Here is a 119,674-nt window from a genome sequence, read left to right as displayed (position 1 = left end):
GCGGCTCGCGATTTGCCGCTCTGTTGACTAATGAGTTTGCCGACCACTGCTGTGAGGCATTACCCTTACCCAGAAGTTTTGACTTCAGGTTAAAGACATTAGTACATTACTAAAATGTTTTTTAAGTGTTTTTCCCTAAGGCAGTGGTCGGCAAACTCATTAGTCAACAGAGCGGCAAACCCCAGCTCGTGAGCCGCATGTGGATAATATACTGTATAAAATGCTCCCCCTGATATTTCTAAGCCAGTCTGTTCTTTAGTTTGTATTTAATGAAGACTTCTGCTTTAAAGGTTTGGGTGATGATGAAAATAAGACTCTCTGCATTAGACACCCCACTGAAAAAAATTCAGCCAGAAAAAGAGAGAATGGAGAGATCTTTCATTTTTATCTAAGGAATGCCAAAAGCAGTTAAAGCTACCTATCTAAGGAACCCATGTTTCCTTGTCTCCACACAGGGGTTGCAGACTAAAACTTCCAGGGGCCACTGCCCATATTCTTTGTTTCTGGGTTTTTGTCCATTTGGCAGGGGGATGGTAGTCACCCCAGACCACTCAGTTTTATATTTTTTCCATTAGGGAAATTATCTTGTTCATCCACCAAATATTTGTGGTCTAGCATGACTTATCCTGGAATATGAAAGTCTACCTCTGGTTTAAAACTTGCCTTGCCCATCCCTGCAAATCTCCAAATCCTTGGAGATTCTCCATCTATTTTAAATTATAGGCTTCAGGCAGAAAGAATCTCAGTAAAGCCATCTTTTCTTCCATTTTGCCATTAGATGGACCATGTTTGCCCCAAGATTGACTTTTTCTTGTAGGACTTTACAGAGGGCTCTAAGAAGATGAACATGGCAACATCCCAATGTGTTTCTACAACTTTTTCTACTACTATAACATCCACAGGTACATGGTGGGTAAAATAAGTGGAAATTTATTTTTTTATTGACTTTTAGAGAGAGAGGAAGGAGGAGAGAGAGAGAAACATTGATGAGAGAGCAAAACATCAATTGGCTGCCTCCTGCATGCTCCCTACAGGGGATTGAGCCCACAACCCAGGCTTGCGCCCTGACCTGGAATCAAACCGGCAATGTTTTGGTGCACAAGATGATGCCTAACCAACTGAGCCACACCAGCCAGGGCAAAATAGGTAGCAATTTAAATCAAGGTTAAACTATGACCTGTGGGCCAAATCAGCCCACTACCTGATTCTGTAAAGATTATTGGCACACAGTCACAGCCACTAATTTACATATTGTTCCTGGCCGCTTTCCAAGGCAGAGTTGAGTAGTTGCAAAAGAAACCATATGGATCACTAAGCTTAAAACATTTACTATCTGGCTCTTTACAGAAAACATTAGCCAAACCTTGGTGTAAACCAAATGTTTTACAATAGCAATACAAGGGCCTGGAAGGCCCTCTGCTCTGCCACCTCCACTGGGCCAATTCCACATTAGAGTGTTAGTTGCTCATCCCAAATTTAGGATTAGGGTTCTTAGTTGCAAGCAACAGTGATTGCAGCTGATTTAGTCAGAAAAGGAATTTATTAAAAGGAAATCAGGTAGCATACAGGCTTGTAAATATACAGCCAACTCCCCACCCTCCAATTGCCTCAGATTGTTCCATGGAACAGTTTGTTAAGGAGACGACTGCTACGACAAGATGGTACCACATGCACCAGGAACTCGATTTACATGACCAATACCTCTGATGGAAATCACCCAGGCTATCCCTACTTCTTTTAGATTCAGAGCCTGGCTGAATCATGTGACCATTCATTCCTCACTGCAAGGGAGGCTGGAAAATTATTACCAGGCATTTTTAGTTTATGTGGTGGGTAGTATGTTCCGAAATCCACCAAAACTCAGAAGGAATGGCATTCCCCAACAAAGGATACTGGGCAGTTGAACAGAATGGCAAATGCCTGTTAATCCCATCAGAAGCTAGTGTCCTATTTAACCACAGCTAAGCTAGTGCTTCCCAAACTTTATCCATACCCCACCTATATGCTCTTTGATTTATGTGTAGATAGCCTGAACATTATTTACTGATTTTTCTTTAAATAAACTTTTAAAATGTAACTATATTAGTTGAAAATCAGCATCAGAATGGCATAGGTACATGTGGTACTCAAATTCTCCCACAACCACATCAAAATTACAACTAAACTACAGAAAAACCATCATTCAGAACCACCTGAAATTTAACAGAATACAAGTCCTACAACTAAGGATATAATCGAGACTGGTAGGAGAGCTGGTCCCACACCAGACAAAAACCTGCAGAAATATCTTGGATAAAAAGGTCCCTCCTGAGGAGCGAGGGGTCCCAGCCCCACACCAGCTCCTCCCTGCCAGCCCAGGGTCCCAGCAGCAGAAAGAGAAGTCCCCATGACTTCTGGCTGTAAAAACCAGCAGGAATTGTGGCTGAGTGAATAGAGGGCTTCTGGAGTCCCAGGCAGTACCTCTTAAATGGCTGGCTCAGACTTACTTGGACTCGTTCACTCCGAGTTCCAGCACTGGGGCACCAAGGACATATGAGGAGGAACTGAGTTGTCTGGCATTGAAGCAAGAGCTGGAGGGGCAGCCTTATCCCAAGCAGAAGTGCTGGCAGAGGCCATTGTTTCTTTGCTGAGCGCTCCCCCAACAGAGCCAGCAGGCAGGTGCCATATCTGAGTCTCCATCAACCTGGCTATCACTGTTCACCTGCCCTGGTGATTCCCTGAGATCCTGTCCCACCCAACTCTGGGTCCAACCCAAGCCATTTCCAATGGCTTTTCCATATAAACAGCCCATCTTGGCTCATGCTTTGATGTTCCTAAAATATCTCAAAAACAACAACAACAACAACAAAAACACAGTATCTGACCTCCACATGCATGTACATCTCGCTAAGTGACCTCAGGTCCAGCACTAGCAGCAGCTGACCTTTGTTCATAGCTTGGCCTCTGCTGGGCACCTCCAAGCCCAACACAAGTAGCAGCCACCTGCTGGTTGCTTTGTAGCTCATGCCAGGTGGTCCAGTGCAGGGCACAAGTGGCAAATGACTTCCTGGGAGGCCTCAGAGATAGCACCCCCAGTGGACAGCTTCAGGCCACATCGAAGCACCACTCAATCTCCTCCATAAAGGACATTCTCAAGAGGAAAACTCAGCAGGCACCAGAACCCCATTGAAATAAGTCCTGTTCCATGAGGTTGGCCGCTGCACAGCTGATCCACCAAGGTGGTCACAGCCATTCCTCACAGCCAATTAACCCGGGGATATATCCCTCCCATTGAGGTGCCAACAGCAATGAAGGCTCAACTACAACAGGAGAGTGTACATAGTCCACATGGGGTAGCAGCACACATGGAGTGCCCAGCTCAGGTGATCAGGGAGGCTATGTCACTGGACTCTACAGGACACCTACTATATAAGACCACTTTACCAAGCCCAGTGGACATAGCAGCTCTACCTAATACATAGAAACAAACACAGGAAGGCTGCCAAAATGAGGAGACAAAGAAATGTGTCCCAAATGAAAGAACAGAACAAAACTCCAGAAAAAGAACTAAACAAAATGGAGACAAGCAATCTACCAGATGCAGAGTTCAAAACACTGGTTATAAGGATACTCAATGAACTTAGGGGAAGAGTAGATGAACTTAGTAAAAACTAAAACAAAGAGGTAGAAAACATAAAAAGAACCAGTCAGAAATGAAGAATACACTAACTGAAAAGAAAAATACATTACAGTAGAGTAGATGAAACAGAGGATCAAATCAGAAACAGAAAACATCCAATCAGAACAGAAAAAAAAAAATCCAAAAAAATGAGGATACTATAAGGACCTTCTGGGACAACTTCAAGCACACCAACAATTGCATCATGGGAGTACCAAAAAAAAGGAGAGAGAGAGAACAAGGAATTGAAAACGTATGTGAAAAAATAATGACAAAAACCTTCCCTAACCTGGTGAAGGAAATAGACCATACAAATCCAGGAAGTGCAGAGTCCCAAACAAGATGAACCCAAAGAGGCCCACATCAAGATACACAATTAAAATGCCAAAGGTTAATGACAAAGAGAGAATCTTAAAAGCAGCAAGACAAAAGCAGTTAGTTATCTACAAGGGAGCTCCCATAGGACTGTCAGCTAATCTCTAATAGAAACTTTGCAGGCTGGAAGAGATTGTATTGGAAGCCACCCATTGTCTTCACTAGCAGAGAGGTGTGGACAAGGAACCTGGGAGGCTGGTCAACCTTGAAGCTCTGAAAGGTCAGAGCCAACCACCCACTGTCTACTTGAGACAATGATAGCTAAAGCAACCTCCACCTTTTAATCTTATGTAAATCCTTGCTGATTGGCTATTACTGGAATTGCCTGCCTAGAGCTATGGGTGGATCCCATAGTCTTAATAAAAGGGATCACTAGGCTGGAGCAAAGCAGAGTCCTTCCCCTTGAGTTGGGCTCCCACCTGGCTCCCAACATTTCCAAATTAATATTTTCTAGTCTCTTTCATTTGCTTGCAGCCTCCTCCAGAGCCCGAACCCTGAACCTGAATCCTGAACCACGTGGGACGTGAAAGGGGTTCACTACAAACTGGAGCCCAAACGTGGGACACTACAAGATTGGCAAGAAATATTCAAAGTTATGAAAAGCAAGGACCTACATCCAAGATTACTCTACCCAGCAAGGCTATCATTTAGAACTGAGGGACAGATAAAGAACTTCCCAGACAGGAAAAAACTAATGGAGTTCATCACCACCAAACCAATATTACATGAAATGTTAAAGGGTCTTCTTTAGAAGAAGAAGAAGAAAAAAAAAAAATATATATATATATATATATATATATGAATAATAAAATGGCAATAGATGTGTATCTATTAACCATCACTTTAAATGCAAATGGATTAAATGCTCCAATCAAAAGACATATCGAGGCTAAATGGATAACAAAACAAGACCCTTACATATGCTTTCTACAAGAGGCTCACTTCAGATAGACACACAGACTAAAAGTAAAGGGATGGAAAGAGATATTTCATCAATATGGAAATAAACAAACAAAAGCTGGGGTAGCAATATTTACACCAGATAAAATAGATCTAAAAAAACCACACAAAATAAATGAACAAGCAGAACAGAAACAGACGCATAGATACAGAGAACATTTTGACTATTGCCTGATGGGAGGTGAGATGGGGGCTGGGTGAAAAAGGTGAAGGAATTAAGAAGTACAAATTGGTAGTCACAGAATAGTCATGGGGATATAAAGTTCAGCATAAAAAATATAGTCAATAATATTGTAATAACTAACTATGTATCCTGTCAGATTGATACTAGATTTATTAGTAAGTTATATAATATCTAATCACTGGGTTGCACACCTGAAACTAATATAATATTATACATCAACAATGACTGAAAAATAAAAGTTATTTAAAGTATAAAAAAGAACATTTTAAAAATCAGCATCAGTTGTCATAAAGGACCCAATTAAAAACTAGATATGATTAAAAGTAACAATGCATGTTATTGCTTATTACCAACTGTTGTCTGCAGGAGGGTTTGAGCCTTAGGGCTGCTTTTTCCTAATTAAGAAAGAAGGTTAGTAACAGATGCGTAAGTTTAAAATGATCAGGACTTGCGGGAAGCCACCACCTGCAGATACTGTCAGTGCACCAAGGAACGCAGAAGGCCAATGGACCTTGGGTGTTAGCAGGGATGATGCCAAGCACCGACTGTTGACATAGTGGTGGCTCAAGGCAATTCACTAACCCAGTGGTCGGCAAACTCATTAGTCAACAGAGCGGCAAACCGCAGCTCGCGAGCCGCACGTGGCTTGTGAGCCGCGGTTTGCCGACCACTGCCCTAACCTGATAATCCTTTTACTGTTTACCAAACTTTACCTTTGATATGCCTGTATGTATTGCTAGAGGGCAAGATGTGTATCTAAAACTGAATAAAAAGCAGACAGGACCCAGTCTCGGGAGGTGCCTCTTCAAGAAAGAGGTCTCCACCTGGCCCTCCATGCCTTCTAAATTCATATTTTTTGTATAGTATTTTCATTTGTATGTCAGCCCCTCCTTCAGATCCTGAACCCTGCCACAAAGGTTGTGGCAAGGACTGAACCTGCCAGACGTAATCAGAAAGTTAGTAAGAGAAGAGAGAAGACAATGACTTCCTCCTATGTGATGTGACTTCGGGTACTACCTAAGTCAGTTGGGTACCACTGAGGATACAAGCTTAGTTGCTTAAAAGAACATGAATTTATTATCTCACATTTCTGCAGGTCAGAAGTCTCAAATCAGTTTCACTGGTGTCAACAGGGCTGTTTCTGTCTGAAAGCGAAGGGAAGAGTCCATTCCTTCCATTTGAGAGTGTTTGCCAACTTCCAGATTCCACTGACATTCCTTGGCGAATGGCCCCTCCGCCTTCAAAACCAGCAGCACAGTGTCTGCTCGCCTCTCTGACCTCCTGCCTCCCTGTTAGAAGGACCCTGTGATTACACTGGGCCCACCCTGATGATTCAGAATAATCTTCCCATTTCAGGATCCTTAATCACATCTGCCATGTAAGGTAACATATTCACAGCTTCTGGGGTTTAGTTTGTGGACATCTTTGGGGAACCATGAGTCCACCTACCACAACCCCCCTCCAATCTTTTCTTCCTTATATGGGTCCATTTGGGGAGGACATAATTAATATTAAAAAGTGTAAACTCTAACGTTACCACCAGTGTAAGGGAATTCAGATGTGTACTTTGTTCCTCCCTTCTCAGATTTCCTGTTTCTCCTCTTTCTGAACTGCTTTTCTTGTTCCCACCCAAGGCCACAGCCCAGTACGTCTGTGACCTACCAAACTCTCCCTGGAAGCAGAGTATACGATGTAAAATGCATGTGCCTCAGAGCTGGATAGGCCCCAGATCCAATCTGACTCTGCAGTTAGGAGCCGAGAGGCTTGAGCAAGCTACTCGAAGACTCCTTGAAACTCGTGTCTGAATCTGCAAAATAGGGGTAATGCTTGGCTCTGAAGCTAGTCCACTCTGTCTCCCTTTTACTCAATATCAATGGGATGGGGATGGAGAGGTGAGGGTGGAGCAAATAACTGAGGCCATGAATGTAATTTATTACTGCAGACTTCCATGTAAGGCCATAAAATAGAGAATGGTGTGTGTGTGTGTGTGTGTGTGTGTGTGTGTGTGTGTGTGAAACCGTTTAGGATACAGATGGAATACTTGTGAAAATGCAGATTCTAGACCTGTTAAATCTCTAAGGTCATGACCCAGAATCTAAATTTTATAAACCTTTCAGGTTAATTTTGCTGACCACAAAAGTTTGCAAACCATCATTTTAAGGGATCAGACCTATGTACATAAATCAGATAGATTTTCATTTTACCTTTAGCAGTAAACCTGGAACAAGAAGTATTTTATACAGTATATAGACATGTATATGGATCTCTACTCCCCCCTCCAAGAAATATGTATCCAAAAACTTTCCTCCTTCCAATGCATTTGCTTTATGGACAGCAAAAGGCCAAGTGGCCAGAGTGAATGAGCAAGTAATGCTACTGCCTCCTAGTGGTGGTGTGTGGCCACACAACAGAACAATAAAATACTGGAGCAAAGATTACATCATTTCACATCCAATTTAGCCAAATCCAACATAGCTGACAGAAGCTAACATGAGTTATTCCTCATTACTTTACATTTAGCTCTATTATGACCAGAACATTGCTGGGGACCTATTTTCATTGAGCTCAATTTATTAATTTTTAGCCATGTGATTCTTGTGATCCTGCTTTCATTTACTATAATATTACTACATTGAGACAGATTTACAGTTTACAACTGGATGTCGGCATAGAATTTACTATTTCTCAGTGTTGGCCCACTTGACGTTTGGGCCAGATAAGTCTCTGTTGTGGGATGTCCTGTGCGTGTCAGATCTTTAGCAGCATTTCTGGCCTTTACCCACTAGATGCCAGTAGCACACACTCCCCAAAATTGTGACAACCCAAAATGTCTCCAGACATTGCCAGGTGTCTGTCCCCTGGGGAGGGGAGGCAAATTGCCCTCATTTGGGAATCACTACTTTAGGGTTTATATACCAAGAAATATGGTGAATGCCCACCATAAGGCAGCTTGAGGGTGAGGGTGCTGTTGGAAATTGCTAGTGAAGGTGGCGGGCCCAAAACATCTCACACCATTGGGCAAAGCGAATGACAGCCTACTACTGTGGCCCCTGACATATCTCTGAACACCCAGGAGAACAGCACAGGATGTTCCTGGCCCCCAAACAAACTGCACGTGTGCTCAATGTTTGTTATCAACTAAAACAAAGAGACGAGAGCAACCAAAAATAAGTTATTTTCTGTAGAGGTGTTGGCAGTAAAGCAGCACCAGGTATTAGATTGGTGGGGTCAGACTGGACCTGGGTTCAGAAACCTTGGTGCTTGAGTTCTGGCTAGGAAAGAATTCAGACCCAAGACTCAAACTATAAGAGAAAGTTCATTTAGAAAGTCACAGCAGAGGTAGAAACAGTGAGCCATAGAAGAAATGGGCTCAGGAAACAAATTACAGAGGCAAAAGAAGGGGCCCCTCTAGCTCAGGAGGGAGAAGGATGAAGGTAACGTGCCTAGAGGGGAAGAAAAGGATGGGAAAGGCTTGCGTCTGCTCCTGGGAGGAGAGTGTGCTGGGGCTCTGTCCTCAGGGCTTTTAAGGGTGGGGATTTTAGGGAAGGTCCCAGGGGAGGACCTTAATAGAATATTCATCAGCTTTCCAGGTGTGTCCTTCCAGGATTGTGGTCTCCACTGATTGGTCATTAGTCAATGCAGCTGGTCCTGAGGTCAGCCATAGCAGCATTTGCCTGGTTTTGCTGCTTCTCGGGGCCTGGAGCGGAAACACAGCTGAGGCCTAGATGTTATCCCCAGGGGTCGATGCTTAAGTGGTCTGCACGGGCCCACATGGGAATCTCATAATGCCTCTCTTCGGCCCCTTGTTCCTCCTCTAAGGGGGTCTACTGCCAGGGCAGGAAAGGTCAGGGGAGAGTCAGAACCCCATGACCAGCGATATGAAAGGTCAGGAGGTCTAAATCACATGACCAGCAGTGCTAGGGGAGGAAACGTCACCCTGGGGGCGGGGTCCTTATTTTCCCACTTTTGCCTATTGCTAAGCACCCAGGGCTTTCCCTCTGGTGACCTTCTGTACCTGGCCCATCGTCCTTGCTCTGCTCATGTCTGTCTAACCGCCTACCACAGAAGGACATAGTGTCATTTCACCAAGGGCTTGGACACGTGCAAGAAAAGGGAGGTGCAATGTGACCTTGGCACAGGGATACCTTAAATGTATGTTTTGCTTTTGCCAGGAGGGGAAGTTAAACTGACATGATATGCTGCCACCTCATCCAGAGAGGAATGGAGGGTAGAGGACCGATGGAGAGATGAGAGCCCAGCCAGAAAAGCACCCACATTCCCAGTGGCCCCAGAGTTGGTGATGTGGGATGGGGTATTAACAAAGCCACCACCACACCTCTGTCCTCTTAGCTGTTTGGGCTTGTGTTTTCCTGGAGCTTGTCTCTCCTCTTTGCCATCCTACAGCAGCCTTTGTCCCGAAAGCCCCCCAGACCTTCTCAGATATCTGATGGGGAGGAAACATTGACCCCGCTGAGCTGGCTGCCTACATTCAAATCTGGTCCCAGCAGTTCCCTGCTGTGTGATTTTGGGCAAACTGCTTGATGTCTCCGGGCCTCTGCTTCCTGGAGAATGGAAACAGCCATAGCAGAAAGAGCAGGGGGTATACAGTCAGTGCTCAATAAGGGCTATCAATCCCTTATTATTGTCAAGTCCACCTACCAGGTATGTGGCAGATTCAAGGCTTGAAACTGGATGTTCTGACTCCAAATCCTGGGTTCTCGACCTCACCACATGCCCGAGCCATTGGGGAAGCTTCTGAAGCCTGGATCCCACCGAGGTTGCCCTTTAATCGGTCTGGGGAGCAGCCTGAGCGTAGAAGTTGTTAAAATTCTCCAGGTGATCCTAACATGCACATGGGCGGAGAACCTCTCTCTGCTCCATGTTATGACTCAGGTGCAATCTAACGACTGTCAGAATTGCGCAGTATTTAATGAGACGAGAACCAGCAGCGAAGAAAGGGTGTTCACGTGGGTTGGGTTATCACCGCCTCCAATGTCTGGCTTATTTCACTTAGCATAATGCCCTCCAGGTTCGTCCAGGCCATAACACATGACTGGGTTTCCTTTGTATGCCTGAATAATATTCTACTGCACATACATCCCATATTTTCTTTATCCATCCTTCTGTCCATGGCCGTTTAGATTGTTCCCACCTCTTGATTCCATATGAGGTCCCTGGAGAAGTCAAAGGCATAGAAACAGAAAGTAGATGGAGGGTGCTAGGGCTGAGGAAGGGATCTTGGAGAATTGCTGTTCAAAAGGTTCAGAGTTTCAGTTATGCAAGATGAGAAAGTTCTAGAGAGCTGCTGTACAACATCCTGCCAATAGTTAACACTGTATCGTACACTGTGTTAGGAGGGGAGATTCAATGTTATGCATTTTATTTTTTACCATCCTAGCTTTAACATATTTTTTTTTATTGATTTCAGGAATTGAACTGTGACTTCCTGGTTCATAGGTCAGTGCTCAACCACTGAGCACGCTGGCCAGGCCACCATCCTAATTTTTTTTAATGGCAGCATTAAGGGGGTGGTTCATACAAGTGCTTAAGACTCCAGAGGGGGCAGAGGTCACAAACAGTGGGGCTTCCTGGAGGAGATGGTGGTGGCTGAGCTCACCTGAACCTGGGCTTTCTGGGAGGAGAGGCACCAGGAGAGCAGAAAAGGGTGGAGCCAGCTCATGGAGCAGCTGCCCGGGGTTTCCCAGGGGTGGATGGGAGAGGCAGGCTGCGGAAGTTCATGTGGTGCGCTGCCCCCTTTAGCCAGAGCTGCAGACATTGACCCGCCCAGAGTGGCCTCTGCTGGTTAGAAGGCGTGGCCTGCCTACCCAGCCTCACCCAGAAGCTGGTAACCAGAGTAACCTGTTAAAGGTTACTCACAATAACCAGGTAACCAGAGTACCTGTTAAAGGGAGGATGACTCAGCCTCCAGTTCTTGTCTCAGTCTGGCTTGGCTTGTTTTCTGGCAAAGGCGGCAGAGGGAGCCAGTGGGCAAAATGGGGCAAAATGCATCAACTGCCAGATTTCGCCTGCAGCTCAACTGGTTTCACATTTAGCCTGGAGTTCTGTCTCGTTGTGTGTGAAAACGCCTTTGTAATTTGCTCGTGGGAGAAAAGTCGTTTCTTAAAGTGTGTTCCATGGAGTCGCTGCTATGGAATTCCCTGGGGAGTGTGCTAAGCATGCAGATTTCTGGACCCCATCCCAGATTCATTGAGCGGGACCCTCAAGGGTAAGGCCCGGGAATCTGCCATTTTTACAAGCTCTCCAGGGATCTGGGCTGCAGGCTGTCGGTGGGTCAAAACTGGGCATATTTCATGGCGTGCTTAGCCCTGTAGACTAGAGCAGGCTGCCCCGATCAGGGGGTGGGATAACCCGCCCACTGAACGCCCTTTCTTCTCTGCTGGTGCTGGCCTTTGTCTCACTGGATGTGACAGACACAGAGTGGGCCTCAGAGGAGATCTGGAAAGGCAATGATTCGACTTCAGTTCAACCCAAAATGATACATTTTTAAAAGGGAAATCTCATCTCCTACTCATGAACCACAGGTTTTCAAAATACCTATTCATCACATTGATGTGGATGTTTATTGCTGTCTTTGACTCATATGCAATCCCCTTGCTTGGTAACAACACCCCAGATTCCTTTGGGGAGTCCTCTCTCTCTCCCTGGGGGCAAGCTGGTGGGCAGGTCAATCAAGGTGTCTCATGATGTGTGTGACCCAAGCCAGACCATTCAGTGTTTCTCTCCTAGGCAGTGAGGATGGAGATCCCCGTTGGCCTTTATTCTCCTGAGCAGCTGCATCTTATCTAGTCTCCATCAGTCCCTCTCCTTTTGATGGCCTCTTTGCCCCTTTCTGAGCCTTCTCTAGTCTGTGCTGAAATTCTGGGGCCCATCCTCCGTCCCTCACATAAATCCCTCAGATGCTTAACTTTTGCATCATTTGACAACTCTGAAGGTCCTTTCTTTCTCCCTCTTTTTTTTTTTTTTTTTTTTAGCTTCTTTCCTATGTCTGCATGGCGCCACACTGTTCTGGAAAGCTTCGTTCTGTGCTTATTTGTCACAGGGAGAGGGGAAGAGCTGATGTAGGGATGGTAATGTGAGCCATTTCTGTGCTATTCATTTTGCCATTCAACTTCGTCCATCAGAAAAGCTGTACCTTTCATCACAGACAACACAGAGTACATTGCTTCCATAGTCTCCTTGAGTTTTGAGTCTTCCCACTTGCATTGAATTCTCAGCTGACATTAATGGTCTTTAGTCTCCATCATTCGCTTCCAATTTGGTGAAAGGGTGCAAGAAGGAATGAAGTGAAGAGGGAATGATTTGCCTGATGATAAAATAAATCCACCTGCAAGGGCTTTAATTTCCAGAAAGAACTGACACTCCGGGATGGGAAACACTGCCAGGAAAGAGTTTCTGACTCTTGAGTTTAGAAAAGCCAACTAACTGCTAGGGCAGTGGTTGGCAAACTGCAGCTCGTGAGCCACATGCGGCTCGTGAGCCGCGGTTTGCCGCTCTGTTGACTAATGAGTTTGCCAACCACTGTGCTAGGGCAATTCCAGTTACAATTTGTGAATCGAGTAGAATAAAAATCAACTGAGAACTTGTGGAGGTCTGGGAGGAAAGGGCCAGGGTGTACCTAGATATCAGCAAAGAAGGGCTACATGGGCACCATGTTTCAAACATGTGAGTTAGTGGTATTGTGACAATCAATTGACTTCCACACCAAAAAATTTTAATTTTAATTTCAGAAATGTGAAGAAGAGGAGAGGGGATATCAAAGCACCAGAATCTCCAGCCTTTATAAGCCACAAGGAAAAGGGACTCAGGGGGACCCTTTCCCCATACCCACGTGGGAGTCCATTCTGTGGGTCTCTTTCCCTCTCCCCATGTGGGAGTCTGTACTTGTTCTCCAATAAATCTCCACCTTTGCTATACCACTTTCTGTCTGTGGATTCATTCTTCAATTCCGGTGGACCAAGAATCCAGGTTCCAGTTCAAAAATTCCATTTCAAATTGGTGCATCATCGGGAATTTCTCTGTAAGTCAGTCAACCCTCTTCACATCAAATGACTCGGTAGGGTAAGCTTCTGGCCAGCTGGAGAACGTGTCAATAAAAACCAGCAGGTAGGGGAGAAACCAAGATGGCGGCATAGGTAAACACCTAAACTGCAGCCTCGCACAACAATTTCAAATCTACAGCTAAAAGACAAAACGGACATCAACCAGAACCACAAGAAGGCTGGCTGAGTGGAAATTCTACAACTAGAAGGAAAGAGAAAAGCACACTGAGACTCAGAGGAGCTGTGGGAGGCAGAGGTACTGAGACACGCGCGTGGAGAGGACTGGCAACTGAGTGTGCAGCTGGCTTTCTCAAGCAGGAGGGAGACGGAAGCTCCTGACTGCACTGAACTCCAGTTCCGGGCAAGACTCTGGGGACCCAGACTCATTCTGGGAGAAACTGGACTGTCTGGCAGCAGGCAGAACTCAAGGGCGGCTTTCTCTCAGAGGTGCTTGCAGCGATTACCACGGGACACTGAAACACATGGCCTATTAGGGCAGGGCTGACGGGTAACCAATGCTGTCTGCTCCGCCCTGGGACTCCGCCCCATCCAAGCTGAGCACAGAGGTTTTTGCAAGCCATGTCTCATAAGGGTGTCTCCAGCACAGAAGTTCTCCCAGCATAGACACAGCTGATCCTCACAGCCAATTGGCCTGGAGGTCAATTCCTCCCAGTGATACCAACAACAATCAAGGCTTTACTACAACAAGACTGTGCACACAGCCCACAAAGGGGTGCACCAAGAGTGTCCACCTCAGGTAACTGGGGAGGCTGAGCCACTGGGCCCTATAGGATACCTAGCACACAAAGCCACTCTATCAACTCAAGGAAGCAGCCAAAATGTGAAGACAAAGAAACAGATCACAAATGAAAGAAACGGAGGAAAGCAAACGACTGCTTATAGAGTTCAAAACCACAGTTATAAGGTTTTTCAAGAATTTTCTAGAAAAGGCGGATAAATTTAGCGAGACCCTCGAGGATATGAAAAAGGACCAACTAGAAATTAAGCATACACTGACTGAAATAAAGAATAATATACAGAGATCCAACAGCAGACTAGAGGATTGCAAGAATCAAGTCAAAGATTTGAAATACAAAGAAGTAAAAAAACACCCAACCAGAAAAGCAAAAAGAAAAAAGAATCCAAAAATATGAAGATAGTGTAAGGAGCCTCTGGGACAACTTCAAGCATACGAACATCCAAATTATGGGGGTGCCAGAAGAAGAGAGAGAGCAAGATACTAAAAACCTATTTGAAGAAATAATGACCAAAAACTTCCCCCACTTGGTGAAAGAAATAGACTTACAAGTCTAGGAAGTGCACAGAACCCCAAACAAAAGGAATCCAAAGAGGACCACACCAAGACACATCATAATTAAAATGCCAAGAGCAAAAGACAAAGAGAGAATATTAAAAGCAGCAAGAGAAAAACAGTTAGTTACCTACAAGGGAGCACCCATACGACTGTCAGCTGATTTCTCAACAGAAACTATGCAGGCCAGACGGGAGTGGCAAGATATATTCAAAGTGATGAATAGCAAGAACCTACAACCAAGATTACTCTACCCAGCAAAGCTATCATTCAGAATTGAAGGTCAGACAAAGAGCTTCACAGGTAAGAAAAAGCTAAAGGAGTTCATCACCGACAAACTAGTATTATATGAAATGCTGAAAAGTATTCTCTAAGAAGAGGAAGAAGAAAAAGGTAAAGATAAAAATTATGAACAACAAATACATATCCACCAACAAGTGAATCTAAAAATCAAGTGAATTAAAAATCTGATGAACAGAATAATCTGGTGAATATAATAGAATCAGGGGCATAGAAAGGGAGAGGACTGACAATTCTTGGGGGAAAGGGGTGTGGGGGGTGCGGGAAGAGACTGGACAAAAATCATACACCTATGGATGAGGACAGTGGGGGGGGGGGGGGTAAAGGCAGAGGGTGGGGTGGGAACCAGGTGAAGGGGAGCTTTTGGGGGAAAAAGAGGAACAATTGTAATAATCTGAAAAATAAAGATTTATTAAATTTAAAAAAAATGTGGAGAAGAGGCATGACTGCCACCTGGTGGCCATTGTCCCAAATTGTTTGTTCAGGTCTGCTAGGCATGAATTTGTGACACTGAACAAGGGAGGTTAAAACACAAACATTCAAAAGCCCTCAACATTTGGCTATTGGCCTGGGCTGTATACATTTCTCTATTCAATTAAAATCTTCATTGTAAATGAAAATAATTTGGTTTGATCAGATAAATTTTTATTTTAATCAGATATTCCTCAAAGAAGAGAAATGATTCCAGCGATTCCTTTTATGGTCAGTCTACATTTTCTTTTGCCGTGTTATTTATCCTGGGGAATAAGGTTAGGGAGTTTATTCTGCCTCCTTAGTGGCCTTGGGGCAGAGTAACTGGACCCTGGAGTCTGGGCCTGATATACTGTATATAATGAAGGTTCCCTGGGAGTTATTTATTCTTTTCCTGCCCCTGTGTTACCAGCCAGACAAGGAGACCTTGGTTCTTCTCTTCTTGAAGGAAAGATTTAAACCAAGAAACAAAGTGTAGCAAAGTAAGTAAGACTTCATTGGCCACAGCAGATATATACTTAGGACAGGGAAACAAGGAAGGGCATAGAAGAAGCAACAGGAGGGCCTAGGCTGGGCTGCTTTGGTTCACTGAGAAGTCAGAGAAAAGGAGGCCTTGGACACAGGTTCCGGGGTTAACCCAGGATGAGCTGCCGCTGCCCATTGCTCCCCTGGTTGCATGTCTCATGGGGTCCCTTAGAGAGAGGAAGGGGAAGGGAATGGCATGGACATGCACCCCGGGGGGGAGAGTGTGCACTGGGTTCTTCACCCTGAGCCTATTTTTCTCTCTCTTGCAGGTGGGAATCTTAGGGGAGGTCTCAGGGGAGGGTCTCAATAGAATATTCATCAGCTTTCCAGGTGTGCTCTTTCAGGGTCCTAGTCTCCACTGATTGGTCAGAGTCAGGGCAGGGGGTCATTATTCAATGCACCTGGTCTGAGGCAGCCATGGCATCACTTGTCTGGTTTTGCTGCTTTTCTGGGCCTGGAGCTGAAATATAACTGAGACCTAGATGTTATTTTTAGGAAGGAAAAGATAACATAACTAAGGATATTAAAAGTCAGGGGATCCAAATTGCATGACTAGCAATATGCTAGGCTGCCGTGGTCGGCAAACTGCGGCTCGCGAGCCACATGCGGCTCTTTGGCCCCTTGAGTGTGGCTCTTCCACAAAATACCACAGCCTGGGCGAGTCTATTTTGAAGAAGTGGTGTTAGAAGAAGTTTAAGTTTAAAAAATTTGGCTCTCAAAAGAAATTTCAATCGTTGTACTGTTGATATTTGGCTCTGTTGACTAATGACTTTGCCGACCACTGTGCCAGGGGATTAAAGGTTACCCTAGGGGCAAGGTTCTTGCTTGCTCATTTTTGCCCCTTGCTAGGCATCCAGGGCTATCTGTACCTGGCCCATCCTTCTTGCTCTGCTCATGGAGGTCTAACTGCCTATAACTCCTGGACATAATTTCCACCACCTCAGTCCCAGCTGTTGTTCTAACCATTGCATTGTAATTGTCACCCTGGTAACCCTCCCTCCCCCATCATCCAAGCCCATTCACCAGTCTGTTTTCCAGAGTGATCTCAACCCTCCCTTCTGGTCCGGTCACCCATCTGGATTGAAACCTTCAGTGGCTTTCCGTTACTCCCAATATAATGACCAACTTCTCAACATAAACAACAGTCTCATAGTGCCCCCGGTGAAATATAAATTTTTAGGGCGAAATAGGCAGGTTTAGGAAATTTTAAAAATTAAGGGGTCCATGGAAAAAAAACCAGGGCTACAGAGTTGCAAAAGGGTACATTTCTATAAGACAAGGGAGCAGGGAGCCAGCAGAAGTTACATTTCCGTAAGACAAGGGAACTGGGAGTAGCAAAATGTGCCAAGGGTGAACCTGAGAGGGGGCAGTGAAGGATTGAGGAAAAACAGACAAGAGAATAAAAGCCGGGTCTCGGTGGGACGCTGTCCTCTCTGATGGAGAGCCTCTCTGATGGAGAGCTAGCGACAGCACCACGGACTACAAGCCGTGTCTTTATTTTATAGCCAGATGCCACGAAGCAAAGTAAGGGTGTGGTCACGATGTTTACAACATTCTCATGGGTTTCGATCCTACTCAATTACATGCACCTGAACTCTATCAAGCTCACATCACTCAGGCACGTGGGACCACGTGTTTGGACCATAGGTTCAAGCTTACAACTATAGCTGTTGGCTATAATTGTGCTGGGATGGCCCTGCCCTCCAAGCTGGGACTTGCACGTGGCCATGAGAGGACTGTGCCTTCTCATTAGTCCGAGGCTTGAACCTGTCCAAACACTGTAGCCACGCTCCACAGCAAAAGATACACATTTACGAAGTAGAGGGAAGGCAGCCCCTCATTCAAAGAGGGAGGAAGAAGAGCCCAAAGGAAATGGAAGAACGATAAGGGAGAGGAAGGAGGGAGCCTCAGGTGAAACTTGAACTCATGAGTTGCTATAGTGACCAAATCAAAGGGAACATTGACCAATCAGAGGGGATATTAGGACACAGGAACTTGCGGCCTTTATAAACTGTGGAAGGAGGGACTTAGTGGGACTCTTACCCCTTCCCACATGGAGTCTGTGTTTGTTCTTTAATAAACTTCCACCTTTGCTACACCATCTTCTGTCCGACGCCTGGGGAAGCCATCCTGCCCAGGAGAACACCACGTGTTCCAGTCCGAAAATCCTGTATCACAGGTGCTGTTGTTGCCTCATAAATGAGCCACAAGCTTAGTGGCTTATGAGAGTTTCATTTTGCTCACAATTTTTGTGGGGTAGGAATTTGGGTAGGGCTCAGCAGGGCTGTTACTCTGCTCCATGTGGCTGCAGCTGGCTGTTTAAAACCAGGGATCTGCTTCAAAGATGACTCCCTCTCATTTCACTGGCACTGACAACCCCCCAGCCTGAATTTTAAAATTATGGGAAATTATTCCTTTCAAAGAGATTTGAGAAAACTATCCTGGTGTATGGATTATTTCATTGTCTATATGGATGGGTCTAGCTTGTTGACCAGTGGTGTAACTGAACCCATGTTGGTATGCCTGATGGGCAGTAAGACCAATCACTAAAGCATTGAGTATGCCAGTGGTTGGCAAACCGCGGCTCGCGAGCCACATGCAGCTCGCAAGCCACTGTTTGCCGCTCTGTGGACTAATGAGTTTGCTGACCACTGGACTAGACTAAATGTTACCGTGTAGTTGGAAGCTGTGAGGATTAGGTAATTGTGGCATATTGTGTGCAAAGAGGTAAAGGGTAGTATATGACAGTGATCGGCAAACTCGGTCAACAGAGTGGCAAACCACAGCTCATGAGCCGCATGTGGCTCGCAAGCCGCGGTTTGCTGACCACTGGAGTATGCAACAAGGAAAAGAAGGGAGGGAGAGAGAAAGAAACATTGATTGGTTGTCTTCTGCATGTGGCCATCCTGGGGACAGAACCCACAGCCCAGAAATATACTCTAACAGGTGTAACGGAGCGCGTCCCCCGGAGATAGACCACCGAGACCAATTGGATCAAACAGGGAAAAAGTTTATTGCAGATTCGAATCTGGGCCCCGCCGTAGCTGACGCAGCAGCAGGCAAGTGCCGTGGCGAGAGCGCCGTTGAAAGGGGCAGTCCCTTCCTTTATACCCCTTCCCTCTATAACCGTTGGCCTGGCATTCCCTGATTGGCCCCTTTGAATGACCCGCGAATGTGGGACGCCTTTGTCCTGGACTTTTCCTAATATTGTTCGCTCGTGCAGTGAGAAAGTTCTACACTGGACCTTTCCCTATATGGGTTGTTTGTTACAGAGACAGCTCTGTAATGCCTCTGGCAGGTAGGGGAGTGGTGGTCAGGCAGAAACTATTTCTTTTATTTATGGAACGGGGAGTTCTATAGTGCCTGCGGGGGTTGACCTTTCCAAGTGGTTGTTTTAAATTTTTCTACTCTGACTCTAGACCTCGAGGTCTAGTCCCTTCCTGCCCTCCACATTAGGGAGTCAAACTGGCAACCTTTCAGTGCACAGGATGTCCCTCAAACAACTGAGCCACTCTGTCCAGGCAGAAAGGTAACCAAAACAGGAGACAGGGAGAAAGCTCAAGTCTTTCTTCCCAAGGGGGAAAATATGAGGAAGTTTGCCCTGGGTAGCTCAGTTGGTTAGAGCGTCATCCCAGTACACCAAGGTTTTGTTAGGGGAAAAATAGAATATTGGGGATAGCTATAGTTATAAGAAATATTACTCATGCTCTGTTAACCGTGATTGCCTTGTTGTGATTAAAGAAAGGAAATTCTAACCTGGTTGGAAGTTGTACGCCCGGGGACCTGGCAGTCAACCTTGGACCTGGGAGTCAACCTTAGAATGTAGTCCATTCTCATTCAAGAACTGTCTATTATCATGGAAAGATGAACAACCTTATGCCCAAACAATGGAGTCCGGCCCCAGCCCGCATTGCCTACTTCCCCATGCCTGAGATACCCATTTGCACATTTCACCATGTAACCTTTGTCCTACCCTGTATAAGCAGCTGGCTTATGGGGGCTGCAGAGCAGATTTTTGTGAGTGACCTGCTGCTCTCCCATACCTGGCAGTATGGGAATAAACGTTCATATATGATTCATCCCAGTCTCTGCTTAATTGGCTCAAGCAGTGACAGGCAGCCAGACCCACTGGTTGTTCAGTTTCAGGTCCAGTCCCCAGTCAGGGCACATACAAGGAGAAACCAATGAATGCATAGATAAGTGGAACAACAAATTGATGTTTCTCTGTACAATAAAAATAAATAAATGAATGAAAGACAAGGGATTTTCAGTCTCCCCAAGGCGATTTAAACCATCTGTTCCTAGATACCTTTGGTTAGGGAAGATAGTTGTTAGTTCTGATCAAATAATTGAATTGCTACCCCTTCCCCTGGGAACTGGCTTTTCAGGCCATTTCACTATGGACATTCCCTTTGCTGAGACCACATTTCACTTTTGGTGACCACATTACATTATCTCCCCTCCTGCTAAGCATAAAGAAGTCTCACCCAGAAAAAAAAGTCCTTTAAAAGCGGCTGACTGCCATCACTGGGTGAATAAATTCCTAATCCCTCACCATTCTGGCCTAACAATAGTCTTTTTTTAAAAAAAAAAATATATACATTTTATTGATTTTTTACAGAGAGGAAGAGAGAAGGATAGAAAGTTAGAAACATCGATGAGAGAGAGACATCGATCAGCTGCCTCCTGCACGCCCCCTACTGGGGATGTGCCAGCAACCCAGGTACATGCCCTTGACCGGAATCAAACCTGGGACCTTTCAGTCCGCAGGCCGACGCTCTATCCACTGAGCCAAACCGGTTAGGGCTAACAATAGTCTTGAGTTTTATCACCTGGCAGTTAATTGCTCAGCCGGTGCTGTCTTTTGATCAGCACTGGCTGAGCAATTAACTGGTAATTATTTTCTACTGAAAGGTAAAGAATTTTGTTTATCTTATCTGGGCAAATCCTGAACTTCTTAACTCCAGAGATTAAAAAGCAACAATAGAAAATGGAGCTTCAGGAAAAAAAGCAAACCCTAACTGAAAGAGTAAGTTTTTTTTACAGCTGTCCGTTTTATCTTAAATCTCCAAGGTCTTCCCCCTTCGCCAGTGATGGGAACAAGACCCTTAAACCTGTCCCAGGAAACAGCACTGAGCTAAGAGCAGACAGAGCAAATAGTGCTCTGACAGATAAGAAAAGCAGGACATGAGATTACCGGATGGGACTGTTGACTGAAAACTTAGGCCCTGTCATTAAACATGTTATTAATGAGCCCTGTTGGAATTTCCTGGCAACTTTGTCCTCTCTTCCCCCCTCACATGTGTAACCCCCCGATGTATGGTTTTTGCCTATATATACTTGTAAGACTTTCTGCTCGGGGTTCGACTCCTCGCTCATGTGAGTTACGAGTTGAGCCCCAGCGCGCTGGAATAAAGCCTCTTGCTGTTTGCATCAAGTGACACCTCCTGCGGATGATTGGGGTTGCCGTCGATCCGTGAGATAGAGTAAGGGTCTCCCTCTGGGGGTCTTACACTACCATTCCACTTGCCAGGGAATTTTCTTAGTTTCTTACTAACCTGACGGCAGTGACAGTTTGAATTTTAACTAATTTTTGTTCTTTTCACCATCTAAATAGCTAATCTGTTAAAATCTCCTACCATCCATTGTAATGCCTGTGAGTTTGGATGCTTGATCCCAGTGGGTAGGGCTATTCACCTCCACACAGTTTCACCACTCAGTTTCCATGGTAGGGGAGGAAAAACATTTTCCTCCTGCGTTAGAAAATGGAATTTTTGGACTGGAACATCCAGTGTTCCCCTGGGCAGGATGGTTCCCCGGATTCTTTGTCTGCAGGAGTCGAAGAACGAATCCATGGACAGAAGATGGTATAGCAAAGGTGGAGGCTTATTGAAGAACAAGTACAGACTCCCTGTGGGGAGGGGGAAAGAGTCCCACTGAGTCCCTGTTCTCACGGTTTATAAAGGCTGTAGATTTTTGTGCCTTGATATCCCCTCTGATAGGTCATTATTTCCTTGGACTGGTTACTCCCCTCTTCTTTCCTTATTGTTTTGCTATTCCCTCTGGGTTTTCTTCTTCTCCTTCTCGATGAAGGGCTTCCTTCCCTTTATTTTGTAAATATAGACCTTCTGCTGTTCCTAGCTCCCTCATTCTATGGAAATGTACCTGTGTTGTATTGTACCCTGTACCCTGAATCTCACAAAGGAAGCCTCAAGAGATCGAATTATGGAGTCATTTATTAAAGGCCAGCAGCATACGAGGGGCAAAAGTGCTCAAGATCTCGCAGCCCCGAAAGTTTCACCACATCTGGTTTATATGCAGAATATCACAAAGGTATCAATTACATCTTTGGGTTTGGAATGAGGAACTTGGTTTGCACAAAGCAGTTACAGAAGCAAAATTGAGCAAGTTAGTTATCTATAGTTTTGGGTCTATGGATCACTGAATCAACAGGAACACATTATTTGGGGCCACCTAGGCAATTTAGAATAATTGTGCCGTCCAGATTCCGGGACCACTGAGTTAACCAGAATGCATTATCTGTAGCTACTGAGAAAATTTAGGGTAATTGTGCTGTTCTGATTCTGGGACCACTGAGTCAACTGAAGCTACTGAGACAATTTAGGGTAACTGAGCTGTCCTGGTTCCCAGAAGAATGTGCTTCAATAATCAGTGAGATCACAATCAATGGGATATTCAAACCACCATCAATGGAGTATTCAATCGATTGGGATAGCATACATAAGTTCAGAAAATCAAAATAACTTTTCTATTGTTTTAGCAAGCAAATAAGTACAGAAGCCAAACAGCAGGGTTAAAATATTAAACAGCAATTTTTACCCAAGCATGGTTGCTACCCTAGCCTGAGAGGAGGAAGGCAGAGAGCTCTTCCTGGGTCTTCTGTATCTCAGTTGCCTTCAGCTCAACATAATCCTTATGCCAAAGCGGCACGTTTTGGGGTGGCATATCCTGATCCCCCACCAAAACCAAGTAGTTGCACTACAGCCTCCTCCCCACCCCCAATCTGCTGAGACTGAAAGGTAGGAACTTAACTGGATTTGTCTAATTATAGGGCTTTTTTACTTATTATTTTGCAAGTTGAATTCTTTCCCTCCCTCCTCTGGACTTGTGGTCATGGGTAATGTGTAAATGCGTTTGTCTATCTCTGAGCTTTTGCCACTTGGGTTGTTATCAGGTACTTCCAGATAAGGCCTCAGTTATGTTGGGCACAGCTTCCTGAGGGAAGCCCCCTTAAGGTGACTGAGGGGGACTTTGCGTCTTTCTTATTGGTGGTGAAGGGAAGCAAAGTTTTGCCACCCTGAAGCTGCCTTCTGGGATATCTATTTTAAGCTGCTTATTAAGAAACAAGACTTAGAAAGAACCTTTAACCCTCCCCCCTTTCTTGCCCAAGAGACTCAGAGAAACCTGCTTCAGAAAGGCAACCTTAGGATGTTCCCCTTAGCCTCGTTTGAATTAAGTATGGTAAATAGATGGCTTCAGGCAGGTGCCTGGTAGCTAGATACCCCTCATCCATTGTTTCTGATCACCTAGCAACTACCTATAAATCGCCCACTCTCTCTTCTGAAATCTAATACCCATTCCACCCCCCTCCCTTGTCCAGTAATGTCTCATTGTCTTAAGAATTTTCATGCTTGTGTGAGTTCCCCACGTGTATGTATTAAAACCTTGATTTTTCCTCCTGTTAATTTGTCTTGTTAGGTGGACTCTGCTGGCTGCTTCCATTTAAGTTGCAGGTTGTGAAAGAATTCACAGAGAAGAATAACTGAGCAAAAAAGGGCTTATTCACTTTCCAAGGGAGGAAAGGGGCCCAGAGCTATAGAGAGCTAACGGCCCTGTCTCCATGAGGGACTGGGGTTTTTAAGGGCTGCTTAAAGGTTAAGGTGGGGGCTCTGGGGTGGAACTGGCTTCACCGGGTTCAGATGTAGAGCATGCTGTGTTGTTCCTTGGGCAGGATGTGGCCAAAGCACAAGGTATCAGGGAGCAGACCGGCCCTCGGTTCAGCAACCTCGGGACTTGAGTTCTGGCTAGGAAAAATTTCAGAGCCAAGACTCAAACTGTAAGAGGACATTTATTTAAAAAATCACAGAGGCAGAAGTAATTCACAGAAGAAATGGGCTTGGGAAACAAGTTATCCAGGTAAAGGAAGCTTAGAAGGGAGGAAGGGAAAGGTTCCACACCTGCAGGGAAGGGCTCAGGAAAGATGCCCTCAGTCCTCAGGGTTTTAAGGATGGAGATTTTAGAGGAGGTCCCAGGGGAAGATCTCAATGGACTATCAGTTTTCCGGGTGTGTCCTTTCAGGGGGTCTCCACTCATTGATTGGTCAGTGCTGTTAGACACTTTCTTGGGCTCCATTATGTCCTGCTGGGAGCTCTTGCCACTCCTGGTGATTTTTCTGTTATTCTCATTGTAGGTTTCATGATTAACGGCCTTCAGTTTGCAGTAAACCGCCTCACCCAATTTCCAGTGGACTGCCTCCACCCGGCCACACCTGCACCTGGTCCAAATGAGCGGTTACTCTGACTGACCTTTACAAAAGACATAAATATCCCGCTCCCCCTAGTCTGCCCCGCTGACACCGACACACTGGTCTCAGCCGCTGTGAGACAAAGTAATAAAACTCTTAAACTCTCACAACGCCTCTTGGCCTGGCTCTTGCCGACCACTGTGCTAGGGGAGGAAAGGCCATCCTGTGGCGGGAGTCCCACCAGACAATTGTTTTTTTGCTAGGCACCTAGGGCTTTCCACCCTCATAACCTTCTGTAACTGGCCCATCGTCCTTGCTCTGCTCATGTTTGTCTAACTGCCTAACACAAAGCCACCTCCCAGCCAATGTGACAAAGAGCACCTACGAGGACTCACCTCCATGTCATACTGGGTAAGGACCCAGTGTCATTGCTTCGAACAAATCACCATCCTAGTGACTTTATTAGTTTTCCTATGGCTGCTGTAACAAATTACCACAAACTGAGTGACTTAAAAATGTATTTTCTTCTTACAGTTCTAGAGGTTAGAAGTCCAACCTTAAGATTGTCAACATAAGAAACATTCAAACCTTTGAAGAATTTCTGTGAGTTTATTTGAGCTAAACTGTCAACAATTACTAGGAAGCAAAATCTCATGGATTGGGTTGAGATAATGCTCTGGAGAATGGCAGTTTTGCACCTTATTTTATACATTACAATCAAAACAGAAGATGTAAGTGGGTTACATAAAATCCATTTGTGATAGTTTAGGGAGGCAGGAGAAAGCAAAGCTGGGAAGCCTCTGGGATTGGATAAAAAGTAAAATGATAGACACATCTTTTATTTAGATGGGTGTAGGATTGTTAACAGTTAACAATCTCAATGAAAATGAGGGGATTTGTGGTCTCTGCAGAGTGGTGCCTGTGCTTTGAGGGGTCCAGAAAAAGGACAATTACTTTGACATTCCAACAATGTGTTATCATAGATGCAAAGAGACAATAGACAGCTAAATTAAGGTAAAGATTTCCCTTTGTCAGGGAAGATACCAGTCTAGCACATGACTACCCACCATAAACTGCTTTTAGTTTTAAAAAAGTTTTAATTTCAGACCATCCTTTGTGGTTACTTTAGGTCTCTGAAGTTTGCAAGGCCACCTTTCAGGCCTTCCCTGAGCTAGTCAGGTTAGCATGTGACCCCTTTTTGGCCATAAGATATTTGGCAAGGCTGTCTGTGCTCTCTCCAAAGGCTCTATGGGAGGATTCTTTGTTACCTGTTCCAGCTTCTGATGGCTCCTGTTTTCCTTGCCTTGTGGCTGCATGACTCCAATCTCTGCCTCTATCTTCATACTGGGAATGTATCACATATGGTGAATTAAAAAATAATTTTCTTCTGTGTCCATGGCCAACTCTGAGTGACATGCCATCTCCTGCTGACCATCTTGCTCCAGTAAATTAGCAACTACCCAGGAAACAAGGTATTTCTAATTCCCCTATCCCTTAGTAAAGGTTTTATTTTTAGCTTTCTACCATCTATAATAATAAAAGTATAATATGCTAATTAGACCAGATGACCTTCCAGATGAAGCCAGGACTGCAAGGGAAGCTTGGGTCCTGGGTGCCTGCTGGCAGCTGGAAGGAAGCCAGGGTCCCAGGTGCCAGAGGGAAGCCAGTGTTGGCCGCCGGGGGAAGGAAGGCCTACTCTTGCACGAATTTTGTGCATTGGGCCTCTTGTTTACTAATAAGGACTTGCTTTGTCCTAAGTATGTTATCTCAACAATTTCTGACAATGGCCCTGTTCACAGTGAAATGGAAGTAGAATGTTACTGGCAATTGGACCTCAGTTCAGCACCCTTAGTACTTGAGTTCTGGCTAAGAAAGAATTCAGAGCCAAGACTCAAACTATAAGAGAAAGTTTATTTAGAAAATCACAGAGGTAGAAGTGAGCCATAGAAGAAGTGAGCCAGCTGGGATGCATGGGCTTGGGGAACAAGTTACAGAGGCAAAAGTTTCCTTGGAGCTTAGGAGAATGAGAAAGGCAAGGAAAACAGGCTTGTGGGAAGGAGGTGGGGAAAGGCTCCTGCATGCTCCATAGAGAGAGCTGTGATCAGTCCTCCATCCTAAGGGCTTTTAAGGGTGGGGATTTTTAGGGGAGGTCCCCGGGAGGATCTCAATAGAATATTCATCAGCTTTCCAGGTGTGTCCTTTCAGGGTCATGGTCTCACTGATTGGTCTGTGTCAGGGCTCCTTTTAACCCCTTGGAGGGGGTTAACTGTTTTCTTCTAGATGACCTATGGTGATGTGTCCTGTTGTCTCCTGTCCTAGTATGTGCCGGAAGCCAATTCCAGCATGTCAGCAGGGCTGGATCATCTGGAGATGGCTGAGGGCATTTCCCCAAACCTGAAAGGGATGCATGAATGATTGCCAGACAGCTAAGGGTATTTTAATCTACATGTTATTGCCTCCTACTGGCTAAACACCTGAACAACCATAGGCAATTCACCAATCTGACAATGGATTCTGTGTACCAAACCCTGGCCTTTGAAGTGTATATCTACCTTGCCTTAGGACAATTTGTGTTAATAAAAAGCAAGGGGTCCTGAGACAAGAGAGAACTTGGTTTCTTTAGCTAAGTCTTCTCTGGCTCCCCATAACGCCTTCCAAAATTATATTTCATCTCTGGACTCTTTAATAATTTATACACAGCCCTTCTCCAGATTCCTGAACCATTCTAGATGCTGGATCAAGAACCCTGGCAGTATGGAAGTCAGATGGGGCTTTTCTCCAGCCCCCTTGTTTTTCTCTAAGGGAGTTGGGGGGAGTGGGGGGGGAATAGGGGAGAGGAGGGGAAGTCCTACCACATGACTAACTACATGCCAGTGGAGAAAAGGTCAGTGGGAGGATCTGACCTGCATGACTGGAGCAGTTCTGTGGAAAGGATGCCTCAGGGGAAAGGTCCTAATTAACAATACTTAATTTCTAACACTTACCCTCCTAGTTCTTCTTGTTGCTAGGTATCCATTGCTAGGCGCTTTCTGCCCTGGTGACATTCTGTACCTGGCCTATTGTCTTGCTCTGTTCATGCCTGTCTGCCTACTATAGCACCATATCTATCAGGGTTCTTGGTCTCATCCAGCAGAACCAGTTAAGCAAGCAGAGAGGAAGAGGGAAGGGTGGGAGGGAGCCTATTACAAAATATAGGAGGTAGCACAAAGGAGGCCCAGAGAGATGAAATGGGTTGCCTGAATTACAGTTAAGCGTTGGAAGTAGCTTTCAGACACAAGGGTCTGTTTGTGAAGTTCATACTGATTTCGGAGGGGTGAGTCCCTGATGGGGACTCAACCTCAGAACCAAGATGGTTCTTGGCTTCATGCAGGAAAGAATTTAAGAATGAACCTTGAAATAAGGCAGCAAGAACACTGAGCAGAGTACAAGCAAGAAAAGCCACTTTACAGACAGAGTCCTAGTCTCTTCTCACTAGTGAGAGGGAGAGACCTCAACCTTCTCTAGAGGTTAAGCTTGTATCTGTTTGTAGCACCTATGAAAAATTATAGAATGGGAAGAGAGTGGAAAAAATAGTTGGGTTTAACTTTTTAAAAAATATATATTGATTTTTTAGAGAGAGGAAAGGAGAGGGATAGAGAGTTAGAAACATTGATCGGCTGCCTCCTGCACACCCCGTACTGGGGATGTGCCTACAACCAAGGTACATGTCCTTGACCGGAATCAAACCTGGGACCCTTCAGTCCACAGGCCGACGCTCTATCCACTGAGCCAAACTGGTTAGGGCTGGGTTTAACTTTTAAAAGGTATATTTTCTTTTATAGTATGAGTGTTTGTGGTATGAGCAAGCTATTAATAGGAAACTTTAAAGTAGTTTTGTAAGTTCCTTGTGATTTGATCTCATGACTGATTAACCAAGTTTTGCATCTGGAGGCATGCAGCAGACTTTAGTATGGCTTTACTTTGGTCTATGTGTTTAGTGTCATGCCCCTTGTCTATATTAATACCCTGTGGGAACAAGGTATGAAACATCTCCCTCTGTAGGACAGTGGGACAAGCTAGGGCCATACTCAACCCTCCAGAGTGAGGCTGCTCTTCCTCTGCCTGAGGACACCCACGGTCTCAGTGAGGGAGCCATCGAAGATGTAGAACAAGGAATCTACTAGAGGGCTAGACTTGGCCCAGTGTGGCAGAGCGGGTGGAGAAGGCTATGCAAACTGTGCTGAGTCTAGTATTGAGCCAGGAGTCACTAGAGGTCAGCCAGGTGGCAGTGGTGAAGGAAGAATGGATGTGGATAAGAGCGAAAACAAACCTGAAGTGTGACTGTGTCACGACATCTGACCTTGAAACCATGGGACTCACAGGCCTACAGGAAGAGCACAGAGCAGCATGCATAGATACTCTGTACTTGGACAAGCAGAGGTGGCTCTGGGCAAAGATGCAGGAGCTGCAGGTCCATGAGCCAGCAGTTCAAGTGGGTACAAGATGCCGTGCTGATGCCCTTTATCCACCATAGGGACATAAAATGAGACTGCGGTTTCATTCTGATTCTGAATCTCACGCAGTGTCTCGTGGCCCATGCTAATCTTGAACCAGCCAGGGAAGGACTTCTTGGGAAAGGTTTTAGCCTAGCGACATGGACACAATACAAAGTGACCACACCTGTCTTATGTGGGTCAAAGGCAGTAGAGTGCATCCCTCATTGACCAAAAATGCCAGAGGTTTGCCTTCTTGTTCACCTGGCAGCTTCCACATCTGCCCTGGGATAAGCCCATCAGATGTGTATCAGGTTTTGATTGTGGAGCCACATGGCAGCCAGGACAGCAGTGAATTCTTCCTGTTGCACCTGTCCAGTCTCCAGGAATGTAGAGTGGTGAATATAGTGGGAATGCAGGACCATGGTGCTTAGATTGAATGGGCTGGGTCTATGACTTCGACAAGCCATCTAAGCTCTCTGGGCCCGTTTCCCCATTTTAAAAATGGACAAGTGTCTTAACATATCATTATGTGGTAGAATATGAATTACATTAACTGTCTGTTTTGAAACTTCATGGATTTGTTGCAAAGTATTTTTCCTCCTGCCTATTCTCCAAGCCTGGGCCTCTCAGTTCCCTAGGGATTCCACAAGTCACCCCATAGCCTTTTCTCACTGTATTGAATTTGTTTCATTGGAATTTGGTTCCTACTGCTTAAAGGAGGCATAATGTTTTCCCACCAAAAGTACAGTGTTTTGCAGGGTGGGTAAGGTGTTTGCTCCCTGGATTACGTACTGGACCTTTATTGTCCTTAGACTGGCTCTCTTCTGGTGTCACTAATAGGTAAGTATAGAATCTTGCCCCTCCAAAAGGTAAGAAACATTGTCTTTTGAGCTATGTCCAAGATGCTTGCTGTCAGCTTTCCTCCTTCATCCTATTATTGTGCAAGTTCTTTTGCTTAAGACTGTGCCTATCAACATGCAGATTTGCCAGCTGAAGATGTACTTTCATTCTGGTGATGCAGACCCAAATCTTGTTTATTGTGTTGTCTTTTGGTTTCCTTAGCAAGTGAACATTACTCTTCGTCAACCCAAGGAGACAATCCTCCCCAAAGTGAAACCGTTGTCCTGTGCTGCAGGATGCCCTCCATTGCTGTACGTCGGAAATGGAACCTCACAGGGGGCAACTTGTCTCATTCAACCCAGTTCAGAATCTGGCTCCGACAGTTGTAATGTTTGAGAAGGGAAAAAAACACAGGAGACTTTAAAATAACAGCTTTATTTATGACTGAAAATGTAAAGGCATTCACAGAATACCAAGGAAAACTATTTCCTGTTCAGTTTTTAAAATCTCAGCCCCGCTGAGGCCTTAACGTTCACTAGGTACCAGGAAAGTCAACAGACTTTCACACTAACAGTTTTCTGTTTCCTCGCATACCACCGTTTGTCCCAATGGACGTTAACTTGTACTTACAAGTCTGTTCACTTGTTGAGTTCGCTGGGCTACATATGCTGGTCGCAGCTTCACCTAGGTGCTCCCTCAGGTAGAGATCTGCACAGGACACATCTGCTGAAGTCTCAATTGTTATGTCCTTTCTTCAAGTAATAATGGCAACCAGGAATGAGCAAATACGGGTAGCAACAGGGAATCAGCAAATTAAAGCCTTGAATCTAAGGCAGACAATTCCATTTTCCTCAACTGAAATAGTGGGTTGGATAATGTTTTTATAAAAGATACTCTATGTTTTGTGTACACAGCACACAATGCTTAACTAATTTTATTATATACATGTAAGTATACAGATTTAAGGAAAATCTCCAGACTATTTCCCCAAATGATTTATATAAGAAAAAAAGAGGGAGGGACACAAACTATTAGCCCTTAGAATTTCAAAAGAACGCAAAGACATTTATTTTCATAAAATCTTGGTGGAGATGCACCCCAGGGATGATCTGTCCTCAATAAAGAGCTGACTTTCCCTGTACCTATACCGACTACAAGCAGGTCACCAGAAGCTGGCTGTTAACAGAGGAAATAATGCCTGCTTGCATCCTAGGGTTTCTGACAGCAGCAGCTCCATCATCACCAAAAGTACTGTACCCAGCACAGCTTAATGACATGGATCCATGATAGTGTATGTTTTGGAACATATCCATGGGAAGTACTTATTGAATCAGAAATTCATGAAACTAGAGGCCATTATGACATAGGGAAGAGGAATGTCCCTACACAAAGGGTTCACAATCTTAACTGGCCCTTAAGATAGCAAATAGTGTTAGAAGAACATTGTAAATAAAACTTAAATATGAAAAAAACAAAACAAAATGTAGTACAATATATAATTATTGAAGTCTTTTCTTTTACTTAAGAATGTCAGAAAATCCAGGGATAGCTTTTATATCACAAAATGGTCCGTATCGCCCAAAAATGTCTTTTGATTGGAGTGCAAAATAATATCGGTTGGAAGCTAAAAACTGAGATAAAGTACAGGCCATTGGGAGTGGTAAAGCTTTAATTTCTCCAACTTTCCTCCAAATTAACTTAATACCAGGGTTCTCATGGCACAGGAAGAGGTGGTAGCTTTCCACAGGAGCACACTTAGGATTGATCTTGGCAATGTTCCAAGTCAGGGCAATGCCCCTGGGTCTCAGCACCCGTTTCACTTTGAGCTCAGTCTTCTGGGGAGGAAGTGTGTCTCGAAGTTTGTCTACCAGTTCCAGTTGTGATTGTGGTGGTGCTGGGAGAGGTGGCAGATGCTCAAAGGACTCAAGAATCTGAAACACATTTATGAAAAGTTCTGTGAGCTGAATTGGTGGGTTCTAATTATTTTAAAGTGGTCAACTGCAGTTCTACAACATATTATTTCCCATTCCTCAATCCATTTATAAAAATCACTAGAGGTCCAGTGCATTCCCCTGCTGGCCTGATGGCCCCCAACTGCACTCCCCTGCAGATTCGTGCACCAGTGGGTCCTTCAGCCTGGCCTGCAGGTATTGGGCCAAAATCGGCTCTCCGACATCCCCTGAGGGGTCCTGGATTGTGAAAGGGCGGTTCTTGGGTGACACACCCCGGAATCAGGCTCCCTCCTCTCTGGTTCTGGGTGCATCACCCAACAACCGCAGCTGCCAAGTCACCGCAGCTCTTGCATTGAGCGTCTACCCCCTGGTGGTCAGTGTGTGCCAGAGCTACCAGTCGGCGGTTGAACAGTTGGCTGGTTGCTTAAACTTTTATATATATCGTCTAGAGGCCTGGTGCATGAAATTCTTGCACTGGGGGGGGGGGGTGTCCCTCAGCCTGGCCTGCACCCTCTCCAATCTGGGACCCCTCGGGGGATGTCCGACTGCTGGTTTAGGCCCGATCCCGCAAGGATCGGGCCTAAACCAGCAGTCAGACATCCCTCTCACAATTCGAGACTGCTGGCTCCTAACTGCTCACCTGACTACCTGCCTGATTGCTCCTAACCACTTCTGCCTGCCAGCCCGATGGCCCCCAACTGCCCTCCCCTGATGGCCATCTTGTGATGAAGTTGCACGAGGGTGTGGCGCCACCTAGGCTTTTATTATATAGGATAAGAACAAAAGGATGCTTTGAGAATATGTAAGGTTGGATCCAGTTCTTTTAAGGTTAAGTTTTTTTGACATTTTAGACTTCTACACTCTGGAATATCACATTAATCAGAATGGGTTAGGTTCCAGACATTCTGGATAACATTCCATATTATTTCCAAACACTGTGCTAACTTACACAAAAAGTGTGAGTGTATGAAAACACTCATTTCCCTCCACTGTCAGCAACTCTTAAAAATCTTTTCAAACTTGTTGAGTAAAATAATGTATTTGTTTTAATTTTTGTAGCTTCTAGAAAATTCAATGAAAATTATTTGAATTGTGTAAGTACACTCACAATAGAACATTTATTTTTATTTTAAATATATTTTTACTAGAGGGCTGGTGTACAAAATTTGTGCACGGGGAAGGGGGGGGGGTCCCCCTCAGCCCAGCCTGCACCCTCTCACAATCCAGGACCCCTGGCTCCTAATCACTCACCTGCCTACCTACCTGCCTGGTTGCCCCCAACTGCCTCCCCCCCGCCACCCCGCTGGCCTGGTTGCCCCTAACTGACCCCCCACCCCCACCAGCCTGGTCACCCCACACAGCCTGCTTGTTCAGTCGTTTAGTTGTCCCTCACTAACCCCCCTGGCAGCCTGGTCATAGGAAGCCACCTTGTGAGGGCGTGATGGTCAATTTGCATATTACCTCTTTATTACATAGGATTGCTCTCAGAGAGGGAGATAAAAAAATCAATGATGAAAGAAAAATCATTGATTGGCTGCCTCCTACACACACACCCCCATCGATGATAGAGCCCAAAACCCAAGCAGGTGCCCGACTGGGAATTGAATTATGATCTAGTTCATAGGTCAGCACTCAACCACCAAGCCACATTGACCGGGTACAACAGCACATTTACAAAAGGACATTAAGTGCTTTCTAAGCTAAATGTAACCAAAATATTTCTTCATGAGTAAAATGGGCACTTCCATTTCCACTCAATTTGGAATGACTACCCCTTTCAGAGCATTTCATATCAGTACCTGGGTTTCATTTTGGGCCACTGGGGTTGTCTCTTTTGAGATTGAAACAGATTTCATATATGATTCCAGCATGGATACTGAATTTTCTGTGAACAACACAAGATTTAAAAAGTGAAATTCATCTGTGACATTCAATCCCTTAGCCTTTAAGCAAAGAACAGTTTACACCGTGATAATTAAATGTGAACTAAAATTATAAAACTGTGAAGAAAAACTTTTGATAAAATGTCAAGATACAAAGTTACCAAATAGAGAATTTTCCTTTAATGTGAGAAGTTCCCCACTTAAGGTAAATAGTTAAGTCATTATGTAACTGGTAACCAGGAAAAATTACACATGGAGACGGCTCCCTGCTCAGTGGTCCCAGAGGTGGATTCTGCTTTGTTAGGTTAACAAGGATATTTGCAAACACAGAGGTATTTACAATCCTGCTTGAATATGCGATACACACAGTCCTGGGAAAAATCATGCAGGCTGGGATTGAAGGAATCTCTACTGCTGAGTTCTGTGTTTGCCTAAAGGGAATTACTTAGATGGGAATTGTGGACTGCAAAAAGGGAAGGGGAAGGAGGGAGGGACAGAAGGGAGAGTAGGAGAGAGACATTGAGAAGAAAGAAAAGGAAAATAGGGAAAATGTGGATGAGGAAAGAAAGAGGGGTTAACAGGTGCAAGAATGGTTTGAAAACAACTAGGGACAGTATGAGGATGGTAAGAAAAGGGGTTTCATCTTGGAAAGTTAGGGCTGGGTAGAATGCTAACTTCTAAACATTTAAGAAATTTGAACATAACTAATAAGCAGTAAAAATTCATTTTGGATCCATTGTGTGTGCAATGATATACTGTTTAATATACTCAATGAATCTCCTCTAATTGAAATAAATATTTTGTTATGGACAAGGATAATTAAGGGTCTGCACTGTGATTCAAATTTATTAGTCACTTTATTTACTATGCTAAAAAACTTTTTGGAAGAGGTAATGACTTTGTGATTATAATTGCAGGAGTCTGTACAAACTTTTTAAACTGTTTATGATTTCACAAATCTAGTTCTAATTAATTTGTAGGGTAATCACCACACAAGAGCTGACACAAATAACCTTTAAATATTCAAGTGTACAATTTCATACAAAAAAATCATGCACTCAGGGGGTGGGGGGGGGGGCCCTCAGCCCAGCTTGCACCCTCTCACAGTCCGGGACCCCTTGGGGGATGTCCACCTGCCAACTCCCCCCCACAGGGGAGCGGGCATAAGCTGGCAGTCAAGACATCGCTCAGGCAGCCCAGAGCCCTCGGTGCTGCTGAGGAGGCGGGAGAGGCTTCCACCACAGCCACTGTATTCCCAGCCGTCAGCCTGGCTTATGGCTGAGCAGAGCCCCACCTGTCTCTCTGGTGGTCAGTGTGCATCATAGTGACTGGTCGTTCCACTGTTTGGTCGATTTGCATATTAGGGTTTTATTATATAGGACTAGGGGCCTGGTGCACAAAATTCGTGCACTGAGGATGGGAGGGTCCCTCAGCCCAACCTGCCCCCTCTCACATACTGGGAGCCCTCAGGGGACATCCTACTGATGGCTTAGGCCCGCTAGCGGGCCTAATCCACAGTCTGGCCTCCCTTTGTGGGAGGCAACCTGGCTGATCAGGGGAAAGCACCAGCCCCATCACCCCGCTGCTGCAGCCACTGCCAGTCACCACAGCCACCAAGGTGTTTTCATCAACACGGACTTCAGTCCCTTCACCATGAAAAAATGACAACTTTCTTTAGGCATTTTCAAGATGTGTCTTTCATAGGATATGACATTTTTTTTTTTTATCCTCACCTGAGGATATGTTTCCATTGACTTTTAGAGAATGTGGAAGAGAAAGGGAAAGACAGAGAGAAACATCAAAGTGAGAGGAACACTTTGATTGCTTGCCTCCTGCATGAGCCCTGACCTGGGCCCCAGCCAGGGAGGAGCCTGCAACCTAGGTACGTGCCCTTGATCAGATTCGAACCCAGACCCTGCGGTTGGCAAGCCTAGGCATTATCCACTGAGACAAACCGGCTAGGGCAGGATATGACATTTCTTAGCCCTCCAGCAGCAGACCTTTTTTTTTCTCCATAAGTGTGATGGAAAAACCCTAGATCACGATCACCCTTTTGGATTCTTATTACCCAAGTTACTAAGAATATTACCAGTGGCATACAGGAAGCTTAGCCAATGAGCAATCAGAAAAGGTGTTTCCTCTGTAGTTCACACCAATCGCCGGATGGGCCCTGCCCAGGCCTAAAGCCTCTGGCCAAAGCTTTAGGCCTGGGCAGGGGCCCCCCAGCTCCCTCCAATCGCCGGCTCCGCCCCTGCCCAGGTCTGCCCAGGCCTAAAGCCTCTGACCGAGGCTTTAGGCCTGGGCAGGGGCTCCCCAGATCCCTACGATCGCTGGTTCCGCCCCTGCCCCCTCAGCTCTGATCGCAGGCTTGGCCCTTCCCAGGCTGCTCAGGGCCCACGCAGGGCCTACCTCAGAGTGACCTGGGTGCCAAGATGTTCCCGGGACCCAGGCGCTGGGCGCCTATGTATGCAAATTAACTGCCATCTTTGTTGGGTTAATTTGCATACTCACTCTGATTGGCTATAGGCATAGCGGAGGTACAGTCAATTTAAATATTTGTCTATTGTTAGGTAAGACTGCCATGTTATTATCCAACCAATAGACTATGACCAGCCCCAATCAATTGGAACTATACAAAATGTGCCCTTATTTGAATTTATGCTAACCAATCCAAACAGTATAATTTGGAAACCTCATTTACATGAAGCAGGCAAATATGGGAACTATGGATGAGAAGGTTTCCATAAAAAATGGCCTAGCCTTTGTCTTTGAAGAGTGCTTTTGGTTGATACCAGAGGCTTTGTCTTCCTAGTTTTCAAACTGTTATTTGATTAAAGTCACTCCTTTTTTGCTCCAGTGCCTTTTGTTGGATTTGTTTTCATGCACTAAAATCCTCTCACAACCACTATTGTTATAGGTTAGGAGTTAAACGTGTATACCATAGGTAGAAAAGAGATTGATAGTAGCCTCAAACAACCCAGATATCTTTCAGATTGAATGGATAAAATGTCTATACATATAATAGAGGAATATGCAAATCAGCAGGGATGCCGTAACATCACGACCAAACAGCAGGGACCTGAGACTGCATGGAGCCTGGATGGGGCAAGGCCCGCCACCCCAGGAGAAATAAGACTGCGTCCCCCACCCAGCAGGGCTGGACAGGGGACCTCAGGCCGCACCCCACGCCTGGTGCTGGGCCAGGGGACCTGAGGCTGCACCCACCGCCCAGAGGGGCTTGAAGGGGGTGAGGCTTGCTGGGTCTGCGTCTCTTGCGTTCTTGAAGTGCATGTGGGTGGTGGGCGGGGACTTGACTCTAGGTCCTGCGGCGTGCCTCAGATTCTGACAGGAGGGAGATTTTCATATATATTTTACTAATTTTCTTTAATCTCTGACAATTCTATTACAGAGAAAGGGCAAATAGCAATATTGAAATATTTCCCCTAATTCATTCTCTTTTAATGTGCACTGGGCCACTAGTCCTATATAATAAAGAGCTAATATGCTAATTAGACCGGATGGCGTAACAACCTTCCATAACAACAAGTGGGCGGAGTGGGGGGGGCCCGCTAAGGCCTACTCTTACACGAATTTCGTGCATCAGGCCTCTAGTTATACATAAAATAATATACATACATACCATGGAATACTACTCAGCAATAAAAAATAAAACTAATATACCCAATTGTAGAGAGCTCCTGGGAAAGGCCCCTGAGCTGATTGTCATCTGAATCCAGTGGTGCCTGGCAGAGCCATGCCTTGGAAACATAACTTGCCAGAGGCAGGTGTGTTGTCAGTCTGACCTTTAGCTCAGGCGCCAGGGGGTGGATTTCATTATCTAAATCCAGCCAGGCACCAGGAACAAACACAATTATCCGGGCCCACCCAGAAGTGAGGATTACAAAGAAGCCACAAGAATGCACATATTTTCTTTATCTTAAACTTTAGTAAAACTTCCTGGTATCTTACTGTATAAAATAAATGTGCTGAATCAGCTCTGGGTCACTGTCTCTCCATCAGAGGACAGCTGTCCCACCCAGTCCCAGCTTTCCCTACTGTCTTTGTGTATGGATCTTTCATTTTCTCAATCCCCCGTTGCCCCTACTCATGATTCCTGTCCACTCTCTAGCCAAGCTAGTCACAGAAAAGAGAGAAATATTTATACCCAATAACTTAGAGATAACATTTACAGGGAATCATACTAAGTGAAAGAAGCAAATCTCACAAGATACATACTGCATTATCACATTTACATAAAATCCATGAAATATGCTAACTATAAAGGTAGAAACAGATTCACAGCTGTCTGGATTTAGAGAATGGGAGCAGGAAGTAGGTGTGCCTATAAAAAGGTAAGCATGATGAAATCTTGTAGTGACAGAACAGTTGTGTGCTTGATTGTGGTAGCAGTAACATGAATGTATACATGTGATAAAAAATTGTATAGAGCTATAAACACACACATACTAAAATAAAATTCATAAATAGGTCAAACACATTTTGAGTTGTTACCCTTCCGTCTTTTTTTTTTTTTTTTAATATATTTTATTGATTTTTTACAGAGAGGAAGAGAGAGGGATAGAGAGTTAGAAACATTGATGGGAGAGAAACATCAATCAGCCGCCCCCTGAACACTTCCTACTGGGGATGTGCCCGCAACCAAGGTACATGCCCTTGACCAGAACCGAACCTGGGACCCTTCAGTCCGCAGGCCGACGCTCCATCCACTGAGCCAAAACAGTTAGGGCTACCCTTCCTTCTTTTTATAAAAAAACAAAGCTGTTACCTGTGTTGCAGATTGATAGACCTTCTTTAGTCAGATCGATCACACAATCAAGTTTTTCCTCTACAGCCTAAAAAGTTAGGTTAAAAAAAAAGATTTTTGCCTCAATAGCGGAAGGATGTTTTTAAAAAATAAAACACATAAATTACCATACCGAAGTTAGAGATTGAATAGTTTATAAATATTTATGGTTTAATTTAACTCTCCTTGTGAAAAAGAAACTAATGAAATACTTTATAGTTTCTGTGAATATGACTAGGCAGAGTCCAAATAAGTTAATTTGGTAAGTATGACTGTAAAACATACTTACCATTAGCTGTTGGCTTGTTAATACAAGTTAGATTAGAACCTGATTATGCTAACTCCTAGAACTAACATATTCAAATAAACAACATTCAAAGACAATACTTATTACTTACCCTAACTTCAGTATCAGCATTAGATGAATTATAATTTCCTGATGTAATTTTTCTAGTATCTGAAAGAAAATTATTAAAATATGAACATTTGGCAAGTTTATTAAACTATTAAATATGTATGGACTTTATATGAATGCTAAAACACAATAATGGAATGCTAATTATACAACCATAAAAAGTAACTCAATTGACTTTATCCTATACCAGTGGTGGGCAAACTGCGGCTCACGAGCCACATGTGGCTCTTTGCCCCCTTGAGTGTGGCTCTTCCACATAATACCATGGCCTGGGCGAGTCTATTTTGAAGAAGTGGCGTTAGAAGAAGTTTAAATTTAAAATATTTGGCTCTCAAAAGAAATTTCAATCGTTGTACTGTTGATATTTGGCTCTGTTGACTAATGAGTTTGCCGACCACTGTCCTATACCAAAGATTGATGAGCAAGTTAAAACAAAATATAATTTTAGTTCAAAATATTTTGTCCTTCTGAAACTTTACAACTATATTAGCAACACTTGAAAATCTATCTGCAAATACCATTTGAGGAAATAAACTTGGAAATGTACACATTTTTGATTCAGTATCATTAGATCAGACTACCTGAGATAGCTGAGCATTCTTCATAGAACCAATAAGAAAGCCCCAGGGATCTCTTAAATTATTTTATTCACAATAGCAGCAGTCCAAACCACAGGGGCAATAGTAGTATGTGGAGGCAAAGCTTTCTGAAATTAAAACGCCAATACTCTAATATATCATTAAAAATGAAAAGGAAATGGAGAATTTTGAATGAGCAATGATGGGCCAACCAGAGAGCTATTTGGAGAGGAAATTTATTTGAAATTTAAGGTTAAGGTATAATAGTGTACGTAAGTATAATAAGAACTCTAAAGAGCAACAACAGTATTATAAAAACACCAAAAAATTTTAAAAATATATACTAAAGAATTGCCAAACTTTGCACTGGCTGGATAGTTCAACTGGTTAGAGTGTCATCCCACTATAACAAGGTTGTAGGTTCCATCCCTGCTCAGGTCACATTCAAGAGTCAACCACTAAATGCATAAATAAGTGGAACAACAAATAAATGTTTCTCTCTCTCTCCCTCTCCCTAAAATGAATAAAATAAACATAAAAAAAACAATAACACCCCACCAACATAGGCCAGAGCAAAGAAGTAAAAATAATGTATGTGTGAAAGGTAAGTAGCTGTATAACTTACAAAGCCAGTAAACAAAGAGTAAGGAAACAAAAGGCCATAAATTGATAAACACAGATTAAAAAGAAATTTCAATTATATTGAGAGGTCCTTTATTTACTTAGGCAATATAAATCAAATATATCAGTAAATTAAAACATTTTTGAGAGTAGAATTTTATTTTATTAAAAGGTAATATTCATTCTCTAAACAAATACTGATTTGAAGCTTTTCTAAATTAATAAAGTGCATTTTAATCAACTTAAGATACCTGTTAGATTTGACGTAATTGGTGTTGTCAAACTAGGATTTTCCACAGAAATCAACACAACATCATCGTTACTAAAATGATAAAAAAAAATGAACTAAACATGCATTGTTAGGCTTAAACATATAATCAATGGTTAGAATTCTTCTAACTAAACATTTCCTACCTGACATATTTTAATCTAATAAATGTGTGTGTGTGTGTGTGTGTGGGGGGGGGAATGGAAGGGATCAAATACCCAAGAAATTCCATATATTACCAATTAATCATATGACCAATAATAATGGACAATTAATACTCAGTAGAGATCTACTTACAATGAATCCAAATACATTATAAGTATAAAATATACATAAAGGTACAAAATATAAAATGTCAACCTAGCACATATACTTATCTTCAAGTGAAAGAAACCCATTAAGATACCTTGACTCTTATAAGACCATAATTATGATTATGAAATATCCTGAGTCAGAAGATTGTCTTCTGCTCCTATTTGACCCTGACACCACTTTTATGAGTTAACATTTAAATCAGAATTTTTGTTAAGAAAATCTTGAGTATTGAGGAGATGAAAATGGAGGTGGAGTAAGTGGATGCTGCTGGGACATGCTCCCAGGACCAAACTGGAATTACTAGTACAACTAAAATACAGAAAAAAAGTCTTGAATAATCAACTGAAGATTTACTGGAGAGAACCCTGATAACCAAGGACTGAAAGTGGAGACCACACAGAGACTGGTAGGAGGGCTGCAGGCTCAAAAGGGCTGGCTGGGTTTCCACAGAGAGCAACTGAATTTCTGGAGAGATACCTCAACTGTGGGGGGTTGTCACTGAGAACTTTGGGGTCTAATCCCCAAGCAGAGAGCATCAGAACTGAGAAGGGTACCTGTATAATATCTGCTATGAAAAGCAGCAGGGTTGTTGACTGCCAGGGAGAGATGGCGGGAAATGTAGGCACACTCAAAGGGCCAACACACAAAAATCCCTGTAAAGCCACTCACCCTGTGGTCCACCAGAGGGAGGGCAGAGTGGACTAGAGCTGTGTGAACAGAAGCCAAGTTTGAGAACCCTGGAGTTAGAACAGAGAAGGCAGACATCCCTGGTTTCCTGTGCAAAGTCATTCCCTCATGCTACAGAGGACATCTTTCCAAAGCAGATAATTGCTATACAGGTGGTTTTTGCTTGTGGGGAAGACAGTTGACCCACCCTATTAGAAAACACCTTGCCCCACAGTGTGGAGTTTCTGAGACTCATTTAAGACACTGAGAATATCAATTAGACCCTAGGTGAAAGCAACTGCCACACCCTGTTGGAAAGACTCTCACCACACCTGTGGACGATTGCCTGAGGGGTATTCAAGACTACAGGTAGAGGCAGTATGCAGGCAGAGGCAGTCACTGGAGGCTTTGAGTCTGTGACTGACCTAATTAGTCAGAAACAGTGGTTGACACTGTCCTGCACTAGAGATTGAGAGGCATATCACATTTACCTAATACATAGTCCCAAACCCAAAAAGGAAAGCCAAAATAAGGAAATAAAGAAACAACTCCCAAGTGAAAGAATAAGAGAATTCTGCAGAAGAACAGATAAAGGAAATGGAGAGAAGAAATTTATACTCTCTTATAGAGTTCTGAATAATGATGGTAAAGATGCTCAACAGCATAAGTAAAGATATAGTAATTATGAAAACAGAAATAAAGACTGGACAGTACAAATAGAGAAGACATCAGAAGGAATACACAGCAGATTAGTGGAACCTGAGGATCGAATCAGTGAATTAGAAGAAAAGGTAGAAAAAAATCAATCAGAGAAACAAAAAGAAAAATCAATTACAAAACAGGAGGACAGCTTAAGGTAGCAGTGGGACAACATGAAATGTAGCAATATTTGAATAGTAGGTGTGCCAGAAGAGGCAGAAAGGGATAGAGAATATGTTTGAAGAAATAATGGCAGAAAACTTCCCTAACTTGGTGAAGGAAAGAGTCACACAAGTTCAGGAGGCACACAGAGTCCCAAGCAAGATGAACCGGAACAGGCCCATGCCCATGCCCATGCACAATATAATTAAAATGACAAAAATTAAAGACAAAGTGAGAATCTTAAACGCAACAAGAGAAAAGCAAATTGTTACCTGCAAAGGAGCTCCCATCAGATTTCTTATCAGAAACACTACCTGCCAGAAGGGAATGGCATGAAGTACTCAAGGTAATGGAAAGCAAGGATCTGAAACCAAGATTACTATATCCAGCAAAGCTATTATTACAAATAGATGGTCAAATAAAGAGCTTCCCAGACAAAAAAAAAAAAAAGGTTAAAGGAGTACAATAACACCAAACCAGCATTACAAGAAACGCTAAAGGGACTGCTGTAATGAGAAAAAGATGGAGAGAAACCTAGCCATTAAGAATTAAAGTGGAAATAAATAAGAATCCTATATAATAAAACCCTAATATACAAATCGACTGAAGGGCAGAACAACAGGTTGCTATGATGTGCACTGACCACCAGGGGGCAGATGCTCAATGCAGGATCTGCCCCATGGTGGTGAGTGCGCTCCCACAGGGGGAGCGCCGTGCAACCAGAAGACGGGTTCACAGCTGGCGAGAGCAGTGGAGGTAGCGGGAGCCTCTCGCGCCTCTGCAGCAGCGCTAAGAAACCCTTGGGGTATGTCCAACTGCCAGCTTAGGCCCTAAGCCGAGGGGTCCCAGATTGCGAGAGGGTGCAGGCAGGGTTGAGGGACCCCAAAACCCCCAGTGCATGAATGTTGTGCACCGGTTCTCCAGTCCATTAATAATAAACCTAAATGTAAATAGATTAAATGCCACAATCAAAAGACATAGATAGCCGAGGATACAAAAGGATGACCCAACTCTATGTTGTCTACTTAATAAACTATTTAAACTAGTGGTTGAAGGAGAAATCAAGATGGCGGCATAGGTAAGCACCTAAACTGCTGCCTCGCACAACAATTTCAAAACTACAACTAAAAGACAGAACGAACACCATCCAGAACCACAGGAGAGCTGGCTGAGTGGAAATACTACAACTAGAAGGAAAGAGAAAAGCTCACAGAGAATTGGAGGTACGGCAAAGAGTCTCTCTGCACGCAGAGAGGAAGGGCGGCTGAGAGCCTGGCTGACTTTCTCTGGCGGGAGGGGGAAGGAAGCCCCCGACTGCACTGAACCCAAGTTCCAACTGCACTGAACCCCAGTTCCGGGCGAAACCCCATGGACCCAGGCTCATACAAGGAGAGTCTGGACTGTCAGGTAGAAAGAAAGGCACCCGGAGACTCGGGGGAGCCCCGGGGAAGCCCCGGCGGGCAGGGGTCTGGAGGCGCGCGCGACAGTGTGCACAAAGACGGAGGAGGTTGCCACAGGTTTTCCCTAGCAGAAGGGAGTCGGAAGCTCCTGACTGCAATGAACCCCAGTTCTGACTGCACGGAACCCCAATTCCAGGCGAGCCCCTGGGGACCCACGCTCTTACTGGGGGTAATCTGGACTCTCAGGCGGAGGCTCGGGAGCCGGGAAAGGCAGAGGTCTGAAGGCATGCATGCGCGTGCGCAAGCGCAAGGCTGACTGGAAGCCAAGATTGTCTGCTCTGCCCTCAGACTCCAACCCATCCAAGCTGAGCACAGAGGCTACTGCAATTTGGCAAGTCTAATCCTATAAGGCTGTCTCCAGCACCGAACTTCTCCCAGCGTAGATACAGCTTATCCTCACAGCCAGCTGGCCTGGAGGTCAATTCCTCCCAGTGATAACAACAACAATCAAGACTTAACTACAACAAGGCTGTAAACACAGTCCACAAAGGGGTGCACCAAGAGTATCCACCTCAGGTTAACTGGGGAGGCCGACCCAGTGGGCCATATAGGAAACCTAGCACACAAAGCTCCCCTACCAACTCAGGGGAGCAGTGAAAATGCGGCGTCAAAGAAACAGATCACAAACGAAAGAAATGGAGGAAAACAAATGACTGGATATAGAATTCAAAACCATGGTTATAAGGCTTTTCAAGAATATCCTAGAAAAGGCCGATAAATATAACGAGACCCTTGAAGAAATGAAAAAGGACCAACTAGAAATTAAACATACACTGACTGAAATAAAAAATATTATACAGAGACCCAACAACAGACTAGAGGAACACAAGAATCAAGTCAAAGAATTGAAATACAAAGAAGTAAAAAACACTCAACCGAAAAAGCAAAAAGAAAAAAAAATCCAAAAAGATGAAGATAGTGTAAGAAGCCTCTGGGACAACTTCAAGCGTACCAACATCAGAATTATGGGGGTGCCAGAAGAAGAGAGAGAGCAAGATACTAAAAACGTATTTGAAGAAATAATGACCGAAAACTTTCCCCACCTGGTGAAAGAAATAGACTTACAAGTTCAGGAAGCGCACAGAACCCCAAACAAAAGGAATCCAAAGAGGACCACACCAAGACACATCATAATTAAAATGCCAAGAGCAAAAGACAAAGAGAGAATCTTAAAAGCAGCAAGAGAAAAACAGTTAATTACCTACAAGGGAGCACCCATACGACTGTCAGCTGATTTTTCAACAGAAACTATGCAGGCCAGACGGGAGTGGCAAGAAATATTCAAAGTGATGAATAGCAAGAACCTACAACCAAGATTACTCTACCCAGCAAAGCTATCATTCAGAATTGAAGGGCAGATAAAGAGCTTCACAGATAAGAAAAAGCTAAAGGAGTTCATCACCACCAAACCAGTATTATATGAAATGCTGAAAGGTATTCTTAAAGAAGAGGAAGAAGAAAAAAGTAAAGATAAAAATTTTGAACAACAAATACATATCCATCAACAAGTGAAGCTAAAAATCAAGTGAATTAAAAACCTGAAGAACAGAATAATCTGGTGAATATAATAGAATCAGGGGCATAGAAAGGGAGTGGACTGATAATTCTCAGGGGGAAAGGGGTATGAGGCGTTTAGGAAGAGACTGGACAAAAATCATATACCTATGGATGACGACAGTGGGGGGGAGGTAAGGGCAGAAGGTGGTGTGGAACTGGGTGGAGGGGAGCTATGGGGGAAAAAAGGAGAAACAATTGTAATAATCTGAATAAAGATTTATTTAAAAAGAAAAAAGAAAGAAATAAACCAGTGGTCGGCAAACCGCGGGTCGCAAGCCACATGCGGCTCTTGAGCCGCAGTTTGCCGTTCTGTTGACTAATGTGTTTGCCGACCACTGATTTAAACCTACAACTTAAAGAACTAGAAAGAGAACAACAAGAAAAGCACAGAAGGAAGGAAATATAAAGTACAAAGAAATCAATGAAACCAAGATCTGGTTCTTTGATAGAATAAACAGATTGATTAACTGTTACCCAAACTCATCAAGAAACAAATAGAGAGGACCCATACAAATAAAATCAGAAACTAAAGCAGAGAAGGAATCACAGATATCAGAGAAACACAAAGGATTGTAAGAAAATACTAGGAACAATTATATGCCAACAAACTGGACAACCTGGAGGGAATGGACAAATTCTTAGAAAATACAATCTCGTAAAACAGAATCAGGAGGAATCAGAAAACCTGAATAGGCCAGTAACAACTGATGAAATAGAAGCAGTAATCTAAAAATTCCCACCAAACAGAAGCCCAGGTCTGGATGACTTCACAGGGGAGTTTTACCAAACATTCGAAGAAGAACTCACACCTGTACTTCTCAAACTATTCCAGAAAATCCAAGAGGAAGGAACACTCCCAAGCTCTTTTTATGAAGCCCGCATCATCCTAAATCCAAAACGAGATAAAGACACTACAACGAAAGACAATTACAAGCCAATATCCCTGATGAACATAGATACTAAAATTCTCAAAAAAATAATAGCAAATCGGATCCAGCAAAATATTAAAAAGATCATACACAATACCAAGTGGAATTTATTCCAGAGTACAATATTTTCAAATCAATAAATGTGATACATCACATAAACAAATTGAAAGACAAACATCACATGATCATATCAATAGACACAGAAAAGGCATTCAACAAAATCCAACACACATTTTTGATAAAAACTCTCAGCAAAGTGTGAAGAGAAGAAGCATACCTCAAAGCCATTATATCCAAAACAGCCTGGTACTGGCACAATAACAGGCATATAGATCAATGGAACAGAACAGAGACCAAAAAATTGACCCAAGGGATTACACTCAATTAATATTTGACAAAGAGGCAAGAGCACACAATCGAGTCAAGACAGTCTCTTCAATAAATGGTGTTGGGAAAATTGGACAGATACATTCAAAAAAATGAAACTAGGCCACCAACATATACCATACACAAGAATAAACTCAATAGGATAAATGACTTAAATGTAAGTCGTGAAATCATAAAAATCCTAGAAAAAAACCATAGGAAGCAAAATCTAAGACATCTCTTGTAGCAATATGTTTACAGATACATCTCCTAAGGCAAAGGAAACTAAGGAGAAAAGAAATAAATGGGACTACATCAAAATAAAAAAACTTATGCACAGCAAAAGAAATCATCAACAAAACAAAAAGGGAGCCTACTGTATGGGAGAACATATTTGGCAATGATACATCTGACAAAGAGTTAATACCCAAAATATATAAGGAACTTAAACAACTGAACATAAGGAAGAAAAACAATCCAATAAAAAAAAAAAAAAACAACCTAAATACTTTTTATTTTATTTTTTTATAACTCCCTATTTTTGAAAGTATTATTATATCCTCTTCCTCCCCGACCCCATTGGCCACCTCAAGGCCTTTAGCATCCTATTGTCTGTGTCCATGGTAATGCATATATGCATAAAATAGGCTTTTGATTAATTACCTCCCACCAGCCCAAACTCCCCCACCTTCCAAGATTCTGCAGTCTGTTCCATGCTTCATGTCTCTGAACCCACTCCATTCATCAGATTGTTAAGGAAACATGGGTTCCTTAGATAGGTAGCTTTAACTGCTTTTGGCATTCCTTAGATAAAAATTAAAGATCTCTCCATTCTCTCTTTTTCTGGCTGAATTTTTTTCAGTGGGGTGTCTAATGCAGATAGTCTTATTTTCATCATCACACAAACCTTTAAAGCAGAAGTCTTCATTAAATACAAACTAAAGAACAGACTGGCTTAGAAATATCAGGGGGAGCATTTTATACAGTATATTATCCAGTGATCGGCAAACTGTGGCTCGCGAACTGGGGTTTGCAGCTCTGTTGACTAATGAGTTTGCCAACCACTGCCTTAGGGAAAAACACTTAAAAAACATTTTAATAATGTACTAATGTCTTTAACCTGAAGTCAAAACTTCTGGGTAAGGGTAATGCCTTACGCAGTGGTCGGCAAACTCATTAGTCAACAGAGCGGCAAACCACGGCTCGCAAGCCACAGTTTGCCGACCACTGCCTTAGGAGATATATATAAACATATTGGTACAAGAGATGTCTGAGATTTTGCTGCCTATGGTATCTTAGAGTAAGTCTTTTATCCATTTTGAGTTTATTCTTGTGTATGGTGTAAGTTAGTGGTCTAGTTTCATTTTTTTGAATGTATCTGTCCAATTTTCCCAACACCACTTATTGAAGAGACTGTCTTGACTCCATTGTTTGCTCTTGCCTCCTTTGTCAAATATTAAAAAAGCGTAATTGCTTGGGTCAATTTCTGGGTTCTCTGTTCTGTTCCATTGATCTACATGCCTGTTTTTGTGCCAATACCAGGCTGTTTTGATTATAACTTGAAATCTGGTATCGTGATTCTTCCAACTTTGTTTTTCTATCTCAAAATTGCTGCAGCTATTCTGAGTATTTTTCATTGCATATAAATTTTTGGAGTATTTGTTTTAGCTCTATGAAATATGCTGTTGGTATTTTAATAGGTATTACAATGAATATGTAGAATGCTTGGGTAGTATGGATATGTTAATGATGTTGATTCTACCAATCCATAAACACGGTATATTCTTCCACTTGTTTATATCATCTATTCTCTTTTTTCAATGTCCTGTAGTTTTCCAACTACAAGTCTGTTGCCTCCTTGGTCAAGTTTATTCCTAAGTATCTTAATTTTTTTGTTGCAATGGTAAATGGGATTCCTTGTTTAGTTTCTCTTTCTGAGGATTCATTATTGATGTATAAAAAAGCCGTCGATTTTTGGGTGTTGATTTTGTATCCTGTTACATTGCCCAATTCATTTATTATATCTAGTAGACTTTTGGCGGAGTCTTTAGGGTTGTTGGATCGATCCATTTAATATTATGAAAGGACCTTTGTTTCTCTTGTGGTAGCCTTCATTTTGAAGTTTATTTTATCAGATATGAGTTCTATTGCTACTCCAGCTTTTATTATTCCATTTTCAAGGAAAAATTTATTCCAGCCCTTCACTCTCATACTGTGTGTATATTTTGTTCTGAGGTGGGTCTCTTGTAGACAGCATAAAGATGGGTCATGTTTTGTATCCATTCAGCTACCCTATGCCTTTTGATTGGAGCACTTAATCCATTTATATTTAGGGTTATTATTGATAGGTACTTATTTATTACCATTTTAATTTTGTATGCTTAGGTTTCTCTCTCCTTCTCATTACAGCAGTCTCTTTAGCATTTCATGTAATGCTGGTTTGGTGGTGATATACTCCTTTAACCTTTTTTTTTGTCTAGTAAGCTCTTTAATTGACCATCTATTTTTAATGACAGCTTTGCTGGATATAGTAATCTTGGTTTCAGATCCTTGCTTTCCATTACCTTGATTACTTCATGCCATTCCCTTCTGACCTATAGGGTTTCTGATGAGAAATCAGGTGGCATCCTTGTGGAAACTCCTTTGCAAGTAACAGTTTGCTTTTGTCCTGCTGACTTTAAGATTTGCTCATTGTCTTTAATTTTTGACATTTTCATAATGTGTCTGAGATTCGGCCTGTTAGACTTCTTTTTGCTTGGGACTCTGTGCGTCTCCTGAACTTGTGTGACTCTTTCCTTCACCAGGTTAGGGAAGTTTTCTGCCATTATATCTTCAAATGCATTCTCTATCCCTTTCTCCCTCTTTTGGCACACCTGCTATCTAATATATAATTATGTTTCACATTGTCCCATAGCTCCCTTAAGCTGTCCTCCTGTTTTTTAATTGTTTTTCTTTCGTTTTGGTTCTATGATTTTTTTAAACCCTGTCTTCTAATTCACTGATTCGATTCTCAGGTTCTCCTAATTTGTTGTGGATTCCTTCCAATGTGTTCTTTATTTGTGTTATGTCATTATTTTCCACTGTTCTTTTTACATAGCTACTATATCTTTTTCATGCTGTTGAGCAGCTTTACCATCATTACTCTGAACTCTGTTTCAGATAAATTTCTTATTTTTCCTTCATTTATCTGTTCTTTTGGAGAATTCTCTGGTTCTTTCATTTGGGGGTTCTTTCTTTGTCTCCTCTCTTTGGCTGTCTGTTTGGGTTTGTGACTATGTATTAGGTAGATTCTACAGGCCTCTCAATCTCTAGTGCAGGACAGTGTCAAACACTGTTTCTGACTAGTTAGATCAGTCAAAGACTCAAGAGCACATCTACCTACAAAATGACTAGGACTCCTACTTAAATGGCCCCAGGCAATTGTCCTAAGGTATGGTGAGTTTTTTCAACAGGGTGGGGCAGTTGCTTGTGACTGGAGGCTAATTGTTATTTTTAGTGTCTTAAATGGACTCAGGGCAAGGTTTTTTCCAATTGGAAGGGTAAACTGTCTTCCCCCGAGGCAAGGTAAATATCTGTATGGGAAAGATGTCCTCTGCTGCATAAAGAAATGACTGATCACAGGAAACTGGGGGTGTCTACCTTCTCAGCTCTAACCCCTGAGTCCCGAATCCTGTCTTCTGCTCACATAGCTCCAGTCCACTCTGCCCTCCCTCTGCCAGAGCACAAGGTGAGTGGCTTCACAAGGAATTTTGTGTTAGCCCTTTAAGAGGTTGTCTGAAAAGTCAGCCATCCTTGTCAGACAGTAACTCTGCTGCTTTTCACAGCCAGATGTTATGTAGGTAACCTTCTCAGTTCTAGTGCTCTCTGCTGAGGGGCACAGCTTGGAGATTAGATCCCAGAGTTTTCAGTGGCACCCTCCACAGCTGAGATCTCTCTCCAGAACTTCAGTTGCTGTCTGTGGGCACCTGGCCAGCCCTTTCGCACATCCGGTTCTCCTACCAGTCTCCATGAGGTCTCCACTTTCAGTCCTCAGGTATCAGGGTTCTCTCCAGTGAGTCTTACAGTAATTATTCTGGTAGTTTTTCTGTATTTTAGTTGTAATTCCTGAGAGCGTGTCTGTAAAGAGTGCCTGGGAAGGCACATGAGCATTTCCTTAATTATTGTCAGCTGAATCCAGTGGCGTTGGCCACGTCCTGGAGATATACTGTGACAGTGGCAGGTACGTCGTCAGCCTAACCCTTAGCTCAGGTGCCAGGGGGTGGGTTTCATTATCTAAGTTCAGCCAGGCACTAGGAACGGATGCAATTATCTGGGCTTAGCCAGGAGTGACGATTACAAAGAAGCCACAACAATGAAAATTACAGCTTGATCTTTAACCATGGCTATAGCTTGATCTTTAACCACGATTTCACATAATTTCCTTTGTTTAAAAATCTAGTAAAACTTCCTGGAATTATACTGTATATAATAAATGCGCTGCACTGGCTCTGGGTCACTGTCTCTCCATCAGAGGACAGCTGGCCCACCCGGTCCCAGCTTTCCCTACTGTTTCTGCATCTGTCTCTTTCATTTCCTCAATCCCCCGCAGCCCCTACTCAGGATTCCTGTCCGCTCTCTAGCCACACTGGATGCAGTAAAGAGAGAAATACTTTATACGTGTCTGTGCAGCATCCACTTACTCTGCTACCATTTTTATCTCCCTATATAAACACTTCTCAAAATGGACAGATGGCCAAGAAACATATGAAAACATGCTCAAAGTGACTGATCATCAGAGAGATGCAAATTAAAATGACAATGAGGTATCACCTCACACCTGTCAGAATGGCTACCATCAACAAATCAACAAATGACAAGTGTTCGCAAGGATGTGGAGAAAAGGGAACCCTAGTACACTGCTGGTGGGAATGCAGACTGGTGCAACCATTATGTAAAACAGTATGGAGTTTCCTCAAAAAAATTAAATAGGTAACTGCCATTTGACCCCACATCTAGGAATATATATCCTAAGTAATGCAAAGCACCAATCAGAAAGAATGTATGCACCCCCATGTTCTTAGCAGCACAATTTACAATAGCTAAGATCTGGAAACAGCCCAAGTGCCCATCAGTAGATGAATGGATAAAAAAACTGTGGTACATTTATACCATGGAATACTATGCAGCAGTAAAAAAGAAGAATATCACCCTTTAAGACAGCATGGAGGGACCTGCACAGTATTCATGCTAAGTGAAATAAGTCAGTCAAAGAAAGACAAGTATCACATGATTTCACTCACATGTGGAATCTAATTAACAAAATAAACTGATGAATGGAGTGGATCCAGAGACATGGAAGCATGGAACAGAGTGTGGAATGTTGAAGGGAAGGCAGGGGAAGGTGGGTGGGTGGGAGGTAATCAACCAAAAACCTTGTATGCATATATACATAAGCCCTGGACACAGACAATAGGGTGGTAAAGGCCTTGGGGTAGGCTAGAGAGGGTCAATGCGTAAAAAAGAACATATACATAATACTTTCAACAATAAAGATTTAAAATAAATAAGTTTAAAGAAAGAATTTTTTGGAGAGAACCAAGATGGTGACAGATAAACACTAGTACTTGCCCCCACACACAACCACATCAAAATAACTAAAATACAGAACAACCATCATTCAGAACTCCCTGAAATCTATCTGAATGGAAGTCCTACAACTAGAGAAGAATAAAGTACACTGAGACTAGTAGGCAGGAGGCATGGGACAGGTTGATCTAACACCCACGTTTGGCATATTTTTAATCAGGCGGGATAGTTTGACAGTGGAGGCCTCTGTGAGAAGCAAGCGGTTACAGCCTCAAACCAGACTCCCAGTCCATGGTTCCAGAGCTGGAAATAGTAGTCCCCATAACTTTGGGCTGTAAAAACCAGATGGGATTGTGGCTGGGTGACAAAGCCTGCTGGAGACCCAGGCAGATGCTCTTAAAAGGGCCCATGCACAAACTTAATAGGAGTTGATCCCTCTGGGGTCCAGTGCTTCGGCAGGGGGGTGAGGGGGGGGGGGATTGATGCAGGGACATATGAGGAGGAACTGGATTGCCTGCCATCAGTATAAGAACTTGGGAGTGGCTTTCTCCCAGACGGGTGCTTGCAGGGGTCATTGTTCCTATGCTGAAACCTTCCGCCTTGCAGAGCTGATTGGCAGCCATATCTGAGCTTCCATCAGCTTGGCTCACACTGTTCGCTCAGCTCTGTTGATTCCCTGAGACCACACCCCACCCAATTTGCAGCCCCACCCATATGAATGGCCTATACTGGCTCATGCTTCAGACATTCCTAAAATCTCTCAAACAAACACCAGCTGGCATCAGTGTACTCCACACCTATCAATTAGAGGCCCAAGATCTGGCACTAGCACAAGCCTGCTTTACTTCACAGCTTGGCCTTGCCTGGGTACTTCTAAGCTCAATACAAGTAGCAGCCATCTGTAGAAACCCTTGTAGCTGCTGCCAGGTGGCCCCAGGCTGTGACTGACTTTGCAACTCCTGGGAGCCCCCATTGCCAATACACTGGGTGGATAGTTTCAGACCATACCAGATTACAACTCTACACATCCACAAGTGACACACTCAAGGGACAGACTCAGTGAGCACCAAAGCCCCACTGAAGTATTTTCTGCTCCATAGGAATGTCTCCTGAACATCAGCTCTTCTACTATAATAGCAGCTTGTCCTCACAGCCAATTGGCCTGGAGGTCAATTCCTCCCAGTAACACCAATAGCAATCAAGACTCAACTACAGCAAGAATGTGCACACAGCCCACACAGGAGTGCACCTAAAGTGTCCAGCTCAGGTCACTGAGGAGGTTGAGCCACTGAGCCTTACAGGACACATACTACACAAGGCAACTCTACCAATTTTAGGAGACATAATTGCTCTACCTAATACATAGCAACAAACACAGGGAAGCACCCAAAATGAGGAGACAAAGAAACAGCATAAATAAAAGAACAGAAGAAATCTTCAGAAAAAGACCTAAATAAATGGAACCAAGCAAACTATAAGATACAGAGTTCAAAACAATGGTTATAAGGAGGCTCAAGGAACTTAATGAGAGCTTTAAGGGACATAGTGAGACCTTCAAGAATGTTGGTGAGAATTTAAACTTGGGGTGAAAAAGGTCCAGTCAGAAATGAAAGATAGACTGAGAAGAAGAATTTATAAGAAGTCAACAGTAGAGTACAGGACGCTGAGAATCAAATCAACAATCTGCAATATGAGGAAGCAAAAAACCCCCACACTCAATTAGAAGAGTAAAAATAAAAAAATAACCCAAAAATATGAAGATAGTGTTAAGGAGTCTCCGGGACAACTTCAAGCATACCAACATTAGCATTGGAGGGGGGGTGGTGGTGGTGGTGGTGGTGGTGGTGGGGTGCCAGAATGAGAAAAGAGATAGCAAGATACTGAACATCTATTTGAAGAAATAATGACAGAAAACTTTCCCTACCTGGTGAAAGAAATAGACTTACATGTCCAGGAAGTGCAGAGTCCCAAACAAGAACTCAAAGAGGCCCACATCGAGACAAGTCAAAATTAAAATGACAAAGGTTAAAAACAAAAGGAGAATCTTAAAAGCAGCAAGAGAAAAGCAGTTAGAACCTACAAGGGAGTGCCCATAAAACTGTCAGCTGATTTCTCAACAAAACCTTTGCAGGCCAGAAGGGAGTGGCAAGAAATATTCAAAGTGATGAATAGCAAGGACCTACAACAAATATTACTCTACCCATCAAAATTATCATTTAGAATTGAAGGTCAGATAAAGCTAACCTTCATAGACAAATAAAAGCTAAAGGAGTTCATCACCATCAAACCAGTATTACATGAAATTTGAAGGGTATTGTTTAAGAAGAGGAATAGGAAAAGGAAGAGGAGGAGGAAGAGGAGGAAGGAGGAAGAGAAGGAGGGAAAGGAGAGGAGAAAGGAAGAAAAGGAGGAGAATATAAGAGAAGGAGGATAAAAAAAGATTAAAAATGTGAACAATAAAATGACAATAAATACATATTTATCAACAATGGTAACTAAAAATCAAAATAAACCAACAAGAAACCTAATGAACAAAATAAACTGATGAATAAAATAGAACCAGAGGCATGGAAATATGGAAAACACTGACAAATCTCAGAGGGAAGGGGAGAGGGGAGCAGGAAGAAATTAACCAAAGATCTTATATGCATATATGCATTACCTATGACACAGACAGGGGGAATGGGTACATTGGTAATGCTGTCAACAATAAAGATTATTTTTTTTTAAATCGTGACATAAATTTCATTAAGTCTATAAACTTGCTAGAAGAATTTTCTATATCATATTCTTATAGATGTTTTTAATTTTTAGCTTTTGCATTTAGATCCATTTTATATTTAATCCATTTCAAGCTATTTTTGCTTATGGTGTGAGATAAGAGTCAAGGTTCACTTTACCTCTGGTTATTTCAACATTTGTTGAAAACACTATCTTTGCACCATTAAATTACTTTGGAATCTTTGCTGAAAATCAATGGGTTATATGTATACTTTCTAATCTGTCCATCGATCTATCCTTATGCCAACACCATTGTCTTAATTACTATAGTTTGAATGTAAGACTTGAACTCAGGTAGTTTATGTCTTCTAACTTTGGTTTTCTTTTGTAACATTGTTTTCATCTTCTAGGTTTTTTCCATTACATGTAAGTTTTCAATCAGATTGTTACTTTCTACAAAAAATGCTACCAGGATTTTGATTGAGATTACATAGAATGTACAGTACAATTTGGGTGAAGTGACATAAATAATTTTCTGATTTGTGAATATGGGATATATCTCACTATATATTTAGGTATCCTTTAATTTCTCTCAGATATATTTTATACTTTAAAAATTAATAAACTTTTAAAAAGCAGATTAGGTTTATAGCAAAAGTTAGTGAAAAGTACTGAGAGTTCCCTTATACTCTCCACCCTCCTGCACTATCAAAATCCTGCACCAAAGTGGTATGCTTGTTACATCTGATGAACCTACACCGATACATCATTATCACCCAAATTCCACAGTTTACAATAAGGTTCACTTTTTTTTTTTTCATTTTTCTTTTTTGTTGTTAATCCTCACACAAGGATATTTTTCCATTGATTTTTAGGGAGAGTAGAAGAGGGAAAGACAGAGTGAAACATCGATGTGAGAAAAACACATCAATTTGTTGCCTCCTGTATAAGCCCCAAACAAGGCCTGGAACAGAGAGAAGCCTCCAACCAAGATATGTGCCCTTGACCGGAATCAAACCTGGGACCCTTTGGTCCACAGGCTGACGCTCTATCCACTGAGCAGAACCGGCTAGGGCAGTGGTCGGCAAACTCATTAGTCAACAGAGCGGCAAACCACAGTTTGCCGACCACTGGGCTAGGGCAAGGTTCACTCTTAATGTTGTACATTCATAGGCTTTGACAAATGTATGACATGTATCCACCATTACAGTATCATAAAGAATAGTTTCTCTGCCCAAAAATCCCATGCTCTGCCTATTCATCTCTCTCCAACATCTGATCTTTTTATTGTCTCCATAGTTTTGTCTTTTTTAAATGTCATATATTGGAGTCACACAGTATGTAGCCTTCCCAGTTTAGCTTCACTTAGTAATATGCATGTATTTTCAAAGCTTCATAGCTCATTTCTTTCTTTTTTTTACACACTGTCGGAATGTACCACGGGTTATCTATCCATTCACCTACTGAAGGACATCTCGGTTGTTTCCAAGTTTTGGCAATTATAACTAAAACTGCATTTGATATTCCATTTTCTCTCCTTTCTCTGCATATCAATTATACCTCTTTTCTGGTGGTTGCCCTAGAGTTTGCAATACACATACTTTTACAACTAATGAAAGTACACATTCATATATAACATTATACTGCTTTACAAACAGGCGTTTAGTAATGTAATAGTAAGATGCGGGGGGATGGGAAACATTCTACTAGCCCCATCACTAGGTTTCAGTCTCTTAGGGCAGTGGTCGGCAAACTCATTAGTCAACAGAGCGGCAAACTGTGGCTCGCGAACCGCAGTTTGCCCGCCACTGTCTTAGGGAGTCTGTGTCCTAGAATGTGAACTTCAGTATTCTCTGTCCATCCCTCTCCACCTGTCCTGAGGTGAGAGTTTCACTAGAGGAGGTTAGAGTTGGGTATTTTTCTTCCTCCATTGGAAGGCTACAGGGATCAGGAGTAGGGTATTTCCATTCTCCTAGGTAGGTAAAGGTCTGATAACAGTTTCTCCTGTGAGCAGACGGTGTTAAGAGAGACCTCTGGCCCTAACCAGTTTGGCTGAGTGGATAGAGCGTCGGCCTATAGACTGAAGGGTCCCAGGTTTGATTCTGGTCAAGGGCATGCACCTTGGTTGAGGGCACATCCCCAGTAGTGGGTGTGCAGGAGGCAGCTGATCGATGTTTCCCTCTCATCAATGTTTCTAATTCTCTATCCCTCTCCCTTCCTCTCAGTAAAAAATCAATAAAATATATTTAAAAAAAGAGAGATATCTGGCTGGGTTCCTTTCACCTTCCACCTGGGGAAAACATGAGAGGATTTTTCTCCCAATATTCACTAGATGGACCTGGAGACCTTCTGGATGTTTAACTCACAAAACTATGGGTTCCCCCTATAACAGTCTTCCCACCTCCAGAGTTTTAGAATTTCGTACCTCCACACTAGATCGCAAGGAGGTTTGTGCTCATGGGCTTCTGTTGCAATTCCAGTAGATTGTGATTCTGTTTCTGCCTGTTTGTCTCTCCAATATTGGGGGCAGTAATTTGCTCTGTGACCCTCCTTCTCTGATGAATCTAAGAAGAGTTGATATTTTCAATTTATTCGGCTTTTCAATTGTTGTTAAAATAGAGTGGTGGTTGACTCCTTACATGCTGGACCAGAAATCTGAAGCCTACTTTATAGTTTTGAAGTGAGGTCTTATAGATGTTTTGGCAATTTTATTCCTATGTATATCATCCTATATAATAAAAGGGTAATATGCAAATAAACCAAACGGAAGAACAACCAATCAAAGCGTAATATGCTAATGCTTCTCAACTGCTCACTATGATGTGCACTGACCACCAGGGAGCAGTCAACTGGTCGACCAGTTGCTATGACGTGCACTCACCACTAGGGGGTAGATGCTCCGACCGGTAGGTTAGCTTGCTGACCGGGTCCAGCTGATTGAGACTGAATGAGATGGGCCGGACACGCCCTGGAGCCCTCCCACGGTCCCTCCCCGGCCCAATCATGCACTAGTGGGGTCCCTCAGCCTGGCCTGCACCCTCTCACAACCCAGGACCCCTCAGGGGACATTGGAGAGCCGGTTTCAGCCTGAACTCGCAGGCCACTCCCCTTGGGAGGGAGCCAGACGCAGGGCTCATGGCTGATGAGTGCTGTTATGGCAGCACAAGACTTTCCCAATTGGGATTGAATAGGTACAACACCATGGCAGGCACAGTGGGGCTCGAATGAGCGGGAGCAACAGGTAGGAGCTGTAGGCTGCATTGGACTGAGGGTTTCGGCCCGATCCCTGGAGGCCACCCAGAGGGACCCCATACGGGCAAAAATTCATGCACCAGGCCTCTAGTTCTTTGATATTATTGTAAATGATATTGATTTTAAATATCAAATTCCAACTACTTGTTGCCTGTCCATAAAAATACTATATAGAAATTGTATATTAAATATATATATATAAATACCACACATATAGGAGCAGTATAATATACACACATATATACCCTATATAGAAAGAGAAAATTTTATATTTATTCATATATATTTTAAATGACAAATGCCCTTTTCATGACTTTACTTTGGCATAGAGATAAGATTTCCATCTGATATTTTCCTTCTGCCTGAAGAATTTCAACATTTACAAAACATACATATTTTCACTAGAGGCCCGATACACGAAATTCGTGCAAGAGTAGGCCTTCCTTCCCTCGGCTGACGGCACCGGCTTCCATCTGGCACCCGGGAACCTGGCTTCCCTCACAGCCCGGCTTCGTCCAGAAGGATGTCTGGTCTAATTACCATATTACGCTTTTATTATATAGGATTGATTTCACAGAGGAAGAGAGGAGATTGGCTGCCTTCTGCATGCCCCCCAAATGGGGATTGAGCCTGCAACCTAGGCTTATGCCCTGATTGGAAACTGAACTGTGACCTCCTGGTTCATAGGTCAAAGCTCAACCACTGAGTCATGCCAGCTGGGCTTCTTTAGCATTTCAGTGCAGGTCTGATGCTGATATATTCTCTTCACCATTTTTTTATAGTGCGATAAATCCTTTTTTCCTCTACATGTCTGAAATATATTTTCATTGAGTGTAGAAATTTGAATGAACAGTTTTTCTTTTCAATGTTTTAGAGATGTTACTCCAGTTTAATACTTTAGAGATGACTTCTACTTGGTAAGTTATGGTTACAGATGATCTGTTGTTGTTCCTTTATATGTAACTAGAGGCCTGGTGCATAAAAATTCATACACTGGATAGGGGGTCCCTCAGCCCTGCCTGCCCCCTCTCACAGTCTGGGATCCCTCAGGGGCGGGAGGCAACGGGCCATCAGGGGAAGGCGATGCCCCCATCACACCTCTGCTGCTGCCACTGCCGGCAGTGCAAGCCTTGGCTGGCCCTGGTTATCTGAGCCTCAGGTGGCCCTGGGCAGCTGCGAAGCTGCCATCCGAGGCTTGCCTGCACTTTGGGTGGGCCCTGGGCAGCTGGGGGCAAAGGGGATTGGTGGACTCCGGAGGCAGGTGCGCGGATTGGTTGGGCCTGGTGGAGCTGAGGGGACTGGGCGCCATATTGTGGTTGTGGGTGCTTCCATCTTTGAGGGTGTGACAGTCAATTAGCATATTCCCTCCTTATTGGCTGTGGGTGCCACCATCTTAGCAATGGAGTGAGTCAATTAACATATTCCATCTTTATTATATAGGATGTCTTTTCTCTCTGGTTGCTTTAAGATTTTCTTGTTATCACCGACTCAGCAATCTGAACAGGATAGTTGTTTTTTTTTTTTTAAGTCTTCTGGTTAAGTTTGTTAATTTTTTTTTTTTTTTACATTTATGGTTTTAGAATCTTCAACAAATTGGGAAAAATTGTAGACATATTTTTCTGACACTTTAGCCCCGACCTAGATATACGCCAATCTTATATATATTAGATTGCTTGATGTTTCATAGGATTCTGATGCTACATTCATTTCTTTATCTTTTTCTCCTCGTGCCTTTGTTTGAAATTTCGATTGCTATTTCACTGATTTAAAAAATAATTATCTATTCTGTTATTAGTCTTATCCAATGAACATTTCACTTTACTATCTTTTTCATCAATGGAAGTTCAATTTGTGTATTTTTGTTTTTAATCTTCTATTTCTTTCATCATGTTCACATTTTCACCTATATTGATGTACACAAAGAATATATTGATAATAGCTGGTTTATGTTGTCTGCTAAGTCCATCAACCATATTATTTCTATGTCTACTTTATAATCATTTCAGTTTTCTCAAGGGTTGTTAGATATCAGACACTGTAAAATTTACACCGTTGGATAATGTTTCATCACTTTAAAGAGTGTTGGACTTTGCTGAAACCGGTTTGGCTCAGTGGATAGAGCATCGGCCTGTGGACTGAAGGGTCCCAGGTTCGATTCCGGTCAAGGGCATGTACCTTGGTTGCAGGCACATCCCCAGTGGGAGGTGTGCAGGAGGCAGCTGATTGATGTTTCTCTCTCATCGATGTTTCTAGCTCTCTATCCCTCTCCCTTCCTCTCTGTAAAATATCAATAAAATATATTTAAAAAAAAAAGTGTTGGACTTTGTTTTTTGCTGATGAATTACTCAGGATTCATTTGATACCTTGAGTCCTTTTACGTTTAGTTTTTTCGTTGTTGCTGTAGTTCCACTGCAGTCTTTAGTCCAGGACTAATTTAGCCACCCTATAGCTATACCCATCTAAGGCACTACTCTACCTCATTTTCCATGATATTATAAGTCTCTTAATTATAGCCAAGGGGAGAGCAAATGGCTGACCCCTGTAAAACAGACAAGAAATATTTGGCGTCCTACTTTTAAATAGTTCTTTCTCAAGCCTCTTCTGGAAACCATGAAAGGCTATATCTTTAGAACCAGAATGAACAAGAAGCAGAAGGAGCATTACCAAAATGAAAACAGTCTCAATTTATAATTCCCTGAGTAGATTAAGTGATCAGACCTTGCTCTAATCTGCCAGCGGACAGAAAAAACTCGTCTTTAAGAAGATGATACCATTCATAGCTTCACCAATTTTTCAGAAATTATCAAGTATGCCAACAGAATCAAATGATCAGAAACTCACAAAACACCAATAAAAACAGATATATAGATGTTTCAGATTTTGGAGTTATAAAACAATGGGATTAAACTACAATTAATAGTTTTAAGAATATTGAGGAAAGATAGAGAACATAGCTGAAACAAACAGAACATTCATCAGAAAAGAAGGATGTATGAAAAAGACTACGATAAAATTAAGAAGACCCAATTTATACAAAGACACTCGTAGAAGCAGGAAGATGTTAGGTGGGAAGAGATATTTATGGGGAATTTATCTGACAGATGGAAAAAAAGAGCAACTCCAAATAAAAACATGCAAAAGTCTTAGAAAACTTTATAAAAGAAGATGTCCAAATGGCTAACAAACATAAAAATGTGCATCACTTCATTATTAGAAGGAAATACAAATTAAAACCAATATGTGTTGCTATCAATACCAGTGTGGCTAAAATAAACAGGCAGATAATACCAAGTGTTGACAAAAATGTGGAGTAACAAAGCCTTATGTACTTTTAGTGGGAGTGTAACTGGTACAATTTCTTTGGTAAAGTGTATGTTAGTTTCTAAACCTGAAAATACACATATCCGATTCCTACCAATTCCACTTCTAGATAAATGCGCAACAGAAATGTATATAAGTACATTCACTGAAAGAAATGTAAAAGGAATATTCATAGTAGCATGTACATAATTTACCCTATCTGCAAATCTAGATGCATATCAACAGTTGTAAATGGTTAAACTGTGGTGTATTCATTTGATGGACATCATATAGTAACTACAGACCCAGTGCACAAAATTCGTGCACAGGGGGAAGGGGGTGTCCTTCATCCCAGGCTGCACCCTCTCCAATCTGGGATCCCTCTCACAATCCGGGACTGCTGGCTCCTAACCACTCACCTGCCAGCCTGCCTGATTGCTCCTAACCACTCTGCCTGCCAGCCTGATGGCCCACGAACCACTCCCCTGCCGGCTTGATTGACACCTAACTACTCCTGTGCCAGCATGATCATCCCCAACTGCCCGCCCCTGCTGGCCTGACCACCTCCAACTGCCCTCCCATATCGGCCCAATCACCTTCAACTCCCCTCCAAATCACCTCCAACTGCCCTCCCCTGCCAGCCTGATCAACCACAACTGCCTTTCCCTGCGGGGCTGAGGGGTTCCAGTGACTGAGTCTAGATGCTGCGGAGGCTGGGTGAGGCAGGGCTGAGGGGACTGGGGGACTCCGGCTGGATGAGGCGGGGCTGAGGGGACTGGGGGACTCCGGCTGGATGAGGCGGGGCTGAGAAGACTGGGGACTTCAGCTGGATGAGGCGGGGCTGAGGGGACTGAGTGCTGCCATCTTGGGGCCTTGGGCACCACCATATTGTAAGGGCATGACTTTCAATTAGCATATTCCCTCTTTACTATTAGATAAGTATGAACAAATTATTGCTGCTAAGAACCAGCCTAAATGAATCTCATAACACATAATGTTGGACAAAAGAGGCAGGATACCACAGTTCACTGAGTAAGGTTCCATGTACATAAGTGTGAAATGCAAACATAAACAACTTATGGTGTTAGAAGTTAGAATGGTGGGAAGATGGCTGCTGACAGGAAGGCAGACTGCAAGATAGTGTGTGAATGAGAAAACAAAGAGAGAGTGTGTGGTCGCACGGGAGTGTTTGTTGGTGAGTTAAGGCACAGCTATACTCCAGGAGACTGTGGGGGAATGTTGGACGGGGCTCCCGTGTCCGGGCAAGCCCCCAATGCTGCTTCATTCCCTCCTGGATCTACCAGCTTGGACGCGGAGACTGCGCCATCTTGAAGGAAAAGTGGATGTTATCGGGAGCCTGAAAAGCCCAGGGAATCTACAACTTTGGCACCCACCGAACAGCTGCGAACCCGAGAATATCGGTTCCCAAGTGTCGCAAGCACATGGATTCAGAAGAGCTCTACACACCACCACGGAAATGTCAGATTTCGCCTGGGAGAAGGTGAGGTCTGTGGTTCCGGCAGGAGAGAAACGCGTACGCGGGAGCTGGAGACCTGGGGAAGTCTGCGCATAGAAAAATCCATGGCAGTTGGGGCTGGAATGATCCGAGAATGTGGAAGGGGGTCTGCAGAGCTGCTAACAGAAGGGAACACTAAAAAGCAACCCACTTTAATCTGGACGCAAATGGACAGCCTAAAAATTTTAAGTGTGCCGGCTGCTGAGACCCAAGGGGAAAAAGACTGCACAGACTTGCGTGCAGCTCCGGAGTTTGCACACTTAACTCTGGCTTTTTTTTTTTTTCTCCTCTTTAAATCCTTGCTTCTGATTACTAAGCCCAATATATAGGATCACCCAATTGGGGACACTCTAAGAGACAGCAAAGGAAAGTTGTTTTTCTGGAACCTGGGGATCAGAGCAGGGAATAACCATCAGAGAACCAGCTCTGGGGCAACCCACTCCCCCAAACCGGTATTAAGTGCCAGAGGGAAAACAATATCTAAACGCTAGCTAGAGAGGACCTATAAACCTGGAGGTCAATCCAGAAACACTGCGACCCAGGGGTTGAATCATAAATTGACTCTTGTGTAAACACAAATAAATTGCCTGCTTAAGAATCAGGACTGGCTTACAACACTGAGGAGCACTGTAACACAGGAAACTTCAATACTGTCCTGACTAGAAAACAGGCATGTCAAACAGAACAGTAGAGGAAATGAATGACCGTCACCATTGCACATTTTTATTTTTTTCATCTTTTACTTAAGAAACTATTTTTTTTCCTCACTTGATTTTACCTTTTTAATTATTAAATTTTTATTTTCAACCAGTGTTATTACTATTTTATCTTTTTTTTTTTTAAAGTGTCATTTTATTTTCTCTTTACTTTACTTTGGGATTAGTGTTCTACATTCTACTTTCATCTTTCCTTTAGAATCATTTTACTCTATCTCTACTTTACCTTTACGCCATCACTCTCTTCCTCACTTTTCCCCTTTTGTTGTCCTGTTTCTCTGACCCTATTCCTGCTTTAGATTGTCCCTATTCCCTCTTTCTGCCCCATTAAAACCTCATCCTACTTATATTTCTAATTAACAATCCCTTGCTCCAATTCCATAAACATCTCTCTTCTTTCTTCACTAACCAAATTTTTTTCTCTGTCCTTTTGTTGTTGTGTGCTTAATTGTTGATTATATCGGTTTTTTATGCTTCTTTGTGAGATTGTTTTGCTTTTTCTTTTTCTGTTTTGATTTTGTTAGTTTTTTGCTTTTCTTTTCCCTCGCCTCACTTGATATTAGTTGTTGTTTGTAGTTTGCATTCATCTCCAGGTACTTGTTGGTGGCATGTGTTGGGATTAGTGGCTGCTTTATTAGAGTATTCTCCCCATATGTATAGTTTTTTCACCTCTTCTTTCTTATTCTTCAGAACATTTCACCCCAAAGCCATAGAATATACATTCTTTTCAAGTGCACATGGGTCATTTTCAAAGATAGTCCATATACTGGGTCATGGGCAAAGTCTCTTCAAATTCAAGAAGATAGAAATCATATCAAGCATCTTCTCAGATCACAGTGGCATAAAACTGGAAATCAACTACAATAAACACAATCCAAAAAAAATCAAACACATGGAGACTAAATAGCATGCTATTAAACAATGATTGGGTTACCAGAGAGATAAAAGAAGAGATAAAAAGCATCATGGTGACAAATGACAATGAAAACACAACAATCCAAAATCTATGGGACACGGAGAAAGCAATCTTGAGAGGGAAGTTCATAGCTCAACAAGCCTACTGCAAAAAACAAGAAACAATGGTGATAAATTATCTAACCCTACAACTCAAAGAGTTAGAAAGAGAGCAACAATAAAAGCCCAGTGTAAGCAGCAGGAAGGAAATAATAAAGATCAGAACGGAGATAAATGACATAGAGACCCCAAAAATAATACGAAAGATCAACAAAACCAATAGCTGGGTCTTTGAAAGGATAAACAAGATTTATGAACCTTTAGCCAGGATCACCAAGAAGCAAAGAGAGAGGACCCAAATAAACAAAATCAGAAATGAAAGAGGAGAAATAACAACAGACCCCACCGAAAAACAAAGGATTGTTAAAAAAATACTATGAACAACTCTATTCCAACAAACAGGACAACCTGGAGGAAATGGACATATTCCTAGAAAAATATAACCTTCCAAACTCAATCAGGAAGAATCTAAACATTTCATGAGGCCAATAACTATGGAAGAAATTGAAGCAGTCATCTAAAAGCTTCCAGCAAACAAAAGCCCGGGGCCAGACAGCTTCACAGGGGAGTTTTACCAAATATTCAAAGAAGAACCAAAACCTATCTGCCTCAGACTATTCCAAAAAATTCAAGAGGAAGGAACGCTTCCAAGCTCATTCTATGAAGCCAGCATCACCCTGATACCAAAACCAGATAAAGACAACACAATGAAAGAGAATTACAGGCCAATATCCCTCATGAACATAGATGCCAATATCCTCAACAAAATTCTAGCAAATCGGATCCAGCAGTATATCAGAAAGATCATACACCATGACCAAGTAGGATTTGTCCTAGGAATGCAAGGATGGTACAATATCCGCAAATCAATAAACGTGATACATCACATAAACAAATTGAGAGATAAAAATCACATAGTTATATCAATTGATGCAGAAAAAGCATTTGACAAAATCCAACACCCTTTCTTGATAAAAACTCTCAGCAAGGTGGGAATAGAAGGATCATACCTCAACATAATAAATGCCATATATGATAAACCCACAGCCACCATCATACTCAATGGGCAAAAACTAAAACCATTTCCCCTAAGAACAGGAACAATACAGGGATGCCCACGATCACCACTCCTGTTTGACATAGTACTGGAAGTATTACTCATTGCAATTAGACAAAAAGAAGAAAGAAAAGGCACCAAAATTGGATAAAAAGAAGTAAAGCTGTCCTTATTTGCAGATGACATGATATTGTACATAAAAAACCGGAAAGACTCCATCAAAAAACTATTAGACTTAATAAATGAATTCGGCGATACAGCAGGATACAAAATTAACGCCAAGAAATCTATGGCATTTCTATACACCAATAGTGAACTTACAGAAAGAGAGACTAAAAAAGCAATCCCATTTACCATCGCACCAAAAAAATTAAGATACCTAGGAATAAACTTAACCAAGGAGGTAAAAGACCTATATGCGGAAAACTACAGGACACTGAAAAAAGATAGAGGAAGACATAAACAGATGGAAGAACATACCATGTTCATGGACTGGAAGAATCAACATCATTAAAATGTCCATACTACCCAAAGCAATCAATAGATTCAATGCACTCCCCATTAAAATATCAATGACATATTTCACAGACATAGAACAAACTTTCCAAAAATTCATCTGGAATAAAAAAAGGCCCCGAATAGCCACAGCAATCCTGAGAAAGAAGAACAAAGTAAGTGGGATCTCAATACAAGATTTAAAGTTGTATTACAAGGCCACTGTTTTCAAAACAGCCTGTTACTGGCACAAGAACAGACATATAGACAAATAGATAAATGGAACAGAATAGAAACCCAGATATCGACACAAACCACTATGCTCAATTAATATTTGACAAAGGAGGCATGAACATACAATGGAGTCAAGACAGTCTCTTCAATAAATGGTGTTGGGAAAATTGGACAGATACATGCAAAAAAAATGAAACTAAATCACCAACTTACACCATACACAAAAATAAACTCAAAATGGATACAGGACTTAAATATAAGACGGGAAACCATAAAAATACTAGAGGAATCCACAGGCAGCAAAATCTCAGACATATGCCGAAAGAACTTCTTCACTGATACAGATATTAACTTGTAAGAACTTGTAATAAATAACTTCAAAATGCAATGGGTATTTAATTTTAAGTGTGCCTTTAACATTTATGTAAAATGTTTTTTGTACTTGTTCAATAAAAACTTATCTGGCCACTAGGTAAAGCTAGCAATAAAACTACTGGTCCACAATGTGTTATGATTTGTCTAGGTGTGGGTTTCTGGGTTCATCTTGATTGGGGCTCTTCATGCCTCCTGAACTTGTGTGACATTTTCCTTCACCAGGTTGGGGAATTGTTCTGTCATTATTTCTTTAAACTGGTTCTCCGTTACTTGTTCACCTTCTTTCCCTTCTAGCATTCCTATAATGCGGGTGTTGTTACGTTTCATGTGTCCCAGAGCTCCATTAAGCTATCTTCCTACTTTTAAATTCTTTTTTTCTATTTGCTGCTGTAATTGGGTTCACTTTCTTTCCCTTCTAGTATTCCTATAATGTGGGTGTTGTTTCGTTTCATGTTGTCCCAGAGCTCCATTAAGCCAACTTTCTGCTTTTAAATTCTTTTTTCTATTTGCTGCTGTAATTGGGTATTTATTTCAACCTTGTCTTCCAAGTCTGATTCGATCTTCAGCTTCAACCAATCTACTTTTAATACCTTACAATATGTCTTGATATCATGTACATCATTCTTTTTTTCCTTTCTGGTTCTTGTTCATAGACTATTTCCTTTTTCAATCTGTTGTAATTTGCACTAAGTTCCTCAAGCATCTTTATAATCATTGCTTTGAACTCTATGTCTGATGGCTTGCTCACCTCCATTTCATGTAGTTATTTTTCTGGAGATTCCTTCTTTCCTCTCATTTGGGGGTTGTTTCTTTGTCTACACATTTTTGCTGTCTCTTTGTACTAGCCTCTTTATATTAGATAGAATTGTTATGCCTCCCAGTATTTGTGTGCTTGCCTAATATAGAAAGTGTCTTGAGAGGTCTAGTGGTGCCGGCTCTTTGTTCACCTGAGCTGGATGTTCTAGGAATGCCCTTTGGGCTCCTCTCTTGTAACTGGGATATCACTATTGATATCCTGTTCCTGGGAAGGATCTCTCCTTGGACTTATTGCAAATGAGGTCCAACCCCTACGTTGTTGTGCCAGCTGTTATACAGATGCTGACAGAATGGAATAAGACACAACAGGTCCAAACCAAAAACACCACAAAAATCAAACTACTCAATGCAGTAACAACAGGAAAGACTACAAAGGAAAAATAAGAGAAAAACAAGCAAAGAAAAACTAAAAAGAATACTAAAAGACACACAACCAAAGACTTAGAGGGGATATAAAGAAAAAGAGAGAAAGAAGACAAAAAGATGATTATATGGAAGTAAGGAGGAAGCTAAAAAACTAGTATAGGAGGAAAAAGAGGAAACAAAAAAATGAAATAATAATAATGATAAGATTAAGATGTAGGAAAAATAGGTATATTAAGATACAGATAGGAAAAGTAAACTGGAAAAGAAATGAAGAGAGAAAACAACAAAATAATAATAACAACAATAAGAGCAGGCTAAGATAGAATAGAATTAAAGGAAAGAAATTAGAGATATGCGATAAAAAAGAATGGAAAAATGGGTCAAAAAACAAACAAGCAACAAAAAATCCAATGACACCCCCCTTTCCCAAAAATTCAATCTCAAACATGCTCCTAGCCATTGCACCCACCCCCCTTTAAGATGGCAAGGTTTCCAAGCCAGAGCCACACCTACCTGTGGCCACAGCAGGGGCTCTTTTTGCAAGTGAGCCTTTCTGCCTGCCCCAGAGACCCCTGTAAGATCTGTTACACACAAACACACCTCCACACCCTTCCCTCTCATTCTCTTACTTATTCACATTCTCTCCCTCACTCCAGTCAAGCAAGCCACCATGCTGAATCGCCAAATTGTCTCAACAAAAAGCAAAAACAATGTAAGAATAATGGCCTGTCTTCTCATAATCTTTAGTTTTTTCTTGTGTGTGAGATTTAGAATAATGTAAAACAAAATGCATGAAAACACAAAGGATGAGATGTAGTAAGTGGAGTTGAAGTATTCTAAGGTTAATAAGTACTGTGTGCAAAATGGTGAAGGTAGTAATTCATATTAGATTCTAATATTAGAATCAAGAATCCATTTCATGATCTTTAGAATAACTTCTAAAGAAACAATGAAAGATGTATAATTAGGGAGAAACCAAGATGGCGGCATAGGTAAACATCTAAACTGCTGCCTCGCACAACAATTTCAAAACTACAACTAAAAGACAGAACGGACACCATCCAGAACCACAGGAAAGCAGGCTGAGTGAAAATTCTACAACTAGAAGGAAGGAGAAAAGCTCACAGAGAATTGGAGGTACGGCAAAGGGGCTTTGTGCGCGCAGAGAGGAAGGGCGGCTGAGAGCCTGGCTGACTTCCTCTGGCGGAAGGGGGAAGGAAGCCTCCGACGGCACTGAACCCCAGTTCTGACTGCACTGAACCCCAGTTCCGGGCGAACCCCTGGGGACCCACGCTCTTGTGGGGGGAGTCTGGACTCTCGGGCGGAGACTCGGGAGCCGGGGAAGGCGGAGGACTGAAAGTACACACGCGCGCGCACGCCGGTGCGCACAAGGGCTGCGGAGGTTGCCGCGGGTTTTCCCTGGTGGAGGGGAGTCAGAGGCTCCTGACGGCACTGTGCCCCAGTTCTGACTGCAGTGAACACCGGTTCCAGGCGAGCCCCTGGGGACCCACGCTCTTGTGGGGGAAGTCTGGACTCTCGGGCGGAGACTCAGGAGCCGGGGAAGGCGGAGGACTGAAAGTACACACGCGCGCGCGCACGCTGGTGCGCACAAAGGCTGCGGGGGTTGCCACAGGCTTTCCCTGGTGGAGGGGAGTCAGAGGCTCCTGACGGCACTGTGCCCCAGTTCTGACTGCAGTGAACCCCGGTTCCAGGCGAGCCCCTGGGGACCCACGCTCTTGTGGGGGGAGTCTGGACTCTCAGGCGGAGACTCGAGCTGGGGAAGGCGGAGGACTGAAAGCGCACGTGCGCGCAGGGGCGGGGCTGACAGGAAGCCAAGACTGAGGCTCCACCCCATCCAAGCTGAGCACAGAGGCTATTGCAATTTAGCAAGTCTAATCCTATAGGGCTGTCTCCAGCACCGGGCTTCTCCCAGCATAGACACAGCTGATCCTTACAGCCAACTGACCCGGAGGTCAATTCTTCCCAGTGATACCAACAACAATAAAGACTTAATTACAACAAGGCTGTACACACAGTCCACAAAGGGGTGCACCAAGAGTGTCCACCTCAGGTTAACTGGGGAAGCAGACCCACTGGGCCATATTGGAAACCTAGCACAAATATCTACCTTACCAACTCAGGGAATCAGTGAAAATGCGGGGTCAAAGAATCAGATCACAAACGAAAGATATGGAGGAAAACAAACGACTGGATATAGAATTCAAAACCACGGTTATAAGACTTTTTAAGAATATCCTAGAAAAGGCCGATAAATATAACGAGACCCTCGAAGATATGAAAAAGGACCAACTAGAAATTAAACATACACTGACTGAAATAAAAAATATTATACAGAGACCCAGAAACAGAATAGAGGAACACAAGAATCAAGTCAAAGAATTGAAATACAAAGAAGCAAAAAACACTCAACCGAAAAAGCAAAAAGCAAAAAAAAAAATCCAAAAAGTTGAAGATAATGTAAGAAGACTCTGGGACAACTTCAAGCGTACCAACATCAGAATTATGGGGGTGCCAGAAGAAGAGAGAGAGCAAGATACTGAAAACCTATTTGAAGAAATAATGACCGAAAACTTCCCCCACCTGGTGAAAGAAATAGACTTACAAGTCCAGGAAGCCCACAGAACCCCAAACAAAAGGAATCCAAAGAGGACCACACCAAGACACATCATAATTAAAATGCCAAGGGCAAAAGACAAAGAGAGAATCTTAAAAGCAGCAAGAGAAAAACAGTTAATTACCTACAAGGGAGCACCCATACGACTGTCAGCTGACTTCTCAACAGAAACTATGCAGGCCAGACGGGAGTGGCAAGAAATTTTCAATGTGATGAATAGCAAGAACCTACAACCAAGATTACTCTACCCAGCAAAGCTATCATTCAGAATTGAAGGGCAGATAAAGAGCTTCACAGATAAGAAAAAGCTGAAGGAGTTCATCACCACCAAACCAGTATTATATGAAATGCTGAAAGGTATTCTTAAAGAAGAGGAAGAAGAAAAAAGTAAAGAGAAAAATTATGAACAACAAATACATATCTATCAACAAGCGAACCTAAAAATCAAGTGAATTAAAAACCTGAGGAACAGAATAATCTGGTGAATATAATAGAATCAGGGGCATAGAAAGGGAGTAGACTGATAATTCTCATGGGGAAAGGGGTAAGGGGGGTTCATGAAGAGAATGGACAAAAATCATACACCTATGGATGAGGACAGTGGGGGGGAGGTAAGGGCAGAAGGTGGGGTGGGAAAGGGGTGGAGGGGAGCTATGGGGGGGAAAAAGGAGAAATAATTGTAATAATCTGAATAAAGATTTATTTTAAAAAAAAAAAAAAAAAGAAAGATGTATAATTAACAAAGTAATGTGGAAAAGATAAAAAAGATCCATAGAATTCTGAAATAGAGATAGAAACATAAAGGGAGAAAGGACTATAAAATAGATGGGACAAATAGAAAACAAAGAGTAAGACTGTAGTTATAAACTTATATATATCAGTAAGATTATGTTAAACATAAATAATCTAAATTTCCTAATTAATACTTTCAAATTGAATGAAAAATACCCAGCAGGTGTGCCTCAGTAGTTGATCATCGACTCACGAACCAACAGGTCACCTGATCCTCTTGGGGTACAACCTAATGTGCCTGGGCGCCAGGACAGATACCACAAATTCCTTCATTGTTATCATGTTAACTGTTCCTTCACCCAGCTAAGTACGTGTCTATCATTTTATTTTTTATCCTATCCCAGGGGTTTCCTCGCTTTGCTTTCTCCCATCTCTCTAATCTATCACCAATGGATTTCATGTAACCCACCCTTCTTTTGATTGCAATGTATAAAAATGGATGAGAAACCGCCATTCTCTGGAGCATTATCCCAATCTGTTGAGATAGTGCTTCCTGACAATTGTCAACAGTTTGGCTCAAACTCACAAAAATTCTAAAAAAAAAAAAGAGGTAACCTGATTGATTCCTGGACAGGGCACATGCCTGGGTTGCAGGCTGGATTCCTAGTAGGGGGTCTAAACAGGGTACAGCCAATCTATGTTTCTCTCTAATCAATGTTTCTATCTATCCCTGTCCCTTCCTCTCTAAAATAAAAAAACATTTTTTAAAGAACATGTGCAGTTTAATAAATAAAACTAGCACCCACATAGCCACCACTCAGCAAATACATTTGAAATTATCACCACTTCAGAAATCTGTATGCCTGTATCAAAATCTCCTCCAAAAATAGCATTTGTGATATTTTCTTGTTTTACCCTCTGGATCCCTAAGTAATACATGTATTTCCCTGGCTATTTTTGAATTTCATTTGAATGAAATAATATTATTCTTTCATGTCTGCTTTTCAATAATGTTTTGTGGTAGAAATTCATACTGTTGCATGTGACTGCAGTTCTTCATTTTCATTAATATACAAAATCACACTAAATGACTTACTGCAATTTATATTTCTTTTAGATTGTGATGGACGTTTTCCTTCCAGTTTTTAACTATTATTGAAAATGCTATTAATTAACATTAATATATGTATATATATCCTATTACCTTTGTGTATGTACATGTCTCTAAGGTGTATATCAAGGGCTGGAACTGCTAGGATCCTATATAATAAAAGCCTAATATGCTAAGTGTCTGGTCATCCATTCAACCAATCAAAGTATTATATGCTAATGATATGCTAAGGCTGCTCAACCACTCACTATGACGTGCACTGACCACCAGGGGGCAGATAGTCGACCAATCTCTGTGACGTATACTGATCACCAGGGGGCAGATGCTCCGACTGGTAGGTTAGCTTACTGCTGGAGTCCGGCTGATCAGGACTGAGTGAGACATGCCGTGAGGCCTCCCACGGACCCTCCTCAGCTGGCCAACTTCCCGTGTCCCTCCCAGCCCCGATCGTGCACCGGTGGGGTCCATAGGCCTGGCCAGTGCCTTCTCACAACCCGGGACCCCTCCGAGGATGTTGGAGAGCCGGTTTCAGCCTGATCCCACAGACCAGGCTGAGGGACCCCGATGGTGCACAAACTCATGCACCGGGCATCTAGTCTTCAATATCTATATATATAAAAAGCCAGCGACCAGAATGCTGTAACGACCAGAACAACTGGTCACTATGATGCCCACTGTAGCCAGCAAACCGCCTGATCAGGGAGTGCGGCCGGCAGCCAACCCCCCTTGGTCCCTCCACACAAGCCGGCCCTGCCCCCGATCAGCCCACCCAACCCAATAGGTGGAAAGGTCAGACAGCCAACCTCCTACAACCCCTCACTCTGGATGACCTCGCCCCCGATGGGCCCCCACCAACCTGATGGGGCCGTAGCCCCTCCCCCCAGCCAGCTTTGCCTCCGATGGGCCTCCCCACTCCAATGAGGGGTGGGGCTGGCCAGCCAACCTCCCACATCTCCTCCACCATCTCCTCCTGATTAGCACCCCCATATCATTTGGGGTGGGGGCCCACCAGAGAATTGCCCGCGGCCCCTCCCCCCAGCCAGCCTGGCTGGCCAACCTCCCACCATCTCCTTCTCTCAACAGGCCCCGCCCTGATCGGCCCTGATTAGGGCTGGGCCAGCAGGACGTCTCCCCCATCCCCGTGCACAAATTCGTGCACAAGGCCTCTAGTTTCTAGATCAGAGGTTGGCAAACTTTTTGACTCGAGGTCCACAATGGGTTCTTAAACTGGACCGGAGGGCCGGAACAAAAGCATGGATGGAGTGTTTGTGTGAACTTCTATAAATTCAAAGTAAACATCATTACATAAAAGGGTACAGTCATTTTTTTTTTATTTCAATAGCTTTATTCATTTCAAATATTTTAACAAGAAGAATGTAAACAGAGAAACCAAGATGGCGGCATAGGTAAGCACCTAAACTGCCTCGCACAACAATTTCAAAACTACAACTAAAAGACAGAACGGACACCATCCAGAACCACAGAAAAGCTGGCTGAGTGAAAATTCTACAACTAGAAGGGAAGAGAAAAGCTCACAGAGAACTGGAGGTACGGCAAAGGGTCTTTGTGCGCGCAGAGAGGAAGGGTGGCTGAGAGCCTGGCTGACTTTCTCTGGCGGAAGGGGGAAGGAAGCCCCCGACCACAATGAACCCCAGTTCTGACTGCACTGATCCCCAGTCCCGGGGGAAACCCCGTGGACCCAGGCTCATACAGGGGGAGTCTGGACTGTCAGGTAGAGAGAAAGGCACCTGGAGACTCGGAGACCCAGGGGAACCCCGGGAGAGCCCCGGCAGGCAGGGGTCTGGAGGCATGTGCGTCAGTGTGCACAAAGGCTGCGGAGGTTGCCACAGGCTTTCCCTAGTGGAAGGGAGTCGGAAGCTCCTGACTGCACTGAGCCCCAGTTCTGACTACACTGAACCCCAGTTCCAGGTGAGCCCCTGGGGACCCACGCTCTTGTGGGGGTAATCTGGACTCTCGGGCAGAGACTCGGTAGCCAGGGAAGGCAGAGGTCTGGCAATGCGCACGCACGCAAGGGCAAGGCTGACTGGAAGCCAAGACTGTCTGCTCTGCCGAGACTCCACCCCATCCAAGCTGAGCACAGAGGCTACTGCAATTTGGCAAGTCTAATCCTATAAGGCTGTCTCCAGCACCGAAAATCTCCCAGTGTAGACACAGCTGATCCTTACAGCCAACTGGCCTGGAGGTCAATTCCTCCCAGTGATACCAACAACAATCAAGACTTAACTACAACAAGGCTGTACACACAGTCAACAAAGGGGTGTACCAAGAGTGTCCACCTCAGGTTAACTGGGGAGGCCGACCCACTGGGCCATATTGGAAACCTAGCACACAAATCTACCCTACCAACTCAGGGAAGCAGTGAAAATGCGGCGTCAAAGAAACAGATCACAAACGAAAGAAATGGAGGAAAACAAACGACTGGATATAGAATTCAAAACCACGGTTATAAGGCTTTTCAAGAATATCCTAGAAAAGGCCGATAAATATAATGAGACCCTTGAAGAAATGAAAAAGGACCAACTAGAAATTAAACATACACTGACTGAAATAAAAAATATTATACAGAGACCCAACAACAGACTAGAGGAACACAAGAATGAAGTCAAAGAATTGAAATACAAAGAAGCAAAAAACACTCAACCGAAAAAGCAAAAAGAAAAGAAAATCCAAAAAGATGAAGATAGTGTTAAGAAGCCTCTGGGACAACTTCAAGCATACCAACATCAGAATTATGGGGGTGCCAGAAGAAGAGAGAGAGCAAGATACTGAAAACCTATTTGAAGAAATAATGACTAAAAACTTCCCCCACCTGGTGAAAGAAATAGACTTACAAGTCCAGGAAGCGCACAGAACCCCAAACAAAAGGAATTCAAAGAGGACCACACCAAGACACATCATAATTAAAATGCCAAGGGCAAAAGACAAAGAGAGAATCTTAAAAGCAGCAAGAGAAAAACAGTTAATTACCTACAAGGGAGCACCCATACAATTGTCGGCTGATTTCTTAATAGAAACTATGCAGGCCAGATGGGAGTGGCAAGAAATTTTCAAAGTGATGAATAGCAAGAACCTACAACCAAGATTACTCTACCCAGCAAAGCTATCATTCAGAATTGAAGGGCAGATAAAGAGCTTCACAGATAAGAAAAAGCTAAAGGAGTTCATCACCACCAAACCAGTATTATATGAAATGCTGAAAGGTATTCTTAAAGAAGAGGAAGAAGAAAAAAGTAAAGAGAAAAATTATGAACAACTAATACATTTCTATCAACAAGTGAACCTAAAAATCAAGTGAATTAAAAACCTGAGGAACAGAATAATCTGGTGAATATAATAGAATCAGGGGCATAGAAAGGGAGTGGACTGATAATTCTCAGGGGGAAAGGGGTATGGGGGATTCAGGAAGAGACTGGACAAAAATCATACACCTATGGATGAGGACAGTGGGGGGGCGGTAAGGGCAGAAGGTAGGGTGGGAACCGGGTGGAGGGGAGCTATGGGGGGAAAAAGGAGAAACAATTGTAATAATCTGAATAAAGATTTATTTTTTTTAAAAAAGAAGAAGAATGTAAACACTAATTATTATAATTTGAAACTTCAAAAAAAATGGAGGAATCATAGCACAATAACATACCTTATATTGAAGATGGCAAAGGCAAAATAAAATTGCCTAACAAAGGAAAGGTACAAAAGCCTTTTAAATTAAACTTAAATATAATAAAATAATTTAAAACTAAAACAAATAGAAAAGAACAAAATGTGTAAACAGTAAATTAAACATTTTCTTTAGTGCAACTTCCAAATTATGCCCGGGACGTAGATGTAGATGGTAATGTAGACTGGGTTGAAAGGTTTTTGGTCTTTAAAACATCAACTTCAGTGGGAACAGTGTTGTTGGTCTCCTTTTTTAGCTAATGCATCAAATTCTGGAGTTAGTTTTGTTGTGGCTATTCTCAGGATAGATCTGAGGTGTTCGTCAGTTAAGCTGGATCTGTGAGGGGCTTTGTTGATGTTCATGACGCTAAATGTCTGCTCACAAACATAGGTTGACCCAAACAGCACCAGTATCTTCTGTGCCATCCTCCGGATGTTTGGAAAAGTGGCTTCATTAAGTGAAGCATAAAAGTCTCTTAGTTCAAGAGAGCTGAATTTCTCCTTTAGGACAAAGTCACACTGAAGATCGATGAGTTCCAGTTGCACCTTTTCTGGTGCTGTTTCAGGGTTTTGTGACAAAGGACAGGCCACCAGTTGAAGTGACTGGTCAATTTTTTCAACATCAGAAAACTGACAACAGAATTCTGCATGCAGGTCATCCAGTGATTTGCTGTATTTCTTCACGGTTTGGATGGTCTCCTTCTGTGTGGCTAGTGTGGCAAAATGAGTGAAGACTTTGAAATTTGTCAGCTTCGATTTAAAGGCTTTCACATTAGTGTACATGTCATGTACATACTGATCTTTTCCCTGTAGCTTCACATTTAGCTCATTCAAATGTGAATATATCTACAGCAAATGCAAAGTCACACAGCCAATTCTTGTCACTCAGCTCAGTAAATTCGTCAGACTTCCACTTTAATTTCAAAAATGCACCAATCTCTTGAGCTCCCACACTCGTTGGAAAACTTTGCCCAAACTCAACCAGCGGACATGAGAGTGGTAAAGTAAGTCGTGGTGATCTGCATCAGTTTCCTCCAGAAACTTAATAAACTGACGGTGCTGAAGTCCCTTTGCTCGAATGAAATTAACAAGCTTTACAACTGGATTAACAACATGATTAAGTTGTAATATAGACTTGCACAATGATTCCTGGTGAGTAATACAGTGAAGAAAAATAACATCTTGGTTAGGGTTCTCCTCTTTCACTTTATCCTGAATTCTTTTTAGCAGTCCAACATTTTTTCCAGTTAAATTTGGAGATCCATCTGTCGTGACATTAGCAAGTTTATTCCATGGTAGCTTCATTTTCTCGATGACAGTAGACACCCGGTCATACAAGTCCTCTCCCCGTGTTTTTCCTTTCAGTGGCTCCATGGCTAAAAACTCCTCTGTAATTTCAAAATTGTCACTAATCCCTCGGATAAAAATTAAGAGCTGAGCAGTGTCCTTTACGTCATTACTTTCATCCAATGCTAGTGAATAAAACTTAAAGAACTCTGCCTTACTATTTAACTTGCTGGCCAAGTCTTCATCAATCAGTTCCACTCGACGAGTCACTGTCCTGCGCGATAAGCTGTGTTTTTCAAACTTGCCTTTGCTCTCTGGACACAAGAGACCTGATGTCTCTATCATACATTCTTTCAAAAACTCGCCTTCAGAGAGAGGTTTCCTAGCTTTTGCTAATTTGAATGATAGCATAAAACTTGCTTTGGTAGTTGTCTCTTGAATTGCAGTTTGTCTGTGAAAGACATTTTGCTGAGCCTGTAATTTAGCCATTAACCTCTGTGCAGTAGCCTCCCGTTCTTGTGGTGACTGCTTGCTAGCACAGTTGCCATGCTTTGTGGCAAAGTGACGGCTGAGATTGTAGACTTTGAAGACTGCAAGTGTTTCCTGGCATATCAGACATACTGGCATTGATCGCACTTCGGTTAAAAAATATTTTGTTGTCCACTCCCTCTTAAACACTCGGCATTCACTGTCCACTTTCCTTTTCTTTGGTCCACTCATGTTTAATATTGGGCTAAAACCAACAGTACCGTTCTCTTATTAAATTCTTTACTAAAATGAGACAGTAAAGTATAAAAACAAGTGATTAAATTTGCTCTACTATAACATTTTTGGTCTTCTAAAAATATATATATATAACAAAATCATCTGAAAAAGTTCAGACATGGGACAGAGGCACACCCTGACCATAGAGAACAACCCCCTTCCTCCATAGGAAACCTGTGTATCTTTCACACAGGCCCTTTGTTTATGGTAATACACATAGCTGCACATTGCTGTGTCTTTCAGATACACTTGTATGGGAGGTACTAAGGCAGTGCAAAACATGGGTAACCAGTAGTTACCACTAGCACTTCCGTTACTGGCAAAAAACAGCCGCAGTGCACATAGTGTGAAAGAGCCCATTATCAATGTCAGATTGCATCCACTGGACTCTATAAAAACAACCAAGTGCCACTTTTAAATGCCCATTGAAACAGTTTTTCTTATTAAAAGCTGGAAATGGCAGGATATTTATATATATACCCCTACTGTGACAGCCTGGCAGAGCGTTACAAAGGAGAAAACCCAGCATCAGGTGATGTCCATAAGTACAAGACTTCAGGCTGTCATTACCAGGAAAGGGTTTCATACAAGTATTAGATATGAACATTTGATTTTCAGTTTTTCATTTGTCCAATTACTTCTGAAACCCTGAAATTAAGTGATTTTGTAATAAAATCTTTAGTTCATCACATTTCTATACAATCTTTTTGTTCAACCCACTGAATTAGGGTTCGTTCACACTAGCCGTGCTGCCGTTGCAGTGTGGTGCAGTACTGCAATGCAGCGCAGCTAGGGTTAATGCAGGGTACACAGGTTTCCATCATGTTTGCGTTGATGCTAATGTGCAGTGGTGCATGTTAACACAAATGCCCTGTAGCACGCATTTTTACAGGCACAAGGGGAAGAAGCAAACGCAGCGCAAAATGCATTTGTTTTGCAGCTAACACATGCAGTTAGTGGCCACGGTAGCGTTACTGATACCGCATCCGTATCAGCAAAAAAATGCAGCCACAGCATGGCTAGTGTGACATGTCCTCTGTGTGTCTTTTTCCCTGCTGCGTGAGTCCGCAGTGGGAAAAAATACTGCAGTGGATACAAGCCCTAAAAGCTGAAAGTCTTTGTTGTTTTATTAACAACTCATTGTGATGTACAGAATGTGGGGACAGGAAAAAATTGTGTTTGAGTAGAGCTCTTAATCTTACCTCAGAAAGGCTCTGATACTGTGCTCTCCAGGGGCGTGTCTCCCTACATCACCACGATAATGTGTCTACGCATTCCCAGGGTGATGTCGGGAGACGTGTCCGTGGGCATTACAAGAAGCCTCTGGAAGATTGAGAGTTGTTCCTTCTACTGAATGGGCGGATATAAATCCGCACACTCAGAAGAAGGAGCTGTGGCCGTGTTTCCCGACTTTGCCATGTTAACACTGCTGCTGGTGAAGGAGCGGAGGGGAGAGCAAGAGAACCCTCCGCTCTTTTGGCTCCGCGGGCCGGATAGAACAGCCGAATGGGCCGGATCCGGCCCGCGGGCTGTAGTTTGCCCACGGCTGCCCTAGACTCTGACAGGAGGGAGATTTTTATATACATTTTACTAATTTTCTTTCATGTCTGACACTTCTATTATAGAGAAAGGGCAAATAGCAATATTAAAATATTTCCACTAATTAATTCCCTTTTAATGTGCACGAATTTCATGCATTGGACCACTAGTATTAAATAAAACCAATTCCTTTTAATTTAAAATCTCAACTATATCTGGTATTGTTAGATTTTAAAGTGTTTTACCTTTCATCACCTTATATGAACTGGTATCAAAAAATGTTTTCAATTTCTATTTCCCTGATTACTATTGAGGATAAGCACCTTTCATATGTTTACTGGCCATTTGGAATTCTTCTTTGTGAAGTAGATGTACAAGACTTTTGTCCATTTCTTCTTGTGTATAATCTGGTTTTACTCATTGATATGTTGAAGTTCTTCATACATATATATTCTGAGCATTAATCCTGTATAGGCTATATGTGCTATGAGTAGCTTATTTTACATGATGGCCTGTTTTCTCATTATCTTTATTGTGCCTTTTGAAAAATGAAGTTTCTAATTTTAATGTGGTAAAATTAATAATTTTTTACTTTTATGCCATGGGTACTTGTGTCTTAAGAAATCTTTCCTTATTTGAAGTTCATGAAGACATTCCTTCATATTTCACCCAACATGAATAGCAAATTAACACCACCATTTAGTGAAAGACAATCATTTCCCAAATGATCTGCCAAATAATCTCCATCACATACATACATGTATATGTATAGGTTTCTGGACTCTGCTGCACTGCTCTACTTGGCAATATCACATTATCCTATACTTACCAATATAACATTATCCTAATTACAGCAGTTTTGTAATGTTCTGACATCTGATGGCAATTCCTTTCATTTTGTTCTCTACTTAAAGGATATCTTGGCCTCTTAACCTACTGCATTTACATATTCATTGTAGAATCAAATCAGCTTGTCAAGTTTCACAAAATTACACACTGAAAAACTGATTGAAGTGGTACTCTATAAATTAAACACAAGTAAAAACATTTTATAATACTGCGTTGTCCAAAGTGTTCTGGGCCGCAAACATTGCACAGCCCCTCCGTTGCCAGGAGGCAGGATGCCTTAAGACAGAGGGAGGTGCAGTAGGTCACCGAACAATGGGTCGGTTGGAGTTTGGAGGGAGGTGGTGTTTCACGCTCCAGCCAAGCGTGCCCAGGCATTGCACCTGTGCCCTGAGTTCCTTGGGAACGGCTGAAATAGCTTTTGTAAACTTTGGGTTGTCATTGTAACTGTCCTAACTCCCTCTTGTGGTTTCCGAGTATAAATTTGCTGTTACACCTGTGGTCTGCACTGCAGTTCAGCCTTTACCGCGGTGAAGTGCTGCAACTGTAGTCGCTGGCCAGCTTAATAAAGGATCATAAATTTTGATCTCTGTCTCTGGTGGTCATCTCTTGCGGGTCGCCCCATAACACAAATCATAAATATACTTTCTCCATTTTCTTCTTTAATATCTTTCAAAGTTTTGTCATTTTCTTCAGTTACTACATGTCTTATTAAATGTATTCCTAGGTACCTTATGTATTTGGTGCTATTGGAATTCTTAAAAACTTCATTTACTAATTGTTTATATCTGATATATAGTAATACAAATGATTACTTACACATTTGAATTTGGCAATCTTGCTAAAATCTTATTAATCCTAATAATTTATCTGTAAATTCCTTTGGATTTCCTACATACATACCCTGAATCATCCCAAAATAGTAATATTTATTGCTTCTTCTTTATGAATCCTTTTTAATCAAAAAAAAATTTTTTGCATAAGCCAAGATATCCGGTATAATGTTTAAAGTGGTGACAGCAGGCATTCCTTTATTTGTATCCCAATGAAATATTCCCAATATTTCACCATCAGATTTGTTTTAGGGTTTTTGTAGATGCTCTTTTTCCTACATTTATTGTAAACAGATGATTCTTCTCTTGACAAATTAACTTTTTGTTTTTGATCCAATCTTGCAGCATTCCTGGGAAAAACTCAACTTCTATGGATTGCTGATCTTGGTTTACTAGTATCTTGTTTAGGATATCTGCATTTATTTCATGGATAAAAGTGGACTGTAACTTTCCATTTCTGTAAAATTATCAGTTATACTAGATTTTAGTACCCAGTCTCATAAAATGAACTGAAGAATATTCCCTCTTTTTTATTCTTTGGAATACAGTAAGTCCTCTTAAAATCAATAGGTTTTGTGACTTTAAACAAAAAAAAAAAACTATAACAAAACGAATTTTACAATACGCTAACTCAGTCGTTGGCAAACTGAGGCTTGCGAGCCGCGGTTTGCCGCTCTGTTGACTAATGAGTTTGCTGACCACTGGGCTACCTGATATAAACAAGATTAAATTTTTACATCATCTCATTAACATGATAAGGAAATGGCTAAATTAAATGCTTTTATGCAAGGACTTGCTGTAGTTTAAAATTGATGGTGTTTCTTCCTTAAATGTGTTATAAAACTCAACCCTGAACTCATTCATCAGGGTCAAGTTACACATTTGTGTCACCTATTCTCACACTTTCCATGGGCTGAGAGTGCTGCCTGAAACAGTTTCATAAACTGTAGGTTCTTTACTCATTATGGTAGAGCTAAGGTATATTGTTCATATCATAGATATAAGCCATTGATAAATTTGACATATTAGTCAATAAATGCTATTTTTTAATGGTGTCTTGTCTTCCTTTTTTCACTTGTCATCAGCATTTTTCTTTTTTGTCACTGTATAAGGTTTAGCACATGTGTCAACTCACTGAAATGTGACTCCTGCCTTCACTAACAAATAAATGCCTTTTTCACAGCAGCTTCCTGGCTTTAAACTAAAATGTGGGCCTCATCATCATGGGGAATATCGGTTCCCTGCACCCCACTCCCAAAGAGTCAAATCTGCATGTTTATTGCCAAACATCAAGAATCTACTTCAAATGGTATAGATCAGTACTGATGCATAGTTATTTGTAGCAAAGGGTATGTTCTTCAAACAATGGCCATCATTTAATTTGGTTATATATTTTCCTCTTTTTAAAAGCTGAGGTATAATTTAACATATAAAGACAAAACCATAGGACATTTTAAGGAGTAAATGTTAAGTATAAACAAATAATATTATAAAGCTCCAAACAGTTGAGAATCATTAATGAAGAGAAAATAATTCATTAAAATTAGCACCCCCATCCATTTGAAAATCCAGGCCAGAATCACTAATCATGTTTCTTTGTTAAACTAAAGCACTTCTTCCCTCTGAGCCCAAATCTTTTAGACTAGATTGAAGATAAGGCATCTCAGCTGCTCTGTGACTCAATTATGCAAGTAATTTCACCTATTCACTCTAATTTGAAGTTATCATGATAATACTTTCATCATGTGTAATTTTAGGCACTGTTTCCCTAGTCTTACTTACTCCTCTGTTTAATTCTTTTAAACCAGTTTCATAAGGCCTTGTCTTTTCCAAGTATAGCATTGGAAACTAATAAAGTGCTCCAGTTGATTATCCAGTCACCATACAAAACATAGAAAGCATCACAATAAAACCTGACACGTAACCAATTCAAAGTTTTACTTAGTACTGTTAAAACAACAATAAAAGCTTTGGAGAACCAATTCCATTCCTTCATAATAAAAAAAATGTTTATATAAAATATGAAGCTTTAAGCTATTTTATGCTTAATTGACAAAAGGGTACATGTTTACAAACATATATTTAGATACATAAGTTTATGCATTTTTGTGGAAATGCCTACCTTTCAGAAACAGCCTCATCATGATCCTGTGACAAATCAATCTTTTCAATTGCTTTTTCTGAAGGGTTGGAAGGTCCAGAATTCACAGGAGTCTTTCTTTCATCTAGACTATTAACTGGGTTCTTATCCGAATTCAGAGTCTCTGAATTTGCAACCTGTTAATTGGGCAAGGTAAAGGCAGATGAGGGGAGGGTTAGGAACTGTCTTCTTCCACACAAAACTGATGACAGGTAAAATTTAACTTAGAAACTGTTCTCAAAATAGCCTCGCATACAGTTGGCAAAACATATATTAAAATATATTTCAATAGCTAATGATAATGACTGCTGTTTTTGTAAAAATGAATTTTAAAAAATACTTCAAAGAAATAAAAATAATGATAGTACAAATTAACTTCCCAGCTTAAATGGAAGGAAGGAAAAACAAACATCTAGGTCAGCAATTTTTAACCGGTGTACCAACAAGAATTTTTAAAACATGCTAAATATACTTCACTATTTAGTCAGGAGCACTGATAAAATTTCAACTTGCTCTTCTAGTCACTGGGTTTTGTTTTAAACTTGGAGCTGTAACCTTTAGCCCATGATTTGGTTGAGAATTTTGAGTATTTAAAATATCTGTGTATAATAATCAATACAAAAGGATAAATTGGTCGATTGCCTAACTTATGGGCTTTTCTGATGGATAACATAAACAAAAATACAGGTACACAAAGAATTCTGAAATGTTTATATTAATGTACAGATTTTATATGCAGAAATAGGTTCAATTATTAGAAAACAATAGCAAAAAAAAATATTAGTATCCTTTTAATTCCAGGACAATGTGGCACAGACTCACTTTTCTCTTCCCCGTATAACTAAATGCGTTGGAAGTATTTCAAGAGATAATCATAAAATGCCCCTAAAAGGTGGAAAGAAGAGGGCAGATTGCTTGGGGACCTCAAGATTGAGGAGTAACACCACAATGAGTTCCCTGAGTTTTCTTTTTATTATCTATTAGAAGCCTGATCCATGAAAATTCGTGCAAGAGTAGGCCTTCCTTCCCCTGGCTTTAGGCACCGGCTTTCCTCCGGCTCCCAGGCTTCCCTCCTCCGGCCAGCCGCAGGCACCCAGGACACGGGCTTCCCTCCTCTGGCCATCTGCAGGCACCAGGGCCGGCTTTGCCAAGGCCCCCAGCTTTGTCAGGAAGGACGTCTTGAATGATGTCCGGTCTATCTGGTCTAATTAGCATTACCCTTTTATTTTATAGATATATCCTGCACTGGGTGCCAGAAAAGCCAGGGACCCGTCCTTCTCCACAAATGTACAGCAGGGTTGGCTGGTCTCCCACTCCATACCTGCAGAATCAGCCAAAACCACTGCAGCAACAGTGTCAGCTGTGTCCCTCCCTGACACCTGGGGCAGCAGTGACCCTCAGTGGCTGCAGCAGCAATGTTAGCGAAAGCCAGGCAGGAACCAATTCCCAGAACTCCACACCTGAAAGAACAGTGGGCCAAATCCACTGCAGTGTCAGTGGGGCTAGACTACCGAAGCCTCAGTAGTGCCCCTGCTCCACATCTGGAGCAGCTACAGGACCAATCTACCACAGTGGCAGTGACCACAGGTTAACATTTCCTGAACTTCCCCCACAAGATCACCAGAGAGTCCAGGCAGCACCTGTAGGTATTGAACAGAAGATCCAGTGGAGGCAGAAAAATAAAACCAACCAGAATAGCACTGCAAGGGTTTTGCAAAGTAAGTTGTCATTGAACTATAGCTGACACAGAGTCCAAGACCTACACACTAAATCTAAATAAGGTAGCTGCCTGCTAAAAGAGTTAAATGCCTAATCTCTTCAAAGAGCTCTCTCCATGTGTGACCCAATACTCTGACCTTTTGATCTTTCCAAGGCACTACACCAAGGGCCTGTCCTGATACATCATTGGCTTTCTCTCCAGACCATGCTTTCTGGTAGAACACCTACTAAGTTTAGGGTCTTTTGCAATCTGGATAGGCTCAGAATTTTCCAAATCAAGTCTGCCTGGTTTCTTTTTGCTAAACAGTTCCTTCTTCAATGTATCTCTTCCCTCTCACATTTTACTATAAAAAGCAAGAAACCAAGCCAAACCTTCCACCCTTTGCTAAAAAATCTTGTTAGCCTAATAAAAATCCAAGTTCATCACTTACAAGTTCTGTTTTCCAATTACTGTAGGACACACAATTCAGCTAAACTTTCTGCCACTATGTAGCAAGATTCCTCTGTCCTCGTTTCCTTTAGAATCCTCACCAACTGTGCTTTTAAATATCCGTATTTCTTCCACATCTTTTCATGAAGACTTACGACATTCTCTATGACTATATATAGGTTTTTTCTAAGTTGCTCCTCATTTCCTTTATGAGCTCTCCCCTGCAATCTTTAACATCTACATTTCTACTGAGAGTGTGTAAAAAAAATCATGTTCCTCAATATTATTCCAGCTTTTTACCCAATATCGCATTCTAAATCAACTTCCACATTTTCAAGCTATTTGTTAGAGCAGCATCCCACATGCCCTGGTACCATATCCTGTATTAGTTTACCGAGGCTACTATATAACAAATTACCACACTGGGTAATCTAAAATAACAAAAATTTATTCCATCACAGTTATGGAGGCCAGAAATTTGAAATTAGTTTCACTAAGCCAAGATCAAGTTGTTTGTAGAGTTGCATCCCTTCTGGAAACTTTAGGGGACAATCTCTTTCCTTATTCTTCTAGAAACTGTCAGCATTCCTTGGCTCATAGCCCCTTCCTCCATTTTCAGTGCGATCATTCCAATCTCTGCTTCCACTGTCACATCTCTTTTCTGCTGTGACCTTCTTGACTCCTTTAAATAAGGATGCTATGAATACTGAGCCCTCCGGATAATCTCACCATCTCTAGGATCCTCCTACCACAGAAAGTAAGATATTCACAGATTCTGAGGATTTGGTCAAGGGCATCTTTTCAGAACCATTATTCACCACTATTAATCACTTTGACACAATTAACACAGAAGTGACATTTATAGAATATTACACCCAACATTATTTTCAGGTATACATGGAACATTCACCAAGGGAAACTATATCTTGGGCTAAAAAATAAGTGTCAATTAACTGCCAAGTTTGAAATTTTACAAAGTATGTTCTCTAACCTAGTGGTCGGCAAACTCATTAGTCAACAGAGCGGCAAACCGCAGCTCGTGAGCCGCAGTTTGCCGACCACTGCTCTAACCTAAATGAAATTAGATATCAGTAAAAATAGTAGATTTAGCAAAGTACCAAATATATGGAAATTATACACACACACTTCTAAATAACCCATGAGTCAAAGAACAATACCATAAGGGAAATTAGAAATTATTCTGAACTGATGAAAAACAAAAATACAATATAACAAATATGATATTATAATCTCTGCACTGAGAAGATGCTCAGAAGGTGCTAAGAAAAAGCAGTACTTAGAAGGAAATGTATAGCTTTAAATATTTTCCAGTAGAAAAGAAGGTTAAACATTAATGCTCTTTTCTCTTAAGAAGCTGGAAAAAGAAGAGCAAATTATATCACAAAGTAACTGAGAAGAAAAAAATAAAAAACAGAAAAGATACAAGTGATAGAGAATTGATAAGGTTTTAATTCTAGCAAGACTGATTAAGGTAAAAACATAGCTTACCAGTATCAGAAATGAAATAGAGTATATCATTACAGCTCTACAAATATTAAAGATAAGGGGATTTAATTTTATCAATAATTTTATGTTAACTAATTCAACAACTTAGATAAAATGGACAAATTCCTTGCAAAGAACAGCTTAGAAAACTGATACAAGATGAAAGAAAAGGAGTGGACCCTCAGATCCCCTTGATCTCCGTGGGCCAAAGCCCTGATCTGAGGGGTAGCTGAGCCCAACTCCTCCCAGCAGCCGCAGCCAGCCGTAGTTCCTCCCTGGGGACCTCCCTGTGCTGGCAATCTGGGGAGTGGGGAAGTAGGTTGGAGGGTGTTGAGGTGGGGAGAGGGAGGAGTGAAGATATTGAGGGGGAGTGGCTGTCGCAGATGAGGGGTGAGGGACAGTCCAAGTTTGGGGAGGGGATATGAGTCTGGGGGTGGAGGGTTGAGTAATGGCATGGAAGAAAGGTGGTGAGGCTGAAATCTGGGCTGGTGGATTAAGAAGGGGGGGGGAGTTATTGCAGGGAGGAAGGTTCAGAACTAAGAAAAAAAAAACAAAGATAAAGAAAAAAATCTGAATTGCCCTATATCTATTAGTTGAATTTAAGAAAAAGTCTTCCTATAAAGAAAGTTCCTTATGCAGAGGTGGATACTATCAAACATTGAAGGAAGTAGTAAAAATCTTACACACTTTCATTAAACAAGGCAGGGAATACTTCCTAATTCATTCATTGAGGTTAGCATAAATATGATACCAAAGTAAATAAACACTACAATAAAAAAATTTCAGTGAATGTATATTGAAGATTATATTTGTATTTAAAAATATAAACAACTGATGTTTTGTCTCTCACATCAATGTTTCTCGCTCTCCCTCTCTTTCAAATCAGTATGTGTATGCTGCAAAGTGTATTTTGATACAAAATACATGTGTACTAATGAATGTACCAAATATAAAGATAGCTTAGGGATAATAGATTGACAGACAATATAAATATGAACATATTTAAATAGTAAAGATAGAATTTAGGTGCTGAGTACACAAGGGTTCACTGTAAAATTATTTCAACTTTGCTGTATATGTTTCATCATGATAAAATGGCGGGATGGGGACAGTCTAGGCGAGGGGTCCTCAAACTTTTTAAACAGGGGGCCAGTTCACTGCCCCTCAGACTGTTGGAGGGCCAGACTATAGTTTAAAAAAAAAAACTATGAACAAATTCCTATGCACACTGCACATATCTTATTTTGAAGTAAAAAAACAAAACGGGAACAAATACAATATTTAAAATGAAGAACAAGTAAAGTTAAATCAACAAAGTTACCAGTATTTCAATGGGAACTATGGACCTGCTTTTGGCTAATGAGATGGTCAATGTCCGGTTCCATATTTGTCACTGCTAGTCGTAACAAGTGATGCAAGTATGCATCAGTTTGTCTAGATCTGGTTGGAGATTTCAGATGTTTCATTCTGGAAGAAGTCTGTTTACAGACATAAGTGCTGCCAAAGATGGTTGCCATTTTGAGTGCATGGTTCCTGAGATTAGGGTATGTCTCAGAGGGGAGAGATGCACAGAAATTAGGAAGGCTGCTTGACTTGAATGCGTCTTTCAGAGAGTCACAATTCTGCAGTTCAGCCAGTTCTATTTGGTAAGTTGTATCCACATTTTCAATGTCAATAGAAAATGGGTTACGGAAAAGCTGTATGTCCTGTTCATGGAGATGAAGCTCTTTAAATCTAAATTGGAACTCCTTTTGCAAATTTTCCAGTGAATCCACACATGTTTTGTTTGGGAATGCAACCAATGGTTTTTCCGCTAACAGATTTTGAGTTGTGGGGAGATGGCAGAAATTTCCCTCCTTCACTTGTTTGATGAGGAGGCCTAATTTTACTTCAAATGCTTTCACATGTGATTGCATATCACAGATGAGCTTCCCCTTTCCTTGAAGTTGCACATTGAAACTGTTGAGTAGCTCTGTTACATCTGTCAGAAAGGCAAGGTGCCATTTCCATTCTGCATCATTGAGCTCTGGTACTTCTTTGTTTTTTGAAAGCAGAAAAGCTGTAATCTGTGGAAGTAAGTCATAGAAATGTTTCAAAACTCTCCCTCGACTCAGCCAACGGACTTCTGTGTGGTACAGAACATCTTCATAGGCAACATTTAGCTCAGACAGAAATTCCTGAAATTGTCTGTGGTTTAGTGCATTAGCTCTAATGAAGTTAACACAAGATACAATTTTCATAACAGAGTCCCACTTCAGTGATTTACTACACAGCGCTTGTTGGTGGATGAGGCAGTGTATGGCTATTGGATGAGAATGGTTATGTATGTCCATCTCTTGGTTAATGCGAGCAATTACTCCTTTCTTAGACCCCACCATGCTAGGAGCACCATCAGTTGTTACACTGGCTAGTTTAGCCCAGTCCAGCTCCAAACCATTCAGTTTGGCAAACCTTTTCATAGATATCCTCTCTTGTAGTTGTTCCTTTGATGCTTTGCAGTGCAGCAAGCTCTTCTGTGACTCGAAATAGTCATTCGTCCCACGAATAAAAATTAGAAGTTGTGCAGAATCACGAACATCATTACTTTCATCAAGTGCCAAGGAAAAATAGGAAAGTTTTTTTGCGGAGTTTTGCAAATGCTGATGCAAATTGTCTCCCATTTCTTCAATCCTTCGTGTAATTGTAGGTCCTGAAAGACTCACTGTACTAAATAAATCGGCTTTCTCTGGGCACATCTCTTTGGCAACAGAAAGAAGGCATTCTTTAACAAATTCTCCCTCCACGAATGGTCTGCCAGTGCATGCTATTAGCTTGGCAACTTGAAAACTTGCTGGCAGTGATGAAATATTTAGCTGCTTCTGCTTCACTAAAGTATTTTGCTGAGTTGTCAATGTATTTTTCAGTTTTAATATTTTATTTTTTCTCACTTCTCCGACCAAACAATCATATTTATCTTTATGTTGAGTTTGATAGTGTCAACGCAAATTGCATTCTTTGAACACAGACACTATATTCTGGCATATCAAACACACAGCTCTTTCCTTGTACTGCATGAAAAAGTAATCATAAGTCCACTGTTCTTTGAATAGCCTACACTCCAAGTCAATTTTTCTCTTTCTTGATATCATTGTTTCCTAGGGATTCCAAATTGCTATTAGTAAAATACCAATATATATATACAGCGCTACAAAAACAATATACCAGCAATAACTTTGCCCATACAGAGACATATAGACTGCACTGCCCATCAATGCAGTCTGATCAGTGCCCATCAATGCAGTCTGATCAGTGTCCATCAATGCAGCCTTGCCAGTCCACATCATTTCAGCCTCACCAGTGCCCATATTGGTGGAACTCCGCTTTTACCTCAGGCTCACACTGGTGCGGTGCGGGAACCGGCACGATTACAGAGCCGGTTCCTCCACCACCTTTCTAGTTCACACTACCCTGTGCGAACCGCACTGCGATCTGTGAACTCGCACAGGAATCTGATTGCATGGGTGAGAAGAAAGAAAAAAGAAGGAAAAAAGAAGGCACGTATGCCTTTTTTTTTCCGAATCTAATGTGAGTTCAGCCATACAAGCATATGGCTGAACTCGCACTGCTCAGAGATCGCAACAGTGTGAACCAGGGCTTACGCAGCACACAACATACATCATCATACACAACTGAATAGCAATCAAAATATAAATGCACTTACTGTCAATTAAATTGGGTTTCCTACTCCTCGGCTGTCTGCAGAGCTGGATTAAGTTCCCATGGGGCCCTAGGCAGATTACCAGTTTGGGGCCCCCATGCGATAACACTGAGCACTGACCATTTGCATTAACACTAAGCACTTACAATTATCATTACCTCTGAGCGCTGACCATTTGCATTACCTCTGAGCGCTGACAATTTGCATTAGCACTGAGCACTGACTATTTGCGTTATCACTGTGATGCAACTCACCTAAAAACCACCCCCAACCAACTAACCAACTTTAAAAAAAAAAGGCTCTCCTAACTTCTAATAAAAAAGGCGCCCCCTATCTGCAAAAAAGACCTAACTTCAGAAAAAAATGGCCCCCCTTAACCGCAAAAAAAAAAAAGGCCCTACTAACTGCAAAATAAAAAAAAAAATAGACCTCCTAACTTCAAAAAAAAAAAATCCTAACTTGTTCTTACCTCGGTCCTCAGGCAGCAGCAAGCTCTGCACAGGCAAGCTCGTGACTCCTCCCATCACACCCGAGACTGAGAGGAGGAGTCGAGAGACAGAGAGAAGGAGGGGAGTCGGAGAGTGAGGCAAACGTTCCACACATGCGCACTGCGGGCCTGGGATGAGTCGGCTGCTAAGCAGGACAGGCAGCGGCGGCAAAAACACCCGGCGGGCCGGATAAATGTCCTCGGCGGGCCGCATGTGGCCCGTGGGCCGAAGTTTGAGGACCCCTGGTCTAGGCAATCACAAATCAACTCTCTACTCATTTTATGAAAGTAATACAAGTGGCATTCACTTTTGGCTTCCCCAGAGATAAAGTCACAGAAACATTCTAAGTATCAATATATTGTTTTTTAATCCTTTGTCTTAGTTTGGAAACATATTCATGTCTTATAATACAACTACTATAATGTGGGTCAAAATAGTTATTAAAACTCCTATATGTTTATACCAACCTTACAGGCTGTATTACTGGGTAACATGTTTGGTTCCAAACAATTCCTTTCAGATAATACTTTTTTAATACGTCTTTGAAGTTGTGCTATTTTTGACTAGAAGAAAAAGAGAAAAACAAATAAATATGAAACCAGAGTACTAAAAAATATATCATATAGAGATGGATGGAAAACTATTTGCCGAAGTACTTTTCTGAGACTATTTTATCCACCCAAATAAATGAGAAATTCTTAGATAAGCCAAATATTTAAAACACATCTGATGCTTTCTCTGACTGATAAATGGATAAAAGATGTGGTGTATATACAATGGAATACTACTCAGCCTATGAAAAAAGGAAATATTGCTACTTGTGACAACATGAATGAACTTTCAGGGTGTTATGCTAAGTGAAGTGAGTTGACAGAAAAAGGCAAAATGGTATTAATTTTACTCAAACAAACAAATAAAACAAAAACAAACTCTTAGCAACAGATTGGTGGTTACCAGAAGGAAAGTGGGATTGGAGAGGGTGAAATGAGTAAAAGGGGTCAAATGTATAATGATGGATGGGAACTAGATTTTCTGTGGTAAGCATGCTACAATGTATAGATATTGGATTACATACTATTGTACACCTGAAACTTATATAATGTTATAAGCCAATGTTAACTCAGTTAAAAACATCATGTTTGTCCTAACCGGTCTGGCTCAGTGGATAGAGCGTCGGCCTGCGGACTGAAGGGTCCCAGGTTCGATTCCGGTCAAGGGCATGTACCTTGGTTGGGGGCACATCCCCAGTAGGAGGTGTGCAGAAAGCAACTGAGGTTTCTCTCTCATCGATGTTTCTAACTCTCTATCCCTCTCTCTTCCTCTCTGTAAAAAAAAAAAAAAAAAATCAATGAAATATTTTTTAAAAATCATGTTTGATGCTGGTATGATATTCTAGAATGAAAAATAAAAATACCAAACTTCCAATTAGTCCATAATAAAATTAATGTTGGTAGAAACACCAATCAGCAAGTAACCCTAAAAGAGTAAACAACCCTCCCCCAAATCGTTGAAACTGGTTCTACAAGCTCTAATACAGAAAATATAGGGTACCCCCAAAAATATATACACACTTTAACAGCTGATAGCTATAGATTCTATTACATTTTGAAAAGGAAATGTATTTTAATAAACAATGCCTTTATAGTGTGTATACATTTTTTGGGGACACCCTGTATTTTGAATTAAAAGAAATTGCCTATGTATTAAGCCTATCAATATCAGAATAGCTGCTATTTCTAAAAGTACATGACAAGGGCCAATATTGATAAGATATAATGAATTCTTGACCTATGGAAATCTCGTACATCAGGTCTGTGGCCAGGGATCATATTTGGGTCTACCTATATTGTTTTCCTTCCCTAACATATAAAATATTACCAAATTCTACTTTTTAAGAGGACTCAAATGAAATCAAGTGAATTAGAACTTACGAAGAGTTCATCAGCTAGTGCTTCATGTTTATTCCTGCACTGTGTCTTCCCAATGCGTTCAGTCAATTCTCTCAGTTTGTTATCAAATAGTTTGCAATGCATAATACAGATCTCCTGTTGAATCAAATGTTTGACCTAGAATTTTAAAATAAAAAACAAAATACCCCATGTTTCAAATTTAAAAGCATTTTTTTTACTTTTTAAAAATAGCTTTGCTCTTTTCTATAACCAATAAAGTATACTTTATAGTATTATGTTTACATTTATATTTACATACCAGTAAGTTTTTTAAAAGTTGAGTATCAAATTCAATAGAACACACAACTGAACCTACTATTTCATAAAAAGGAATTCCACTTATCTGAAAATCAGAGTCCAATGAAAATGGTTGGTTTGTCTGTAGTAGAGCTGGAGCAAGTTATGCAAGTTCGATCCTTGACCCTGCCATTAACAGCTATAAGTAGTTATTTGCTCAATGTGTATGGTCGTATAAGGAACTTTTGTAACAGAGTTAGACGTAGTCTCTCTTAATAACAAAACCTGCCATAATACATTTAAAGTATTTAATAGTAATACTTACAACTTTACCCTAATATATTGTTCTTGGTGCTCAAAATTGGAACTTAAAAGTTTGTATGCTAAACTCTTTTATACTGATATCACCTGGATGTAATTCAGTAATTTTATTTGATTATTCCTAAGATTTTTCCTTCTCATTTTCAATTGTTCTTACTCTTCAACACTATTTTCTACTTGATTTCTTCTGTAATGCTTCATTAACATTTCTTCAATAGTTTCTCAACATTATTAGACATGATTGTCATTAATATTTTCACAACTTTTAAATATTTGATTAAACTAATAAAGTGCTTATTTTTACTGACAGCCATTACCTGTCACCCATGTGGTTTTTATGGATTACTGCATGCTTGCAAGTTCACTGCCTGGGGTCAATATGTGAAGTTTATAACCTTGGAGAAATATCTAAGTGTTTTGAATATGGGAATACCATTTTGCTAACAAGCCAAGGCCATACAATGTTTGTCACACTTCATGGGGAGGAAGAATTATATGGGATACTTATTAAAAGTCACAAATTCTTGCCCTGGCTGGATGGCTGGCTTAACTGGTTAGAGCGCTGACCCGTACACTAAAAAAAGGTTGTGGGTTTGATTCCCAGTCAAGGCACATATCTACATTGGTTGATCTATGATTTGATCCCTAGTTGGAGCACTTATGGGAGGCAAGTGATCAATGTTTCTCTTTCACATCAACGTTTCTCTCTCTCCAAAATCAATGTGAAACATATCCTCAGGATTAAAAATAAAGTAAAAAATTCTCAAGCCCTCCCCTGGGTTCACCAAATAGAATTTCTTGGAAAGAGGACTGTTAGTTTGAGAAAAGAGTAGCCTAAAAGAACAGTCTTTAACTATTAATGAGCTTAAGAAACTACAATTTAGCCCTAGCTGGTTTAGCTCAGTGGATAGAGCACTGGCCTATAGACCAAAGGGTCCTGGGTTCGACTCGGGTCAAGGGCACGTACCCTGGTTGCAGGGTCCTCCCCGGCCCGGGCCCTGGTCAGGGTTCAAGCAGGAGGCAACCAATTGATGTGTTTCTTGCACATTGACGTCTCTCTCTGTCTTTCCCTCTCTCTTCTACTCTCCCTAAATAAAAATCAATGGAAAAATATCCTTGGATGAGGATTAACAACAACAATAAAAAATAAAAAAATAAAAAAATAAAGGAGAAAGGAAGGAAGGAAGGAAGGAAGGAAGGAAGGAAGGAAGGAAGGAAGGAAGGAAGGAAGGAAAGAAGGAAGGAAGGCAGGCAGGCAGGCAGGCAGGCAGGCAGGCAGGCAACCACAATTTAAACAAGTATTCCTGGTGATTCAGATGGAAGCAGACTCTGATAACTTGGTTATTTTGGACTAAATAACCACCAATGGGTAGATTCCTCTTGGTTAGATTGGACATTTGTTCTCATTTAGTGGTGTTATTCCTCATATAGCAGACACAATAACCTCCAACAAATACCTTATGAATGTCTTCTGCCAATGGTACTGTGTTAAAATTATAAAATCAGATGAAAGTCCTAGATACAATTTTCAGATTGCAGACAAAGTAGCCTAAAGATTGGACAAAGACTGGCAATTATGTATCTCCAATGTGCCTCAACTATATAAGATGGTGGATGGAGCGACTAACTTGGATTTTAGAAGAGAAACTCCTCTACTTCAGTAATTTAATTGGCACCAATTAAGCCAAGATCCTTATGAAAACTCAAAAGAAGAATCAGCAGCCCGAGAATTCTCTCATAGGGAAGAACAACCTAAGAACGGGAGGCCCTAGTCCACTGGGATTCAAGGAAGAAAAACGTGGTTTAGAAAGTTCACTGTTTGGACAGGAATCAAAACATTAAGTGAGAGTAAGCTAGCCTAGCTATTTAGAGGTAGGTAAAAAGATAGGAATTAGCTAAAACCCAAGTTGTCTCTGGGGAATGTGCAATAAACTTCCGGGTTGGGGGTGGGTGAGAAGATAAAATAGACTGCATTCCCTTAATGTCATTGGGAAGGACTATTTTCTGTGTCAAGTTGGACCAACTATTTTGTGAAGCAGATAAGAGTGAAGGAAAACCCTGATTTTTCCATGCCAGTGGAATTAAAATGTTCAAAGATTAAATTTTGTCTTTATATGTCCATATCAGACCTTATTTCTGAATCCAGTTATTAGTCACTGGGAATAAGACACAGCTGTAATATTTTTCAACATTTTTCTTAAACTGCATCCATGCTTACCATAATTCTGGTACCCCTTTTCCTGCAAACAATAGAATATTTACATATTTTTAATTAGAGTCTCTTTTGGTCTTCCTGGAAGAAAATAAGAGATAGAAAGGGAAAAACTGTTGACTCATCTGTTAAGCTGGGTCAGTATTCATCTTTCAAAAAGGCTTCCAGGTATTATATGAATATACATTTGTATAATATGAAACTAGATAATTGTAATGGCCTGTTTTAAAAACCAGTAGGGTTTTTGTTTTGGATACAGTAAGCAGGATAGTTTGAATTGAAACATTTTTGTTCCATTACAACTGACAGGCATTCATTTACTACTTAATATCTTTTAGTTGTGGCATTCTAACAGTAAATACAGTAAAATAACAAAATATGGTAATCAAAACAGGACCTACTAAAACTGAAGCTCATTACACTTAATCTCAGTTGATCAGACATATATGGAAACTGTAATACAATGAGATGAAATTGAGCAAAAATGAAAGCAAAACATGTGTTTAATGATACTATAAAGCAAAATGTCAGATAATACAGCATATCTATGTAAACTTGGAAATTAGGACAAGTAAACCTGAATGTAACAGGACTATGCAATGAACTTTAGGTTGTCTGAGTCTATGAAATAGTGATCAATTGTGATAATGTCTACAAATAGCTACAAATACAGACCAAATAACCTCATTACCAGTACAAAATAGATTTTTCAGCAAAGCTCAAGGCCATGGGGTATCTGACTCACAAAGAGATTTGAATGTATTCATTACTGAAAAGCCCATACTCTTTCTACCAGAGCACATTATCTAGGGTTACTCTGCATAGGATCATTCTCAAGAAACTAGAGTTATCTTGGTAACGTAAATAATTATCTTCCCCAATACCTCCATCTGTTAATTCATTTTTCATATACCAGCTTTGCATCAAGTGAAAGTCATCTGTACTAAGTCATTATGGAGATCAATTAACTTTTACCATTTTTTAAAATCCTCACCTGAGGATATTTTTCCCATTGATTTTTTAGAGAGTGGGGAGGGAGGAAGAGAGGGCGGAGAGAGGGAGCGAAGGAGGAAGAGAGTCATCAACCTGCTCAACTAGTTTGGGAATCAAACCTGTGACCCTTTGGTGTGAGGGCTAATGATCTTTACCACTGAGCAAAACCTGCCAGGGCAACTATTCCTCCCCCCCTCCCCTTTTTAAATATGTTTTTATTGATTTTAGAGAGAATGGGAGAGAGAGAGAGGGAGGGAAGGAGGAAGGGAGAGGAACATCGATGTAAGAGAGAAACATTGACTGGCTGCCTCTCTTAAGCATTCCTACCGAGGATCAAACCTGAAATCTGGGCATGTGCCCAGAATGGGAATCTAACCAGTGACCTTTTGGTGTAAAGGATGACACTCACCCAGCTGAGCCACACTAGCCAAGACAACTTTTACCATATTTTACTAATCAAAAGTATAAGTTTCTGAAGCAAATATTTAAGTCCCAATATTTTACCTGTTCCAGCAAAGCTGTTTGCTTTTCCAGAGCTACACAAAAATTTTCATTAATTTGCTCTGAAGTTTTCAGGCGCTTAACATTTTCTTTGTTTTCTGAAAACATCCTCTTCTTTTGATTATGGCCTTGGGGAGATGGAAAGATCAGAGATAAAAATATTCCTTCTAATGAAGGAAACAGGGCAATTCTCTAATTTACAGACCCTCTCAGCAAATGGAAAAACTAAAATGTGACCATTGACAGCATTTTTTTAGAAAATGCATTTGTATAAAAAATTGCAACAATCTAATTTATTTTTTAAAATGAATATCATAGGTAGGGTTCTGGTCTCAGATGCATTTTCCCTTCAACCCTCAATATACATTTAATATCTATTTAATACTGAAAAAATGGAATAAATTATAACATTTAATTTTCTATTTAGTTGTGTAAGTAGTCACAATGTTTTTATAAACAGTTACTTAGGCAGTCTTACATATTCTTAATAGGTGATCCTATTTTTAAGCAATTTTAAATTCATCTTGTTAAATGATCACTCTGAAGCCTAGACAAAATTTTTCCTATAAAATCAGCTTTTTCTTATATTTCATTAAGCTACACAAACATCCTACTTTGAATGAAATATACTTTAGCTATTTTAATGATTTTATAACCCTAGAACTTCATTGGTTAATTATTTGATGCATTTCTCTCTCACTCTACATACACACAAGTATGTATATGTGCATATACTTGGCACATGATTTACAGGTCAATTCTATGAAAAAAAAAAAGGGTTCACCATCAATTTAAAAATCCACTCTCTCTTTCAACTAGTCTCTTAATCTAATAAATAAAACTTCAAAATAAGAAATTATGTAGATGAAATATACCAAGCAAATGCAATAAACCACCTTTTGTATTTTTGTGCTCTCAAGGAAAAGTGACTGATTTCTTGACAGAATTTACTGCCCTTTGGATATAGAGGGTACCATTTCCCCTCCCCACCAAGAATGGTTCAGAAACAAGATACTCTGAAATAATTGTCATTGTTTACCTTTTTCCTGTCTATACAGGGTGGGGCTAAAATAGGTTTATAGTTGTAAGTACACAAAATAGCTTATTCCTGGATAATTACTTATTAATTATGGTATTATTTTCCAAACAACTGTACTTTTGCCCCACCGGGTATGTGCTCTACTGTTTCTATATCTGAGACTATAAAATCCACCAAAAGACAGTGATTATTTTGATTTCCCCAGAAGATATACAAGTATACACTTACTGTTATTACTATCTGTGTCAAGTGATGACAGCCATGTTGACTCTGTACTTTCACCATTTGAAATGCTAGAATAATAGGTTCTACAGGATTCTTCACTTTTCAAACTATCAGCAGTACAGTTACTATAAATGACTGAATTTACTGCAGTAGGTATTTTATCAACAGGCACAAAATGGGTGTCTGAACTTAAAATCAAAATGTCATTTTGCCTTTTATCATGAGATGCAGAATTGGAATTTGTTTCTAAATGGGAAACTATCTTGTCAATTCTCTTATCCAAGGTATTGATTACTGCAGAATGTGACATTTGAACTTTACTACTCAATACACTGTGTTGGTTACTAATGGATTTCAGATTATAATTACAATCCTCTTTGTGTTGTTCAAAACAGGATCTTATTACATTTGCTTTGTTACAGTTTTCAGAAGTGTTTTGTGAATCTTTTGCCTCCTGTGTAGACAGATTCCTGGAAGATTCTATTGGTTTACTTGGCTTTTGATAAGGGCGTATAGCTTGTTCTTCAATGTATTGCAATCTTGTGTCCAAATCAATTTCTAGTGGTTTTATTGAATTCTGGGAAAATGCTTTACTTTTTTGTGAGCACTCTGAATTTTTATTAGAGTCCAATGAGGAAACATCATTTTCAGAATGTCTACATTTGTTATTTATGACAACACTTGAATTCTGATTATCACTTGACACATTATTCCCAATTGCTGCTGTTTTCAGTGCTTCAACATTCTTTGACTTATGGAGGATCTCTATTTGTTTCCGGCAACTGGCAGGCATTGTTTTTTTGGCTTTTAATATCTTCCGTTTACTTCTATCTGGACTTGCCATCTTTCATATCCTAGAAATTAAGATACCATATTTAAATGCATTTCTCCAGCAGACAAAAGCTAACATCTATTTACAATATTAAAACAATGTTGAGACTATCTCTTCATTTAGTTATTTTTATTGAAAATCCACGTTTACTAAAATGTACAAATAATTTCAATTTCTTTCTATAAATCTAAACTGTATAAATTCAAAATTTATAGTGCTAGTAAGCCTCTACTTGTTACTAAACCTGATAATTTACCTGGCCACTTTTTATATCACTTTACTGCTATAACCATCAACTTCTGGTTTAAATAATCTAAGCAGGCCATACTTTAGATAATCTAAGATTAAGTTGCAATTGTGCATAAACACAGAAAACAATGTTTTATACAGAACATTCCATTTTCTACACACAGTGGCACTTTTTAAAAGCTTTCTTAACATTCAAATTTTCAAAATAAATGGTACTGCAGGAGTAATTCCCAATAGGCATGAATACGAAATGAGCACTAAGATACACAACATGATGCCAGTTATAAGAAAGCCAAGTTAGGTTTTATAATAACTACTGATTGTTTCTCATAATTTAAGGAAAATCTACCACACAGCAGAGAAATATTTTAGTATTTATCTCAGTGTCCACATCAACTTCTATCAATGGTGGGTAGGTAACTGGTCTAAAAGAAAGGAATATTGCTCTTATTTTGCTGCTTATCTGTTGCCATCATGGGTTGCATGCATGCGCCCAAGTAAGGGCCTGTCCTGGTCAGCTCTGCCTTGCCACTGCATCATCCCCACCTGGCTGAAGTTAACCTGTGACAATGTGAAACAGCAGATCTACAAACTAGCCAAGAAGGGGCCGACTCATCACAAATCAGTGTGATCCTGAGAGGATAGTGTTACATAAGTGACAGGCAATACAATCTTGAGAATTCTTAAGTCAAAAGGATTCGCCCCTGATGTTCCTGAGCATCTCTACTATTAAATTGAGAGAACTATTGCTATTCAAAAGCATCTTGAGAGGAACATAATAATTTTTTTAAAAAAAGGATTCTGATCCTTTTTGTAAATTCTGTCCAATTTTGATCAATAGCCGTATTCACTGGATGGCCTGATATTATGAGAACAAACAAATCCTCCCCTGCAACTAGACATGAGACATTCACAGACTCTGCCATAGTTGCTATGTACTCAAGCAATAAAATTATTGTTTAACTAGAAAAAAAAAAAAGTAATACTGCAGTACTTCCAGTTAAGATGGCGGGAACTAAATGATGTGTTTGCCTCCTCCCATTACCTCATCAAAATTACAACTAACTTATTCAACAACCATCATTGAGAACCACCTGAAGACTAGCTGAACGGAAGTCGTAGAACTAAAAATATAAAGATACCACAGTGAGACTGGTAAAAGGGGCAGGGATGTGGTAGGGGCAGGTCCCACACTCACAGTGTAGGTATTAAAAATCAGAGGACTATCTCAGCTTTAAAGTTCCCCCAGAAGCGTGAGGGGTACCTCCCACCTGGCTCACCAGTCCAGGGCAAAAGTGATGGGTAGAGGAGTGCCCATAATGAGTCCCAGGAATTCCTCAAGTGAAACCCCCCTTTTCCCACTGCAAGAACTCGCTCCCTCACAAACTCACTCGCTCTGTGCTCTAGCCAAGGGGCAGCAGCTCAAAGAGCACCAGGGATATACAGAGAGGAGCTGAACTGACTGGTTTCAAAGCAAGGGCTTGAAGGTCAGGGGTCAGGGCAGCTCTCTCTGGGGATGGAAGTGCTGGCAGGCACCACTTTTCTTTGTTCAGTCTTAATCTCACAAAGCTGGCAGGCCCAGACAGGTACCAAAGCTGAGCTCTCCATTAACCTTGCTAACAATATTTGCCCAGCTCTGGTGATTCCTTGAGATGCAGTCCACCCACCTTACCCATCCAACCCGAGCTGTTTCCAGGGGCTTCCACACAAGTAGCATTTGAAAGGCCCACAAACTGCAAACAAAAGCAGTTGGACTAATTATGCCCTGTACTTTTTGCTAAGTAGCCCCAAGGCTGGCACAAGTGGTGACTGGTCTCAACATGCATTATGACTTCCATCAGGTGGCTCCAAGCCTATTACCAGGTGTACTGGTTAATAATGGCGGATTTTGTAATCAAAGAAAACACGATAATTTCAAGAGAACCATCAATAGTGCTTTATTCAAAGTAAAGTCCATTGCTAGCTACACATTTCCCCCATCTTTCAGGTAATTTGTGGATACCATCCCAATAGAACTTTTCTGGTTTTGAGGCAAACCATTCAGAGACCCCATTTTCCACTTCTTCGTATGTTTTGAAGTGCTGCTCAGAAAGTGCATGTGCCATCAATGGTAATCTGAAGGAGCAAGGTCTGGAGGAATACAGCGGATGGGTTAATACTTCCCAGGCAAAATCTTTTAATGTGTCTCTAACTGGTTTTGAAGTGTGGGATGGTGCGTCATCATGAAGCAAAATTACTTCGCTGTGTCTTCTGGCACATTCTGGTCGTTTCACGATCAAAGCATGGTTCAAATTGATTATTTGTTGTCGGTAGTGATCAGTATTAACACTTTCACCTGGTTTTAGAAGCTCATAATACAGCACACCTTCCTGATCCCACCAAACGCAGAGCATTGTCTTCTTTCTGAAGCAATTTGGCCTTGCAGTCGATGTTGATGGTTGACCTGATCAACCCATGATTTTGTGTGTTTGGGATTCTCAAAAGAAATCCACTTTTCATCGCCAGTCACAATTCGATGCAAAAAAGACTTTCTTTCGTGCCATCCAAGCAACATTTTACTGATGACTTTTCGGTTTTCAATTTGTCTTTTGTTCAGTTGATGTGGTACCCATTTTCCTTCCTTTAAGATCTTCCCATTGCTTGTAAACGACTGGAAATTGCTGAGCAACGTTTAATCTTTCTGCAGGTTGTTTTTGAGTTTGACACACATCTTCATCCAATAATGCTTGTTAATTGTTGGTCTTCAAACTTTTTCGGTTGACCTGGACGTTCTTTGTCTTTCACATCGAAATCATCACTTTTAAAGTGTTTAAACCAGCGTTCACAAGTATCTTGAGATGGAGCATGTTCACCATAAGCTTCCTGAAGTATTCAGCAGCACTTTTCTTCAAAATTATGTAATGAATTAAAAATTCCGCAAAAGCTCTTTTTTTTGGCACGAAATTTGACATTGTAAAGTGTAAAAATATCTATGATGTTAACACCAGAAAATTTGGCATATGAAGTTTTGAAGCTTGTTGTCAATACAACAAAACAGCATACATATCAAATCACATATATATCAACATATGTGTAACTTCATCTATTGAAAAAAATCCGCATTATTAACCGGTACACCTAGTATAAAGCTGCAACCGGTGTTGACTTGTAATATAGCTTCAATTAATCAGCCAGAAACCCAACACAAGTGGCAGGTGGCTTCAGCTCACATTGTGGTGCCCACACCAAAGCATCCCAAGATTGGCACTACTAGCAGCCAGCCTAGGTTCACAGCATAGCTTCTCTCAAGAGCTTCCAAGCCTGGCACAAGCAGCAACCAAATGCAGATCACTTTGTAGCTCCCAGCATGTGGCCCCAAGCTGTGCCCAAGAGGCTCCAGAAACAACACACCTGTTGCAAGCTTGATACCACACCAAAGCACCATTCAACCAGCTCCACAAATGACATATCCAAAGGGCAGAATGGCTGGCACCAGGACTCTGTTAATGTGACTTTCCTTTGGGGGTGGAGGGGGGCGGGTCAGCTCACACACAGCTACTTATCCGCTGTAGTCACAAACAACCCTCAAAACCAGGTAGCCCAATGGTCAATTAAACACACTGATATACCAAAAATAATCATGACTAAACTACAACAGGAGGCACACACAACCCACACAAAGGATACATACCCATTGAGCACCCAGCTAAGGGGAATAGGGAGACTGTGCCAATGGGCCTCACAGGTCACCTACTATGTAAGGCCATTCTGCCAAGACTAGGAGATTTAGCAGATCTACCTAATAAACAGAAAAAAAATCACAGTGAGTCAGCCAAAATGAGGAGGCATGTCCCAATTGAAAGAAGAAGGCAAAATTCCAGAAAAAGAACTAAATGAAATGGAGACAGTCAATCTGCTGGATACAGAGTTCAAAACACTGGCTCTAAGAATGCTCATTGAACTTAGGGGAAGAACAGATAAACTCAGTGAAACCTTAGAAACCATAGGCGGGTGGGAGGGGGAGATCAGTCAGAAAATGAAGAATATATTAAATGAAATGAATATATTAGAGAGAATCAACAGCAGATTAGATGAAACAGAGGATCAAGAAGACACAGAAGAGAAAAACAGCTAATCAGAATAGCTAAAAGAAAAAAAACAAATGAAGATAGTTTAAAGGGCATTCTAGGAAAACATCAAGCATACCCACATTCACATCATAAGGGTACCTGGAGAAGAGTGAGCAAGGGATATGAAAACCTATTTGAAGAAAAAAATGACTGAAAACTTTTCTAACATGCAGAAGGAAATAGACATACAAGTTCAGGAAGTGCAGAGTCCCAAATAAGATGAACCTGAAGAGTACCAGCACACATCATAATTAAAATGTCAAAGGTTAAAAGCAAAGAGATAATCATAAAAGAGGAAAGAAGTCAGTTTTGAACAAAAGAGCTCACATAAGATAATCAGCTATTTTCAAAAGAAACTATGGAAGCCAGGAGGGAATGGCACAAAATATTAACAGTGATGAAAACCAAAGTTCTATAATCAATATAACTCTACCTAGCAAAGCTGTCATTTAAAATGGAAGAATAGCTACTTACTATAAGAAAAAGCTAAAGGAATTCATCACCAGTAAACCAGTATTACAAGAAACGTTATAGAGATTTCATTAAGTAAACAACAAAAGATCAAAAGTATGAATAAGAAAACATCCTATATAATAAAAGGCTAATATGTAAATACACCAAACAGCAGAACAACCAAACAACCAGTTGCTATGATGTGCGCTGACCACCAGGGGATGTGCGCAGAACATGGCGGGCATCAACAGCATGCGGCAAAGAGGGGAACATGGTCAGCATCGAACGCGGTGGGATGGTGGAGCAGGTGAGCAGGGGCACCAGACTAAGGCAGGGCGCTGGTCGCTGTCATCAGGGTGAGCCTCTGGCGGTTACTGAAAATTCTTTGCTCCCACGCACCACAATCCTGCCCGCTGCTCACACCTGCTGCCGGCCCCTGAGGGCTTCTCAAACGCCCCCCTGCTCCTGAGGAGCAATCAGGGCAGCAGCTGCCGCTTGCACCCGCTGCTAGCGCCAGCCCCAATCACTCCGTGCCATCAGCGGGTGCAAACAGGGCCGGTCCCTTCAGCAAGTGGGAGCAGCGGTGCTGGGAGCGGGACTGTCAGCAGACAGGGGACCGGATGTGGCGGGAAGGGCCAGGCGGGAGCACGGAGGATGGGTCAAGACCTGCCCCTGTGCCTATCGCAGCCTCAGAGCCCACAGTTCATTCAAGGTGCATGAATTTGTGCCCTGGGCCACTAGTAGCAAATAAAAAAATTCTTACTGACAAAGGAAAACATTTAGTAAATGCAGTGGATCAAACAAATATAAAGCTAATACAAAGCTTACAAGGCAAAAGTAGAAGGATCATGTATAATTACAATAAATTAAGGGACACCCACAAACACATGCACAAAAGAATAAGAAAAAAAATACAAATGAAGGGGTAACTTTAGAATGTTAAAACTTAAGTGACAAGCAGCATAAATTAGATGGCTGTCAACAACTTGGTATATGTGAGCTACATGGTACCACAAACCAAAACACAACAAGATAAACAAAAAATGGAGAGGAATCCAAATGCAACACTATTAATCATCAACAGACAAGGGAAGTGAGCAAGAGAATAAGAAATGAAAACTAAAAAAACAATCAGAAAGCAATGAATAAAATTCCAATAACTACAGACCAATAAATAATTCCTTTAAGTGTAAATGAGTTAAATGCTCCAATAAAAAAGGAAAACATAGTGTGGATGAATGGATAAAAAAAAACCAAAAAAAAAAACAAATCCTGTACATAAGCTACCTACAAGAGACCAACTTCATATCGAAAGACACACAGACTGACGGAAAAGGGATGAAAAAAGTTATTTCATGCAAAGGGAATAACAAAAATAGCTGAGGTAGCAATACATAGATAAGAGACTTTAAAATAAGAGACAAAGGGCATTTCATAATGAGAAAGGAGTCAATCCAACAAAATAACAAAATTCTTGTAAACATCTATAAATCCAATGTAGCAACTAAATATATAAAGCAAATATTGGTGGATAAAAAGGGATAGATTGACAGTAATACAGCCATAGTGGGGGACTTTAACACCTCATTGACATCAATGAAGAGGTCATCCAGACAGAAAATCGACAAGGAAACAACAGCCTTAAATGATACATTAAACCAGATGGACTTAATTGATATTTTTAGGACTTGCACGAACAGTAGAATATATGTTCTTTTCATTTTCTTAAAAATTTTTATTTGTTGAGTGACAGAGAAAGGGGGAGAGACAAAGGTGAGGGAGGGGGGAGAGTAAGAAAAGGAGAGACAGAGAAACATAGATTTGTTGTTCCACTTATGTATGAATTCACTAGAGACCTGATGCACAAAATTTCATGCAAGAGTAGGCCTTCCTTCCCCCAGATGCCGGCACCAGCTTCAGTACAGCACCAAGGACCCTGGCTGGCTTCCCTTCAGCCCCGACTGTGTCAGGAAGGATGTCCAGAAGACATCCAGTCTAATTAGCATATTACCTGCTGGAAGCTATCCATTGTCTACACCAGTGGTCGGCAAACTCATTAGTCAACAAAGCGGCAAACCGCGGTTCACCAGCCGCATGTGGCTGGTGAGCCGCAGTTTACCGACCACTGGTCTACACTATCAGTAAAGTGTAAACAAGGAACCCAGAAGGCTGGTGGACCTTGAGCTTTGGCAAGGGCCAAACCTATGCACAGACTGTTTAACTGAGACAATGGTGGCTAAAACAATTTCCTGACCTAATAGTCTAAAAGTGAATCTTTACTAATATTTACCTTTAAGACAGTCTGTCTGCCACCGGAATTGCCTGCCTAACTAAGGGCAAGATGTGTATCTAAAATTGAGTGAAAAGCTAGCAGGGCCTGGGCACCAGTGAAGCCCTTCACTGGAGTTGGGTTCTCCGCCTGGCACCCTGTGATTTCCAAATTCATATTTCTTGTGTAGTCTCGTCATTTGTGCGCAGCCCTTCTCCAGGTCCTAAACCCAAGCCACGCAGGTTGTGGCTGTCACATCTTTCACAGTTATCCTTTTATAATTATAGATTACTTGATTCTTGTATGTGCCCTGACTGGGGATCAAACCCACAACCTAGGCATATCAGGACCAAGCTCTAACCAACTGAGTTACTAGAACAGGGTGAATATACTAGTACATTCTTTTCAATCAATACATTTAGGAAGGTTAAAATCATATCAAGCATCTTCTCTGACCACAATGATATGAAACTAGAAACCAATTACATGAAGAAAACTGAAAAACACACCGAGACATGGAGGCTAAATAACAGGACACTAAGTAATAAATGGTTAATAACAAGATCAAGGAAGAAATCAGAAGATATCTTGAGAAAAATGATAATGAAAACGCAATGACCCCAAACCTATCAGAAACAGCCAAAGTGGTTCTAAAAGGGAAATTCATAGCAATACAGGCTTACCTCAAAAAAACAAGAAAAATATAGAATAAACCATCTAATCTTACACCTAGAGAAATTAGAAAAACAAAGCCCAAAGTGAGTAAAAAGAAGGAAATAATAAATATCAGAATGAAAATAAATAAAATAAACTAACTAACTAAATAAATAAATAAATAAATAAATAAAATAGAGTCTAAAATAATTACAAAAGATTAAATTAATAAAAAAGCTGGTTCTTTGGAAAGAACCCAAATTGATAAACCTTTAACCAGACTCATCAAGAAAAAGAGAGGACCCAAATAAAATCAGAAAAGGAAAGGTGATAACTGTCACTACAGAAATACAAAGGATTTTAAGAAAGTACTCTGAACAAGTATATGCCAACAAACTGGAAAACATGGAAGAAATGGATAGATTCCTAAAAAAATACAATCTTCCAAGACTGTGTAAAGAAGAAAGAGAAAATCTGAACAGACCAATAAACACTAAAGAAATTTAATTAATAATAAAAAAAGTTCGCAACAAACGAAAGTCCTGAACCTGATGGCTTTACAGGTAACTTTTACCACACATTCCAAGAAAAATGAACACTTACCTTTCTCAAACTATTTCAAAAAACTGAAAAGGAGGGAAGGCTGCCAAGCTCATTTTATTCCCAAACCACAGACATTCCAAAATATATATGCTAATATCCCTGATGAGGACAGATACAAAAATCCTAAAAAGAATACAAGCAAACCAAACAGCAATATGTATATTAAAAGGATCATATATCATGATCAGGGGGAATTCATTCCCAGGATGTAAGGCTGATCCAATGTCTGCAAGCTGAATAATGTAATACACCACATAAATAAAATCAAGAATAAAAATTGTATGATCCTATCAATATATGTGGAAAACCATTTGGCAAAATCCAGCATTCATTTAAGATAAAAACTCTCAGAAAAGAGTGAACATACATCAATATAATGAAGGTCATATATGACAAACCACAGCGAACATCATACTCATCAAAAACAAGACAAAGATGTCCACTTTTACCACTTTTATTTAAATGGTCTTGGAAGTCCTAGTAACAGTAACCAGACAAGAAAAGGAAATAAAAGCCATCCAAATTGGAAAAAAAGAAGAAAATTTTAATTTTCAGATGGCAGGATACTACATATATATAAAGTATTAAAGACTCCACCAAAAAGCCAATACCTAGATTCAGTAAAGTAGCAGGGTACAAAATTAATATTCAGATATCAGCTGCATTTTTGTATAGCAGTTAAGGAACCAACAAAAAGAAAAATTGAGAAAACAACTCCACTTACAATTGCATCAATAAGAATAAATATAAGCAAAGTGGTAAAGACCTGTACTTCAAAAAACCTATAAAACATTGAAGAAACAACTGCAGAAGGCAATAATAAATAGAAGGATATATACCATGTTCATGGGTAGGAAGAATAAGATTAAGATGTCCATACTACCCAAAGCAATCCCTATCAAAATTAAAATGGCTTTTTCACAGAATTAGAATAATCCTAACAATTGTAAGGAATCACAAAAGATCTTGAATAGCCAAAGCAATCTTGAAAAAGAAGAACAAAGTTGGAGGTATCACACTACCTGATATCAAATTATACCACAAGACTAATCAAAGCAACATGGTGCTGGCATAAATGAAGACACAGAGATCATTGCAACAGAATGGAGAATCCAGAAGTAAATCCAAACCTATATGGCCAGGAAGATTAAAAATGGCTGCAGAGTAAATGGATGCTGCATGGACATGCTCTCAGGAACAAACTGGTATTGCAATTAAAATACTGAAAAACTTCCTGAATAATTAATGGAAAACTCGCAGGAGAGAACTCTGATAACCGAGGACTGAAAGTGGAGACCACATAAAGACTGGTAGGAGGGGCAGAGAAAGAAAGGCCTGGCCAGGCACCCACAGACCACAACTGAAGTCCCGGTGAGGTATCTCAGCTGTGGGGAGTTGCCACTGAGAACTCTGGGATCTAATCCTGAAGCTGGGGCCCCCAGCAGAGAGCACCAAAACTGAGGAGGGTACCCACCTAATATCTGGCTGTGAAAAGCAGTGGAGTGCTGTCTGCCAGGGAATAACAACTGAAAATTCAGGCACCCTCTTAAAGGGCCAATGCACTAAACTCCCTGTGGATCCACCACCTTGTGCTCCGATACAGGAAGGGTGAAGTGGACTGGAGCTGTGAGAGCAGAAGCCAGGACAGGGGATCCAAGAGATAGAGCTCAGAAGGCAGAAACCCCAGCTTCCTAGGCTGAGTCATTCCCTCAAACAGCAGAGGACATCTTTCCCACGTAGATATTTGCCTTGCCTAGGGCCACTTAAGAGATTAAAAATACCAATTAGCCTCCAGGCAGACGCAACTAACCCACTCTATTGAAAAGCACTCTCACCATACCAGAAGATGATTGCCTTGGGGGGGCGGGGGCGGCAATTCAACTCAGAATCCTATCAGTCTGTAGGCAGAGGTGGTCTCTGGAGGCTTTGATTCTATACCTCATCTAATTAGTCAGAAACAGCCTTTAACACTGTCATGCATTAGAGATTGAGAGGTGTAGAGGATCTACCTAATACATAGTAATAAACCCAAACAGAAAGCCAAAATGAGGAAACAAAGAAACAACCCCCAAATGAAAGAACTAGAGAATTCTCCAGAAGAAGAGATACATGAAGCAGAGATAAGAAATTTATCTGAATCAGAGTTCAGAGTAATAATGGTAAAAATGCTCACAGTATGAAAAAAGATAGTTACTATGAAAAAAGAACAGTATGAGATAAAGAATGACATACCACAAATGAAGAACATGTTGGAAGAAATACAGAGCCGATTATGGGAAGCTGAGGACTGAATCAGTGAATTAGAAGACAGCATTGAAAATATCACTCAGAGAACCAAAAAGAAAAAAACAATTAAAAGACAGGAGGACAGCCCTGACCAGTTTGGCTCAACAAATATAGCGTCGGACTGCAAACTGGAGGGTCCCAGGTTCAATTCCGGTCAAGGGCATGTAGCTCGGTTGTGGGCAAATCCCCAGTAGGGGGTGTGTAGGAGGCAGCTGATTGATGTTTCTCTCTCATCGATTTTTCTAGCTCTCTATCCCTCTCCATTCCTCTATGTAAAAATCAATAAAATATATCAACAGAAAAAAGACAGGAAGACAGCTTAAGGGAGCTGTGGAACAACGTGAAACGTAACAATATTAGAATAGCCAAGTGTGCCAGAAAAGGCAGAAAGGGAGAAAGAGATAGAGAGGGTGTTTGAAGAAATAATGGCAGAAAATTTCCCTAATCTAGTAAAAAAGTCACACAAGTGCAGGAGGCACAGAGAACCCCAAACAAGAAGAACCCAAACAGGCCCACGCTCAGACACATCATAATTGAAATGCCAAAAAAAAATAAGACAAAGAATCTTAAAGGCAGCAAGACAAAAGCAAACTGTTATCTACAAAGGAGTTCCCATTATACTGACACCTGATTTCTCATCAGTCTCTACAAGCTAGAAGGGAATGTCATAAAGTACTCAAGGTAATAGAAAGCAAGGATCTGAGACCAAGATTACTATATCCAGGAAGGCTATCATTCAAAATAGTCAATCAAATAAAGAGCTTCCCAGTCAAAAAAAGACTAAAGGAGTACATCACCACCAAGCCAGCATTACAAGTAATGCTAAAGGGATTGCTGTAATGAAAAGAAGAAACAGAGAAACCTACTCATACAGAATTAAAATGGCAATAAATAAGTTCCTAGCAATAACCCTAAATGTAAATGGATTAAATACTCCAATGAAAAGGCGTGGGGTAGCTATATGGATACAAAAACATGACCCAACTATATCCTGTCTGAAAGAGACCCACCTCAAAACAAAAGACACAAACAGGATGAGAGTGAATGGATGGAAAAAAATTTCCATGAAAATGGAAAAGAAAAAAAAAAGCTGAAGTAGCAACACTCACATCCGACATAACATACTTCAAAATAAAGGCCATCACAAGAAACAACAAAGGTTACTACATAATACTAAAGGGATCGATAAAACAAGAGGATATAACCCTAGGAAAACACATATGCACTTAATAAAGGAGTACCTAAATAGGTAAACAAACTTCTAGAGCAGTGGTCGCCAACCTTTCAGACCTCACAGACCACCAGTTGGCAACCACTGCTCCAAAGGTTTTCTTAAACCAGTGGTCGCCAACCTTTCAGACCTCACGGACCCACCAGTTGGCGACAATTGTTCTAGAGGACTTTAAAGGAGAGATCGACAAAAATAAAGTCATACTAGGGGACTTCAACACATCTCTCACTTCACTGAATAGATCTTCCAGACAAAAATTTAACAAGGAAACAGAGACACTAAAGTTCAGTGGATCAGATGGATTTAATTTACATTTATATGACTCTAATGGCCCAGTGCCCGAAATTCGTGCATTGGGGGGGGGGATCCCCCTCAGCCCAGCCTGTACCCTCTCCAATCGGACATCCCCCTCACAATATGGGACCACTGGCTCCTAATCGCTCACCTGCCTGCCTGATAGCCCCTAACTGCCTCTGCCTGCCTACGTGATTGCCTCTAACCCTTTTGCCTGCCTACCTGATCACCCCTAACCTCTCTACCTGCCTGATTGCCCCTAACTGCCCTCCACTGCCGGCCTGATCGCACCCACAATGACCCTCCCCTGCCGGCCTGATCTCGCCCCCAACTGCCCTCGCCTGCCAGCCTGATTGCCCATAACCCCCTGCCGGACTGAACACCCCTAACTGCCTCAACCCCCACTACCAGGGTTGCGTCTGGAAGGAAGTCTGACATCCTTAAGATGGCCAGTCGACCCGGTCTAATTAGCATATTACCCTTTTATTAGTATAGATCAGGGTTGGGCAAACTTTTTGACTCGAGGGCCACAATGGGTTCTTAAACTGGACCGGAGGGCCGGAACAAAAGCATGGATGGAGTGTTTGTGTGAACTAATATAAATTCAAAGTAAAGGAGCGGAGAGGAGAGCAAGAGAACCCTCCGCTCTTTCAGCTCCGCAGGCCGGACAGAACAGCCGAACGGGCCGGATCTGGTCCGCGGGCCGTAGTTTGCCCACAGCTGGTATAGATTATATAGGATAGGATTGCTTAAATGAGGGAGAAAAGCCATTTTCAGCATGAGGAGATGCTCTTGGAAGACAAAACTACATAATCCCTATATCTGGATTGATAGCCAGCCATATACACAATACTGCCAAACCTGTCATTAAAAAATTGAACCGGAGGGAGAAAAATGGCGGCGGAATAGACAGACGTGTTCCGAGCCTTGTCCCGGAGCAGAAAGAAAGAACAGCTGAGGGTCGCACTAGGAGTGTTTGTTGGCAAGTTGGGGGGCAGCTGAACTCCAGAAGAAGGTGGGAGACTGCTAGACGGGGTTCCCCTGACCTGGCAGCTCCCACTGCGGCTGGGTCCCCTCCCGGAGCTGCGGGCTTGGATGCGGAGTCGCCGCCATCTGGAACCGGAAAGTGGAGCTTATCGGAAGCCTGAGAATCCACAACGGCGGCACCCACGGAAGAGCTGCGAGCCCCAGAACAACGCTCCCCAATTGGCGCAAACACACGGGTTCAGAGGAGCTCTACACTCCACCACGGAAAGGTCAGATTTCGCCTGGGATAAGGTGAGGTCTCTGGTCCCAGCGCGAGAGAGGAACGCGCGTTTTGCGGGAGCTGGAGGACCAGGGAAGTCTGTGCCTAGAAAAATCGGTGGCTGCTGGGGCTGGCGTGATCTGTGAATGTGGAAGGGGGTCCTCAGAGCTGCTAACAGAAGGGCTCTCTAAAAAGCAACCCATTTTGATCTGAAGTGCAGGGACACCCTAAGAATTTCAGGGGTGTGCTAGACTTACGCGCAGCCACGGAGTGCGCACACTTGGGCTTTTTCCTCTTGAAATTCTTGCTTCTGATTACTAAGCCCAATTCATAGGATCACCCAGTTGGGGACACCCTGGGAGACTGCAGGGGAAAGTTGTTTTTCTGGAACCTGGGGATCGGAGCGGGGAGTGACCATCGGAGAGCCAGCTCTGAGGCAGCCCACTCCCACAAACCGGGGAAAGAAGGCTCTAACACTCCCTAGAGAGGCCATAGATAAACCCGGAAGTCAATCCAGAAACACTGCCACCCAGGGGCTGAATCACAAATTGACTCTTGTGTAATCAAAAATAAAGGAATACGAATTAAGACACACCGCCTGCTTAAAATCAGGACTGGTTTACATCACTGAAGAGCAGTGGAAAGCAGGGAACTGCAATACTGTCCGGACTGAGAAACAGGCGTGCCAAACAGAACAACAGAGGAAGTGAATGACCTTCACTACTCCACATTTTATTATTATTTTTTATTTTTTTATTTTCATTTTTTGCATCTTTTACTCAAGAAACTAATTTTTTTCCTCACTTGATTTTACCTTTTTAATTATTACATTTTTATTTTCAATCCGTATTATTACTGCTGCTATTTTATCTTTTTTTTTTTTTTTAAGTGTCATTTTATTTTCTCTTCATTTTGTTTTGGGATTAATGTTCTACATTCTATTTTTATCTTTCCTTTAGCATCATTTTACTCTATCTCAAATCTACCTTTATGCCATCACTCTCTTCCTCACTTTTCCCTTTTCAGTGTCCTATTTATCTTACCCCTTTCCTGCTTTAGATTTTCCCTATACTTTCTGTTTACCCCCTTTTAAAATTTCACCCTACTTATATATCTAATCTCCAATCCCCTGCTCCAAGTCCATACACACCTCTCTCTTCGCTGTCTTAACTATCCAAAAAATTGTTTTTCTCTCTGTCCTTTTGTTGTTGTTCGTTTGAATGTAGATTATATCGAATTTTTATGCTTTTTTGTGAGATTGTTTTGCTTATTCTTCTTTTGTTTATTTTTTTGTTTGTTTAGTGCTTCTGTTTTCCCTTGCCTCACTCAATATTAGTTGGTGTTGTAGTTTGTATTAATCCCCAGGTACTTGTTGCTGGCATTTGCTGGGATAAGTGATTGTTCTATTGGAGTTTTATCCCCAATATATATAGTCTGTTTCCCTTTCTCTCTTAGTCTCTTTCTTGTCTCTCTTACTTTTTTTTCTTCTTTTTTTCCCTTTTCCCAATTTCATTTTGACACCCCTTTTTTTCTTCTTCTTCTTTCTTTCTTTTTCCTCTTCTTCTTTCTCTACTATCCCCTAATTTGCCTTTCTCTCTCTGGTGGTCACCTTTATTGGAGGTTATTAATATCGTGAATACATTTCTGTTCAGTGCCTTGTGTGTTGTACCTGGTAGTGCTGTATTTTGTGCCTTTAAATCGACGCAGGAGAGAGAGAACTACATAACCAGACACCCAGAGAAGAGAGACCATGGGGAGACAAAGACACAGCCCGCATATGAAAGAAAAGCAGGCATCACCAGAAAAGGAAGTAAACGAAATGGAAGCAAGCAACCTTCCAGAAAAAGAATTCAGAGAAATGGTCATAAGGTGGCTGAAAAGAATGGAAGACAAATTTGACAATATGAGCAAGAACCAAGAGGAAATGAAGAAGAACCAAGAAGAAATGAAAAATGACATCGCTGCTGTAAAGAACTCAATAGAAAGCATCTAGAGTAGACTAGAAGACGCAGAGGACCGCATCAGTGAGCTAGAAGACAAGATGGGAAAAAATACCCAAGTAGAGCAACTTCTAGAAAAAAAAATTAAAAGGCAGGAGGAGAGCCTAAGGGAACTTTGGGACAACACGAAACAAAACAACATCCGCATAATAGGGGTTCCAGAAGGAAAGGAAGCTGAGCAAGGAATAGAAAACCTATTTGAAGAAATAATGACAGAAAATTTCCCTGATATAGAGAAGAAAAAACCCACACAAATCCAAGAAGCTCACAGAGTCCCAAGCAAAATGAACCCCAAAAGACCGACGCCAAGGCACATTATAATTAAATTGGCAAACACCAACGACAAAGTAAGAATCTTAAAAGCGGCCAGAGAGAGACAGAAAGTTACATACAAAGGAACCCCCATCAGACTAGCAACTGATTTCTCAACAGAAACTCATCAGGCCAGAAGGGAATGGAATGAAATATACAAAGTCATGCAAAGGAAGGGTCTGAATCCAAGAATACTGTACCCAGCAAGGCTGTCAATCAAAATTGAAGGTGAAATCAGGAGCTTCACAGACAAAAAAGGACTAAGGGAATTTATTACCACCAAACCAGCAATGCAAGAAATGCTAAAGGGTCTGCTGTAAAAAAAAAAAAAGAAATAGGAAGCGAAGAAGGAACACAGGTGTAAAGAATAGGAATGGCGACAAACAAGTACCTATCAATAATAACTTTAAATGTAAACGGATTAAATGCCCCAATCAAAAGACATAGGGTAATGGATTGGATAAGAAAACATGACCCATATATCTGCTGTCTACAAGAAACCCACCTCAGAAAAAAAGACGCACACAGACTGAGGGTGAAGGGATGGAAAAAGGTTTTCCAGGCAAATGGAACTGAAAAAAAAGCTGGGGTAGCAATACTTATATCTGACAAATTAGATCTCAAACTGAAGGACATAACAAGAGATAAGGAAGGCCACTTCATAATACTAAAGGGAGCAATCCAAAAAGAAGAAATAACTCTGGTAAACATATATGCACCCAATACAGGAGCACCCAAATACATAAAAAAACTCCTGGAGGATATCAAGGGAGAGATTGACAGCAATACAATCATAGTAGGAGACTTCAATACCCCAATATCACCATTGGACAAATCCTCTAAACAAAAAATCAGCAAAGAAACATCAATCCTAAATGACTCACTAGACCAGATGGAATTAATTGACATCTTCAGAACATTTCACCCCAAAGCCACAGAATATACATTCTTCTCAAGTGCACATGGGTCATTTTCAAAGATAGACCATATGTTGGGACATAGGCAAAGTCTCTTCAAATTCAAGAAGATAGAAATCATATCAAGCATCTTCTCAGACCACAGTGGCATAAAACTGGAAATCAACTACAATAAAAACAACCCAAAGAAATCAAACACATGGAGACTAAACAGCATGCTATTAAACCATGACTGGGTTACCAGAGAAATCAAAGAAGAAATAAAAAACATCATGACAACAAATGACAATGAAAACACTACAATCCAAAATCTATGGGACACAGCGAAAGCAGTCTTGAGAGGGAAGTTCATAGCTCTACAAGCCTACTGCAAAAAACAAGAAACAGGGGTAATAAATTACCTAACCCAACAACTCAAAGAGTTAGAAAAAGAGCAACAAGAAAAGCCCAGTGTAAGCAGAAGGAAGGAAATAATAAAGATCAGAGCACAGATAAACGACATAGAGACCAAAGAAACAATACAAAAGATCAACAAAACCAAGAGCTGGTTCTTTGAAAGGATAAACAAGATTGATGAACCTCTAGCCAGGCTCACCAAGAAGCAGAGAGAGAGGACCCAAATAAACAAAATCAGAAATGAAAGAGGTGAAATAACAACAGATCCCGCAGAAATACAAAGGATTGTTAAAAAATACTACGAACAACTCTATTCCAACAAACTGGACAACCTGGAGGAAATGGACATATTCCTAGAAAAATATAACCTTCCAAAACTCAATCAGGAAGAATCTAAACAGCTCAATATGCCAGTAACTATGGAAGAAATTGAAGCAGTCATCAAAGAGCTTCCAGCAAACAAAAGCCCGGGGCCAGACGGCTTCACAGGAGAGTTTTACCAAACATTCAAGGAAGAACTAAAACCTATCCTCCTCAGACTATTCCAAAAAATTCAAGAGGAAGGAACACTTCCAAGCTCCTTCTATGAAGCCAGCATCACCCTAATACCAAAACCAGATAAAGACAATACAATGAAAGAGAATTACAGGCCAATATCCCTCATGAATGTAGATGCCAAAATCCTCAACAAAATTCTAGCAAATCGGATCCAGCAGTACATCAGAAAGATCATACACCATGACCAAGTAGGGTTTATCCCAGGAATGCAAGGATGGTTCAATATCCGAAAATCAATAAATGTGATACATCACATAAACAAATTGAAAGATAAAAATCACATAGTCATATCAATTGATGCAGAAAAAGCATTTGACAAAATCCAACACCCTTTCTTGATAAAAACTCTCAACAAGGTGGGAATAGAAGGATCATACCTCAACATAATAAAAGCTATATATGATAAACCCACAGCTAACATCATACTCAATGGGCAAAAACTAAAACCATTTCCCCTAAGAACAGGAACAAGACAGGGATGCCCACTCTCACCACTCCTGTTTGACATAGTACTGGAAGTATTAGCCATTGCAATTAGACAAGAAGAAGAAATAAAAGGCATCCAAATTGGAAAAGAAGAAGTAAAGCTGTCCCTATTTGCAGATGACATGATACTGTACATAGAAAACCCTAAAGACTCCATCAAAAAATTATTAGACTTAATAAATGAATTCGGCAAGGTAGCAGGATACAAAATTAACGCCAAGAAATCTATGGCATTTCTATACACCAACAGTGAACTTACAGAAAGAGAGACTAAAAAAGCAATCCCATTTTCCATCGCACCAAAAAAATTAAGATACTTAGGAATAAACCTAACCAAGGAGGTAAAAGACCTATATGCGGAAAACTACAGGACACTGAAAAAAGAGATAGAGGAAGATGTAAACAGATGGAAGAACATACCATGTTCATGGATTGGTAGAATCAACATCATCAAAATGTCCATACTACCCAAAGCAATCTATAGATTCAATGCACTCCCCATTAAAATACCAACAGTATATTTCACAGACCTAGAAAGAACTCTCCAAAAATTTATCTGGAATAAAAAAAGACCCCGAATAGCCACAGCAATCCTGAGAAAGAAGAATAAAGTAGGAGGGATCTCAATACCAGATTTCAAGCTGTATTACAAAGCCACTGTTCTCAAAACAGCCTGGTACTGGCACAAGAACAGACATATAGATCAATGGAATAGAATAGAGAATCCAGATATCGACCCAAACCAATATGCGCAATTAATATTTGACAAAGGAGGCATGAGCATACAATGGAGTCAAGACAGTCTCTTCAATAAATGGTGTTGGGAAAATTGGACAGATACATGCAAAAAAATGAAACTAGATCACCAACTTACACCATACACAAAAATAAACTCAAAATGGATACAGGACTTAAATATAAGACGGGAAACCATAAAAATACTAGAGGAATCCACAGGCAGCAAAATCTCAGACATATGCCAAAAGAACTTTTTCAGTGATACTGCCCCTAGGGCAATGGAAGCCAAAGAGAAAATAAACAAATGGGACTACATCAAAATAAAAAGCTTTTGCACAGCAAAAGAAACCATCAACAAAACAACAAGAAACCCCACTGTATGGGAGAACATATTTGCAAATGATATCACTGATAAAGGTTTAATTTCCAACATCTACAGGCAGCTTATACAACTTAATAAAAGGAAGATAAATGATCCAATAAAAAAATGGGCAATGGACCTAAATAGAATCTTTTCGAAAGAAGACAGAAGGAAGGCCAAGAGACACATGAAAACATGCTCAAAGTCACTTATTATCCGAGAGATGCAAATCAAAACGACAATGCGATACCATCTCACACCTGTCAGAATGGCTATCATCAACAAATCAACAAACGACAAGTGTTGGCGAGGATGCGGAGAAAAAGGAACCCTCGTGCACTGCTGGTGGGAATGCAGACTGGTGCAGCCACTGTGGAGAACAGTATGGAGTTTCCTCAAAAAACTGAAAATGGAACTCCCATTTGACCCAGTAATCCCACTCCTAGGAATATATACTAAGAAACCAGAAACACCAATCAGAAAGGATATATGCACCCCTATGTTCATAGCAGCACAATTTACAATAGCTAAGATTTGGAAACAGCCTAGGTGCCCATCAGCAGATGACTGGATCAGAAAACTATGGTACATCTACACAATGGAATACTATGCTGCCATAAAAAAGAAGGAATTACTACCATTTGTAGACACCTGGATGGAATTAGAGAACATTATGCTAAGTGAAATAAGCCAGTCAATGAAAGAAAAATACCACATGATCTCACTCATTTAGGGATAATGAAAAACATTATAAACTGATGAACCAAAAGATAGTTACAGAGGCAGTAAAGCATCAAACAGAGTGTCTAATTACAGCGGTAAGGTTAGGGAGAGGTGGGGGAAATAAGAGATCAACTGAAGGACTTGTATGCATGCATATAAGAGTAACCAACGGATGCAAAACATTGGGGGGTGAGGGCAGGTATGGGAGTGGGGTGGGGGGGGGGCAATGGTAAGATATGTACACATATAATACCTTAATAAAAATTTGAAAAAAAAAAAATTGAACCACTTTCTTGCACCTTACACTGAACAGCTGTTGCCCTTAAAACC

The 119,674-nt window shown here is 41.4% G+C and overlaps 1 protein-coding gene across 1 annotated transcript; it reads right to left on the bottom strand.

The window, feature by feature from the left end:
- Positions 1 to 31,162: 31,162 nt before the first annotated feature.
- Positions 31,163 to 99,471, bottom strand: ATF7IP2 (activating transcription factor 7 interacting protein 2; the record flags this gene model as incomplete). The annotated part of the gene is made up of 10 exons (XM_080677450.1): positions 31,163 to 31,576; positions 33,397 to 33,482; positions 38,267 to 38,333; positions 38,683 to 38,741; positions 40,150 to 40,220; positions 83,293 to 83,447; positions 91,618 to 91,713; positions 93,082 to 93,216; positions 97,367 to 97,491; positions 98,631 to 99,471. 10 exons carry the CDS (start codon positions 99,469 to 99,471, stop codon positions 31,163 to 31,165), a joined length of 2,049 nt encoding a protein of 682 aa, XP_080533576.1.
- Positions 99,472 to 119,674: the final 20,203 nt, after the last annotated feature.

This window comes from Plecotus auritus (genome assembly GCF_963455305.1).
Source record: "Plecotus auritus genome assembly, chromosome: 7".
Taxonomy (NCBI): domain Eukaryota; kingdom Metazoa; phylum Chordata; class Mammalia; order Chiroptera; family Vespertilionidae; genus Plecotus; species Plecotus auritus.
This window is presented reverse-complemented; position numbering and strand designations above follow the sequence as displayed.